We start from the raw sequence: 144179 nt of genomic DNA, 5'->3' as shown, positions 1-144179 counted from the left end.
AGAAGTGTTTAGTGTCAGTAAAAAATAGCACAAATCAACAACGTATTTATAACACAATCGTGGAAAAGGCAGAGTGTCCTTATTGCGATCCACACTGGACGAGACAATGTTGAGGTTGCAAACTTTTTAATCCAGGACAGTTTCTTTGTCTGTAGAGTAAGGAAGGAACTGGAGGAATCTTAAGGAGGTAACAAGACTCTGTTCCATGCCACACTGCAAAGAAAAAGTTTACCTTGTCGTCAGTTTTTATTTTTATTTTGTTGGGCCCATGGTTTGGACTAGCTGCTCACCATTACTCAACCCCATTGACTTATTTGCGTGGGGTGCAATTTAATGACACATTAAGAAATCCTCCTTCAAGCTGATGTACAAAATCAAGAAGGAATTTTGTATTTTGCCAAAGGAGACTTTCATCAATACCTGTTCCCGTTTACAAGGTCGAGTCCAGGCTGTTATGATCTTTATTTAAATTCAGTTTTTATTTGAATCGGATTTTTAGTATAGAAGAATATCCAATTAAAAGAAAGTCATGTTTGTTGTTAAATAGAGGTTGAACTCTGTATAAAAAGACAATTTATCGTCTGTTATGGAGAGGAAAGATCTTATCACACTTATAAACATTCTTTTCAACTCTAAGCGTTCCTCTCAGCAAAAAAATCCTGAAGTAGAAAAAAACAAACCAGGGTTACAAAGGTTAAGATTTAATTATTAAAATAAAAGGATACAGCTGATAATATCTTTTTTTTTTATCAATAGTCATAGTAAGGAACGAACTGGGAACCATCCAAACAAATCCTAATTTCTAGACTTATATCAAGTGAATAAATAAATAAGGCTAATTTACTTATTAGGCATCATGCTTCTATGTGTATGGAATAATTGATAATAAAGGTTTTAACATAAGGTAATTTTATATTTAATGATTAATAAACATTTAATCCTAGCCAAAAATCTTCGAATAAAAATTTCAACACCACTTGAATGCATCCAGTTAACGTTAAACTAATTCGCTAAAATAACGATAGCAAAGGATCAAATATGAACATGCTACAAAAGTTTGACAACAGAAAATATTTTCACGGCTCAAAATTACGACTTTTCAACTTGATTAGCTGTTGAAGTTTTATAAAAACCTCTTTCGATCAAAGAAACAAAATAGCTTAATTTTAAAATTTTATATTCTTTTATTTCTTACCTTCATTTTTATTTCAAATTTCAGCTGTTGTGGTTACCATAAAAGACCAGTCTTTGGATCAACAAAGCTAACCAGGACCGGACTGATGGGACTGTAGCCTTTTAAGTTATTCCAATACTAGTTACAGCGGTTCTAATAGCGGTTTGAGCCAACGTTGAAAGATCCTCATAATGAAATTGTAGTAACATGATTGGAAATCATAAGTACATCCGGAGTGAGGAACCATAACTTCCTGTAGCATTTAATAATTATTTTATCTCTGTTTATTTTTATTACAAGGTTTTATTTTATGCAACCAAACAACAGCAGAAATAAAAATAAACAAGCTTTTTTTATGACCCCATATCTCTAAGTCTAAAAATTTCGGAAAAACTGACTAAAAAGGCTACGCCAGTGTACCATTATCAGTGTCAAAAAGGGTGTCGAGTCCTCTGGCATGTCCATCCAATGCAAACTCATACAGGCAAGAATAACTAAAATATCTAAAGCAATATTATGCCTGATTTTGGGGCTGTCTCCATGTGGCCTCCTCCATCCATGACCTCAACCTCTTACACTCTGCAGTGTGAGGTGTCTTGGAAAATAATGTCTACTGTATCTGGCATCCAAATTTGGGCTTGCTCCAAGGGGTCATCAAGACAGCATGCTACACCATGAATATGGCTTCCATCGCGAAGCGCTACCGCACTTTTCACTGGCGTGTTAAGACTCTTATTCTATCTGAAGATGGAGAAATTGAACAAAAAATAGTTCTAAATATATTATTTAAAAATATCACTAATTGTTTTCGAGGGGGCTATTTTAGATACACTAAAATTCACGTTTTTGCTAAATTAGTGCAAGTATTAAGTCTGCCCCAAAGATGTAGTATTATAATATGTTTATTATTTTTCTTTGGCAAATGTCCTGGAATTGATTAAAATATTTCAAGTCTTTGAACAAGGTCAATTCAACACTCAGACCAAATAATAAATAACAACAAAACACCTAGAATTTCTTGAAGCCCTATTTTCACAGCCCAAAAGTTTCAAGGTTGTCATATCCATGTTAAGGATATATTCGAAGTAGTAACAAAATATTTCTAAAAATTACTGTAACAGGAGCAATAACTATGTATTATTCCATACGTATATTGTATAATATTTGACGCAATGTGATAAAGTCAGAATTTTAGTCATACAAGGAAGCTTATCTATTCGCGTACATATGTATACAATATAAATCTCATTTTTATTCATCCTATGTACATATATTAGGTCGGGAAAAAAGTAAGTTCGTATTTCCTGCCCTCTTTCTAAAAAAAATTATATCTTGTAAATATGTGAGTGTATACAAAAAATACTTTTTGTACAGTATTGTAATTGAAAAAAGAAAATTTGCAATGTATACGGGGATGATACTCTTTTGGTTCGTGTTGCACATCAGTGTTTCGAGCGATTTTTTTTCACAGCTCAATTCTAGTCTCTACCGTGAACAACTCAAAAGTTTGAAGCTGGCGATCGAACAAAAGCGGGCAGTATTGTAGAATAGGAATCAACAAGACATCATTAAAACCACTTCCGGACACACACATCTTAGATGATACGTCAGAAGCTCCGGAAGCTCAGATGGAAAGTACTTATACATCCACTTTTAGTCCGGGCGTGTCACCATGTGACTACCACCTCTTCCTGTCTATGGACAAACCGCTTGGGGGTACAAATTTGACTTCAATAGAGGCATGTGACAATTGGTTGTCACAGTTTTTTCCAATAGGTACTAGGGTTTCTACGAAAATAGCCTTATGAAGTTGGATTCTCGTTGGCAATTAGTGATCAAACAGAACGGGGCATACTTGCCTTAATCAGATGATTGTAGCACTTCCTATAAAGCATTGAAATAAAGAAAGAAAATAATTTTTATTTACCCTACTATAATGGATATGGGTATGATTGACATTTCTTTCAAGGCTCATTGATCTTTTTTCAGAGTAGCTTAAAAGTCTACGGAATCTTAATTCTAAAATATGAATAAAATAAGAAAGTATTGTTGTCTAGGTAACGAAAGAAAATTGTTTGGTGGATCATGATTGTTTTTATTATAGAGATAAAAAACATGTAGTGATGACGTGAAGAAGAACTGGATGCCGTCGTAGTTGATCCATAAATTCAAATTTTAGTAGAAATAAATAGATATGCAAGGAAATTTAGATACATGGAATTATCGGTTCTAGGTAATTTTGCTGCGAACTTTTTCGCAGTTGGTATTTTTGTCACTGGTAATTCTACTCGAGGAGATTTTGACGCACAACCTATTAACCGTCTTTTTATAAACTTTTATAGTATCGAATCAAATTAAATATTTAGCTAGGAGAATAAGACAAAAAGAATTCAGAACCATATTATTGACTTACCATTTATCAACCATTGACTAATTAATATTTTGAATTGTATATATTCAGTCTCGATGCATCATTTTTAGGGACTCCAAATATGATCCCAAGGTGGTAGAGTTGCTTAAAATACTATGTGACGGTGACTACGACAAATGTTAAAGCTTTATAATCTTAAAAAGGTCATATGAGTTGATTATTAAGAATATCTCATCAAAAATAATTTTTTTTCCACAAAAGAGGTTGTGTGAATTGAGCTTGTGTGAATGAAGCTTGTGCTCCTTCTGATAGTCTTATAACTAATCGACTATTCCTTTAATTTTATTTTCATTATTATTTTCCTTCTTCTTCTCCTATTCCCTCGTATACAGGGTCATATATACAGGGTAAATCCGGACCACCTTTAACTGCATCCTGATCAATAGGAGAAGAAAGTTTGTAATTTTATTTATAAGTTCTAATAGTACAAAAGAAAAATATCATTCAATTTGTCCGCTGTATTTGCCAAACCTTCCCTCGATACGAAGCCTACAGGATTTTCAGGCCTTGACCACGTCTGTTGAGCGAGAATTTGTCCGAGTATATGATGATGGAGGCCTTCAAATAGTCGAGGTTGTTCTATGAATTAGGACAAACCTTACTCTCTAACTTCTCCTATAAGAAATCATCCAAGGAATTCATATCGGTGAGTTAGAAGACCAGGTCTGGGGGTCCAATATGATACTTTCTCCTCTTTAAACCAGTTGCGGTTCACGTATGCCTTGTGAGATGGGGCCGAGTCTCATTGAAACAGGAACTCGACATCATGGCATCAACTTTCATCCAAGTTATCATTTGGTTAGACAGGAGTTCACAGTACCTGACGGCAACCACTATCTCCTTTCTCCATCTCCATCACCTTAACCATCTTTAACTACATCCTGAAGAATGAGAAAAGCATTTATGTTGGTATTTTACTTTTTAATTCAGAAGTGAAGTGTTATTTTTATGTAGTTTTGCTAATTAGTGTTGTTTCAGTACTTATATTTTTGGTCAAGCCCAGTCCATGCTTAGGTCTGGTGCTTAAGAATAAGGACTGGCACAACACAAAATACAATTACAATTTTTTCCCTCCACCAATGCTATTTTAAATGTGGAAGGTTTTCCGCTTTATAGAAGTAATTCATTTTCTCACTCTACAATCATAACAAACAGCTGATATTAACCAAGTACATCATTCATTTGTACCATATGTATCACTTGCCTTCTCCTCGCCCTCTTTTTTTCCTCACACAAGCGTCAACTCTACTGATAGGCCATGACTATCAGAATGCCAATCATCTAAAGAAAAAAGGAATACAAGGAGAAGGCCGATATTAACAGGGGTCTCAATCCGGTAGTACCATATGCCCCTCCTCTACTGTGCGCTCTTACAACAATCTCATTTCTAATTATATGTTGTTCTTGTACCATTTTCCCATATGAGTAGTTTAATGTTTATTATCTACTATCAAGAAAAGTGTTACAACAGCCTTCCAAAAAACAAGGCTTCGTTTGAGAGCAGGAAAGAAAGTAGGTATGTTTGTTCTAACCAGCATTTATTAAAGTACCAATGATTGAATTAAACGTATTGAATAAATTGCAGTAAAACATTTTCTGCATTTCATATATATGTATATAAAAGTTTTTATATAATTTCCCCCCCCCTCCCCTGTTTCATTTAATGGTCCAATATTTATAATAGAGTATTTGTACTTGTGCATTTAGCATGGATGATGGCTCTAAGGTGAAGAAATAATGCATTCTTCATTAGGAAAATTACAAAAATGCAACACTCTTCAACTCTATAAGTAATAAAGTAGGAATTCTCTTTTACTTCTTCCGTTATTAATTAAACTTTTTTGAGATTAAAATTATTCATTCAGCTTCTCTGTGCCTTCTTAGAATATTTAACAATTATTAATTAAGCTTCTTACTTATTATTTATTGTTTAAATAATAAAATGAACCACCACCCATGAATATAAATTTCCTTTATTAAAATATTTTTTGAACGTTTTGAGTAGGTCTATATTAAACTGATATCTGTAAAAAATATGACATTGTACGTGAGCAAGACTTTTTGACGTTGCAACCTGATCATTGTTTTTTTATTTACCAAGGATGTTGTCATTATTCTTCAATTGAAAAAAATAAATACAATGTTATCACTAGTACATGAGAGGCAAAGAGTAACAGGGAGGATTCGTTGTAAAGTGTAAGCCATTGTTGGACTCGATGTAGAATTGCAGATCGACATAAGAATAATTCTTCTTCAAATTGGTAGGTATTTTTCTTTGTAAGTTTATATTTCTTGGTATAACACGCCAACCTGTAATCTTATTACAAAAAATAGTCATATACGCCTATATGCCTATATGGGGTCGGAGAACGGAAAGTATGTTTTGGCATTTAGACATATATACATATATTTAGTATATAAAGTACCGGGTGGTTCATTGGAATAGAAACACTTACTAATTTAATTGTTAATGAAGCGTAAGTGTTTGTAATTAATTCATACTTCAATATATTCAACCATAAACAATTTGAAAATAGAAAGTGCTTTCTTGCTTACGTACAAGTTGAGAAAATGACACTTGAACATGATTGACGAATTTCTATTTGCAGACGCCATACATTTATTATCAAATTTACAAGGTTGTGCACTAGAATTGGAACAAACTTTGACCTCAACCCGATCCTGAAAAAATGGATTGTGACGAAATTATTGGTTTATTATATTAATGTTCAATGACCTCAATCACTGCATCAATTCTTGCACGGCGTAACAATTTGGCCTCATCAAGAATTTTTTTAATCTAGCATAAACAGTCCCAGTGTTAGAAATATTGATTTTACAGTCAAATTATGATTTACCATTTGTAAACCTTTTGAATATATATACAGTTTTGAATCATCTAAGATTTTCATTTTCATGTCGGTCTTTCCATTTTTCTCTGTTTTTGAAGGAATAGACGCGGAATGAAAAAAAGTCGGAATTTCAAAACTGTATCAGGGCGTGTGTTCCCATTTAAAACCATGATATAACTATAATGTTATCCTATTTTATTTCTTACATGTCAATATTTGTATTTGGGGTAAGGTAAATATCGTTGGATGTTCCAAATTGCCGGACACTTAATGGTTATGTCGCAACAATTTTTTATTAGTTCAATCTAGGATATCAAAAAGAGATTGTTATGTAATCTTTACCCATTTCTAAATAATCATGTAAAATTTTAAATAATTGATGGTATAATTTTTGAGAAACTAAAACTTAAAGGTCGAGGTTCTAATAGTTTTTCGTCTCCATTTGGTTATATTAAAACCAAATTGCCATTTTCGAGTTCAATAGAAGTTTTGAAATAAGTATTATTTGCTACATTTTGTTCATATTTTTTTGCTAAAATGCTGTCTGATAATATGAACCAAATAATTGACAAATTCAATTTAGCGGACTGTGCCTTAAATTGAATAAAATAAGAACAAACTAACTAAATAGCCAAATAAGTAGCTAGATACTGAAGATAAAATGAATGTTGATGAGGAAAAAGAAGTGGAGGAACAACCGTACGGTACATAAAATAGGAAGATAAAAATCCATCAAGGCTCACCCTCCATCTTATTTATAATAAATAAAATGGATAATCCGTGCATCCAAATCTGTCTCGGGGAAGAAGAACATAACGGATCTAGTTCAGAAAGATAATGGCATTTATTCCATGAATTAGTATCTCCAAATTATAATTCTAACCAAATATCGTATGGAGTCTCTCAAAGTTGGAGTCGGTTCACTCCACTCATCACCTTGGGAAATTATCAACCTTCGTGTTCAAGCATAAATAATTGTTTTGGATCCCCTAACAGGTGCTCACAGCAATATGAACAACATTAAGTCTAACTGGATGAACGCGACAATTCCACCTAAAGCAATGTATGAATGTTGAATCTTGAAGTCACTTGGATGAATACTTTTTATTGCGATAAATTTATGGAAAGACAGCGGAAGGATCTTTATTGAATATTATGCTCCACCTCTCCCAAGATTTCATTACCTAATCAAGTCGATATATACAAAATGATTAATAAATGAATTAACTAAAATTAATTCATTTATGAATGTTATATGATAATAGTTAATTAATTGATTAATCGAGGGGGAATCAACTTATTCCAAGGTAGTCCAACCAAATCAAACCAAGTATCGTATGGAGGCTCTCCGATGATGAGTCGCTTCAACTCATCATCTAAGGAAATTATCAACATTTCGTATTGAAGAATAAATAACTGTTTTGGAACTCCTAATAAGTGATCATACGAATATATCAAGTCTAACTAGATGAAGGCGACAATTATACTTGAGGCAATGTCGAATCTTGATCTCTCAGGAGTCATTTGGATGAATACCTTTTATTTTGGAAAAGATATGAGAAAATTCTTTATCGGATATTATGTTCAACCTCATCCAATGGCTTATCACACAGAATCAAGGGGATACATTGGGAACAATTAATCAATGAAGAAATCAAATTAATTCATAAATAAATTGTATTTCATAATATTAAATTAATTGATTAATAAAACAATAAATTAGAAAAATATTAATGAAATCTTTAATCAATGATAAATTAGATTTAACAATAACGGAGGGGTAAATTGTAAGTTCTTAGCTTTGTATTCTTATAATTCCTTACTTATTAATAACTCGAACCAAATTTATCATGCATTTTCCAAGTTAGTGAATGAAGCCTTTCTCAACAAAGAGGATACCTTCGATTTTGTGGAAGGGTAATGCAAAGGTGTCTAGATGAGACAGTGGTGTACTAATTAATCATTATTATAAAAAAATAAAACCAAGAATGTAAAAGGCTAGGACATCATAAATCGGAATACAAATAATAGCTTTTGATTGTTGAAGTAAATGAAGGATTTAGAGTTGTAGACAATTACTCTTCATAATTGACCCAACACATTATCAGGATTTTATCAATTTTGACATGGAAGAGTATCAATGAAATCTAAGATCGTATTGGAATCGAGGATTTAACTTTCTAGATTTGACGAAAGGAGCAAGCAAGACCAAATGGTTATACCACATCTTTGGAATAATGATAATTTCCGAAGGTCCCATGAGTTGAAGTGAAGTGACTCAGAGAGACTCCATACGATACTTGGCTGGAGTTAGAATCTGAGAAGAAATTTAACAGTGAATCGCATATTAGTAGTGTCCATGCGAATAGATCGCATCATATCGTAGAACTGGGTCCATTATATTCCTTTACGAGACGAGTTGGGAGCATGGATATAAATCATGCTCCTTTCTTAAATTATATTAATACGACAAAAGAAAGAAAATTCTTCATTATTTGTTATTTTTTCTAATTTGTATACCGATTCTTCATCTCAAGGATTGCCCAATAATCAGGTATTCCCTCGGGTACAAGATTAGGTACGTTGTATTTTGAATTTTATCCATACAAGAGGTAAATATTCGAAGCAGCATTTGCACTCGTATGTTTAATTTTTCTCCTATTTCATGGTGTCCAAAATTAATTTGAAAATAACAAAAGTAGCATCATACTTTGCATAGTAATTTACAAACTAACCGACAAATTGTCATGAAAATTTCAAAAGCTCTCTTTTGATTGTTGGTACTAACAGGAATATGCTCGTAAGTGGGATAAAAATGAGAGTAGAAAATACAAAACTGCTTTTAAAAGTCTTACATTTAAATTATAACCTTTAAGATTTTTTTTTTTTTTTTTTTTTTTCATTGAATGGATCATAGGAACCAATTCCAATTCTCCAAATGCTTACAAATGGAAAATATAACTTACACAGAAATCATTCAAAAATATATTTTCCTTCCTGAAGCAGACGAGGCGAAATGTGAGGACTTGAGGAATTGCTAATGAAATTAACACCGGATTTCAATTAGATTTTTGTAAAGAAAAGTTTTTAGACTTAACACATGAATCAAATAACATATGAGTAGCTTGAACATAAGAGTAATCTTTAAAAAAAAAGATAAAACCGTAATAATTTTTTTTACTTCATGTGGATGACTATTTAATAGAGTTATATAGGTCAATTATGATTTTTTTATTTAAATTTCTGGAAAGAGTTGAGATACCCAGGAACGTTAGCTATAATTATTACTTTTTACTTGATTAAAGATATTTCTATTGGTCCGGGTATGGCCTTTTATATATAATTTATAATTCTTTAATTGTTACAATGAATGACTATTACTTCAACACCTTAACACATTCTTCTATTTTTCCAATCCCTTTCAATATTATGGGCGAAAAAATTCTAAAAATTAACATTGATTTGATGTAAAATAACCACACAAAACACTTTTGGTTACTGACTCCAAGTATGTCTATAATGTTGGTGTCTGTCTTACGGGCACGGACTAGAACGGTAGACTTTTTTCTTCGGCTTATATTTTCCACATAATCTAACCTCACTTCGAAAAGAAATAGCCCAGAAGTTGAAACTGGATCTTAACAAAAAAGAGACTATGAAACATTTTTGAACGCACGTGCATTTAGGTTGATAGTTGATGATTCTTTTTTATTTTTTTAATACAGTAGTATTTAAGATATTACTTTTTTTAATGAACTCTTTTTCATTAGGAAGTTGCACGTCTTCTTTTTTTGATATTATCTCCATCTGACCTTTTTATCATTGCGAATAATTTTAATCCAAGCCATCATAGTATACCAAGGTCATTTTTTGTGCTTGTGATAAGTGTTGTGAGAGTCCTTATATACGACTGAAGTATGTAGTCCCGTCCAGTTCACTCTCAGTCTGATCCAGTGAAGTTCTGTCTAGCCTATAAATAGGAGAAGGTGAATTATAACGAAATTGAATTTTAGCCCTACTTTTTTGATGCAAGAGCATATTTTTAGCAAAGTTTTAATTTCATGCAACATAACTTTAAAAATTGAAACTTTTCAAGTTCACAACATGCCCTTAAAAAGGCAAAATTCATGCAGTCCCTTTACAAATAGAGAATATCCTTAAAAATGTCATTTTCAATTGGCCATTGTAATAAATTGAAAAAGAAAAAGTTGACCTATTTTGTAACCTTTGACCTTTCAATATGACGTTCAAGCTATACTTTACCAACTTTAAATATGCAACAACTATTGCTTTAAGTATAAAAGGGCTGTAATGCTCATTACTTTCCGGAGTCAGTCTTAAGGACTGATCCAATTATTTTTACGACCAGCCCTAAGACTAAACTAGAATGAATAAATAATAACTGACACAATACTAATTATTGGCCTTCAGAAGCATTCTTCTCTTAATTTAGAAATAGACAAATAAAAGATTAAAATATTTTCAGATAACTAGAGCCATGTACCACAAAACAACATATATTTGTTTGTAGGTTTTTCTTTTGCTGAATCTTTCAATGTTAAAAAAAAATGTTGTAAAAAATAATTTAAAAAAAAACACTTTCTAAGCCTCAAAGACCAAAAGATTTGGGATATAATGATACCTTTTCATATATTTTTGAGTTAAGAGCAATCAGAAATACATCATTTAAGTCTAATGGTAAATTTTGTTGACTAGTTTAATTAGCAGAGAAAAACGAATGTACCCTGGACTCCATTTTGAGAAAAACATTCTAGCTTGCTTTTGTCTTGATGGGCCACATATACTGCACATCTAAATAACAGATACTTTATGCAGACAATTATATTTATGTTGTAAAGACGAATTAACAGATGAAATATTTTTAATTTGCTCAAATTAATTACAATTAAATTATCAATACAATAAAAAATAAATAAATTCAATGCCAAATAAATAAAAAAATAGCCCATTATAATCTAATTGTAATTTAATTGCTTTCTAAAATACTAAATATGTTCGTTTCTAAAAGAAAAAAAGGCCTCATTATCTTAAAATTTTGCCATTCATACACAAAATTCGTTTAATAGAAAATAAGGCTAAAAATTTTTTTTATCTGCAATACGATGAATAGATTCATTAAAAAATAAAATATCTGCAATTTATGGCATCATCACATCTTTATTCATACTGTTTATTTCTTTCATAGCTACGAATAGGGTTTTAAATCTAAAGCATGTTTTGAATGCAAAAAAATATAAGACACCGAAAATGAACGTGGTAATCCTGGGAATTTGAAGAATATTTGTGTGGAGAACAGTTCAGTTGGTATGACTAGTGTTGTGTCGGTCTATATTTATTCGGTCCAGTCCAGTTCCATGACCGATTGTATCAGTCTTTAGGACTGTCAGTCTTTGGTACCGGTCCTTAAGACCATCGCTCCTTGGGACCGGTCCTTATTTCCTTACTCTGATCAACTTCAACACCCCTAGATTTTTTGTCAGAGTACGAGCTTGTTCGGTTGTTATTTAATTCTACTCCAGCACAGTTCCTGCAATACAGTTTTCAACTGCACGAAACAAGTCCTTACCAATTGTTCTGTCTATTAGGGACTCGACACTAGGTAGCTCTTCAGTAAGTTGAAAATTAGCATTCATTCCTCGTATAAATACCAACAACTGTGAAGTGTCTTGTAGATCAGTGCTTTCATCCCATGCAAAAGAATACCTCAAAAACTGCTTGCTTGCATCCTTCAGTTGGATCATGAGATCTTCACTTATTTTTTCAACACGTCTAACAACAATTCTCCTCGATAAGGCAATGCTATCCATTTTGGGTTTCTGTCCTGAAAATCTAATATTAGCTAGGTGAGAAATGCAATCCTTGATAAACTCATCGTCTGACAAGGGCTTGTTCCTTTTTGCAAGTTTGTAAGAAACCATAAAACTGGTTTCAGTTGCAGCATCTTGTATGGTCGACTGTTTGGTAAAAACCCTCTGTTGTTTATTCAGCTAGTTCACTAACTCCTGGCCTTTCTGTTTTTTTTCGTCACTGGCGAAATTTTGTCCAAAGTTTACATACTTGGTTTGGTTGTGACTCTTTAAATTGTACTCCTTCAAAACAGCCACGGACTCACGGTACAACAAGCAAACTCCTTCATTCCCAACTTTTGTAAAATAGTATTTCACAGTCCATTCCTTATTGAAAACACAACTTTCGTCTTCGATCCTGAGCTTCTTATCAGCACTCGTTATTTTAACAGAGTAAAAATATGAAACTTTTAGTTTTTAATAAAAAACCCGTCGAAGTAGCAAAAGTTAAACTGTGCGTCTCAAATAACAATGAAAAGCTACCGTATTTGTATTTTATGATCAAACAATTGAATCAAAAAATGCGTGAGAAATTTACGGCTAGTTGTGGAGAACATGTTGCAATATATGCGCGACTGACGTACACACTGAAATTGAAGAGAAAACCACAATCGTAAAGGTAATAAAATTTGGTCATGAAGCCTGTTACCTGTTTAATTAAAGCAATAAGTGATGAGTAGGAGTTTCTTCATGTGCTAGCAGACTGCATGCGGCCCGCGGGCTGTATTTTTGCCACCCCTGTTATACTTAAATGTTCCCGTCTTAATGATAAACTGATAACTGAATGACTGTTCAGATTGCCTAATAGAAAAAGTAACTCCCTGGTTGTAGAATATATTTTATACATCTCTGCTTATAACTCATCAACATTAGTCTCTGTCATTCGTTAGCACACACACACATGGTTACACTTTATTATAAAGGTATAAAAACTAAAACATACAAAACTCAGTACAAATACTGAACTGGTTCTATATTATACATCCATTGCTATAGTTGGCAACTTTTTGTTTAAAATCAAGATAATAATTCTGTAAAATTATTTATTTGAAAGAATTTCTTAATTTCTAAAAAAATATTGTTAAAAAGAAATACAAATTCCGATCCTGCTATCACGATGATAGCAGTATTTCTACAGCAGAAATGAGCTTTTGTTTATATTTTTTTAACCGTATGTCAACATTTTCAAACATAGTATTGTTACACAACCACTTCAGTAACTCAATATTATCAGCTTTTTTTTTTCATAAAATTACAAATAGTTTAAGCTCAATGAACCAAAGAGAGTTTTTGAAATTGATAGATACTATAAGTATGCACATAGCAACCCAAAAACGCAAATAGCTTTTTTTTTTGTTATTCGTTCTACGAGAGATCAACAAGAAATTGTATTCCTGTCCTTTTGGAAACGGAGCATAAGTATATAATTAGTTATTACAAGATATATTTATCAAAACTAATGAATTATGAAATAGCCATGACGCAAGGTTAATAGAAATACGAGGTTATACCATAACCCTTTTCCGACTGATGTTTTACTTCCACCACGCTTTTTAATAGTGATGTCATAGAGTATATACTGTTACTAAGTCTAGCTACATATATATCGCCTTTCTTGACTTTTATTGTTAGAATACCGTTGATAAACTCTATGACGTCAAAATCTGTCGGTCTTTTCTAGCATTCGGTACGATATCTCATAGCAGGCCCGATTACATGAGGGGCTAACCTTGTATTTATATTAACCTTAGATTGTACAATTTGCGAAATAAAAATGCAATGATAATTTAAAATGAAAAGTTTATGGTAGATCAATTGCAATGAATAAATATTTCATATATTATTGATATGGTTTTATTTATGACTATTTTAATACAAGTTACAAAAATATAAGTATTCTCTGGCACATGATACAGTTCAAATGCCCAGAGTTATATTACTCATAAATATATTAAGACTACAACACTGTACACCTTGCTTATAAAAGTTACAATTTGTACACAACAAACCGGGACTTGCAAAACTATTTACCGATGATGTAAATATACTTTTTAAGAGATTTTGTGGCAACCAATAAGATTCTTTCGTATTTTTACTGTTAAAATAAACAAAAATCCTTCCTGTGAGAGTGCAACAACTTCCACACGTGAGACCATATTTAATCAGGAAACAAAGAGGATCGAAATTGCAGCCCTCCTCCGAGCGGGAGTGCCTCATAACACCATTAAGGAACAGGTTGGGGCCTCGTTGAAGACAATTTACAACGTTTCCAAGCGCTTGGAGGATGGGGGTGATCTCAAGCATTCCCCTGGGGCTGGCAGGAAGCCCACTGTCTCAACAAGGCAAGTAAAGGCAGTGTTCAAGAGGACTCCCAACAGGTCCATTGCCGACATGGCCAGAAAAATGGGAACGTCAACATCAACTGTTTCAAGGGCATTGAAAAGGGCTGGAGGAAAGTCCCTGAGGTGTACTGAACGCCCTCTGCTAACTGAACGTCAGCGAGAAGTCAGACTTGAGCGTGCCAAGAAAATCTTGAATGATATCAAGAGCTCATCTGGACGCATCATCCTTTTTTCAGATGAAAAAACTTTTACAGTCGATCCTGTTTTCAACAGGCAAAATGACCGTGTTGTGAACTTTGGAGATGTTTGGAGATCCAACGGGAAGGCCATGAAGCGGGTATGGTTCGCCACTGGCTCAGATTAACAGCAGAGGATTATGTGAAGATTCTGGCGTCCAAGGTCCTTCCGTGGATTAAATCCATAGTCGGTAACTCTCCTTGGGGGTTTCAACAAGATGGAGTACCCACCCACGCTTCCAAGAAAGCTCAGGAGTGGCTCAAGGACAACAAGAACTTTTGGCCCATTTCTACTGGCCCCCTCAGAGCCCAGATCTGAACCCACTAGACTTCCCTATCTAGGCGCACGTGGAGACCAAGGCCTGCAAAAAACGACACAAGAACATAAATGCCGTAAAGGCTGCTGTCAACAAGGCCTGGGCCTCCATGGACGCCGATTACATCCAGCAAGTCTGTGGCAGCTTCAGACGTCGCCTGGCCAGTGTCATTGAGTCAAATGGTGGCTACATTGATTAAATTAGATCACAGTCTATTTTATTATTTTAAAAATGTATGAATAAATTGTTTCTCAAGTCATTCAAATGTCATTATTGCCCACGATATGTTCCGAACAAAAATCGGTAAATAATTCTGCACGGTCCGGTATATAGAATCAGATGTAATGAACATTGCTCGACAAGATGAATTGTCAGAAAAAAGAACACTTGAGCTTGTATATACCATTAGCCGACTAAAACAAATAAATGCTTCAGTTTGCTTTTGAAAATATATACAAACATACCACGGCCTTCATTTTTGTTACCCCCTCCGTTAATGAAAATTATATTTATAATTCGGTGAGTGAACTGGATAGACAAGAAACCAACAAAATATAACCTATTTAATTATATGATTAACACTTGAACGATTTTTAAGAATTACACCAATTAAAATTGTATTCTTGTTTACCTATTCCATCCATTTTGCTCGCTTCAATATCAACTTAAATGCTTAAAATACATACATGAGCATTAGACACCGTGAAAAATATGTATAGCTTATTTTAAAATAACTTTAAGGACATGAGTTGGGAGATGGAACAAGATAACAAATCTTATAGTAAGGTTATTAAAACTTTATTTTTGATAAACATTTCTTTGAAATTATCTTTACTATATGCAAGATTAGGGGATTAAATTAGTACCCCTTAGTATTCGATGAGGTTGCATGTATTACATTTTTGTTTTTATTTTCTCAAAACGGGAATACAGGGTTAAAATTCCACTTACAAGCCTAAAATTAATTACAAGTAGTATTTATATAGTACTTTCCCAGGCAAAATCGTTGTAAGGCAAAAGCCGCAGACGGCGAATATGTCCCCAGGCGAAAACGGCACGGGTGAATACGCTCAAGGCAAATAAGTACAAGGGGGACACGGTCAGGGGTAAATATGTTCAGAGCAAATCCTTCTAGAACTTAAATAATGAAAAAAAAAGTATAAAAAAAAACACGAAAACCGTTTTTGCTTTTTTACATTAGAAATTGAGTTTTTTCATTACAAAAATGTCAAGTCTATTCATACGTGATGTAGAGAAGATATTTATGCAGGATTTTAAATCATTTAAGTAAACCAAATAAGTCGACTTCCCGTTCCCTTATTCTAAGTCCAAAAAGCCATTTTGATGTACAGTGTAAGAAATTTTCAGAACATTCGGATCTGCCATTGTATTTAGATTCTTATAAACAAATTGTCCCATTGATATTCTTTCTCAAGACAACATTTATTTTTCTCTCATTTCTATTGTACAAACCTCTTGTATAAACACCATGCTCACTCATAAATAATCGTAGATTAAATCTTTACTTCATTTTTAAATAGCTTTTACTTCTTTCCCCTATTTTTTCTCCTCCACTTATAAAAGGATAAGTAAAATGATAATCTTTTATTTTTTTAAGCCACTCAAAGCTAATGGACAAAACGCTAAAAACACACTCTCATATGAGAGAAAAAACTTTTCTAATCTATAAACAAAATTAATAATATTAGACGGGGAATTTAAATGAGTCTTCATTTAAATTAAGCTTTCATATGCGTCATTTCACACATTTAGCGGATTACTACTCATTGATTTTTTATAGATTATGAGTGCTCTTATTAGAAACGTAAATTATAAGCACTTTTGCAATAAAAAAAGTAAAGAAGAAACCAAATAATGCTTTGGTAAGCCTGAAAATTTGAAAAATGTTTGAGAGGGGAAAAGGGCATTGTTTTCTTACATTACGGGCCGTGGAATGTTATTAAAATGACAATTTCAGAGGTTGCGTAGGTGTTTATTTCAAAGTATCCCGTTCCAAATTTTGGGTGCAATATTTTTAGAAGTGATGTCAGGTTTTTGGATTCGTTTAAATACTCCTGAGTGATTGGCGTTCTAGTTCATACTAGTCACAGCAAAATCATGAACATGCTCTGGGTAGGATCAGGATCGATAGTGAAGGCTTATTCATTACTGAAGAAGGTGAACCTTTTTCCACGATGTTTAATATCATTCAGGATGTTTTTACATCGCTGGAGACAAGTGTTTTTTTGTTTGTTTTTTACCTGAAGTCAAGGTCATTTATGAAGACATACAGGTACAGTTGCGTCGGTAATTATTTATTCGGTCCAGTCCAGTTTAGTATTAAGACTGTAGGTCTTTGGGATCAGTACCTAACTGTCGGTACATGGATTATTTTATATATATATATATTTATTGTCTTATTTCATATACATACATTCACATTAAACAGATCTAATTGTAAGATTTTATAACTTTTATAATAGAAAAGCAATTCCCAATTATTAATTTGAAGAAGTAAAAATATTTTATGGGAGAGAGAAAAATGAAAAAGAAAAAGGAGGAACAGGAGGGGGAGAAGGCGTACCAACATAACCTTCATATCAAATATTTCACCTATATCATCTCTCATTCACTCCTGCCGACCGTTCAAGAGCGCTCTAAAAGTACTCGATGACTGTTTGTGCTCATTCCTCACACAACACAACGGAGCACTAACATGTACATACTAAATGTAATACTACATGTACGTGTAAAATGATGTAAGAAGGCAAGAAATAAAAAAAATATAAAGGAGGAGAAGCGAGCCGGTCATAAACAAGACTTTCGATAAACTTTTAATTTTTAGTGTAAAGGTCCTGGCAAACCCTGCTTTTTCGAGGGCAACCCCGAATCCTCAAAGTTTTTTAATATGCCTATCTGCTGGGACACGAGAGCTTCTAGGCATGATCGAATTCTTTTTCACCAGTCTTCACTGCGTATATAACTCCTTTGACTTTTCCCATTATAAGTTCAATTTCAAAAGCCTTATGGTGTTTGGGGGATGTTGCAATAAGCCAGTCCGAAAGGCTCAGGACCACATTATAAGTTCCAAGAATCATACACTCCACCATACGGATAAGGGGGAGTATTTTTGGGCAGTAAAAAAGGAAGATGGAAAGACGACTTCAGCTCCGATTTACACCAATAACACCAGCGATCCTTGGCACTAACATTTGATGTGTTTGTATATAAAGAGGAAATGGGAATTTTATATTGCAACCATTTTTGGTGTAAGTCCGTAAACGGGTTCCTCATAATTACTAACGGGTCCAGCTGTCCCAGATTCATATTGAGTTCAAGTCTCATCAATCTTCTCTCCACGATTCGTGTTGGGTCCTAGTGTTCGTGGCCCTTCCTCAAGCCTTCGCAGATATCCTTATTTTGTAGACTCTCTAAAGGGCTCCTGTTTAGTCACATCACATTTTGTTGGAAGGAATGTCTTACTGGTTCTCAAACACAATATATAGTTTCTTTCCAATAATGTCCACATTTTTTAAAATTATTTTAATAGTTCCAACGGACTCATGACAATCCACTCAGAAAAACAACGCTGCGTATCATTCTAAAACGTGTTTTTAATGTTCATCGCCCAAAAACCTACAATTTGGAAATATCATTTTAATCCACAAAAAATTCAAGGACTTACAGACTGATTTAATACAAGGGGACCCAAAGCTTCTACTCTGGTGTGTGAAATTTATGGTTTTGAATTACCCCATACTAGACCATCTCTTATCTTGATTATTTCTTGGTTTATTTGACTGGAAAAAAGTGTATATATTAATAAATGGAAGATCCAGGAGGTATATTTATGTCCCATGCTTTCAGATTTTCTTATCGTGTTAGAGGAATGCTCTTATAAATTATAACCCTTTGTGGTGATTCAATAATTTTGACCCCATTTATTTTTGTGGCTTCCAAAGAATCTGCTGAAACTTCAACGCCAAGTTGAACAGCTGATCCAGTGATGTATAGTTCACCCAAAAAAACTCTCAATTCACAATCACAATTTGAGATAATTTGTGTCTTTTTTAGATTTATTAAGATACCCGATATATCTTTGAAATTATTAATGGTCTCGAACGAGGATATGATGGACTGTACGATTTCTTCTACTGATCCTGTCAGAAACAAGGTAAGGCCATCAGCATAGAGTACCGACTTTAACAGGTAGTTTTTATTTGTAAACCTTTGATTGCATTATTTAGCCTTATTTTATTCTGCTAACCGTTAATACCTATTATGAACAGGGTTGGAGATAACAAATCTCCTTGTCTAGCACCTCTGTGTATTGAAAATTTGAAATTTGCTCCTGAAATATCGACTCTCGACGATGTGTGTCGTAGAAAAGCCGATATCATATCTACTAATTTATCTGGAAATCAATTTATGTACAATTGTCGGATTATGTAGTTATGAGATTACCTCTCAAAAGCTTTTTTTTCAAAATTTATTAGGAGTGTTGCAAATTTTCTATTACCCGACGAATAGTAATCCATTGCATCTTGTATTGACTGCGAAATATCTACCAAATATCTGACCACATGAAACCTTTCTAGGAGAGATGATGTGCGGTAAAACATACTGTCTTCTTCTACTTAAAATGCCTGTAAGAATCTTGAATGATGTATTCAGTAGAGAGATTGGACGGTAATTATTGATGTCCTAACCATTATTTCCTTTTTTTAGTACCGACGTCCCAATTCCTTCACCCATGAAATCTGGGACAAACCCCTTTTTGAAAATGTCCATAAATACCTCTTCGAATATTGGAGCCATTTGCAAATCAAAAGTCTTAAAAACCTCGAAAGGAAGTCCAAATGGCCGTTGAGATTTATATTTTTTTTTTGTCATTTCTAATGAACTTGAGGGTCTCACCTTGGTTTATGGGCAAGTTTATATTCCTAAATATATACTTATTTACTGAACTAACATCGCAATCTCTTTTAACCCTCATTGGTTCCGATAATTTGGATAGGAGGGGTTTACACTTTATGGGGTCTTTTGCAATTCTTCAGAAGTAGCAGAAGTCGCACATTTTAATAGTGGTACAATCGGGGCAAGCATACAGTTTAGAGTAGAAACCACATACTTCCTTTGATACCTCAGCAAGATCCTGGGAAACCTCACCAGAGGTTAACCTTAAGAAGGATTGTTTTTTTCCCCTCAGCAAATTTTCTAAGTTTTTGAAGGATACCTTACCCTTTGTATTATGATCTACTATTTTCCTTGTTAATATAACAATGGCTTTCGTATTCCGTTATTTCCTCCAACTTTGAGTCTGTATCCAGACATTCGTCAACCAATTTTTCTAACGGTTTCCTCACTATTTTGCTTTCTAAGGCTTCTTCTCTACCGCGTCGGATAAATATCTTTTTTGCACATAACTCAATATTTTTTAACGTTTCCCGCGGTGAAATAATTCCAGAATCTAACTTCAATTTATTTTCGCTTATAATTTTAGATATTTCATCGTGACCATCCCTGGAGTCCAGGATCGATACATTTAGTTTCCAGAACGAGCTTCTTGGTTTACATGGGTTCCAGAAAGCAGAAATTAATGGACAATGATCAGAGATGAATGAAGGCAGAAAAGACACCCAAAGAGTAGCAAGAATGTAGTCCAGTCGGCGATGAATATCTCTACCTAACTTTGTTCTTCTTTTAAATGTCATTTTAGGGAGTGTTTTGTTTGATATTAGACATAAATTACAAAGGCTTTATTTAGTGATGACCTCTTCCATTTCTCTTGCATTGATTTTATCATTGACCCTCTGTATCCCCTTGCATCTCTCTCACTGGTCTGCGCGTAATATTCAGATTTCCAACCACAAGACATTCACCAACGTGAGTCTGTATGTGTTTTTTAATAAAAATATCCGAGAACCAGCCCAGTTGTTCTTATCCCAAGAAATTTAAAATTCACAACAACATAATTTCCTTCGGGATCAGAAGCCAACTGCTGTGGATTCAAAGAAAGTTTTATTGACATGATAACGCCTCTGGCTGTATGAGACTGCACTCTTAATGCTTTGACATAGAAGCATGCATGTGATTGGAGAAGGATGTAAGAAATGCTATTAATATCATCAATTATCGTATCTGTTAAAATGATTACGTCCGGAAGTGAAATGACTATTAAATAACTAAAAACCTTTTTTGCTCTTTCAATTGTTGAAATTGAGTTTTATGTTATAGGTCCAGACATGATAAATAATATTAAAAGCTATGCATTTTTTTTTTCTAAGGTTGTTTGATTTTTCTATCCGTACCCTTCTCAATGCCTGATGTGGAGCCTCTTCTCGATGATGTTGAGTTTTTTCTAAGTTTATCCTTAGATTGCCTTAGAAGATTCACTAAGACATCTGTCATGGAGGAAGGTTGATCCGGATACCTTGAACCACATTGGGTCGCCTTCCTTGTAACGGGCAACTTGGAGATGGAGAATGTCTCTTGGGTACACCTTAGAGTTAGGGATGAGGGGTCCATTTTGTCTTGGAGTACATTTGGTTTGATTTTTCGTCGGGTTGTCGAAATAATTCTCGGAAGAAAGGTCCGGCAGGGAAGTTATTCCTAGAGGTACTTTTTCAGCGTTATCTACGGATATTCCATAGGTCTCTTGTTCTCCAAAGTGAGTTTGGTCCTTTGAGTGGGGATCTAAATTATTTTTAGAAGAAAAGTCTCGAAGATGAACTTTTCCCACAGAGACTTTTTCAGTATTCTGAACGGATAATCTCGAGGTTTTTTGTGCATTATTTTCGTCAGATAATATTTTGGAATTAGAGTCAGGTGATCTGGATTTCTTAAAATATTTACCACTGATTGGTTCTACTAATTACTCTTGATTGAGCATTTCATTCCTCGTTTTAGATTCTGACAGTATCAGATGAGGGGTAACCGTCTTGGCTACTTGAGCGTAGGATTTTATATTTCTCTTATATTTCCCCCTACCCTTTAACACATCAAAAAGAAACGTGTGGTTATCGCTGGGTTTAATCCTCTCCCTAGAACACTTGCTAAATTATATATTAATCTGTTAGACAGTTTTGGGTTCCTTGAACAAAATATTTAGAACAATTTTACTCAAGAAACAAATTATATCTATAATAAATGAAAACGGCCTCATTTTTTAGTCCTCATAATTTTTATTTGATAAAATGAAGAAATTTTATTCAAATCTTAATGAAATTTTCTCAAATGACTTTAAAATGTAAATTATTAAGAGTAAATAACCTGAAATATAACTTAATTTTAAAAAATAATGGAGAATTTTGAGGGAAATCAAATTACTACCTTGATATTAAGTACTAAAAATCCTTATAAAAATGAATTTATTTTTACAATTAATTTGTTTCGTCCAAGAAAAGAAAAAACTTTCATTATATCTACAAAATATTTGCTACTAAAAAAGGTTGATTTCGATATATTTTTTATTTAACTACATATTAATTTCTTATATAATATTTAATAAATAAGATTTTGTATCTCAAGGTATTACTGCATGTATAAATTAAATCATATTGAGTTAAAGTCAAGTCTTCTTTCTGCATTTTTCGTTGAATCATTGTATGATTTATTAGTATCAATAAATGTAATAAGTGATCGATTACCTTTGCTACGAGTGACATAATAATATAAAAATCTTAGATTTATGATTTTTAGTATTCCTTCTTTTGGTTCATTAAAAGAAATGAAAAACGTTTTTATTTGATTATTGAAAAACATGCAAGGAATTTTTCACTAATAAATGGACTTTTCTCACGCTAGACCTTAAACAAACAAAAACCAGAAATATATGAAATAAGTTGGTAGTATGCTCGTTCTTTTGGGAAATTACCAGTAAACATTTATTCGTACAGTAAAGCCGTCATTTATTTCTTTTGTAATAAAAGTTTTATTTAATTAGGTACTAAGGTTGATGGCCCAGCGATGCCCACGACATTGATCAGTGCTTTTTTGTATTACATAAATATATATATTTTTTAAATATCGTATTTATATATCTAATGATATTTTTTTGAATAAACTATTTAAGGCATTTTGTATAGGAATACATTTTAATCAAATGAAAAAGTTGTGAACAGTTCAACGCCGACCGTAGTTGTTTCTAAGCCAAAAAGTTCATTATTAGAAAAATGCTATTTTTAGATCACTATGGTCTTGAATGTCATTTTTAGAAGAACTGGAGTTTTAAGAAGCTATATACATATTTTTAGCAAAGTCGATTCATTGGTTGGGCGTAAATCCACTATAGATTTCTAATTTGTAAGTCTGCTAAATTACATTGTTTATAACAGAACTGAAGTCGAGTCCATATTCTCTGAGCCGATTACTAGTCTTCGGTATCCCTCCGGGATCATTGAAAAATACATAAGTCTGGCCTCGAGCACTAGTTTATATATTTTTTTAGATATTTAAAGTCAGCCTCCTCACCCTTCGGCCTCTGATCTCATTTCAACTGCCTTATTGATTAAAAAAAAATACTTGCCACAATGGAAATAGTCTATTTTCTATTATCTTTATGGTTCAGCCCACACGAGATCAAATTGACTTCATCCATCTCTTAATAGAGTTTTACATGCTTGCCCTAGGAGTTGAAATATGTATAAACCAGTCCTTGAGCCAGGAATTATGTTATGGACCCAAGAAGGGTACTGATGACTCAAACTTGACACAGATAATATGGACAAACATACAAAAATAAATGCTTATTGAAAAAGTTACTTAATGGTTTGAAACAAAACCGCTCGAGCAACTACTAATGTTAAGGACTTTTTGACCGACTCATGATACGATTCAAATGTATAGGCCACTAAAAATGTACTTATTTCAAAATGGTTACTTTCAAGTAAATTTCCTGTACCAACTTGCAAATTTGTTTTTTTATCCTCTGCCTCTCCCCCGCCTTTTATTTATTTTTTTTGAATTTGTCTGAACGACATCGTCCACAAAATCTATTTAATTGATTTATAACAGTAATTTTGTCCCCAAAAATGAGTTACATATTATGAATTATGTATAGGTATCGGTAGTCTTGAGGCAATTCCGATAACCAATATTTTTCTCAAAATTGAAGGTGGATTACATTAGTAATCTTTTACGAATTATCCCAAATTTATTACAACAAATTACACTCAGCAACAAAATTCAGGTCTTGGTACGCCTGTAGACAAAAATACAAATTCATTTTTCATATTTCAGGTATAAAACACAAAAATAACGATTAAAACCATCAATCACAATAAATTTGCTCTTTAGAGGATGTCTTCTTTTTTTTTAAATCCCGTATTATTATTTATTAAAACTTCAAAAGATTTGCTGTCAAAAAAAAGGTTGATTTTAATTTATTTTTTTATTTCAACTTTTAGTACTTTCTTATGGAATATTTAATTAAAATATTTAAAAGGCTGTGTGAAATACTCCAAAATTAAATATGTAAAAAAGTCGATTAAATCTGTACAAGACATATTAGATATGAATCATATTTAAATTTTGGTTATTTTCCTTGCCTTTAAAGTAATAATTACTTATTACAAATAGTCAGATAATCGACTTAATAATATTTAATTTCGAAACAGAACTTTTTCATTTCGAAATGTGGCTCTGAATCGAAATTATACTCTAAAAACTAGACTTAAAAAAAGGCTTAAAAGGCCAAATCTATTCTGGTTTAAATTTTTAATTGTCCTTTTGGTGTTAGGTTGAACCCAAAACTATTCGTAAAATTGCCAAGAAAGCATAATTAAATGTTCATGATGGATCTACCAACTCATTTAGAATATCCCTAGTCAATCAAAAACTACGATTAACAAATAAAATTGTAATAATGTATTCATTTTTCGGGGTCAATTAACAAAATACCATTTTTGGCGTTTCATAAATATGCATACCCAAAGAGAAAAATGACTTAATACTTTGTGACATGGCCTCTGGCTTTCTTCAAATATTGAATACGCTGGAGATACGTCCTTATCAAATTGAAGCAAACACTGGGATCAATTTTGGCCTACTCTTCTTGACAGAATCTCGAAAGATCATCAAGATTTGTTGGATGTATTTTTCACATTGCTTTTTTCAATGTAGTAGATAGATTCTCAATAGGGTTAAGGTCAGGATTTTGGGCTGGCCAGTATATGGTCCTAACTTTATGCCTATTGAGCTATTCTTGAACTTTTCTTGATGTGCGCTTTGGGTCATTGTCTTGCTGGAACCACCAATGTCTTCCAAGATTAAGCATCTTTGCTGATTAATGTACATGCATTTCAAGAATCTCGATGTAGTCTTCCTTTTTCAATGTGCCACCAATTTTTGAGAAGTTATCCAGTTTCATTGGGAGCAAAACAAGCCGAAATTCATTATGCTTTCACCACCGTATTTCCCTTTTTGCCAAATGTGCGATCCTGGTTTTGGCCCAAAACTCCACCTTTGTCTCATCTAACTATAGCACAGTGCACCAGAAGTTGAGTTTTTATCTTTGTGATCATTGGCATACTTCAGCCTGGACTTTATGTGTCTACTCTTGAGGTGGGAAGCCTTTGTTGGCACACAACCGTGGAACCCATTTTAGTGCAAACCCCTTTGCACATTTGATCGTCCAACCAAAGTGCATACTGTTTTCAACCCCTGATGGATGGATTTGAGAGTTGTTGTTCGATTCTTGGCCACCTCTCGGACGGCGTATCTCACTTTTGTTGAGCCTCTGCTTGAACTTCCTACCATGTCAATGAAGATTCTTGACATGGCCCGCTCTCTTGAATTTGGTGATGATACTTTTGACAGAGGATTTTGGGATGGAAAACTTGACGGAAACGATTTTGTAACAGTCACCTTGATAATGGTAATTGAATAAAAAGCTGGCGCATGTCCCCACTAGTCTACTCCTTAGTCCTGTTCATGTCGAGTGTTGAATAATGAAGCAAGAAATTGGCTCATCACATTTTTATACCTTAGATGATAGTTCAAGATAATTCTGTAACTCTCGAGTACTTTATATTAGTCTTTTAATCTTTCTATCTAAAATATGATGGAATATTTTTAACAATAGTTGAAATTCTATTATATCATGCTCCATCATGTTTTGTCAACTTCTTATATAAAATATTTTTTTATGCCTCGAAGAGAAATTTTGCTTGTTTCAAAATTATTCATACACCTCCAAAAAGTAAGAATTACAAACACAATCTCCGGTTTTTTTAAATCATGGTGAAGTCTGGAAAGATTAAAAAACTAATATAAAGTACTCGAGAGCACAAGAATTACCTTGAACTATCTTCTAAGGTATAAAAATGTGATGAGCCAATTTCTTGCTTCATTATTCAACACTCGACATGAACAAGACTAAGGAGTAGACTAGTGAGGACATGCGCCAGCTTTTTAATCAATTACCATTATCAAGGTGACAGTTACAAAGTCGTTTACGTCAAGTTTTCCATCCCAAAATCCTCTGTCAAAAGTAGCATCACCAAATTCAAGAGAGCTGGAATTAGAAAATTTGATCTCAATTTCCAAATTCCAACTACGCACCCAGTAGCGAAGAGGTATGAAATAATTGCATTCGCGAAAGCAACTCGGAGTCCCACTTTGTATGTATTGTTTGTTTGCAAATTGAATATCCAAATAAATGCTTTGTGTGCATTATACATATATTTTGTATAATGATATTTCTTACAAAATATCCATATACAAAACGATACAAAAAAGAAAAGGAAATATATCAATAAATCCTCTTATGTAAATTCCTACTCTTTCTCAAAGAGACCATTCAGTCCCTCTGTTGCGTCTTTGTTCAAGTATACAAGTTTTCATCAATATCATACTAAACAAAAGTTTCTTTCACTCCGAAGGAAAGTTGAATAAAACGTAATTCATTTTCCCAATTTTGTATTTTGTTTGAAACATCATATGTATGATGAAAAGCGTTATATGTTATTTATTCAGAGCCATCATCAATTTACATACATAAGTCTCAAAATTTAATATCCCAAAGGAAGGAAAATGCATATTCATATTTGAGCTCTTGTCAAGATTAATAATCGATATAGGGGAAACAGCCTCTTCCTATACTCTATCTGCAAGAGAGTCGATTCAATGCTATACACACAGTAGTTAGAGGAAGGTTCTATAATCAGAGATCCTAAGATCTTGGGGATATTGACGTTACGTTACCATCAAAATGTCAATAAATTGGGAGTTTTATACATGCAACAAAAATTAATTATTTTTGCTTCAATATATCTAAAGTGTTAAGAGTTTACTACTCGTTTAGTCGTTTTCAACTCGTTCTTGATTCTACTGAATTTACATGTATTGAAATAATACAAATGGTTCAATAAATCCAAAGACTTTCGCACAGATGGTGCCACTATTTCCAAATCTATATACTTTTTTGACATAGTACCAGCCTTCAAACGAAACATATTAAATTTTTATGACAATCAGTAACAAGTTACAAGGAATCTACTCCGGGGATTGTAAAAAAATGGATTCAAACCAATTCCCTGAATTATGTTATGGCTTCTTGATGGAAAAAATACCGTAAAGGCAAAGTTTGGCTTGATAAGTCTTATCTCTGCTCCATCGAAAGTGACTGTGGAACGTTGGTTTGCTAAGTCTAAATGTGTCCTTACAGACACCGATGATCCTTAACGCTCTGATCGTCCAAATTCTGCAGGTGTTCCTCAAAACATCCAAAAAGTCCACAAAATGGCTATGTCCGATCCTAAAATGAAGGTGCACGAGGTAGCTAACATCCTAAAGATAGCAAGGGTTAGTTTGTTTTCTATTTTGCATTAAAAATTATGAATAAAAAAAGGCATTCTCAAAGTGGATTCCGCGTTTGCTCACAGTCGAACAAAAACTGTAACGTTTGAAGGATACGAACCGTTGTTAGGAGCTGTTTCGCCTCAATAAACATGAGTTCTTGCGTTGATATGTCACTATGGGCAAAACATGGGTCCATCATTTTACTCCTGAGTCCCATCTTCAGTCTGGTGAACAGAGTCTAAAAACGCAGTAGTCGGCTAGTAAGAATACGGCATTGGTTTTTTGGGATTTGCGTGGAATAATATTCTTTGATTTTCTTCTGAAAGGTAAACCATCAACAATGAATATTATATAGCGTTGTTGAATCGTTTGAAAAGAGAGAAATTGTAGCCAAAAGGCCTCATGCACCGTCCCACAAGCAGATAAGGACAATGGAAAAATTACATGAATTACGCTTTGAATTGTTTCCCCACCCACCATATAGTCCAGATGTAGCGCCTAGCGATTACCAGTTGTTTGAAAACCTAAAAAGAAAGCTTTGCAGGAAGAGATTTCACTCTAATCAAGCAGTCATCGCCGAAAGTGAGGCTTATTTTGAGGCAAAAGATCCATCGTTCTATAAACAAAAGGTACCTAGATGTTAGAAGATCATTGGAACAATTGTATCATGCTTGAAGGAGACTATGTTGATGAATAAAGTTTAATTTTGCTGAATTATTGAGTTTTACTTAGTTGGCCTCGGGACTTATTAAACGATGTGTTATATTAAAAAGAAGTGCGGCACATTTTCGAACTGGGAATGTTCATGAACGATACAAAGATAGACTTAAAAAACAAACAGAAAATGATTCGATACGCTTATCACCAGACATTATTGTAGTTGAAGAAGAATATGAAACACAGGGGGATCCTAAATTATATATATGAATAATCGCATTTAACTTTTTTATTTAAATAATTTGACACCTAAAATTCTGTATGAACACTACTAGAGATCATATGAATAGATGACAAAAAATTGATCCTAAATATTATACTTTCGCAGAAATTACAATCGTGAGTCTGTTAGGTAAGGCATAACTGTAGGCACGGACAACGTCCATAGGAACATTGTACCCATCCTTAATTAGGAAGGCTTTCAGTACATCCAAATTGGCATTGAGATAATTGTTGAATATGGTTTTCAACAGGAAGCATATTTCAAAATTATCAAATCCAAATATGATGACTGGACCAAGGCTAAAAGTTGTTCCTCCAAAATCTAATAAAATCAATATCATAGCATTTGTTGGAATCATATAGGACGTATTAGAGGTAGATATAATTATCTTCTTTAAGTAGGTTTTGTCCCATGGCTATAGACTTTTCTGTTCTGAGTGGCATCCCTGTCAATGATTAATATTTGTACTAGGTAGTGATTATAGCTACACCTTTTTTTTTTTATGCGCTCTTGAAATATATTTCACGTCATTGTCTGTATGTTTTCACGTAGTATATTTATTTTTCTTCGAAACAGTAACAAAAAAAATATGGCCCAATCCGTTGGTTACTGGCCAAATAACTACATCATCCCATACCATCCTTGACATTTTAATTCTTGAGAACTTTTAAAATGAATAAAATATATATATATATATATGTAATTCATAATGTTATAATCCTAACTGATAATATCTTATATTATTGATTCTAACATTTGATTGCTCCTTTCATGCATACAGGTAACTACAGTATAAAACTATTTGAAACTATTTTAATTTAACAATATTAGCAGTATTTAACAAAACTACATATTGTCCACTCTTTATGGAAGCTATTGCATCATATTCATTAAAATTCCTAATGTTTTGTCAATTTTAAAAAGAAAAGTACCGCATGATATAATAACAGGTGAAAAAATAAGGTATTATATCTTTTAAAATTAAGTTTAAAGTTTGGTAAAACAAAATGCAATTACATCAAATATATCCTTTGCTGAACAACTATGAGAATGATTTTTATATATTTTATTTCAAACTGAAAAAAATACTGATTTTTCATTTGTTCACTCAGTTGCATATCATGTATTCCTAGCAGTTACAGTTTATTTTTCAAAAAAAATTAGTTTTTTGTAAATAGCTGTAGATTTATGAAGAAAAAAACAAAGAAAAACATGATGAGTTTTGAAAGTCGATATTTTTTTTTTTTCACACATTGAAAAGATGATGTAGGTGCTTACAAATATTATCAAACCCCATTTTATTTAGACGTCAAGCACATTTCAACATATGGAAAGAATTGAAAAAAATTTAGCAGCAGATATATGTACAACATTAATGTAGATGGTTTATTTTTGTCGCATGACCTCTTTTTAAATTTTAATCGTACAATTACTTTATTTCTAAGGAGTAATATCAATTAGAGTTCAATGGATTTTAAATAAGTTTAAGCAAAAAAAAAAGATTTAAAAAATTATAAACATATATAAAGCATGAATTAATAAATCAAACATGTCAATTACAGAAATATTTAAGGTAATGAAAATATAAACCTTCACAAAACAACAAATAATGTTTAATTGAATTAAAATCTAAATTTTCGACAATAAATCATAATTGTGCTTTAGTGTAAATTTATAAACAGACAAATAAGCAAATGGTCAACTTTTTTTCTTCCTTTTATTAGGATAATATATTTCTGTAATTAATTTAACCCCAACAAACATGAAAATGACTTTTATTACCCTTTTTTTTAGCCTACAAAGTGTTTTTTTGATAAATATTTTTTTACAACGTTGTCTACATGACTAAGTATTATTTTTTGCCTCGAAAGATATAAATAAAAGAAAAAAATATCTAGCATTGTTTAACGGTACATGCTTTGAAATTAAAAATTAAGCATTGTCATTATTTCAATATATTTTTCTCAACTTGAGAAAATGTTCTGTAAATGTAAAAAGATTAGGAAAAGTTGATCATCTCTTTACAAATATAACAAATTTTTGATCAGAATGGAAAACATTTTCCTTTGTCAGAAAGTGACATATAACATAATAATTTGTACAAACCTTCTAAAAATGACATAAGATTTGTTGCTCGAAAAAATATCTTTGTAGTTGCCACCTGAATATATGTTGTTGTTTTTTTAAATTTTCTCAAGCTGTTGTCAATATTCTTGAGGACATGTTGCATCCCTCCAGTCCTGACCTCAATCCTCAGACTTTGTAGTTTAAGGTGTCGTAAAAAAAAAATTATGTCAGACCTTGAATCCAAATTTGGATTCGAGGAGCTTCCGACATGATAGTGCTGTACACCATGGGCATGTCCTTTACTATCATGAGTCACCAATCTGTTCGCCAGCGTATAGAGGATGACATTGTTTGTGAGGGAAGACATAATGAATAAAAAACCTTTCTAAGCGTTGTATTAAATTATATCAAAAATTGATTTTGAGTTGTCCTAATTTAGTCATACCCTGTACTTAAGCATTTTTTTTTTTTTTGATTATTGTTAAGTGTTTGTATTATTCGTCTAAATTAACCCAATTTTTGTATATACACTATGCAGTCTCATATCTAATCAAATTTTACAGTGGGGTGCCTTGAGATTTTATGGACTTTTGAAAGATGCCCTTACAGTAAAAAGCTTATCAGTTAAATAAAAAAATGAAATAATATTTTTAGAAAATAAAAAAAAACTTCTTCAGGTTGCGAACAAAAAAATAAACACTTGAACGCTAAAAACTGCTCAGAATGTGCCATTCGAGTTCTAAATATATATTTATGTTCATAATATATATATTTTGGTAATATTGATATAAAAACACTGAAAAAAACAACATTATTTAATGAAAGCATTATTTGAAATTTGATATTGGAGACAATATCTTTATTTTATATTTGATTATATAGTGTTTGCTTTTATTTGATATAGATATAATTTAAAAAAATAAGAAGTAAGATAAGATCCAAAATAACTTTTATTTTATCGCTGTTTCTCTCTATAAACAAATAATGTTGTTGTTGTTGTTGTTTGCTCTTATCTTTTCCCGATATAAATATAATACTTATTTATTTTCCGATATATAAACAAGAAAACTGAGAAATGAAGCAAAAGTTATTTTTTCTCTATTTCTCTGACGATGGTGATACTCAGACTACATACATATATGTACATGAAAGATGAAGGGGGTTGAAAAAACTTCCCTTTTCTATATAGAAAGGCTATAACTATATATATTTATTTATTTACATAGTATTGTCAAAATGGAATCTCCAAATACTGTATAATTTAACGTAATTTATTCGTCAATAAGGAGTTATTAGCCTCAAGCCATGCTTACTTTGTATTTAAGACATGGTTGGTACTCAATGAAGTCCCTGCTTTCATCACAGCTACTCTTCTTATGAAAAAAGTTAGGGTCTTAATTATATTTCTATGAATAAATAAATGGGGTTTATTTTGAACACTAAATAAAGTTCACAAATTCAATTTTTAGTCAGAGCGTTAGCAAGCTAACACAAAATACCGAGTGTATTTTGTTGCCAGCTGACTTATTTCCCTCGTATTTCATTATTTTTGATAAACTCAGTAACTATACTTATCTATGCCCCGCTTCCAAAATGACAAAAATACAATCGTTGGCCTATATATACTGGGTGCAGCGAAAAAAATCTTTACCCTTTGTTTTTGCCAAATAAATCAAGGTTTTTGTGAATGCTGTGAAATTGTTCCGGTTAAATACTCAAAAAAACATAAAAAAAATAAACAAAAACAAAAACTAAATCTTCCCAGGCTTAATAGAAATACAAGGTTAGGCAATCATGTAATCGTGCTCGCTATCATTTTCAATCTAAAAAAACTCAAAACCAATTAGTAAATGGTTGAAGTACTATATTTATCACAATTTTTTGTCATTCAATATGTTCTCCTTCACAAGCAATAACACCCTACACACGCCAGCGAACAGCTCATGACGATTAAGGCAGTGTCCATGGCGTACAACGCTGTCATGATTGCAGCTTGGAGCAAATCCAAATTTGGATGAGGTGAATAGTAGACATTCACCTCCAAGACCCCCTAACTACAAAGTCCAGGGATTTTAGATTAGGGATGGAGGAGGGATACATTGTGACAGGCCAGAAGTCACCCATATTCTTACTGCTGAAGTTTTTGTTCTTCTTTTGCTGTAAGGGACTTCTTGCAGTCCAGATGGAGATGCAAACAGTATCAGCAACCTTCTCCAAATTGTTGTATCGGCCCTTATTTAGGACTGAAGACTGCAGTTCTATTACTGAGAGTCGAAAGGACCTATGGTCTGGTTGGACGGGACCAAATAAATATGAACAAACACACACCTACTCCTCGACACTGATAAAGGTGCAGAGGAGATCACACATGTGTTGCCTTTTTTGTTCTTACTCCCATATTTTTACACTTAGATCCTTCAGAAAGAAACAAAACTTATTATTCTTGATATATGGAACATTAAGTAAAAATAGCCCATCAATATACCAGGACGTCTGCAGGGACTGTAGCCCCCCCATTAAGGATATTTTTTTTACTGGAATATAGTAATTCAATTCCAATGTATGTTCTTCCACTATAAAACTTGAATGTGGTGTCATGTGTCATGTAAAGTCTCGATTAATTAAATTTCTTTGTGAATAGCTATGTATTTTTGAGAAAAAAAAAAGTTTCAAAAAATTGAATATCATAAATAAAAAAAATACGAAAAATGTCGTTTTTTTGTGAATAGGCTATGTATTTTTTTTATTTTTTTCAAGAAATTTCACTATTTTAATTTTTTTTCGGAAAAAAACCACGCCCAATCCTACCAACGCCACTGTATAAGTATATTTATATTTAAAGTAATGACATGTTAATTAATTTATTTATATTGAGTTGACTCACAAGAGCATATATTGTATATATTTATAAAACATTAGTTTTCTATGCATTATACCTTATTCGAAAAGATTCGGATAAAATAAAAATAATTTTATTTACATCACTTTTAGGTAGTTAATCATTATTGTTTCCATTCTTTACTTCAAAGTTGAAGTATTTTCCTCTTTGATAAAACCTTTTGAGAATTGAGCTCGAGTAGGTTTTGATTAAATAAAATTTAAGGCTTCGTAAAAAAGTAAAAAATCCAAATGAGATGAAGAGATCATCTTATGGCTACACTAATGAAACATTGGTCTTAATTTTAATTGGATACTAAATGAATAGTAGGGAATGTTTATATAGATATATATATTACTAGCAAAGGGTTACCCGGCGTTTATGGGGCAAAGGAGGGACCGGGAAATCACGTTGACAATGGTCAAAATAATTGAATAAAAAAAAATTATAATATTAACCTCAAATAATATAAAAACATAAATACATAAAAAAATTGTCTAGGTGAGAAGTCCATCTTTTATTTTTGTGAAAAAATAGCCAAATCGCAAAAAAAATTTTATAAAACTTTTGTGCACTAATTTTGAAAAAAAAACGTTGAAAATAGTCTTTATTTGCATTTTAAAGAGAAAGACAAACCTAACATTATTTTTTTAGTACTTTCCAAAAAAAACAATGCTCTTGAAAAAATAACTCACGATAAACTTGTTTATTTTTGCAAAAATTATTTTATAATGTTCTGGAAATAGAAAATAATCTATTTTTTACTGTTTGAATGTAATATGTTATAAAGAAAATGCATTGCCTTGTGGTATTTCTTTTTAAAAATTGAAAATTGACTTTTGATGAAAAGAAAAGAAAAATAAATGAAAAAAATTGAAAAATTATTCGGAAAATTACAGATATTTCAGTTACACATCAATTTTATGTATCAAATTTATTTGCTAACGAACCTCTAGAAAAATTTCAACAATCCTTATTTCATTTAAAATCCAATATTTCATTTCAAGTTCATTTTTTTGCACCTGAAAAAAAAAACGAAATTGCAATTTTTACAGATTTCTTTTTTCCCCATAATTTTATTAATTTTGCATAAATTTAAATAATGTATTGATTAGTAGAGTTGTTTTTTGAGACATCAGTCACTTTATAATTCATAACTCAACCCCCTATATAGTCTCTTTAAGTTCCATAAAAGGGTTTTTGTGTTTTGGGTATAGTATTATCCCTCCCCTCCCCTTATATTAACTCACCCACCCCCTTAAAAAATTGGTACCTCGTCTTAGTCTGACCAGGTTCAAAAGAGGCAATTTCAGCCTCCTAGGTCCAACGTTGTGGACACATTTAAGGGACACATAGATAGACACAAGCTCTGTTATATATACATGTGCACAAATAACTTTCATGCCTGTTATTTGCTCGTGAATTCTGAGTTACATTTTTAAAGTTCACATCCAGACTGGTTTTATCAATCCTCATTGTTTGATATAAGTGCCTATGAGTGAGGTATACCTATAGTTTTTTTTGTATGTTTTTTCTACAAGCATGCCATTTTACTTAACACAAACATATAAAACACAGCCGGTAATCATAATTTTAAATTATAATTAAAAGAAAATAACGTACGAACACATTTCCTTATAGTATGATATCAATCACTACATTTGAAACTTCAAAGATTCATACTTTAAGTTACTAAAAGAAAAACAAATTAAAACTAGAGAAAAAAAACTGCCGGCAGGCACAACAGGGTTATAACATCATGTAATCGGGCTTGCTAAAATTTTCAATTTGATGTATCGTACTGACTGCGTGGCAAGAGAGGGAGATTTTGACGTCATAGAGAATAGAAAGGGTATCAAATCCAAATTCCCAAAAGGCCAAAATTAAGAACTGGGACGACGTTGTGGGCCAAGAGAGAGAAGTTTGGTATCCTTGGAGTATCATATTATATCTTATTTACATTTTACAATATATATATTATTACTAATTGATTATTATTATTACGATAATAATGCCGATTCGCCATTCCGAAAAAGTACAATGTATTCGCGCAATAAAACTGTCAGCTATGCAGATGTCATTTGTGATTCTTCTAACAACATAATTGTTCATCATTTTCCAAAGGATCCCTCAAGGAGGAAAAAATGGGAATGTGCATGTAAAGCACATTAATGATTCACTCAAGTATCTTTCAAAGAATCCAAATGGAGGCCGCTTGAATTTAAATAGTACTCACGTTATAGCCAACTTTTGAAGAGAAGAAGAAGGAATATTACTCAACACGTACTACACTAGAAGAGTAGAGGAAAAAAGGAAAAATAGTGATATCACCTTCTTATTTTCTTACCTATTTTGATTTATCCAAGACATTTAACTTCAAATGACGTTATTTTATCAATGTTCACTATTTGGAAGACAACTGACGTCATCAGTAATTCATCTGTAGAATCAGTCTATACCAAATTTTGGATAAGACCGATCCAGATCGATTTTTTTTTGGACTGATTAAAACCGAATGTTTCTTTGAGACTGGTCCAGAGCAAACTTCTATAGAGTACCGAATGATTTCGGTAGACTAAAAATCATAATAGTCTCAGACCAGTCGAGGAATTTCGGACATAAACCCAACACTAACACCTATACACTCACACCTTCATAACGTCTTTTCGTATGATACAACGGACCAATAATGAACGGGATATACTTAGTTTAGAAAAAGAGGGCGGGAAATAACAAATTACTTTTTGCCCCTCACCTAATATTTCCAATCTTGACTAATAAATCTCTTACTTCATTGCATGCAGTATTTTTCAGAAGGAAGCAGATGATTCGTATTAAGAAAATAAATTATCTCAAGAGGGTCATAAATTGATTGTTTATATTTATTTTTGTATGTTCATACAAAAAAGCAGAGAAAGGCCTTTTGATAAATGAAGAAACTGAATCAGGGAATGGTGAGGGTAAGAGTCAGGTAACAAATGATTATTGATGTGGATTTAATATCATGCTTCAAGTATCAGGAAACAAGGCTCTGTTTAAGTAATGTTTGTGATTGAATTGTAATTGATCGATACATATTTTTATTTGTATCTTTTTCCTGTTTCTTTAAAAACATAAATGTACAAATGTTTATTAGAGTGGTTTTTTTTTTTATGTTATTGAAATATACGGTAGCCGGATCAAAATCCGTTTCATTGGATAAAAAAATACAATTGACAAAGTTTGAGCTAAATTGAACAATGTTTAGAGGTAGCTCAACGGCCTTAAAGTTTGAAAATTGACCATTTTTTCAAAAAAAAAGTTGGATTTCTTTCTGCATTATCGTGAAATGTTTTGTAATTTTTCAAGAGAATTTAATTTTATCGAAGAAGTACTTAAATACGAAGCGTTATTATTCAATATACCTACTTATTAATAAGTAGTTATTTTTTTCCCCTTGGTAATATGTTTAAAATACTTACGTAACCTAGATACATTTTTTTCGTGAGTCCGGATACATTTTTTGAAACACTTCAAAGACTTGTAATAAGAATTGAAGATGTAATTCGTCAGTTGTTAACGATCCACAGTTTATTTGATGAGTACCACTCATCGTTCTGACTGGTAATTTATAACTTTAAAAGCATCAATTATTTCGAGGGATTTCATGTAATCATAGTTACTTGGCAATAATTTTGGATCGATTTTAAAAAAATCTTTTGAGAGTATTAGCATCCGAATGATATTGCATGTCTTGTTTGTAGCAAAGTCTTCTAATTTTTTGTGGATACATTTTTTATTTGAATTAAGGTCTTGTTTTTCAATATTTTCTTTTTGGATGTTAAATTGACTCGAATATCTAATCGAGTCAAACCAACAAGATATTTAGATAAATATCATAAATACTAAAAATGTTTTTGATATAGCGTTTTTAAAATTACACTATTGATTTTGGAATAATTATGTAGTGATGTTATCAAATTTTTAATAGTTAAAGGGAGCATTAAATTAATTAATTAATTGACTATAGGAGCAGAGATCTATGCTTCCTTGTATATTTTCACGATTAAGATACAAATATTCCATTCCATCTCATTTTTAGAAGTTAATTTAAACTGCGACGGAAATAAATCAATTTTGAGACTATACAACACTTTGGACAATCAACAAGCATGGTGCATTAGATTGATGACGTACATTTCATTTCACTTTTTGAGTACCACGAAGAAATATTTTTGCGAGCTCCAAAAATTCTTTGGAAAAATCCATTGAAGCTCTTCGTTGCCAAAATTTATAATTTCCTGTCGTTTATCTACAATGTGATATGCTATTTCACTATTTACAATTCCAAGCTCATAATTCGTGTTGGTTGTCACCTTTTTTGGAATCTTTTAAGGAGTAGTACCTTGGGAGAAAAGGTATCTTCAAAGCCTCAATATTTCTTTAATATTAATATTTGATTATTCTTGAATACCACATAGCCATTCCTGTTTGAAAACCAAGCTGCAAGAGAAACGTCCACGATTGGCCACAAAAAAGTCATTTTCCATCATGGCAATGCAACAGCTAAAACCTCAGCAGTAATGATCGTAATAATAAAGGATATAGGGTTCCAACTCGAGATGCCCACTGCACTAGCAATCTCATGCACCTTCACTCTTCTGTCAACCATTACCATATCATGGATTTTATCAATGATTTTTAGAGTAGTAATCTCAATATTGTCACATATGACAACTCCAAAAAATTGAAACCACTTCTAGACAGTTCTGATCAAAGGTGAAGAGTCCCCATAACGTTTATCAAGCTTATTTTTAGTCTCTTGAGGGGTTTTGCATTTCATAAAGTAATGCTTAATCAACACACGAAATTATTTTCCGCCCATTTCTTGAAAATCACTCCACTTCCTCGATTCAAACGAATACCAAACCATAAGAAATACACCGATCTGCCTGAAAGATGGAGTGTGCTCAATTAAAACCTCATTTTTTCGCGCGTATTTGATTTTGACAATTCTTTATGATTGCAATTAAATTCAACATATTGCCAGTTCAAGTTTACCGTACGATTTGTGACAGCCATACATTATTTGCAATACCTTATAATAATCCAAATGATTGGTTTAATTAAAATACACGTGTTAATAAATTTGTATCTGTCTTTTAGTGTGCCTTGGGAGAAAAAATTTGGGAGCCACTGTCTTATGGAACATGTATTTGTGAGGTTTCCTGCACTATCATCCAGTTAAGCCTGATAATTAGTTTGAGTATGATCAAAGGGTTTTTAAGTTTTTGAACCTATGCTGACGTGAAATTTTGTCAATTTACTACATAATATATTAAAAAAAAATCGTATTTGAGTTGGTGAAATTCGTTTACAAGAAATAAAGATTTATCTTCTTACGGTTTCTCCACACAAAAAAGAGATGACAGTGTCTCTGAAGGAACCAACATTTTAGTTTACCTAAATTGGCTAGCTACATGAGAGGCAAATTCGTCGACCAAAGCAGCAGAGAGTTCCTGTTCCCGCTCTTGAATTTGAAGTGTAGCTCACTAATCCTTTGGATGTAGTAAAAACATGTATAAATCATTATTTAAATGTTTTGAGAATTGAAAGCTACCTCAACGATACAGAAAATAGTTTCATATATCAACCATACGTTACTTTCCATATAAATAATAGCGTCACTTCTTCCCTGAGCTTTATAAACACCCCAACACAAGAAATTGTAAAATGACAATTTAAAAAAAAAACACCTTATAATATCTTTCAGATCTATGTCTGTGAATTGATGAATAATCTTAAAACAAAGATACGCAGCTATCTTTTTCGACTATTTTCAAATATTATTTTTATAGATTGAAATATCAAGTATTTTCAAACATTAAATTCATAATAGTCTTTTATGAGTTTATCTTTAATGAAAGTAAAAATATAGTTAATAAGAGCTCTAAACTTTTATCGAATAAAAGCAAAATTTTGATGAACCCATGACAAATTTGAGAATTAAAAAATTAATTTAGAATTTGTTCTGAGTTTGTGTAGATGTTATCTAGCGTTTTGTAAGTGCAATTGGTGTACTCTAGATACCGTTAGAAAGATAAGATTTCGTTTAAAAAAATGATTATACTAATTATTAGTTTTGTGATTGTTGGACTCAGCCTGTTACTTTTTGATGTTATCACACAGGGAATCCGAAATGGTTGAACAAATCAGACTGAACTTTGGAAAGTAGACGTATAAAATAACCAAGGATATTCCTTTGATATTTTTTTGGAACTCCGAGGTCATTAAGAGCCTGTTTTTGACCGAAATAAAACATTTTCTTTTCCTCTCCTTCTATATCTAACTATTTCCTCATCTCTTCTTCCTCTGTATCTTTCTAAATCCCTATCACTGGTTCTTTTGCTCACCATCCATTATTTGTTTCTATTCAGGTCTACAATGCAGATAATTGATAATTTTTGGGTGTAAGCCCCATTCTAAATTATGAAAACTAGCAACGCCTCTGGACAACAACAAAGAGAAAATAGTCCATATTTTTGATTTTTTTTTTTTGATAAAGGTAAAAACGCAAACCAGGTCGTTGAAAATGTGAATAGTGTGTATGGTTCTGATACTGTAACAGCCAATTAGACGGTATTTTAGTTTCGTGGATTATGTTCTGTTAATTTTGATGACAAAGATGCAGCACGTTCTGGAATGCCAATTGAAAAAGAAATTTATGCTTTTTACTAAAAAATTTAATATTTAATTTTAATTTTTTTTTCAAAAAAATTAAATATTTGAAAATTTTTAATTTTTTTTCGAAAAGAAATAATTTTTTGTGAATAGTTATGGATTTTAAAAATTTTCTTTAAAAAATTTAATATTTGGAATAAAATATTTCCTAATTTTTTTTTTTTTTATTTAGATTTTAGAAACTTTTTCCAACAAATTTAATTTTTATGAGAACAGTTCTGAATTTTTGAATTTTTTAAGAATTGAGTTTTTGAAATTTTTTAAGAATTGAGTTTTTGAAATTTTTATCCCAAAATTGAATATTTAATTATGGGTTTAAGACCCATTCTAAATTATGAAAGCTAGCAACGCCCCTGGACACCAACAAAGAGAAAATAGTCCATATTTAAATTTAAAAATTAAATTTTTCAAATTTTTTTTGAACAGCATGGGTTTTTTATTTTATTTTTTAATTTTTTCCAAAAAAATTCAAAATTTTTGATTTTTATGTTTCAAAAAATTTAATATGTGAAATTTAATTTTGTAATTTAAAAAAAAAATAATAGTTTTTAATTTTTTTAGAAAAATTAATTTTTTATATAAACCACCATAAAAAAATCATAATGCTGCGGACAGCCCTAAACATTAATAGAAAAGTAAATTAATGTAAGAAAAATTCATTAAAAATAATGTTTTTCCTCATTACTACACTCTTTACTTAAAAAAACAGCAAGACTTTGAGAATTCTGGAGATTTCCATCCCAAAAATCCTTTGGGATATACACTATTTGTCTACATACTAAAGTTGACTCTTAAAGTCCCACTCTACACTAATTATAATTAAGATTTCTTCATTTTTAACTCAAGTTTTAATAATACAATACCTAAGTATATCTATGCATATGAATATGCATGAGTTTCCAAATAAAACATCTTAATGTCATTAGACTTAACTTTTCTTTAACTTTTTTTTGTAATGTATGTATTATTTTATATACGTACAATGTACATATATATGATTATATTTATAACATACATATAGAGATATTAAGTTTTATTTTTCTTAAAAATAAAGTCGTTAAAATTTATCTTTGTTAAAAAAAAAAACTGTATAAAACTTTTTTTTGTTGAAAAACTATCTCGGATTTAACCACATTCAAAAATGGGTTATAATAAAAATAAACTCATTTTGGTAATATTTTTGTTCCATTGAATTTCTAATGTCGAAGGAATAGTCTTTTAATATTAAAAGTTTTAATTTTTTACTTCCAGCTAGTTTGTAAATATGTACCCATTTTTATTTTTTTTTTACTTATGAAGTTATACATGATGGGACAACATAACTTCCTTTCTCCAAAAGATAATGAAATATCTTTTAATAATCAAAAATGCTTTATTTTGGTTTCATAGTTACAGTAAACCTTTAAAGTTTTGTTCTACACCGTTTTAAAAGTCACATCAGATATGTGACGTGCCCCATTGTCCATACACTGAATAAACCGAACTTCGTTATATCAATTATTTCATTTTTTTCTTTCTCTTTTAATAACTTTTCGGTAAGAGGTTTAAGACGGATAATATTTTATAGTTCTAGGAAAACTACCCAGGGGAAAATTGCCATGGAGGAAAATTGGCAGTTAGGAAAATTACCCGGGGAAAATAGCCCGTATTTTAACCTTATAAACACCTTATAAATTCGCTTAATATTATTGATGAAAAATATATAAACATTTTTTTTTTTTCCATCCCCCAACGGACTACCTTCAAGTCCGAGAAATATTATTCCAATACAATTTCCTTACATTTTTAATTTTTATAAAAGTTAATCCAATCTTCTAAGAAATGGATGGAGAGGATTGGTAAAGGGGGGGAATAAATAGTTGAGGGCATCTTAAGATATGGTTGAATACCCTTCATTATAAGATTGGCCCGGGGATAGTGCGCAATTGGTAAAAATCACCGCTAATGCAACCAATACATCCAGGGAACCCATTTAATACCAAAAATAGTTCAAAGCCTTTGGGTGGCGTGGAGTATTTGGAGTTACTCCTGGATCCTTAAAAACTACCACCAATTCATCCAATATGTCCAAGGAACCCATCTAATACCAAAAAATAGGTCAAATCGCTTAGGTTGCCCGGGTTACTTGGGGATACCCCTGGATCCTTAAAAACCCCCACCAATTCATTCAATACATCCAAGCAATCCCTCCAATACCAAAACATAGTTAAAGCCCTCGGTTTGCAAGTTACAAAAATACGGACAATTTTCTCACGTGCAATTTTCCTAACTGTCAATTTTCTCCAGGGCAATCTTACATGGACAATTTTCCCCTTGGACAGTTTCTCACGCACGATATTTTATACAAAAATATTCAAAATCTAATTGGCGACATATCTTATTTTATTGTTGTGGATCCGTAGTTATTAAAAAAAATATTAATTGGTGATTCTGCAAACAAGTTTTTTTTTTTTTTTTTTGGGGGGGTGGGGGGGTCCGAAATAAATCTAGTATATACTACCAAATTTGGACAAACTGCACCACTTTAAAATTATTGCACAACATCAAATTTGACGTAACAAATTTCAGGTCTCCAGCATAATTATTCGTGGAGTGGGAAATGCACGTTCCTTACTACTCCAACGCATGACAGCCATTAATTGTATTTTGAATTAAACTTTACAATATTGCATCTACGAATAAACTTCGCTTTTAGTTCAACTGCTTGACTGCTGTAATGTTGACCACCTTGTATAAGTAAAGGGGGGGTTCATTTGAAAGTTCACAAGCCTAGAAAAAATAATAAAATGTTACTAAGACTTTATTTCTTAAACAACTTCATTAAAATATTCACAAAAATAAATATTATAACATAAATTTGACATTCAATCAATAAAATCGACGTCCGTCTGCATTTTTGACTATACCTCTGGGTAAAGTCCAGAAATCCCTCCTTATCCAAGCCCTCAGGAATCTTGTGGTACTCTGGGGACCTTCATTGAAAACCAGTTCAATATTACTCTGGACAAAATAGTCAAAAAGGTTCAATTCTGGCGAGTTAGGAGGCCAAGAACATTGTGGACGTACATCACATTCTCAAAATCAAGAAAATCGAATGTTCTTTTATTGGGGTACCAGGGTGCTCCGTCTTGCTGCCAGATCCAAGATTGGTCTTTCATGATGCTGCAGATCCAAAGAAAGACTTTGGTGTCAAGATCTCTTGGCTTTTACCTTCAGACCAACATGAAAATTAAGTTTGGTATAACATGAGACCCTCGCTGCTAACTACAACAAGATCCATAACTTTCCATCGGTAATTAACCTTCATGATAGTATGGCGTTATAAGGACTTTTTGCCAACCATATAAATTGTTCCTCGAGTTATACTCTTGGATTTGTCATAGCCTTTGGATGGATTTGGGTTGTCATTTTGATGGTATATATATTTTTTATTTTTTTTGCAAAGCTATGCTACTCTAGCTCACTGTGCATAGGAACATTACAAGGACTTTTTGGCAACCATCTTTTGTTACTCAAGTTGAAATTCTGGATATGACGAAAAAAATTCACATCTAAGAAGAACCAGATAAAATCTTTTACATGAATATAAATGTTGAACTGCGAGTAAAATATTTAGTAGTTCATGGTGACTTCTGATTTAAATATACCTTAATCACGAAGCATTCGAATATATAGATCCGCATATGTCCAACCTTCCCCTTCCTAAGAGTTCATATTTTTATCATTTGGAGATACCCAATTCACAGTACTTCTGATCTTCTCTTCGACTGCATGTTTTGCTAAAGGGATCTGGCCTCTTTGTGCTTCACTCAGTGGATCTAATTTCTTTATTGTGCATATCCACCTTCATATCACAGTCAATGACAAAAGCTTCGTGGATCCAAATCCCCACGAAATACTTTATAATTACCATGCAACATTAATATTTAAATATTAAGTAGTTATAATATGAATAGCTATTATAAAGAGTCGTCGATAATATTATGTATTGTTATTAGAACTCAAGCAGCCGTAGTTGACGTACGACTCGAACAGTACTACCATATATTTTTCTAAATGCTCAAAGGCGGTTTAATTACACTCACCTTTTTTTTCAGAATGTCCATTCTTCGTAATGATAAATTGTACCTCCCTATTTTAGAAAATTGGTACTTATTACATCAATGAGGATCAACCTTGATTATTTTTGGAATATTGTATAAATCAACTATTTTAATGACATTTGCAAATAGCATGTATGATGTAAGGTTAAACACTCCTTCATTGTAACACAAGAGAAACATGCTATAAGAATAATTATAATTAAGGTGCACCAAAGGAAATCAACATTAAATATTTTTTAAGTAAATTGGATATTATTGATCAATTAAATTTTTTTTTTTAATTAATAAAAATGCCTCAGTACTTTATTGATATATTTTGGTAAATTATAAGCTTTATATTTAAGTTTTTGCAGGGATTCGGTCTGAAAATTCTAGACCGGTCTGAGACAGTTATAATTTTTAGAGGATAGAATTCATTTAGTTCCAAAGACAAACTTGATCTGGATCAATCTATTCTAAAATTTGGCATTAACTGAATCTATAGATGAGTTGCTAATGATGTCATGTGTGACTTTAAATTGTGAACATCGACTTACAACAACGATTTATGAAGTTAAATATGCTGCATAAATCATATTTTTACGACTCATGAATCAGTATCAAGTTTAGTTTTTTCTCCACTTGAATCTCGACCGATAGAAGAGAAAATAAAATTTTGAAATATATATATGGTAATTAGCTTTCTGTACTATTTTTATAGCCAACTTTGTCAATATTTTTATAGAAGAATCAATAAAAATACATCGATGTGTATTATATGCATTGGCCAGTGATGAATATTATGTATCTTGCGGGTATTTTAAAAAAACCAAAAATTAACTTGGTTAACCCTGACAATTTGAATAATATTGGAGAGGTGAGCAGCTTAGCTTTCATGACGTTTTATTAGATTAGCTGTAAAGAGTTGGAAAAGAAGTAAACACAAATCTAACTCTATATAGCACTATTGATTACAGCAATTATATAACGTGTTGTTTTTTTTCGATCTATGTATGTATTGATTCCAAAATTGTATTTTATTCAAGATGTAAGACTTAAAAAAATGACTTCTAACGTTAGGTACAAAATTTTCCATACAAGCGTAACTTTGGCAAAAAAAAAATGTATATTTCCTTGAAGAAAAATGTTACAGGAATTGTCTGTAGAACCAACAGGTCTAAGCTCTTACTTTTTTTAATGCCCAATAGACATACCTTTATTCATAATTATGACAACAAAAAACATTCAAATTTACTACACTACAGTCCTTACCCATATCTGACAAGGGTAAAAGAAAAAAAAATAATAGGAAAAACGACACAAAAAATCACAGCTTGTTTCATTTTTTTAATACAAATATTTAAAAGTCCGAATTACAACAACCAATGTCAAATAAATATGCCAAAACATTGAGTTTCTTATCAATTATACCTTCCAAATTTGTTGAAATGGGTTTCATGTTGCATCTACAAGAATAAATCATCACCTGCACTTTGCTGATGATGGCCTCCACCTTAAAAGCCCTAGGTAGATTAGGATCTGTGGTCAATACCAAATCAGTTTTTGAGGTCGTGCCTTGTAGAGTGTCTTTTATTTTTTGTGCACACATTCGTACCAAAGGACTTATCTTATCACACATGTAGAGAATGTATATGGACGTTTCTATTTTCTCACTAAAAAATGTGCAATTTATACTTTGATTCTTCGATTTATTTGTATAAATTGATGAGGTAGTGATTCTGTAGTGGAGCCATTTTTGCTTAGATAAAGTAAAAGGGCTTGTAAACAGTGTTTTTTGTATCCATGTCAGAACTCAGGAGACAAAGTCTGTCCACCCTTTTGGGTATCAGTTCCTCCGCTGAGGTTTCTCCCCCACCAAGTAATTCCGTTCTTATTTGTATATTTTTAATTAACTAGTGAGCTATGAAAAAAAGAGCGGGTGGACCAAAACACATATTATGTTTGTACTTAAGGAGAAGAAAAGTAGTCTCTACACTTTAGAAGGCCGACTCCTCGTTAATTCCAAAGTCAAAGTTCTCCAGCGGTGGTAATATTGAGGACTGAATAGTATTAATTAGTTCCATCCAGTCTGTGGTTATAGTTCACTAGCTCTTCGTTGCCTAGGATCTTGCTAACTTCTAAAACGGTTTTTGAACACCCTTGAAACATTCTTTTCCAGTATCAGCTAAGCTTGTCACATGAAAAAGGTTTAAAGGCCCTTTAAATATGTTTTCCTTGAAAGGGCTTCCGTTGATTTCTTAGTACTTTGTTTTAATCATTATCGCCCAAAAATCTCCACTTGTACGGATTCTTTTGAGCCAGCTACTATTGAAGGTTCGAAAACAATGAAGCGATGAGTAGATCATTTTAATTTTACAAAATGGAATCACTTAAAACATACAAAATGAAAAAAAAATCTTGGGAGATCCATATTTTTTCGTTTGTCATCACTTTTTCAGCCTGAACATGGAAATATATCGAGTTCAGAACAAAAAAAAACACTTTAAAATAAGTTTTGTTAATCCTACTTTTAATTTTGGGATTGTTTTAAGGGTAAAAAATGACTTTGGACGATAAAAGCCCCGAATTACTATAATCCCATATATTTCAGAATTCAGATGACTGAGAGAAAAACTGAAATCAGTTTAGGATTCTACGCTCAAATATAAATTCATTTTTTTTTTTTTTTTTGCTTAAATTCATTTCTACCAAGGCTTATAAAAATGTATTTCTAATGACGTGTTATAAATTACAGTGATTAGGTTTTTGCACTTAGGACTAATTCTTCACTTCTCGAGTTACTTCTTTATTGTTACATGATTAATATACACAAAAAAGAACGACTATTCACTACGCATAAAATGTAGCGAAACTTAATATATATGTTTTGTCACGCAACTTCTCATCTATTGACTTAGATTTGTACAAAACAGATACAAAATGGATGTTCCCCTGTGGTCTTGCTAAGATGAGGTTCTTACCCGGCTTATCAAAAATGAAGTTCTTAATTTATAAAATAATATTAAATATTGTTCAATTCTTTGACGTCATCGTTCTGTTGATTAGTTATATTAATAATAATATTATCATGAGTTCACGATTTGTTCTTCATTAGTGAGTGATATATCTGAGATCCTACCTTCAGAACATGGAAATGTCACATTTCAAGATGTGGAAGAAAGACAAGGAACTATAAGGTTCCATTATAAGGGTTGTTCTTGTTTTGTGGGACTTAGGAAACTATTGGAAATAAAACTCCTTGTTTTAATTGGCTTAGCCACGAATACGTCTCTTATTGGCTAGATCGATGTTTAAAAATGTCTTCTATTTCTCCATTAAGTAATGAAGCCTATTTATTTGAACATGTTGCTGTCCTGGGTAAGGAAGATCAAATTCCTAATTAGTGGAAGAAGAGTTTGTCAGACAACTTTTTCTTTCCTTTAAGCTATGGGGAGATCTTCATTTCAGAGAAAATATACTCATTATTTAAAGAATGGGTTCAAACATTAGTCATGATAAATAAACTTGAAATCATCCCGTACATGTTAGGGTCAAGAAAACGATTTTGTGTTATCATTTACTAACTTTACTTCTTTTCCTACACCATCTATCAATTTAACCGAAGATAGTCAATCAATTTACCTTTATAAAGGAATTATTTGGTAAATGTTACTTCCTCATCACCTTTGATTAATTTATTAGAAGGTATAAATCATCATTTTCCGATGCTTCATTTTTTAAATTTTAATCTACTTGTTTTCTATGATGAGGCACATCTTTGATAGCACATATATGGATTTATCAACATCCTTTGATCCGGATCGAGAACTTTAACTAGAATCAGAAAATGATGTGTTTAAATCAAGAGGAATAAAAGAGAAATTTGGTTCATGTCATGGATACACAGTAAATATTTTAAAAAGGAGATTTAAAAAATGTGGATATTGCACATATTGCATAAAAAACATTACAAAAAATCATGTAAAAATTTATTTGTACAAAATACAAGTCATAATCTATATTAAAAATTTGTAGATTATTCTTGTTTGAGGGTTTTTGTTGTCTGTCTCCTGCATTCAAAATAATTAATTATGGATAAGAACCCATTATAAAAGTAAATTTTTACATTTATGATTTATAATTAATTATAGTTGTTAATAAACCAAATATTGATTTTTGTTTATTATGAAGCGTATGAATAATTTTGTTTTCATGTTAACATATTATCTATATTTAGATGATAATAAATAATTTTATTGTGTATTTCAGTCCAAATCAATTTAGTTCTATACATAAAAAGTCGGAAAAATTGGTACTAACAATCCTTAATTCATACATTCAATTCCAGAATATTTAATTTTGTAAATCGAAACAAAACGGTATACTATTTACTGTTAAAATAGAGTCAAAATGCCCTATTAACTAATTGATAAAAATAAAATAATTACCCTTTTCAAGCAATGATGAATATGATGACGTACGAAAGAATAGGCTTGACTACTAATAATGACTAAGATATATTTGCTAATAATAAATATGTAACAACATTGACTATTTACAATCGACTGGCCAGAAGAACACCATGACTCAGGAAGTGTACACAGTACACACACATAGTAACAGACTTACTTGTTTATGTTTCCACATTCTCCCCATCTTTTCTGTTTGTCGGAATTCGGCCAGTTTGGATCACCTCCATGAGATCGAGTGTTGAACTCCCGTATTTGGTAACACAATTCGCCAATTCATTTTTCGTTTGGACCCAAACAACTTTCATTATTTCCGATCTTTCCATCATCTCCTTCAGCATTGCAATCTCAATCCTCAATTTCTTGTCCTCTACTTTCTTAATTGTTTGAAGGCATTCTTTTAAGGAATTGCAATCTGCTTGTAAAATCACTTCTTATTTCAATCCACAAATTTCATACACTAAACTATTGATGTAGAAACACAGTTCAGCTCCTTCCAACTGTGCCAGAGTTTCAGCTGACATATCCAGAAGACATATCATTGCGTTTTTGTCTTCTATCATGACGAAAATTCCCATTTATGATCCACTATTTTCGACGTTTGCAATGGATACATCGGTATAACATGTAATTTTGCACGTTTTCGAATCTTCCAACTTTGGTAAAGTTATTCTGACATTGCTTGTTGTGACTTTCTGAACCATTTCATTTGCTTCAATAATATCTTACACCACTTGTTCCTCCATCTTTGATGATCCCATACTGACTCCAAAAGAAATATCCGGTCGAGTTTGGGTCGCAACCCAGTTAAGCTAGCTAATTATGGATCTGTATTCTTTGATTTCGTCTTCCCTCAAAGGTTGCCATTTTTCTTTCTTCGCTCAAACTGATAGCATCCAGGGACAATATCACTGAAAAGGATTCATTTGAATAGTTCCATCCTTTTGGCTTCTGACATTGACTCCAAGATATTTGAAATTTCCAAGCTCTTCCACTTTCGTTAGAAATTCTTTTCGAATCTTCCCATTTCTTTCTTTAAATACACTAAATCCAGCCCACAAGAAATCCTCAACATGAATACAAATAATTACATTGAGTTTGCCATTTTCTTTCCAATAAAAATACCATTGTCTAACTTTGACACAGTCATTCCAATTTCCAACAAGAAACTTTTAAAACGATTATACCAAGCTCTTGCTGCATCAACCAGACCATATACTACTTTGTTGAGTTTCCATAATTTTCCTATATAATAATCCTTAAGTGTTTTCAAAAAGACATCTCTTGCTATGGGACTCCCTTGCAAAAAAGCAGTTTTTATATCCATGGAGTTCCAAATCCAACCATTTGAGTTCATCAACATAATTACCATTCTTAATCCTTCTTTGCTACAGGTTGGTGAATCTCTTCGGATTTCATTGTCATCTTGCTACCATTCTTGATTTTATGATGGATTTGTCTTTTACCATCTTTTCTGTCACCCCCCCCCCCATCTCGTTGAAATAGTTCTTTGACCATGATCTTCCACTTCTTCAAAAAAATTGTTTTCTTTACAATTGTTAATTACATTTCTTTTTGCATTCTTCACTTCTCCAGAGTTAATAATAAACAATACTTAATGATCATCGTCTACCACCTTCCACTCCTTCCAGGTATCTATATCTACACAATAATCTTCACCAGTACTATTGTTTCTGATATTATAGAACCTCCTATATCTTCCATTGGCTTTGCTAGCTCTACCAATTGGAACCACTTGCCCGAATTGAGATCAATGGCTTCAAAATTTCCTCCAAACATTGGACAGTTTTGATCCTTTTCAAAAATAACTTTTTCTTCATTAACGTGAACAACCTCTTCTTATTTTAACCTGTACATTAGTATTTTCACCATGTTTAGTGGAAACATATTCTCCATTGCTATTTGAAACATCTTCAACATGACTAGCTATGCCATTTTCATCTTCAATACGAGCTTCTACAACATTTCTCTGTCTTCGATCATAATGATAATCTTCATCATCATCATCACGAGCTTCTTCAATGTCTGTTTGCATTTGACCATAACCATGATCAATACCATTAATACGGGCTTCAATATTTATTTTAACCATTGGAAAATCTTCTTTTACAATTATTTTTCGCAGCTTTAAATCTTTTTGCAGCATACAAAAATGAAATCTTATTCAGTAACCACCATGACGTACTAAATACACTTTAACTATCTTTTCCAATAATTTTACCAGGACCTTTCCATTTCGAGTCATCATTTCGTTTGTACAGTGCCATATCACCAATATTGAGATCTTTTGTTGCTCTATCTCTGATATTATGTGAAAGAGCCCTTTGAATTTTGACATTTCATTCATTTTTCATGTACTCACATCTAGCTGAATGTAATGCATTCAAATTTATTTTCACTGTTTTTGATTGAGTTGTTAGTTCCATTGTAGGCAGCATATTAACATTCAATGACAGATCATTCGTGTTAAAATCAAAAACTAACTGGTTAGGTGAAAATTCTCCAAAACTCTGTAAATAATTCCTTGCTGCAACAGCCCAACCAAGTGCCATATCCACGTCTGTGATGTCATCTTCAACCAACCTTGAAATTATAATATCCAAAATTCAATTTTTCCTCTCACATAGACCATTCGAAAATGGAGAATATGCAGATGTGTTCATTACTCTAATGTTAAAATTTTCTCCACGTTCAACCATCTCCTTATTGCTAAATTCCCAGCCATTGTCCATAAAGAACTTCTTAGGTGCCCAAATTTCGGTATCCATGTTCTGCAAATGCCTTGAATGATGGTGGATAGTATCCAGTTACTGATAGTACATGCAGCACAAAATCTTATAGCTGTATCGACCATTACCATAAAATAACAGTTTTTTCTTCCAGTACTTAAGATCCATAGATACAACATCATTAAAGCTTTTGGCAAGCGATAAAGCAACAACTGGTCTTGGTTCTTGTTTTTTCGTTTATACTCATATCTCACATTTTTTGGTTATTAGAATTATTATTTGTTTCAACTTTTTCCAATAGAATTTAGACTTCTTGATAAATTCGAATAATCTCCTAAAGGGTGTGTGATCAAATTGTCTGTGTAGCTTTAGAGCCATTTTTCTAAAATCCTTGTCCCTTTTCCTGTTTTTCAGTTCTATAAAAATTGCCAATTTTAGATCCTTATACGCCCATCTATCGGGATCTAGTCATTTGCTGATGTTGCTAATGTTGATAGTATAGTGCCCTGGTGGCGAATTAACAAGCTTGATCTTCTTGCCAGGAAAAAATAAAGTATCATTTGAAAAATTGAGTACCATTTACGCCTTCTGCATTGATTCTTTGCTCCACAATAACGATATGTCCTTATCTAAAACATCAGTGGTTATATAAGCATGCGTTTCCCAAATTTGACATGGAAGCTTGATCTTCCTTTTTGACTTGGTCTTCTGATGATTACCAAAATTATATATTGATTTCGTCGAGAACTCTCCTATCTTCGTACGATCAGATTTGCTCATATTTTCAATGTTGTTGTCCAACAATTCTTGGCAACAAACAGTAGATGCACAACCAGAATCTAATAAATCTTTGCCCTTCGAATTTTGTACCAATTCTTCTAACTTATCATCAGTATCTTCTTCAGCGTATGCGGTTAAAAATGAGGTAAAACCATTCTTCCGTCTTATTTCTTGAATCTTTGTAGCACTTAGCATTTGTCTTTGCAGGTCTGGTAAGGTTGAGCTCACCAAAAAGAAAATGATATCTCTCTCATGTTTATGCTTTTTGAAGATTTTTGAGAAACACTCTGCCTTATTGAAGTTGGTCCATATATAGTCCATAATGAAACTCTTAGATTGAATATATCCAAATCAACTGCCAAATAATATACCAGAGTATCCGTGGCTCTTAGAGTTGGATTCAAGTATTTGTCAATGGGCAAAACAACACCCCTGTAAGGGCGTGATGCCAGACATGGACGTCAGTTGCTTCTCATTATAAAATGTTGTTGTATTGGAAGATACATTTATTGAAACAAATGCCTTCACCTTGATTGTCTCATACTGATTATTTAGCAAGGAATTGAGTGATAGTGTACAATAAACGATTTATACCAACAGGCAGAGAGAGGTACTTGGACTCGAGACTAGAAACTTTATTTGCAATCGACTCTATATTTTATAGACATGTGACTCGAAATTATTTCACAGTGATAGAGTTGCGACTGGGTATATACTAAATCATAAATGTAGTTATTCTGACTATATCTAATCTCCTTACCAATAGGTATCTTTAAATATCCATTCTAATATGTGTACTTAAGTATTACAAAATAACTAGTCAAAAAATTATAATTATAATTTGTAGAAAAATGAAATTAAAAAAATTAATAAGTATTCAATTTTTAAATATCCACAGTTGTTAAGAGGCAGTCAAGCTCTTTGGATCACTTTTCTCTGAATGGAGGGTGTGCTTCTGAAGACTTTTTCTTCAGGTTGCTCTTTTTAGAGAGGTATCTTAATAAACCTAAATTTTATTCAAATAATTTTTTACTTGGCCTTCCATACTCCAATTTGCGAGTGAAGAAAGTGAGCTCCATTCTTAATTTTTTGTTAATTTACTTAATCTGCTAAAGTTGGTTTTTTTCCCCCTTGGTCTTTCCGTTCGGGAATTTTTATCAGGAGAGTGAGACACCTTTTTAATAGCGACTCGGCAACAAAGTTATATAAGGCACGCCGTTGTGTTTGGAGTTCACAACTCAATACGTCCCCCGTTATACGAGAAAAACTATTAATTTGTGTGCTCTTATTCGAAAACTAAAACTCTCATGAATGAGATTCGGCTCAAGAAGTAGTCCTTTTCTTGTTTCATATTTAATCTAATCTAATTTAATCAGTTAGAATTGTAAATTTAAAAATATGTTTGACTGTTTAAAAACAAATAATGAATATTTTAGTACATATATAAATACATTTGAGTGTTGATAGGATTTGAAGTCATTTGTGTTTATAAAGAGATATCTTGTAACAATATTATTTACATAAATTGATTATTTTGATGCCATATCCAATTTTTGTTATATCTTACGGAATATGCTCTAAATTAAAACACAAAAATTGAGACGCTTTCTGAATTTATGATTATTAGAAAAAGTCAAATATTTATTCTGCTATTTTGAAAATAAAAAAGGTATATTTTTAAATTTTTTATAATTTTAAAAACTTGGACGAATATGTTCAAATCAAAATTATATCAAAGTACTCGTCCATAATTTGCTAAATCCTTTACCTTCACTCTAATTTATATTGTTTTGTAATATACACTCTTATTTATTTACAAATTGAATAAAAATCCTCTTGAACACACTATTTATTTCAAGATGATTACATGCTAAAAAAGATTTATAATTAAATATTACCCGTCATTAATTACATAATCAGTACACTTACTAATAATAGAATACATAATTATGTGAATAAAGCTACCACATGGAGAACACAACTCAACTGATCACTTCAGGATTTACTCTCAATTAAGTAACCTATAAGGCTCCCACTTAATGTTACATCATTCTTTACTAATATTTGATTTAATGTCGAACATGTATCCATATGTGAAGGAAGTATGGTTAAGTCATAAAAATATAGCTAGTGTAGAAGTTCTTACAAAACCAAATCTAAAGTCAATCCTTCATCTCAAACTTCATCAAGAAAGAACTTTTCACGTTTCTAAAACTTATTCATTTAATAAATACGTAGTTATTAGTTACAAGTTACTTATTTTTATAGGAGTAATGAATATGAATTATTATATGTTTTCTTCTCATGAATGAAAAAATAATGATAACAGCTGATATTACTATTCTATCCTTAAGCAATTACTTATACGTGTTGTATATATTCTTATAGTCATTTTGTTAAATGAGTGTGAGTTGTAAGGATATATTATGTTAAGGTTAAGATTTGTGAATGTGCGGGTAAAAGACTGCCCGCTCTGCAACAGTTTCCAATGTTGGCGCAAATCAGTAAAATTGTACTTGGCGTCAGCGACGTTCTCAAGAACAAAGACATCATCAACCTCAACAGGCTCTTGGACGAGTTTCAGCACTATTTTCCGGAATTCAAAAGTGATAACACTGAATGTTTTTGGTTCATCACTTAAACCCCTATTTCAAATTTGTTATAGAATTTTTGAGATAGGAATTTTATTAAATCAAGTGCTAGGACAAAATTGTAAGAAGCTGATGCACGACACATTTATATATTGTAAACAAGTTGCGAAAAACCCCTATCATTGAATTACTCTATGCAAAATTGATTTTTACTTTATCATGGACAGGGCTCAGAGCCAATATAATAGAAGTAATTCTAACACTGATGTTAGAGCTCAAGACTTTTGGTTCATATCGACCATTCGAAAAAGAAAAATTACATTAAATTACATGAGTAGGCTATAGTTTAAGATGGTAAAATAAAATCGCAAAGGCGTGTGTAAATTGTGCCAATAACACTTTGCATCAGCATTTTCTCCTCGAGGCAAACCCCCACATTAATCATTTTTATTAAAGCCATAGAGCACGGAAATTACGATTAAAGCCTTCAATCTTCGTAATTTTGGCCTTTATAGCCTTTTTTTAAATCACATAGTTAGAGTATAATTTCGATTCAAAGCCATATTTCCATGTCAAATAACTATAATGATATAAAGGTAATATCACACGTGGTTACCTTTATTGTATCACCTAGTCTTTCTTTCAAAAAGAAACAGGTAAAAAAGGTCCAAAATCATATGGTAGTTAGCCAAATAAGTGAATAATACCAATGACTATCACCGTCATATTATATATATATTTCATAATATTAATATCTACATAGTCTATTATTCGATACGGTATTATAATATTGCTTAGTAATATTCTATTAAAAGCGTAGCTATAAATTTGCATTTCTACATGATCGCCAAAATGTATTCATAGAAATAATAAAATGGTCAATATATAAATTCAAAGAGGGATCAACAAGAAATTGTATTTCTGTTCTTTTGAAAACGGAGGATTAGTATAGAATAACTTATTGCTTTGTTTATTTATCAAAAAGAATATATTATGAAATAACCATAACCTGGGATATCCCAGCCATAATGTATCAAGCGAAAGGAGGGAATCGACAGTTGACAACTAAATAAATAGGATATTTTTGTATTAGCGAGGCAAAACCGTCATCAATCGATAAAAAACTCTCCAGCATTCGAAAAATATATTATGAATTAAATTATCTTGAATCCATTTCTTACAAAATGTGTCTGATCAACAAAAGTCAAGTAAAATGAAGGATCGTATTTTGAAGCGAATATTTTTTTATATCTTTTTTCTTCAATTCTTTTATATCATAGCTAAAACTTTGAATAAACTTTATATTACAACTTTAAAAAAGTTCGATTTAGATTGATTTTTTCAGTTTAACTTTTTTTTAAAGAAAATTTAAAATAAGCAATATAAAATTGCGTGAAAAAATGTCCCAAAATTAAATATAATGAAGTAAATTATTAGTATATGTTCATAATATTTTTTCAAAGAAGGAATCCTAATTTAAAATTGTTGTATACACAATGTATTTAATTTAAATTAAATTATTTGATGACCCAGAAAGTACTTTGGCTCGTTTTTATACCTCATCTAGGTCATATTCAATTTTTTTTAAATTGTATATAAACAATTTCCTGTTTTTTTTTTGTTTTTTTAAACACTTGGGAGATTTCATTTATTTTATACAGTGCTCCCTGTATATTATATTCATTTTTTTTTTTCACTGTATTGGTATAAGAATACAGTGCACCCTGTAACGTATTTTCATCAATTATTTTTTACTCGCTAGATAGCAATTAAGTTGAATCTGTTACTTTTTAAAGACTTATTCAGGACAATTTTCAAGATATTTATTTAAGAAAAGATGTTCCACTCAGTTCAGTTAAATTTTATCAACTCATGGAATGATTATATAATAGGATAATTTTTAGTGGATTAACGGGTAGGTGGAACTATGCCTAATTGCCTTATGGGCCTTTCCCAATTGCCCGTATCGATTGAGCTTGATAATTACGTTGGTTTTTTGCTGGAGTATCAGGCAACGAGGGAATCAGGAAATCATACTCCACAAAATCCAGAATAAAAGATACGCACAATGGAGAAGGTCCCATAGAGCTGAGAGATAGTTTTACTTTGCCCATTTTTCCACCAAAAATCTACATTATATCTCATGGTTACATATTCAAATACCCTAATTTCCTTAATGGAACATCCTTTTAGATTGAAGGAAGCAAGAGTTGATGTTATTTTAAATACTCAAGAGTACTTGTTTGTTTAAATTTTATAGATTGAACTTTCAATGAAATTCAAAAAATCAATCAAACCCGTACTTTTGTTGACAGAAAATATGTATAAACTATAATGTAAGGATGATTTTCTAGTTCAAACTATAATATAAAGTGTAAAAAAATATGGAAAAAAAATTAAGATTACAAGTATGATCCATCATTTAACTTGACTTTTGTAAGAATAGATTCATTTTGCAGGAACTTTATTCAAGAAACTATAATTAAGAATGATTATTATAAGTTGATAATATATACAGTCTTCATCTATATATTTATTTCACGTCGAAATATGACTCTGAATCGTAACTATACTCTAAAAACGTGATTTAAAAAAAGGCTTTCATAGAAATAAGATTGAATTATGTAATCAAGATGTATTATGCTATAGTATACATACATATAAAATGGCATAATAATAATGAAACTAATACTCTTACAAATAATAAAAAGTTCATAATCTCTAAAAGAAGTTAAAGTATTCGCTAATAATTATTTAAAATAAAACACGTTGTCTTACGCAGCGTTTCTAGCTTAACGTTACGCAACCTTTGATATTTATTCAGTGCCTCTGATATTTTATGATCAGTATACCATGGACCTCTCGAACACCTGGAGAACAGACTAGAAAATGCACGCTCCAAGGGGTCGGCTTAGAAGAAGTTCACAAATATGTTATCTTTTTAATAAAAATATATCCATACGATTTTTCAATATTTAGAATCTATTTTAGAAGTATTTATTCATAATAGGACAATTAACAAAAATTCAAGAGTAAATAAGCTGCAATATATTGCTTGTTTTCAGATTATCTTTTTCTGCCTTTTTGTCGGATGGTGTCATTGAGTTGAGAAACCAAATTTTTGCCATCACATTGAGAAGGATTTTTGAAATCTTACTAACAAGGCTTGTCAATTCATGACCTGGATTACACAAAGTATCAACTATTGCTTCGATTGTAGTTTCTGAGCTCATTCTTGACTCTTTATGTTGGATTTATTTGATATGAGCAAAGAAAAAGTGTAATGATAATTTAACTCCTAGACGGCTCAGGGGCATGCTGAAATATTCTTGCTTTTGGAAGCAACTATAAATATTTTTTTTAAATTACGTACAGAACCGAAGATGAGATGAACTTTACTATTGATTGTGTGGGTGGGTAAATAGAAGTATGGAGCTCACCGCCACAAAGAAAATGAGTGAATAACGTCTTGTTGACTGGGTGGTTATCAACTAATACGACCATAACGATAAATCCGATTTGATAGAGGGTTATCATAATTAGAGTATATTTGCTGTAGAGGAATTGAGCATTTAATTTGGCAACTGGTATAAGTTTTACCACATCCAGGTAGTTTCCTCTAACGGATTTGATCATTAATGTAAGAACCACTTTAGTTATTTGGTTGTTCTTGCATCCCAAGAACTTACCTCTAACAAACTCGACTCGGTCTGTGGGGTACACCACATCGATTATAAGATTGGCATTATGTTCTCTGCTGTTAAGCAGTTTGATCCATGTTCCAAGATATTGAACTATAGGGGACGGAAGTCCAGTCTTTACGGTAACTGCAGTAGAGAGAGTTCTAAGATACTTGGGAAATGAAGATTTTATCATTGAGGCCCGTACTAGTGTTTTGTCACAGAATACAAACAGAGAGAAGACAAGGTGAAAATATCCTTCTGTTGGGTTTCTTGAAGAGTAATATCATCTGTTCTATGATGAAAGATAGTTTTGAAGAATGAATGGGCTCCAAGTCTGTGGATGCAATAGTTTTTTTAATAATCCCTAGATGATTTCATAAGTCTCTTCATTAATCAAGAACTCTTTTGATCCTAAATATGCAGCAATGTTGATTACTTTAGTTACTGATTTGAAACCATTAGCCTTTGTGCTAAGATAGGCGGTGACTGAACTATTGCTTAGCGTATGATGCCCATGAAAAATTCGAAAGGTAAGGTCTTCTTGGTTTTCAAGGCTAGCCTTACTATTTTGATATTGCCCCTACCTTACGTCGCTTCCAGCTTAACAAGGGCCAATTGGGGGATTGAATTAGGATAAATCTCGACAGTAATGTTTCAAGTATCAACTTATCATAAAGCTTTTTAACGGTTAGCGCCTCTTCTTCTACCAAACATTTTGAGCTGCAAGACTTCCTAACGCTCTTTTTCGAGATGGAGTCGTAGGCCCCTAGTGTATACTCCGGTGGGTCTGGCAAGAGTCGGAGGAGAGAAGAGGTAGAGCGGAAGGTTTGGCCACCCCTTAAGGCACAGCATCCTTTTTCAGTCTCCCGAAAAGTTAAGTAATTCAATTAAGTACATATATCAATCCTTGAATTAGTTATATTCTATATTTTTCCTTAAAGTAACTTTCTACTAAGCCTTTTATCAAATGATAAAACCTGTTTTTGGGATATTGCCCATGAGAAGCATTTCGTGAAATGGAGGCTGCACAGTCTTGAACTCTAAGTAAATTTATATATTTTTGAATTCATTTTGAGATACACTTTCTGTTTTGCAACAGCCCTCTCCCATTTGGATTCAATATCCAGATTAGTAGTCACATAGAAACAAGGAAAACTATGATAATGGATCTTACGATTTGTGGGGGTGCCGTCATAACCTTAACGGCATATATTAGGCCAACCTTTATTACTTACCCATTCTAACTCACAATGTATTGAAGTCCATGGCAGGATCCTTGGTGAATTAGGAAATAAGTTTATTAAGTTATAACTATGAAGTGAAACCAAAAGAACATGTTTTAGTAAATGTATCCGCCCTCCACATTGATAGTGAGCTCCGAGCAGCGACAAAAGCTGCTGTAGACACTCTGGATGTACTCGGTGCTCATGGAGGCCCAAGCCTTGTATACGAAGGGTGCAGGTGCTATTGTGGCGTCTCCTGCAGGCCCTGGACTCTGGATACCCTGGAAGTATGGGCTCTGTGGTGTATAGAAAGTCATTTGGCCAGAAGTGCATGCTGGCTCGAAGAAACTCTTGGGCTTTCTTCATGGTCTGGGCAGGTGCTCCATCTAATTGGAACACACAGAAAGATTTTCCGACGATGGAGTTGATCCATGGGAGAACTTCCATGCCCAGAATTTTGATACACTCATCAGTCTTCAGCCTGTATCCTAAAGGGAACAGCACTTCATTCATGGAATCAGCCTGACCAAACATCATCACTGAAGCATGGTATTTTATGTGGGAGGCATATCGCTACTCCTAGGCTATATCCCCAAATGTCACTCATCCCTCATTCTGCCTGTTGAAGATAGGTTCAACAGTACAGGTCTTTTCATCAGAAAATATCACAATGAGTCCACATGTTCCCTTAAGATGGTTCAGAATATTTTTGCACGCTCCACACAGACTTTTAGCCGTTGGAGCCTTGTTCATCTTATTGGCCAAGACAGCAATTCAGGAATTCGGTTATTTTTTAAGGCCAACTTCAGGCGGTCGACGGACACCAAGGATTTCCTAGCTGCTCCTGGAGAGTGTGTGAGGTCCTCCCCGACCTTCAACCGCATCGACACATTGTAAATCGTCTTGAGCTCCGAAAAACATTTTTTGTGTTTCTTGGGTATAGAACAAGCTCCCCTTCTATGACCCCTCCCCTCGTCCCCCCGAAAATCGGCATCCCCGTTTTCGCCTGAACTGGTTCAATAAGGCAACGGTGTGGGCAACCATAAATGAAACCATTGTTCTTTGAACATTGACGCTTTTCCATTTTCAATCGCTCCTTGTTCATCTCGAACAATATGTTTATTTTTGTTATTCAGAGTCCTAAATGAATTACCAAAAGGACGGGGGCAAACGTCTATTCCTTAAAGTCAATATATCAGATCAATCAACTTCACCTTGTTTTGGTCATTACCCTCACTTAAATAATACGTCCCATCCCATTTCTTAGCACAAAGTCCATGTTGATTTTGTATTTTTACTCTATCCCCAACTTCCAACGCTCTTTTACTTTTACAACCAATAACCACTCCCCAGAGTATTAGAAACCCTAATTGATCATGCTCTTAACACCTTTTCTCTATGCTTCTAGGCTTTTCATCATTTTGGATCAATTTGTAGGTTAAACAATTATGCTCGCATATGTTCAGACGAAGTAGATAGTCAGTCAAGTGTGTGCCAAAGATTACCATAGCTTGCAATATTCTACGAACAGAGTTGTAGTATTTCTCAAAATAAGCATTGCTCGTAGGAATTTAGGGTTTAGTTTCGACTGAAATTTTCTTGTAACATTCATTTCCCTTTTTTGACAGTTATTTCAGATCTTATATATAACAAAGTACGTTGATTGACGGTCCATTTTCCTAAAATAAAACCCTAACGTTTTTTTGGGATGTAATTCCAATCCATTGTCACTCGATATTTCTTCTGGAAGTCCGAACCTAGTAAACAAACCTTTCTTAAACTTGTCAAAATGCATTTTGACCCAATGCATTACATGAGAAACGTGAGTAAAATTGCACAAAGGTAGGCGGCCAATATAGATTCCTTTTTTAGAGGGAAATGCTATCACAACAAGGATTTGGCAAAAAGTGAACAAAAAAGAAAAAAGAGCACTCACAAATATCTTTTTTCTCTAATGTTCAGCATCATGATAGCTAGTGATGAAAATCGGGTGCATTTTTTCCCTCTCCCGGTTTGGTTTTTTTAAATTGGCAAACTGAAGAGTATTTTATTTTCCTAAAGTGTTGTCTTTCTTATTTAATTTCTGAGAAGTGAACTTTGTTTTATTGTACATACAACATACGAAACTGGATTGAACATTCGCGTGTATATATAGAAGACTGAGAGTGAAAGAGAGGGTTTTTTATGGAGTTATAATTGTAAGTCCTTGTTGAACTCAGAGCAGAATTGAGGATCAACCTCGTCCGAGTAATTTTTGAATATGTTCTTGTTTATTTCCTTGCCTCTCTTCGTCACAGCCTCTTGTAGCTAATCCAATGAAACGGCATGACAGCTAAGCTACTCTCTTACAAAAATTCTTCAAATTGTTACTGTTAACATGTTGCCTCTTGGTGTTTTGTTTATAACCTGCCCAAAAAACTTTCGATTAGCATCACTGACGATAACCAGAGATGGAAAAAATGCTATTATAAAATCTTTGTGCAGTTATCACCTGAATCAGGGAGAGTCCTTCCAGCCTGAAATAATGTTTTCATTTACGAAAGTTGTCAGCTTTATTTTTTTCTTAAATCTTCACTACACCATCACAAAGTAAATGGAGACCCAAAGTAAATTAGTGTAGTCAACGATTAAGGAATAAATTGTGGAAACCCATATATTGCGTTAGACAAGACCGCTGATAGATTCAGACCTTAATTATTTTCCCATGGACCTGGAGCATGAAAACTTGTTCTCAGAACCAGAAAAATCCAGAGAATACGGACTCTGACATGGCCTGAACACTGAAAAGTTTTACTCAAATATATTTCTAGATATTGGATCTAATGGATCATTCCATTAATTATATTTAGTATTTAGAATGAGTAATTATTTCTGGAATATGAAGAGGATCTATAATGAAGGTGAAAAATAATTGATGAAAATTATGAATATTGGATAGATTCGTGTACTATATTAAAAATATTTAACAAAACTTCTTACGTTGATTGTACTATGTTTTATTGATGATAATCTTGACGAAAATGTGTAGCAACCTCATTTATCAATAGAAATATAAGTTGTGCGTACAAATTTCCATATAAAAAAGATTTCACATGTCATGAATGGATAACGTTATCGCAGCGGATTTATTGATTGCATCACTGTTTTCATCCATAGTATTGATACTAAATTGAAGTGATCGGCATAGTTATCAATCGTATTCGGTCCCCAGAATTAAGAAACAAAATTTTTTACTTTAGAAATAACAGTGTTAGTATTTTCAAAGTACCTGAATCTTCTTAATCTGGTTGAAGATGACATGCAACATCATAGAAGAATGAAGTTTTAGGTTTTGACTGTTTTTATACAATAAGCTGCACCATCGGTAATGAAAACCTTTAGTCTCTCGCGACAGAAATCGGAGCCAAGTACGTTGTTGATACTTTAGACATCAATACTTGTAATTGTTCTATTGTCAGCCTTCTTAACATCTTCCAAATTTCTTAAATAAGGGCAACTTAACAATGACTATACAGAGGACTAATCAACACTGCAGTCATTGATTGTAGTTTTGTCTAAGATAAGAAGATTATAACTTTCTACAAGTTCTTCGTGAATATTTGACAAAAATACTTTACTTTGAGAATTCATTGAATTTGTAATGGTGTATCGAATCGAAAAGGAATTACTTTGCCAGTATAAAGATCGGTGAATTTTAAAAGATTAGGATGACTATCGATATGGAGTAGTTGATTACAGGAGACATGCATCTTGTTCATATCCGACATAAAATTTGAAGCATCAGGACTTGATTCAATTATATTCTTAGAACAAAGCTTTAAATTATTATCTTGAATACAGCTTTTCTTAAGCTGTTGAAATTCAAATTTAATAAAGGCTTGGATCCCAAAACCAGAAGGCATCATAACACAAAAATGGAAGCCTTACCATAAATCCATACTTTTTCTCCTTCATTATCGGCGAAAAAGGAATTAAAATTAATATTTAGATATAAAAATTATGTATTTAAATTTAATGTTAAAAAATTATAATTTATAATATTTTATTTAAAACATGTTAAAATTCTTCATAAGAAAAGTAACTAATATTGGAATTGTTGATAGAATGAATTTTAGAATAAATACACTTAAAAAAATCAAACTACGTATAATATAGCCATTATATTTTATACAAATGGAAATATGCATAAATTTTATCTTCATTAGGAAGGACTTTTAGCTATAAAATTAACACAAGTTTTTATTTTTCAATTTTTAATAAAACTTCGGTCAAATCCATCACAATTATACGTTTAAAGGATTTGGGTTTTCTCTTTTTGGATCTTGATGAAGACGATGGAATTTTTCTTTGACGTCCTACATCAGATAATATTGAATCTGATTCTTGGGAATAACAAATTTGTAATTAAGAAGCTAACATGACTCAATATTTAGAGGACATGGCAGTTTAATACTGTAATTTCAAGGATCCATATCGTCAACGCGTCCCATGAGAAGAACATTACCATTTTAGTACATAAATGATCAAGGACTTTGAACATAAGATAAGTCACTAAATCTTGATAAAAACTGAGGAAGATGATTGATTAATATTGTAACCATTCTTGGATATACAAAATTAGTTGGGAAGTTATGTATATCATAAAAAGTCTTTGATGGACTAAGACTAGAATTTAGGATCGACTTCGAAGTAATCCTTGCCAATGTTTTTAGAATAGAAACAGAGTAGGATTTGTGTTTACTTTCTTTCCAACCCTCTCAGGGCTGCCTAAGGTTTATGTAATAAAACGTCATGACTGATCTTCTCCAAAATATTTTTCAAATCGTCGGAGTGACTACGTTAATTTACGGTTCCATTTTTTTTAACATAAAAGAGTTTTATATTATTTGAAACTCTGAATATGACGTGTTTCCTTAACAAGGAACAAGTGCAGCGAGTTTTCATAATTGGTAATTAGATTAACTACACCTCTGGTGAGGTATAAACTCAAATATATATATATATATATTATATATACGGATCAATAGTATTTTTTGTACAATTTATATATTTAACATATTTAGGATACGTTCGATGAAAGCTTTTTTTTTACTATATAAATAAGGTTATGATTTTTAGACAATATTCTTCCATCAAATTCTCCACTCAACATTTTTATATTTTAATTATTAGTGGTTAATTTATTTATTTTTTAAATCAAAGACTTAATAACTTGAAAAATTTAAGATAAAAAACATTATCTACTTTTTTTATATATATAACAAAAATAAATAAAAAACTAACATAAGTCTTGTTGAACTTACAGATAGCTTTTCAATTATGTAATATACTGGTCATTGCTTTGGTGTACGAGATATATCTAATAAGAAATTCATGAAAATGATAATTTCTTCATCTCAGGGTTGGACTGAGTTACATAACCAAAATATTATTTCTAAGCTGATTTACTCTAACAAAAAACCACGCACCCAATTTTAGTCAAATCCGTTTCCTATTGAAAATGTCTCCTTGAATGACTCACATATATATATATATAAATATATGCAAGGGCTGTGCTGGAGGGGATGTACCCCTTCCCTCCAAAAATTAAAAAAAACATAAGAATTTCTTTCTTTTTGCAAGAATTTTTTTTTGTTCAAGATGAAAAAAATTTACGCGCAAATAAGAGTAAAATTCATTTTTGAAGGATTTATTTTCTTAAAAAAATGACTTTCAGGCAATGGTGCAGAAGTGCGAAAAATTTAATTTGTGAAATTATAATCAAAATTTATTTTATTTTTAAATACCTTTGAATTTTTGATTTTTTTTTTTCAAAAAATTAATTTTCTGTGAATAGCTACGGATTTTTAAATATTTTTTTCAAAGAAAAAAAAAATCCAAAAACCAAGGCCCTCCCCCCAAATATAATTATGCGGACGCCCCTGATATGGCTTTATAGATAAAAAATAAAATGAAGAGTAATTAATCAAAGACAGTTGTATTTTTTAATATATTAATTTTTACTTAAAACTCAAAAATAAACAAAAAATATAACAAGTTACAAATTAATAAATAACTCTTGAGAATGGTTAAATACGCGGAAAATATAAAAGCTAGTTCCTAAAAAAAATTGTAAAGCCTCATTATGAGAAATGAAGTAAAACAAAAAACTTAACAAGCCAATTTCAAATAAAAATAAAAGAAACATCAATTGGCAAGCCCACATCTATGGCCAAAAATACACCCTTTTTTTAATAAAAGCCTCCACACAAAACCTATATGTATAATTTTAAAAACCTCATTTTTCGTGTTGTCGTTTTCCTTAGTAACATGGCTCCGTGCTCAAGAAGACACGGATTTTGAAATTTGGGCAAAAACTGACATAAGTACTAAAAAGATTTCTAAAAATGTATTGGTTATAAAAAAAGAATTGTCTAATACTTCATACTAGACTTTGTTAGATATTTGAAAAAAGCATTATATTAGATAAAAATGTGTTTATCTTTTAAAGACGATAAACTAAGAAGAATAAGGATAAAATTTTCTTAAAATTGTAATTTTTATTAGTACATTTGACTTTAAGTTCTCATTTCAATATATGTAGTAAAAGTAATCAAGTAATAGTTATATCAATACCTATAGCAAAGACGAAATGTAAATCACTCTAGCAGTATTAGGAGACGTTCAGCGAAGGACACATCAATGTGAGAAATAAATAGAATTTGAAAATGTTGATGCAAATATATTTTTACATTCATAGATTAGAGAATTTCTTTGATGAATTATATGGAATTGAAGAAAAAAAAATTATTGCTCTCCGAAATGAAAAAATTACAAGCAAAAAAGTTTTCAATCAAGCAGTCATTTTAGAGGATCCAAAAAATAAAACCATATTGAGTCTGAATTCGATATATAAATCCAGATAGGATTCTAAAATTATCAAGAACCAATTATTACAATTACCAGACTTTAATTAAATAGTCTTAGGCAAATATATGAGATTAGAGATAAAAATGGAATGTGAATCGCGTCATAAAAAAGGTGTTATTCATAACCAGGTTGATAGAAAAAATCCGCACCGATGATTTGTAATTCTATTTTCAATACATCTCTAGATGGTGCTCATAAGTAGATTGATTAAAATACAAATATTAAACAGTTAACAAGTACACCCGGATTCCATAGTTTGCTCGGGAATAGGCTTTTCAATGAGTTCAACGGTTTTAAGACCACCAGTTGTATTAGCTCCTTGATCTGCAGAAGAGGAATCCATTCCAGGGAGAGCTGCCGCGACACGTCTGAATAATAATTTAACATTATATCCAGCCTTAGCAGAAGTCTCTATGAACATAACATTCAATTCTTTGGCCTTTCTTTCACCGTCTTCAGTTGGAACTTGACGTTTTTCACTAAGATCCGTTTTATTTCCTACAAGCATGATAATAACATCTGAGCCTCTCTCGGTTCTGACGTCGTCAATCCATTTAGATGTTTGATGAAAGGAATTCGCGTTTGTTGTATCATATACGACTACTGCTACTGTTGAATCACGAATATATGATGGAATAAGGGACCTGTAATAATAATGATTAATTAATTAAATAAATGAAATATATGAGACACAATAGCTTTTGAAAATGAAATGTGCTATAAACCCACTAGCTTCTATTACATTCATACATATAATTTATTAAGAGGGAAAATCCATCCAGAAACATCCTTCCTTTACCAAGTAAACTCCTATTCTCATCTTAGAATAATGAATGACAAAGAATAAACTATATCTAAAAGCCTTCCATTGAAACCTTCAAAATGCTACATAACGTTTATATTAAGAACAAAAGGTCATATTTTCTAGATAGATGGATTATGTTTTCTTAATGTCAGACTTCTCCTTCAAATTAATGTTTTAATATTCAAGTATATAAAATGTCAAAGCTTGAAACCCATCGTCCATTTTATTAAATAAACTGTTTGATAATATAAATGGAATGAGACTTTCCAAAACAGACTTTGATTTAAACCTAGTTCTATAAGAAAACCTTATGAATATGGTTTACAATTTTGCCCGTACGTTAAATTTTCTAATTATATTTCAAAATTTGCGACAAGGTAAGCAGAAAGTTGAAATTCCTTCATCGCAACATTTTAATAATAGGGTAAAACTTCGTATTTGTATTATAAGCAGAGGGATCTTTACTCTTGAGTTATTTGGACAAGTAGCACTTTAGAAGATATTGAAAGTCGTAAATGTCTCATTATCGAAGAGAGGTGCGGGGACTCGTAGTCGATTTGCAGAGGGAAGAGGGCGGAGGATCATTATGTAAGACAGTATGACTCTTTCTTGTATCTACTATAAATCGTGATAACATCATTATTTTCAGTCTGCAGGGATACTTTTCTTCTACATTCAAAATCCTCATTGGTAAAAGTGTATTATTAATTGTGCTTTACTGAGGCCATTCCGAAATGACGGGCTAGCTCAATTATGAAGGAGTGCTACATACACTTTATTCGACATGTTAAGCAATACTTTATAGCAGACAAGTTGAGTTAGTATGATGATGGATTGGACAGTGTATTTGATTTCAATACACTTTGTTTTCTTTGTGTTTAACTTAATGCAATGAATCCAAGGCAAGCTACTTCGGGTAGGAATCAGTGTGACTACGCATTAAAGTAATTTCCAGACGTTAGGTTTATCGATGGTAAAACCACCACAAAAAGTACACAGCAGGGTTGCCAGTGCTTGGGGTTTCTCTCCAGTTCCTAGGTTTTACAGTATCATCTTGGGTTATTGGGTTTTAGTTTAGAAAGTGAATATAATTTTTGGTTTTTCTTATGTAATAAGCTTATAAAGAACCTTTTCAAATGTGTATGTTTCAAAACGTTTTGAACACATTTAAACTTTCAAATAAATATTTTTTTAACAATAATGACGCTATGGCCATGTTTAAAAAATTTAGTGCTGGTGATACTGTTAACACTCTACTTAATATCACAATGTTCGTCATTCATCTGGTTTTACTGATCAACTAAAAGAAAGTGGTAGTTTTAACCAAGTTTAAAGATTGGCTCCAACAAGATAAAAACGATGTTGATTCTAGATATGTTAGTGTTTTGCTGATGTTCTAAAAAAACGCACATAAATCCATGCTTATGAGACATAAAAAAACGTTTTGAACCCAAAAAAAAAATCAATTCTAAGAGGACAAACTGTCTATACTAACACTTTGTAAAGAAACATTTCCAGATAGTAAATAATAACTGATTATATTACCATTTGTTTTTGGAACATTGGGTTTTATATAGCTATGTACGAGGTTTAATTAAAAAGTCAACAGGCAGCCCTGGCAGAAAGCCTTGAAAACAATCCTCCACATGAACTGTCTAAAAAGCTGAGCAGAGTGGGAAAATTTTGATATTGCAAAGTCTATGTGAAAATATCATTAATCCCACCGGTAACTATCAAAACGGTTCGAAGCCAAAGGACACAAGTAATACTGCCTCCCGTTTGTAAAACTTATTACCCACATGTTTTTTTCAGTTTTTTGCCTTGCCTCCACAGAAAAAGTGATGTTTTCCAGATGTGTTTGCTTTGATAAATTAGTAATTAACCCTATTGTTAAGCAAAGAAAGTAATTTGACTGAATCCCTACAAAACTATCTACTTATTTATTCTAAATAGCTTTTACTATCACAAAAAACGGCGGTTCTTCAAACCTAAATAATAGGTTTTACAAGCAGAGGGAGGGCAGAGTTTCCTTTACTATGTCAGACTCGAGATCTCTCTCCATACTACCTCAGTAATATATAAATTGTTTTGCTCTGGGAGGTGTTTTCCTTATTAGAAAAAGGTTGCGAGGATTGAATTTGAACTTTCCGCTGTCTCTAATTTCCAGATAGAAAGAGAAAAATGGACGTGAGGGCAAAAGAGTCAACCATAGCCAAGATTTGATGCACTCTTGCAACTCTCTAAAGTCTAAATGTTAGAAATATTTATATACAACAAGATTTTATTATGAAGGGAGTCCCGATAAGCCGAAGCAATAGGCAATAGAAACGTGAAGGTCATGCTCAAAATCCCAAGGAGGAGGCGACTCCTCTAATCCCCTCCCACAAAGTAGAGAAAAAAAGATAAAGGCTAAGATAAGAACCTGAATCTTTCTTGTCCAGCGGTATCCCAAAGTTGAAGACGCACGGTACGATCCTCCAAATACATGGTTTTACTGAGGAAGTCAATGCCGATTGTGGCCTGATACGTGTTATCAAATGAATCATACATGAAGCGAGTGATCAATGACGTCTTTCCAACACTTTGTTCCCCTAAGAACACCAATTTGAATTTTCGAAGCGGATTACTAAACTCTCCGCTGACCGCCATTATTTCTATTTCACTTTTATTTAATGATGACGATCCAAAATTTCTCCTTTCAATAATATTCTATAGTACTGAAGTATAGTGAATAATGATATACACCAACAGCTCCTTCAGGATCTAATCCCGGCCCTGTCCCATGACGTCATGTGGTGGCAATCTCAATGTTATGTCGGCAACGACATTTTCAGTTAGTTCTCACTCAAAATGTACTGCCATAACGAATGACGTCATTGGGATCCCAAATACTGGAGTATAACAATAAATAATAATTGAAAAACCTAAATATTGCGTTAATAAATAAGAAATCAATGGGAAAAACAAATTGAAAAGATTACATTCATTACTTTTTATTTAAAAAGTAATAAATTATAAACAAATGTTAACACAATTATATATTACGTTTACTCAAATAAATGCGTCCAATGACGCTAGTATAAAGAGAAAGAGAGAGAGTTACAATATATCTCTGCTGTGAATGCCCTAGGATTTTCTTATTGTCTAACCTTGTTCTCATAACATTGGGCCGTCCTTGTTCGTTCCTTCATCTCATACTCTGATTTTATTTGTTAATGGGATAGCAATTATATTTCAAAGATGTGAGAAAAAATATTTAGGTACACATTCAAGTGTTGAAGGCTTAGTATACAATTGCCTTGATTTATGAATGATTTAGAGAAATTGCCACCCCTATGCGTCATAGGGCGTCGTTGTAATGTTTTTTAATACCTTTATAACCTTTTTTCAGTTTCGCAAATGAAAAAGCCACATCTATCAGTCTTACCACTTGTTTTTTGGACGGCCATTTTCCCACCTACAAATGAACGAGTTGATTAAATTTTATTTATATCTAGTTATATAATATGATGATGTAATTTATATTTATTTCATTCAAATATTTATAAATTAAATTATATGTACGATTTTGACAACTGTGATGTGATATTATTTTGATATTTAATACATTTTCTCTTATTTACATTTCTATTTCGACGTGGAGGTATTTAATTAATTGTTGTACTAGATGATTGAACTTTTTAGAATTTTGATCTGCATTTAATTTTTCAATGCAAAATAGGACTAAAAATATCACTACAAACTCTCCCAGGAAATAGTTCATTTTTTATCTACGTTTAAAAGAATAGTTAATATTTCATTCATTGTATTTGTCTAATTCAAAATATTTACAAGGAGAGAAATTGCATTTTCATTTGTGTTAACCCTTAGAATAACAACTGATTCAATTTTACCCACTTTTTAAATTTGATTGTTACTCTTACTTAACCATAATCCATAAGGGAACGATAATTTGGTCACTTTGTTTGTACATCTAAGTATGGATCAGTAGTCGGAGAATAGGGGTAAATTACCCCAAATGAGGTAATTGAGAAAATTTTGGGGGTAATGGGAATACAACTTGCTAGTCTTAAAATGAAATAAACAACATGCCACTAGAGAGGGGTCCATAGGGGCTAGGCTGGAGGGGCATTACTAGAATTTTTTTTGGTCAGGATGAAAAAAAATTACAGGAATTTAGGGATAGAAATTTAAATTTTTGTAATAGGTATGGATTTTTTTAATATTTTTTCCAAAAAATTTAATTTTTGGGTAACAAACCTACCCCCTAAATATATATATATATATAATTCTGCAGTCGCTTTTGCACTAGTTTTGGGCAAATTAGTTTTGCTACAAGTTTTTTTGGGTAACACTAAAAAAAAGTACCCGACCTCGTCTATAGATATTAACTGAAACAAAAGTGTTTGTATTTCCTCAGTCTAATATTATGTTCTACATATACATACCCCAAAACATAAGAATAAGTCGAATTGATACATTAAAATCTGATTCACAAAACTTAAAAGCTATTATTGAATCAGTCAAGTAATAGATTCCCATATTTTCAAAGAATAGAGAATAACTAATTATTCAATAATTAAAAAAAAAGTCCAAATAAGCTACAAATACTAACTAAAGTCTTGCTTCTCCAATAAGTAATTACGTACTTTCAGGGGGGAAATTTGTATATTATTCTAAATTGATATACAAGCCCCTACGTCTAAAATGCAACAGTTTTTAAATGGCGCACCTTTGTCCAATATATGTTATATTTCGATGTTTAAACCCCATAAATTATTGTAAAATAATGTTTAAAGAAATTGTAAACACAAAATATGCAAAGTCAACCTAGACATATGGAGCAATGCAGAGCTACAATTCTGGAGCTATCCACGCGTGGAAAATCACCGTTACAGATCTCTTTAATGTTGGGTGTTAATCCCTCTACTGTGTACTGGGTGACCACAAGTGTCACGCCAAAAGCATCGACAAAGTCCGGATCAAGGCCAAAAGAATTGGTTGAAGCAGTTAAAGGTAATATTGAAGGCAAGATAACCGTCAATGGCCTTGCTTGTTAATTTGATAGCAGCCAAACCACAATACTCCACTTGGTAAAGCAATTACTTAAAGCCTTACTATCTAAAAGAGAACTCCTCCTCAGAGTTGGAAGCCTTTAAATCGAGTAAAGCGTGTTACCCAGTACAAAATTATTCTCAAGAAGCTGTAAAAAGCAAGAATATTGGCCTCTCCACACCCCCGACGGTTCCCCCAGGGACTTTGGTATTTTTAGCTACGTCAAGGAAAAGCTTTTAGGAATCGAATGGATAACAAAGGACCAACTTCAGTCCACCATCATCACTGTTTGAGCCACTCTAGAGCCGAACTTAGTAAGGAACTGCTGTGTAAAGTTCCGCACCAAGCTGAAATGTAAATGCCCCTTTATTGTATGTATGAATTATATTTTGCAAATTTGATGATATTTTTGAAATATAACAATTTTTGTAATTTTCAAAAAGTGTTCCATTTTAGACGGAGGAGCCTGTATATTTAATCCATTTTATTATGGATTATGGTTCGCTAAGGAAGACACATTGTAATAAACCCCATCTTTTGGGATGAAGGTATAAATAGATGCCGATCAATAAATATAGGTAAAACTGACCTAGTTAGTATTAATTGTCTGATATTTGAAGGATTAGGATGTAATATAATTTTTTATTCATTCAATTGTGTTAAAAAAGTACGGAAGTTTTCTTCATAGTATCTCAACCTCTCATTTTCATAACTTACACTGCTGAAACGAAATATTACCTAGGTACTATTTTATAGTTCATTAATTATGATTACAGAATCTATATCAATACAGATGCTACGTCAACACATTTTGATAACAAGTATTTTTATGACTAGGAATGTGAAAATGGTGGAAAATATTGGCGATAGACGACATAATATTTAGTGATGAAAATTGTGTGTATTTTGACAAGTTAAAAAAATCCCTAAAATCAACAAGGTAAACCTGACAATTTGAGGAATGTTTTCGTGGAGATCAGATATACTCAGCTGTGACAAGGGAGGAGGGGGAGAAGGAAATAAACAAGGATATTGGCAAAAATTATCCGATGTCGACTCCCAATTCTACTCTGAAGTCCAACAAGGAATTACAATTATAATGCCGTGACAAATTCTCAGTGTTACGCTTCGTCTTTTATGGATAATAGAAATACAAGGTTATACCATAACGCGTGACGACTGATGTTTGACTTCCACCATGTTTTTAATATTGACCTCATAGTAAATGAGTGTTTGCATATAATGTCAAAATTAGTTTTTCTTACCCAGCAGTCTTCCTTCCAATTAATTTATGTCCAAAAGGAATGGATCGTGTCTTCAGGATAGAATGATAGCCATTCTGAAGGAACTAACTACCGTTCTCTCATACTTGCCAGAGAGAAACATTACATATAAAAATAAGCCTGACCAAAACAGCTGGGTTTTTACGGACAAATAATTAAAAAATACTTGATGGATTTAACCCCTGTTATTCCATTAAATTATTTTGTTACCAACCTATAGTTTTTCTATGATCCAAAAAAAAAAAAAAAAATCCTTGATTTGGGGAGGTTAGAGTCCTTCCAGCCCCCTTCCCTGCAACGCCCCTGATTTATGACTAAATGTGCTAAATGAAAGAAATAAAATAGAATGTGAGGCATGAATTTTATAGGCCCGTGATCTAGATCAGTGGTTCCCAAAGTGGGGATTGCGACCCCACAGAGGTGTTGCGAGATAATTTCCAAAAAAGAATTACATAATTTAAATTGTGGTATCATCAAAACTTAAATAATGATGAATGAACATATTTTCTATAAGTAATGATGTAAATCCGGTGAAAACGTGAAACGTCATGATCATTATTCTTTCTCTTCTCCAAAACATTTTTCAAATTGTCAGGGTTACCATGTTGATTTTCGGTTTCTTTTTTTATTTATTTCTTATGGATATGTAGCTTTTTAATTCAGTATTTAAGAAGTCCTTGAAATGCATAGTTTAATATTTATAACGTAACACTGATTTGACAACGCCTATAGAAAAAAATCTTTTTTAAAACAACAATCATATCGTTCTTATTCAATACAGGGGCGTCCGCAGCGGGTGGGCTGGAGGAGCTATATCCCCCGCCCCAAATTAAGGAATTTTTTTTATTACTATAATTTTTTTTTGTTATTCGGCAAATCATGCCGCCGAGCAAAAAATTTAATATTTGAAATTTTTTCCCTAAAAAATTTTACTTTTTTGTAAATAACTATGGATTTCTGAAATTTTATGCATTAAATGAATTTTTTGAAATTCCTTTCCAAATAATTTAACTTTTCATTTTGATTGCCAAAAAATCAAAATTCTCTGCTAATAGCTTTGGATTATTAAAAATATAATTTTTTGTGAATAGCTATGGTTTTTGAATTTTTTTGTAAAAAGAATTCAAAAATCATAGCCTCCCCCCCAAAAAAAATGTATATATATATAATCTGGCAGACACCCCTAAATTTTTGTTTATTATAGAAGCTGTTAAAAAATTAGTTTGAATTTACAATTGCAACAGTTTGTATCATCAATCTATCATTCTTATGTAATGATGAGCTTGTTCAAAAGGCCGTTTCAACTTAATTAAATCTTATCTATCATTGTTCTCATAACTTTTAAACAATAAAGTGAAAAAGTTATCATCATACAGGATAGTCAAATGAATACATGCTCTGTATTTTTTGCAAAGTAATCCATGTGACAATGTTTTCAAAAGGGTCTTAATCAGTGCAATGATTAAATGCGATAATCTAGTGATGGGATGATGAATCAAATCGGAAATTGAAGAATCTGATGTTTTTTCTGGAATCGGAATGTGGCTTGGCATTGGGAAAATAATATTTAGTTTGCTATTCCGATTCTCATTTATTACTGGCATTTTAGCATTTATTGTTTTTCTAGGTAACAAAAAAAAATAGCTCCTTCCAAAATTAAGCAATTTTTGCTTTTTACAACAATATTTAATATTTGAAATTTAATTCCATTTTCCAAATTTTTCCAAAAAATTTAACTTTCTATGAATAACTATGTATTTTTTTCCGAAAAAACTAATATTTGATTTTTTTTAATTTTAAATTTAATTTTTCAATTTTTTTTTCCAAAAAATTTCAATATTATGAATTTTTATTTAAAAAAATTCCAAAACCAAGCCCTCCCCCTAAAATGTGATCATGTGGACAATCCTGATAGCAAAATTATATTTTTTAACGTCTATAAAATATAAAAATCGGAATTGGCATTGGTAATTTTTACTAGAATTGCATTGGAATTGGGATATATAAATTTTTTTAATCGTCTCATTACTACTATAAACAACATAATGACGCCCTTTGATGAATTTATATGTAAAAGATTTTCCTGTGACGTCAGCATTATTGATTTCGGCCATTTCAAGGAGCTAAATAACTAAGTTTTATAAACAATAAAACCCCTTTTCGCATTAATATTAAGGAAAATAGTCAACTATTGGGCGTCAAAATGGGACCAACAAATATAAGAACTTAAAACTTACAGTCCATCAAAATAGTATGCCTCTATTACCTAGTTTTATTATATATCTTATCTGTGGTGTTGCTAGCTTTCACCCTCTGAGGGCACTTGGTCCCAAAAATGATCAACACCGTAATATAATTATTAATATAAATATGTTTATTTATATATAGATTTAGGTTTGGGAAAAAGTAATTTCGTATTTTTCGCTTCATTTCAATGTTGTATATGAAGTGTTATATTGACACAATTTAAGCCAAGTATGTTTTTGTTTGATAACTTGTTGCCAACAAGAATCCAACTTCATAAGGCCCTTTTCATAGAAGCCATCGTCTCTATTTGCAAAAAACTCGGAGAACCAATTGTCACCCCCAAGCACATTGGTCATAGACAGGAACAGGTAGTAGTCACTTGTTGCCAGGTCTGAACAGTATGCATAAGAACTTCCCATCGCAGCTTCCAAAGCTTCTGGTCTGCCATCAAAGATGTGTGCGGCCTAACCTTGTCTTGATGAAATACAATTCCTCTCCTATTCGAGTTTATTTTTGTATCCAACATTCAGCAAATTGTTCAAAACTGTTTCATAATAATATATATTCAGCTCTTGGATGATGCTCTACGACTGCTAACCTGACAGTCTATCTCGATCTTTTCCATGATTTTATCATTAACCTCCAATACACCGGAACGAAATTGCTCGAACCTCTATTTTGCAACACGAACTGCCAGAGTATTGGGCTCCTATATACTGCAAATTTTATAGGTCGCCTTCCACGCGTTTTTTCCTTTACGATAGGAAAAATGTATAATATGACTAATTTACTCCATACTCGAAGCACGATCATTCACGACTGAATCGAACAAGCGCAAGACTGTCTCAAAAGTGTTTAATTTACACCCACGCCTTTACAATGTAATCTCGTGTGATCCAATGGGAACAATAATGAACAAGATATACTTAGTATTAAAAATAATGCGGGAAATACAAAATTACTTTTTTTCCATGCTATTATATTCTTATATATATTATAGATCTTGAGCCCAATTGTGCTAGTTTAATTTTTAATTCCAATCCTATTGTATTTATAATAAAATATTCGAATTCATTACATTGAATGATAACTGCTATTATTAGCAACTAACTTTAAAGTTAAGTAACATTTTATTTCTTAGAGATCCACTCTTTAAGCTTAAACTATTAAAATCTAATCCAAAAATAGTTTAAACGATATTATTTAAAATAGTGAGATCCTGCTCTCAGTTTGAAAACCTTAATGTTAAATTTGGTCCAATGAAATCGCCATAGCTCATGGACAATACGCTCAGGGCGCAACCAAAACGAAACAGAAACGAAACATGTTCAATACTGTCTCAAATGTTGTCTTGAGTTACTTAAGAAACTGTTACATTTATTTTCATAGTGTGAATTTATATATCTGTCTTAATTTTATTTTATAATTATATTTATTTAACTGTCTTCATTTTTTATATAATAATATAATTTATATAATATTCATGGTGGGGTCAAAATCGATTAGCGACCCCCTTGGGGTTGCGACCCACAGGTTGGGAACCACTGATCTATGGGCATGAATGACTTACGAAAGAATAAGTCGAACCAAAGAAACAGAGAGGAAAGATTGAAGACAACCCCTCCCAGAGGGCAGGAAGCCACTCTCATACCCCTTATAAGCCATAAATCAGATAGTCATCTCAGAGTCTGAGTTACTTCAAATGGTGGTCAAATTTAAAGAAATCGCGCTCTCCTATCCTCGGGGATTCAATCCATATTTAGAAATTCATACAGATGCTTCAATTTCCGATTTTGGCATCTCTTTTTCGGAGGGGAGGTTGGACCAAGGAGATCAAATTGCACATCCATATTCCTAAAAGTATAATTTTTGCTGAAATTATTAAGTACCATCTGTGAACAATACAATTGTATACTTGAGGATGAAATTAGGATAGCTGTAGGCACCGCTTCAGCATTGATACTTCAGGATGAGTAGTTTCATTGCAGTTCAAAACATAATCTATGTTATAGAGCCCTCAAATTCCTTGGATCTCCTAAGAAAAGTAAAGTTTGACCTCCTTGATTCCTTGAAGTGATCACTCGCTCCCATTGTCTACCAATGTATCTTCTGGATCTTCGTTTTTTGTACCAATTTTTCGTATTGAATTTCATTAGTGGTGAACATAAAGTTTCCCTTATAGGCTACATATAAATAATTTTTTTATGGAAAAATTCACTTTACTGCATTTTTATAGCAGGAGCTCGAGATGCATAATGTGACCGTATAATGTTTAAATATAAATACGAAATAGATACAGTAGATAGTGATGAACAAGGTATCCAAATTAATCAAAGCTAAAGGTACTCATAATTAATAACAAACCACTTATTTCACATCTTGTACAAAGTAGGCAGATTCTTTATGAGACGATCCTCTATAATGGCGATACATATGTGAAGTGAGTATCTTCCCATAAATGCATCTAAAACTAATAAGCAAAGATACGCATTGCTCCAAACAAGTTCGAAAGAAGGAACACAAATTCAAGTATAATTTATATACTTTATTTCTCTTAATTTATAATGGAATCTATAAATATATATATCCTTCATCTGAGATTAACTCTAAAAACTGCCTCTTCTGTAGCCTCCCCTTGGCTCTTTGAGGTTCTATCAACCTAAGTCACTTGAAGTCCTTTTCCGTCAGAAAAAAAACGAGACCAGACCAGTATTGAGCTGTCCCAGCTTCCAATTTAACCTCAGGAATTTCCATCAATTTATCCACCTCTGGAGAGTCACAAGAAATTCTTGCATGAAGGATTTAAAGATGGAGCCTTGAAGTTTGAAGCCTAATGAGAGGGGCTTCCTTCTTAATGAAACCCAGGGTATAGTCCAAGAAAGAACCCACCGGTTCTTTGGGCCCAATAAAATGTAAAGAACCTGTGAAGGCCTTTGTTTTTTGGGAGGGAGGACAGCGTCAAGCGCCTCATACTTCTTTATTGGGAGTACAAAAGACGACTCCCGAAGGAGAGGAGACAAACCTCCTTCCTAAACTTGATAGTCTAAACTCCATTCATCCTCCTCAAGGACCTCCTGGTTAATTTTAAAAGGGAACTCGTTACAACATATGACAGGAATCTTAGGCAACTCGGGGCAGCAAAACCATTCATTCCTTGCGGGGTGTGCTGGCAAGCAGAGTTGCAGGAACTTGACTTATCTCTAAATTCTAAAATGACTCTTGGCATGGTCGAAAAGCTCCTTTGAAGGAAAAGTAGTAGAACTGTTAAAGCAGACACTTCTCGAAAGACTCCAATACATTAATCTTATCACTGGGCATCATTAATCACTAAAATAAAAAAACTAGCTACCGATATACTTATCAATACACGAATATGTTCTAGTTTCTAGCTATTACCTAAACTTGTTATCCCCTTGAAGGTTGAAATAAGAAGAAAGCATTCCCTCTAGTGAACAAAAAAAAGTTAATTTTGAGCAAGCCTTTTTTCAGATGTTGATCACTTGTGTCCTCGTTTCGTAACTTAGTTTAAAGCTTTAGTTCCTACGGCCATAAATGCATAAAATATATCCACCCGGTATGAAATAACAAAAGAACCCAAGAATTAACGTGGTAATCTTGAAAATTTAAAGGATATATAGGGGGAGAGTAACTTATTAAATCAGCTGCAAGCAGCTGTGAGGGGAAGAAAATAAACACAAAACACACTATTTATATAGAAAGGACATTTGGGCAGAAATTACTCCAATCTTTTTAATTCTACTCGGACTTTAACAAGGAATTACAATTCTAACTCCGAGCAAGCCCTAATTGTTACGCTACGTCTTTCACGAGCATTGCACTAGTTATTACATTATACTTAGGTATTCTTCTTTTTAGAATTAAATAATAATGGTAACAGCTTAAGAAAATAAAAAGCCTTATTCCGATTGTCAACAAGAGAAAGACTACTCCCGCTTTCTAATACATATTTGATACACCTCTGTCTATGGTTATGAGTAGGGATGGTGGTTTTGGAGATCTTAATTCAGTAATACCATATATCTCGCTCGCGCCTTCTCCTCACCCTCTTACACAAATCCCATCTCAAAGTATTGGTATAACTATATATGAGTCCATTTTTATGCCGATTGTAATAATTACCTATTCATTACTTCTTTTAAATATTTGATAACATTGCCTTTGTTATCCTTTTTCCGATAACCTTTTCCTTATCTTTGCAATATTTTATTTCAAAGAATGTTTAACTGATTTATCATAATAATTACTTAACTCGTTGTATAAATTCATAGTTCCTCGAAGAATTACTTAAAACTTCTCCAAATAGTCATGGCGGAAATAAAAAATGTGTGTGACTCAGATAATTCAGATTGGCATCATTGCGATTTATGACCTGTATCCCCTTTAGTTACGAAGACAATTAAAGCACACAAATTGATAGTTAGCATGGGAAGTCCAGTCTTTTATACCATGTTTCATGGAGATTTCATCGAGTCCAAGAATAAAAAGAATAAAATTCAAGTCTTTGATATGGAGCCAGAAGTATTTCAGAGTCTTTTAGGGTATATTTATCTGAATAAAATTACTTTGAATAAGAGTAATATTGTGCCACTCTTGTACTGCTCTCAAAAGTACATGATACCACTTCTGACTCAGAAGTGTTAATGAATATTTATTTAGAATCGTAAAGCCAAGTAACACCATTTACTTGATGAGCCAGACTCGACTTTTCACTCTGCCTGTTTTTCGGGATAAGTGCTGGGAAGTCATTGCAAGGGATTCAAAGTCTTCTTTTGAATCTACATCATTTGAAAATATTGATTTTACGACTCTCCTAGACATTTTGAGTAATAAAGATTTGAAACATTCCGAGAGGGTTGCGTTTAAGGCCATGGGCAACTGCTCATTTAAAAGTCAAAGGGACCAACGAATATGAAAAAGATCTCAGGATCCTTGGACCTAAGATGAGAAAATTACATGGAAAGGCTATTGATCATATATGTTTTAGTAAAATAAGTTCGGAAGAAGTGTCCGAAATAGTTGTTCCTTCTAGTATCTTGAGCGCGGATGAAATTGTCTGTATATTTGTCAAAATCACTACTTCTAATAACACTCCCGAGAAAAATAAGCTGAAAGAGACTCTTAAGGAAAGAGAACATAAATTACCCAAGAATACTGAGTAAAATTTTAAATCACTACTTAATCTTATTTTTTTCTTTTTTTTACAAGAAGACCCGAAAAATATCACAGTTCCACATAAATCCCTTTCTTTGAAGTGCGATAAATATACTCTATTTGATGAAAGTCACATCAGCAGTGGTGAATACGGTTATGTATCATACTTTCATTTTAAAGTGAATAGAACCGTGGAACTAATTGCTCTTACAGTTCTCTCTGGACGCCCCAGAGATGAGATAGGCATTAACATAGAAAAGAGTGATGCTATTTGTGGTAAAGCTTCGTATATTTGCCATGATGAACCCCAACAGCAAGTTTACATCAAGTTCAATAATAAAACCATCCTTGAACGGGACGCGGAATATACTGCAATTGCTTGTTGCTACAGATTTAGCTACTATGTTCAGGACAAGGAACCCTATTTTTCGCCCATATTTCCTATAACATCCTTTTCTAAATGTTATAGTATTACAGATATGTATTATTTGATTTTTTCTTAGTCTTTCAGTATGTCAATATCTTACAAATTATTAGTTGTAATTTCTAAATTCAAGCAACAACGGCTAAATCTACCAAATGAAATTTGTGACAACATTTTTTTTGACCTCAAATAACACTGTTCAACAGCATAATATAACAAAATATTATGCATATTGTCAATTTAATAGAGTTTGATCCCCTGATTCCATGGCCTCGTGGCCTTCAGAAAAAAGTCATACATTTTTTATTATTTTTAAGGTTCAAAGCTATTTTAAGCCCTCGATGTTGAAGATAGGGATAAATTATGATAATATATCTCAAAGCCGAATGTTAAAAAAGTTTAAAATCATTTTTTGAATATCTGAGAAATTTAATTTTCTGTAAAAACTATGGATTTTTGAAATTTTTTGTCCAAAAATTTAGTACTTAAATTATTTTTTCTAAAAAGTGTAATTTTTTGACAAACAGCTGTCCATTTTTGAAACTTTTTTCCCAATATATTTGAATTTTCGAAAAAAAAGATTTAAGATAACTATGAATTTTTGAAAAAAGTTTTCAAAAAATTTAATATTTGAAATTAAATTTTAGAATTTTTTTGTAAATAGCTATGGATTTTTGAAAAAAAAAATTATATAAATTTCAAAAAACATGTCCTCACCCTAAAATCAATTCTCTTTTCATTTTCTTCTGCCTTTTCTTTAGCGGTTACACTTTTTGTTACAAATCACTTTAGTTAATAGTAATATTACAGTTATAGGTCCAGATAGAATGTCTTCCGGGTCCAGATCCAGATCACGGTCCGCCCATGAGTGACCTCTGTATTAATAAAACAACTCTATATTATTGAAGTAAAGTTTGTCTGCTTGTTTGACACCTAACAACTCTGGGAAATGTCGTGTGCTATTGAAATTTAATTTTATATCAAAGGAGTTGAATAAAAAACAAACAAAAGTGTTTGATGTCCGAAAAAAAATCTCATTAGTACGTTCGAGTTGACTTATTCATTTTTTATTCACTTTACTCAACATTTCGGAATCAATGACGAAAAGGCAGTCACTTACATTTTGTCAAATTCTATTAATTTTAAATTATGATAAATTAATTTTATAATTTATTAATTGGTTTGGAAGGTACTAAGTGGAAACTCTATAAAGTTTAATGAAGTTCTATGTACAACAATTTACATAATTTGACTTTTTCTTGCGAAGGTTGTGCCCAGATCAGGCTCAGCAGTTCTATCGGTTTTTGGCCTCGGTTCTTTCATTTCAACGGTCTTATGTCTTGGTTATTTTTTATATAACCTTAGTTTGGTAACAGGCACTTAAAACAAAGTGCATCGCATTATTCAGGCCTACGAAATGATATTGGATACGAATAGGGCCGCAGCTACCTTATATGCAGAGTGTGTAATGCCCCAAGTTCCAGCAGGGGCTCCAAAAACTAAGGTTGCTTAAGACAATGGTTTTCATAGTGGGGGCCGTAAGGAGAGGGTGGGGTTCGTTTTAACAAATACGATAATATATACATATATGTATGTGTAATTCTTGAATCATTTTAAAAATTTTGAAGAAATAATGTTTTCGTAGTAGTTAACAGAAAAAAAAAGCAGTTGGTATGATTGATTTATTTGGCTAACAACTAGATTAGTTGTTATTGTTTTTTAAAGGAAAGGTTGCGTGATACAATAAAGGGAAGAATGTGTTTCATTTAAGAATTATGTTACAGATGGAATATTAAAAGGTTTTAAATTTGCCAAAAAAATACAAGAAACGAAAATAAGTACGAGAACCGAGACTGATAAGCAATATATTGTGGTCTCGGTTCCGATTCTACTGGTTCAAGCACCGTTAGACAGATAACAGTACAACCTTGATTCTTGATATAGCATAATACAGACTACTTTACCCATGAACGTATATACTGATATCCATTGAATGGGGAAACAAGGGTTATTATAAACTATACTGCGTATACTCTATTACTTATTCGATCAGAAAAAAATATGGTTGACCATGACTTCCTTTTTTGATTTTAAATATCTACATAGATGTGTCGAACGTGTACATATACCGAGTGTACTGTATAAAATGCTCTCTGATGAAAATCATACAAATATTTTATATAAGAAAAAATAATCGAATAATCATTCCGTCAAAAAAGTACCGGGAATTATGAAATAAAACATAAATTTCATATTTAATCATGAAAATTTATTTTGTTGTCTTCAAAGTCATCCCCATTGGAGGCAATACATATATGCCAACGTTTTTTGGAGTCCTCAAATATTCTTTATATGCACTTCTTGGCCTGGGCTTTAGCTCCTTCCACGAATTTTATTTTATGGATTCAATAGACTCAAAACAGGTTCCAGAGATTGGCAATTTAAGTTTGGGAAACAAAAAAAAGTCCCACAGAGCTAAATAAATGGTTGATTTTATGGTATTTATTCCTTGTTTTGCTTTGAATTCGCTCATCATCATGGCTCTGTGAGATGGGGCGTTATTGTTGTTTCAGTTAGATTGGTTACAAACTGACTCATGAGAGATGTTAAGGTAATGTGAGAACTCTTTTAAGCAGATCTAACGATCTTTCAACACAATTTCCTTCACTGTGTCCATGTTAAGTTTGGTGATAGAGGATGCAGTATATCTTCGACGATCTCACGATCTCCTTGTACGCTTGGTCGTGTTCATATTCACATATTTCTGATAAAACTGATTCACCAAATAGCTTTTTCTAACATGTTTAATACGTCAGCAAATGAAATTCGTTCATAACATAAAATTTAAGGCAAACTCTTTCTTCAATAATTTTGTTCATTGTGAAAATCGTGGTGCACAAGTGAGGTAGACTGACTTATTCAGCTGTTACAAGCAAACTAGTCTACAAAAATGGCACTCAAACTTGGCATAATAATGACAGACAGTGTTGCCAATCTAGTAAATAAAATCCCTTCAGTGTGGTCAATTTAAATTAACAATACCCGGTACTTTTTTGACAGAATGTAGTTTTATTAATGAAATATTGCAGCCGCGTCTATGTATACAATTACAAAGAGCCCTGTTTTTGTTTCTTTTTGTTATTGGTATATTATATACAAGGCTCAATTGTAGCTAAAATTAGATACTAGCCAACAGGGCCAGTGAAATAGACTTAAGCATCTAACTTTATAATATTACAGATTTCTATTTTTCTAAAAACATCACATATCAATGAGAAAGGAACGCCAATGCAATAAACCAAGAGGGGAAACAAAGAACCCCTGATCAATATTTGTCTAAATTCTTTTTTTCTCACTTGAGCTGTCGAATTGTACTTGAATATTACTCTATAATTAACTATGCAAATAATTAACCCTTTTAACTTAATTCTACAAAGGGAATAGAAATTTGCATACATCAATAGTAAAAATTACAAAAAAAATCGAAAATATTGGATCTCTATTATCCTAATAAGCGACACATTGACTGGGTAAAAAGGTTCAATATACACCATGAATCTACTCAAGCTAACAGGCGCTTGTTTTTTTATTGGGACCTGAAAATCATTTTTATTTGCTCAAGCTGTCATCACTATTCTTTATTCTTGAAAAGAGGACAAGATGTAGAAAATGATTATTAATGCGTGAAGGACGATGATTAATTCTGAGAATTTTTTGTGGAGTTTTAATTGTAAGTCATAGTTGGACTCAGAGTGGAATTGAGGATCCAGATCAGAGTAATTCCTGCCTATATCATTGCTATATATGGAATGTGGTTTTTGTTTATTTAGTTCGTCTTCTAGCTGCTCGCAGTTAATTTAATGAAACATTATGACAGCTGGATTACTCTCCTTCCAAACATTCCTCAAATTGTCAAGATTACCACGTTCATTTTGGTTTTTTTAAACTGTCATATTATATCAATTTTTTATATTTATAGATTTGAGGAAAACAATCTGTCGCCTCCAGAGGGAGTGGGATGGAGGGGCTGTATCCTTTCCCCCTCCCCCAAAAAAAAATGATGTCATTTTTGAAAAATTTACTCCGGAAGAAAAAAAATTAATAAGAAAAAGGGGATAAAACATTGTTTAAAGAATTTCCTTTTAAAAAAAAGCTCATTCGCCCTACAGGCTGTCCACGATAAATTGGAACTACTTTAAACTTCATCCAGATCCATAATGTGGATATTTGGGGTTAAATCATACTAATATAAAAGGTTGCGTGAACAATACACTATAACTTTCGCCGTGGGCTTCCTTGTCCAGGTTGGCCAAGAACTGTGGAGTGAGCTTGCAGCTGGTCTCCAAGGCTGTGAATGAAGACCTGGGGTACAGGTCATACCGAATGGCAAAACAACACATCCTCACGGCATCCATGAAGGCCACCAGGCTCACCAACGGTAAGCGTCTCCTCAATGACCTGAAGAGCCATGGAGTAAGAATCATCTTCTTCTCCGACGAGAAGAACTGGACTGTCGACAGAAGCTACAACGTCCAGAACGACAGGTGGCTTGCCAAGGAGAGAGAAGAGGATTTTTTGTTCTCCCAGAATTAGAACTACTGGTAGGGAAGTTGGAGAGGAGTGTATCTCAGCTGAAGGGCTCCAGCACATGTTGAATAAATTTATTGTTTATTGTTTAATTTCCAAAGGAATATACATTTATCTTGTTCATCCATCTTAAGAAATGGTCTTAGTCTTATTCGGAACTCCGTATTCTACGAGGAACGACGTGGTGAATATTCATCCGAGAACAACTACAAGGCTTCATAAGAGAGTAAAGTGGACTCCTTCATTGGGAAAGGGGATTGCAGGATAGAAACAATGAAGTGATCAATTCATGATGAGTAGATAATTTTAATATTCAAATATACCTAATAGTAATTAATAATTATTTTATTTGAATTCGAGCGAAGGGCGGTATTAATTATTTTAATATTATGATTTTATTTATCATAGGGTATGACGTCATTATGAGGACATTGGAATCGTACACAATATAAGATAATGTTACATATTTGCTAGTTCACCCCTCTAAAAAATGGGATCACTCAAAAAAATACCAAATTGAACTCAAGTCCTTGGAGATCCTTATTTTTAAATAGGTATTTTTTTAAATAAAAGATGGAATATTTCCCTATAATATGAGCTATTTGACTCCTTATCACTATAAATGATGAGTAAATTATAATGGTCTTCAGAAGAGTGTAGTTTTTCGTCATTTTTCAGCCTAAAATGGAAATATGTCGAGTTCAGAAGAGGATACAGAATATTAAAAAACAACGTTTTTTATCATAAAATACCTTTTAACAACAGATTTATTCATCTTACTTCAAGTTGGACATTGTCTTAATGATGAAAAATGTCTCGTATTACTATAATTTCAAATATTTCTAAAACTTAACGACCCAGAGAAAAACTGCGATCAGTTTTGTGAGTTTGCTCTCAATGATAAGTTATATTCTTGTTTTAATTTCATTGGTGGTAATATGGTGTTCCCCTGTGTAATATATTCTTCGCATTGTAAAGTTATTTCCTTATTATTAAAAGGCTGCGATAATTGAATTTCAACTATATCCTCTCACTGTCTCCAACTTCGGGATGGACAGAGAAAGTTTGACATGCGGCAACATATACATACACGTCGCCCATATACAATGTGTAATGTTAAAGTATTATAGTAAGTTTTGGCTATCTTTAAGTCTTAATGAACTTGAATAACTGTTTGAATACAAGATTGACATTTCTATCCATGAAACATGAGAGCGTATGTGTTGAATGTTGCATTGTAACGCATCGGGAAAGTGCCAAATTACCGTTGTTGTATAGTCAAATCAGGGGAAAGGTCAGCGATGGATTCTCTCAATATGTTATGAATATCGTGTGCATTTTGCGTATGTTAAAAAAAGAAACCGTAAATCAACATGATGACCCTGAAAATTTGAAGAACGTTTTCGAGAAAATCAACTACACTCAGCTGTGGCAAAGGAGGAGGAAACAACAGGACTCTTGATCAAGAATGACTCCAATGTCGATCCTCAATTCTACTCTGAGTACAAAAAGACTTACAATTATAACTCCATATCAAATCCTGAGGGTTACTCTCTGTCTTTTATGATCATATACAAATGGTACATCAGCTTTTGAATATAATTGAATCTATTTAGAAAAAGAAGTTCACCACTCAGGAGTCAAATAACTGCTAAGGAAAATGAAATTCATTCTCTAGATTAACAATTCCAAACAAACAGTCCAAAATACTTTGAAATCTTTGAATTTTAAACTTCAAGAAAACATAATTTATTTATTAACAATAGAATTTCCAAAAAATTAATACTATAAATTGATATGTATCTGAGCTCTCTTCATCATTAATGTAGCCGCACTTAGCGGCAATGATGGTTTTAAGACGGTGGTCGAAGGCCTGATCCTCTCTGTCATAGCTTCCCGGTGATGGATAACAGTGGCTTTGAGGGTCTCGATGTTTGGATGACGGACACTACATGCCTTCCCTTCGACATGCACCCTAAAGGGGCTGGCATCAAGGCTGTAGGCGCATATTATTAAAAAAATTATACAAAAATCAACATGGTAACCATTTCCTTCTCTCCTCTTCACTCATCCCAGCTGATTGTATCAGTTCTAATGAAACGTCATACAAGATAAACTACTGTACACCAAAACAGTCTTCATATTGTGTGGGTTACCAGATTGATTTTCGGTCTCTTTTTTTATTAAATACCTACGATTTTCATAAGTATATATGTTAGTAGTATCACTGAAGAGTCTCTCCCCTTTCAATGGTGAAAATGGGTAAGATAAGTATTTACAAGCAATTTCCTAGCAGCCCTTTGTTTTTGTCCAATATGTGTTACATAACTCAAAATTATCGACTCAAGGTAACTTAACTTAAATTATATGCAAGAATTTTGCATTTTGAATACCATTGACTCTTCAGAAAATATTAGAGGATATGGATCTGACTGAGTACTACACATACATAAAGATTGAGGAAAAAATAATTTCGTATTTCCATCTCTTTTTTTAACTAAGTATATCGTATTCATACTTGGTCACATCAGATCATACGATATAGCGATGTAAGGGTTTGAGTGTATACTACAAACGTTTTTAGGACAGTATTACCCTTGGAGGATTCAGTCGTGAATTATTGTGCGTTAAATATGGTGGTTTCAAAGAAAGAAATTAGCCATATTTTACTACCTGACTAACTCCTGTTCCTATTTACGGCCAACGCGCTTGGATGTACAAATTTGCCTTCAGTTTGTGCGAGTTGTTTTTTTTTTCCAAATAGGGGCATGAGTTTCTACGAAAAGGGCCGTATGAAATTGGATTCTCATCTGCTACAAGTTATCAAATAGAACAGGGCAGACTTGGTTTAAATTGGATGAGTTTAACACTTCTTATAAAGGATTGAAAAAATGTTGGAAGTTATAGGACTTAAAAAAACTATAAATTGTGATGAAATTTTTTTTTTTAGTTCACTTTCTTTTCTACTTCATATAGTTATATATACATACAAAAGTAGATTAAGCTGTTGGGTATGTTCATAAAAGACAGAGTAATAATTGTTGGACTACGAGTAGAATTGACAATCGACATTGGAGAAATTATTGCCTATAGCCTAGTTTATTTCCTTCTCCTAAATGTAATGAGAGTAAAGCTGTTTTACTCCCAAACATTATTCAAATTATCAGGGTTACTATGTTGATTTTCCGTTTCTTGTGTTAACATGCCCAAAATCCTCTCCATTCGCATCACTGACTATAACTAAGTTTTTCAGAGTTTTCGGCAACTAACTTTTTCTTTCTCGTTAGCTAAATGGCTTCAAAAAAAAAAAAAAATCCTCGGTATTGCTCAGCGTCATCACTGGGATCCATGCACTTAATGTAACAATTTTTTAACCTTCTTCCATAACGAATTCAATTTCCTTAACAACACCCTCTCAATGGGTACATTTTGTAGGTTGAAGATCATAACAATAGTGTGAGCTCATAAAAACTATACTCCTAATTTAAGACAATGAGGCAGAAATATGTAGATGGGACTGAGTCTGTGATTTTTATTATCCCTTAATAATATGTGGACCCTCCACTTGGAATATATTGTGTTGGAAATGTTATATAACAAATGTAAACTTGAAGCATTTCAAAAAAATCATTATAATTTTTTTGTCAATCTTTCGAGACATTAAGGAAATGATAGCAATAAAACTCCCCATCGCAGGATGTCCCACATGAATGATTTTTTGCTATTCAAATGACATTTCTACAAAAAAAGATCATGTAATTTAATGACTGTTGTCAATATTACAAACATTCACACATTTATCTAAGTAAATAATTACAAAAAAAATAATTATTTGCACAACAATTGAAGTATCATGCATTTAATAGGACATGAGCAAATTAAAGATAAACATCCATGCCCGGAAGATGGTGCAGATGTACTAAGCTGTCGTAAATAACAAATTATGTCTTCAAATGACTAATAAACAAGGTTATAGGTAATTTTGCTGTGAACATTTTCGCCGTAGGTAATTTTGGCGCCTATATTTATACTGCAAAGTAATTTTGCCCCGAAGAGATCTTGCCGCATGACAATTTTATGCTTTTATATTATTGGTTCGAACTTTAATCTCGATCATATTAATTATATAGGTAGGAGAAGAAGAATTGACCAATCATTGATTAATATATTTTATAGTAAGTCTTCTTCTTCTTTGATTTTGACTTGTGTACAATCAGTCGATCCTTCATTTTTTCGGAATTTTAAATACTATCCCAAAATGGAAGAGTTGCTTAAAATACCACGTGATCTTGATATAAAATTACAAAAACAAACAAATATTACAGCTTTATTATTGTACAAAGCTCATATGAGTTGACCAACACGTTATTGGATCACGCAACCTTTCTTCTTAAAAGAAACATAAACAAAATCCAAAATCATCTGGTAGTTAGCCAAATTAGTCAATCATACCAACTGTTGTTTATCCGTTATATACTCCCAGAATATATATGTCATATTATTTCTTCACCATTTTTAAAATGAATTGCATATCACTAAAATCTAGATGGTATTTTATTCGATACTGTATTATAATATTGCTTATTAATATTTAAATTAAAAGAATATTTCTGTATGAAAGCCAAAATTTATTTATAGAAATAATAAAATGGCCAAAACACATATTATTTAAAGGGCAAGGATAAACATAAATTGTAAGCCTGTCGGAAACGGAGCATATGTATAAAATAACTCATTACTTTGTTTATTTTTCAAAAATAATATATTATGAAATAGCCATAAAGTTTCAAGTGAGATAAGGCAAACAACAGCTGACAACAAAATGCATAGAAGTAACACCGTGCCAAGAGGAATTTTTTCATCAGAAATGATAATTTGACTACAATAGGTTGCGAGATTGGAGCTTATGCTCCTCCAAATAGTATTGGAACTCATTCACTATTCATTTTTACTATTATTTATTAATTTATTTTATCATTATTTTCTAATGATATAATGTTCTTGTAGCTATATCCCTAATCTGATCGAAATACAACAGTAAAGTTCGAACCGATAATATATAAAAGCGGTGAATATGCCTTGCGGCGAAAAGGTTCGATGTAAAATTACCCATCACGACGCAATATATATATTTTCAGATTATAAAAAAACTATAATGAAAATAAAGGTAAATACATCTTGTGATGATGCGAAGAAGAAGTTGAAGCCGTCTTAGTTGAAATAAACCAAGGTTAATAGAAATACAAGATTAGACCGACCATCATGTAATCGGGCTTGCTAGAATTTTCAATCTGATGTATTCTATCGACTGCTGGGCAAGACAGGCAGATTTTGACCAAACACACAACCAACTATAGTGTATGACGTCACTATTGCTAGAATTTTCATTCTAACTTATCGTACCGGTTGCTGGGCAAGAAAAACAGATTTTGACAATCCACAAAACCACTCATCTACATTGACGTCAATATTAAAAGCGTGGTGGAAGTCAAACATATGTCGTACATGCGTTATGATATAACCTTGTATTTCTATTAACCTTGATATAAACCTTCAAATTGTAGTATTAATACAGAGGCTCATGTTAACAGCATAGAGGGCGCCTCAAATATCTTTATATTTCCTACTGTGTTTTACATCTGATTATATTTTTTTTTATGGAACTGTTTAGTCTTTATAGAAGTTTAAGATGATTCCATACAAAGTTTGGAGTGATTGATGCATAAAAAACTATATTTTCCCTTTTTTGGCTCAACTAACTTTTGGCTTCAAAAAGGTTTTAGTTCACTTTTGCTCAGCATAAGCACTTTATGTATTTACTCTCAATGAAACATACTACTAATAAGTAAACTATACTCATGTTTATAGGTTTAAAAAAATATGAAAATAGAAGACGCATTAGCGTAATTGCAACCAAAAGAACTTTCTAAAACTGTTATCATTATTTTTATTCTTGTACAGAGAACAAATTCGCAGTAATATAATCGGTAACCTTTTTCTAGCACTCCTTTTTTTGCCGTTGGCTACGAGAAACCTTAATTTACTTTCCCTAAACTGTTATTGTAATTATTTATTTCCTCAAGAGTGAATGGAACGACGTAGCTCAATGGACAACGTGCTAGGGAGAAATTATTCTCTTGAACTCAATGTGCGTAGGTTCTCGCTCCGGGGTTCCTATAGAAGAAAATATACTTTACCAAATGGTCCTTTAAAATCTGACCCCTAGATATAGTTTATCAATTAAAAATATAATTTCAACAAAATTAATACAATAAATAGATATGTGTCCGAGCTCTCTGAGTCAATAATGTAGCCGATCTTAGAGACAATGATGGTTTCCAGGAGGTAGTGGACGTGGTCCTCAGTTATGGCGTCCCAGTGCAGGCAGACAGTAGCTTTTAGGGTCTCCTCGATGTTTAGATAAAGGACACTGCAGGACTTCCCTTCAACAAAAATAGGGGTTGGGGGGCAAAAGTGTCAACAAAGAGTACAAAATAACTCGATAGACACAATCAAAATAGTTGAGCATTGGAGTAGATAGGTTTCTTTCAATACTCGTGTCAGTGGCCTCTCCACACTCAAAAGGCCCTTTTCACCTACTGCTTGATAGCTCTCTTGACAGTCTGGTGTGAAACCCCGAGATCTCTTGCATGGGTCCTCATGGACCTGAGGGGATTGATTTGGCCTATTTTCCGTAACTTCTCTGACTCCAGTTTGGCCATTTTGACAGAGCCCTTTTTCATCTTCAACGTTTCGGACTTTCTGCCGGTGTAGACGGTGGTCCTGGAGACGCCCAACTGCTTGGAGTGCGCAAATGGAAATTCGTTGATCACACTCATGTATCATTTCTCGAGTTATACGCAAGCTAGAGATCTCAAGTTTTTTTTTTTTTTGTAACTAAGTGTTTATGGTTTAATAGATCGAAATATGAATAAGCTTTTATTGGACCAACGAGTATGGATACGGCTTCAATTAAGATTCCTGGATCAGATGAAGTAAATGTAATACTATAATGAATACCCATACTTAATCAGTGCAACTCCGTCTGACCAATTAAAGGAACTAATAAAAGAGTGAACTTCCTTTTCTATTATATACAATTACGGATTGGACATTTGGGCGTGCTTATACTAGAGGGAAATTGACCTTGAGGATTTGTTACGGAGTTATTATTGTAAGCCATAGTTGGACTGAGAGTGGAATTGGGGATTGACATAGGAGTAATTTTTACCAATGTCATTGCTTATTTCATTCTCCCCCACCTCTCTTTCCACAGCTGCTGAAATGGCATGACTAAGCATCTTTTCAACTGTCCGGTCTGCAATGTGGATTTTCGTTTTCTTTTTTAAATTCCTAAATGCTACCGCTTAGCATCACTCCATTGAGGATTTGTTGCAGTGTTATTTAATGTAAGTCCTTGTGGACTCAGGGTAGAACTGAGAATCGACATTCTTATATTTCATGCCTATATTGTTGGTGGGAACAATGTGGGAGTTTCTGTTTATATCACAGCAAATCTAATGAAATGTTAGGTCAGCCATGCTTCTCTTTTACCAAAACATTTTTTTATGTTCCTTTAAATTGTCAAGATGATCACGTGGATAGTATATTTTTTTAACATACCGAATGACCATATTATTTTAATTTATGCTCATAGCCCAGGACTTGAAGAAAAAAAGTCATAAAATTAATAATTTTAGAATTATTTATTTCAAAAATCTATATAACTAATAACAAAAAAATTAATTTTTGTGTGAAAAAAAAAATCAAAAATTCATAACTGTTCACAAAAAAATCAAAAATTAACAGCTGTTCACAAAAAATTCAAAAATCCATAGTTATTCACAGAAATGTTCAAAAACCATTGCTGTTCACAAAAAATTAATATTTTTGAAAATAATTTGAAAAAATTAAATTTCTTAGAAAATAACTTTAAAAAACTAAATTTCCCAGAAAATAACTGAAACAAATGAAATTTCAAATATGAAATTTTTGTAAATTTTTTTTGAAAATAATTTTAAAAAATTAAATTTTAAATATTAAATTTTTGTAAATATTAAACTTTAAATATTTTTTGTAAATATTTAACTTTTTTGTAAATATTAAATTTTTGTAATTTTTGAAAAAAATTTAAAAAATCTACAGCTATTCCCAAAAAAATTACCATTTTAGGAAAAAAATCAAAAATTCACAGCTGTTCAAAAAAATGGAAAAAAAGGACGAAAATCCATAGTTATACGCAAATACCTGATGACAGAAAATTAAATTTTTGATAAAAAAATTGAAGAATTTAATTTTTTTTATTGGAGGGGGGTCTACAGCACCTCCAGCCCACCCCCTACAAACACCTCTGGTTAAGCAGCTTTCTATATGTTGTTACTATTTTTTTGAAACGCATTTGTATATGAAAATCGTTACCCAATTTCCAATGCTATTAGCTAATCATTTCATTTTCCCCCTCATATCATTAATTATGATACAACAGACGTATGTCTGTCGCATCACATTCTAACTTCAATTATCCCCACATAAGCAAGAATAACAACAAAGTAATTACGTAATTAATAATCTTTTTTCTGTGAAAAACTGTTGCTTTCATAAGGAAGCCCTTTAGCATTATGTAATTGCATAAATGTATGTTTAAGCACAAGTTCACTCTGTTTTTAGTAAGAACGGAGAGAGGAATTACTCCGATGTCGATCCTCAATTCTACTCCGAGTCCGACTCTGATATCATATTCATGGACAATTCCGCTATAGATTCTTTATTATGTTTAAAGGAATTTCACGAGAAAATAACAAAATTGTTTAATCTTTTTAATACTTAACTTTTTATTAATAAAGAATAGTGGAAAAACACATAAATTTATCAATAATAATTAGTTGTTACTAAATTTTTTTCTTTATTTCAAAAAGTTAATTACTGTCTGTGCTCAGAAGACAATTAATTTCTGATTGGCTCATATTAGGGAGTTTGATGCCCCTCTTTTGTCAAATATTTATAGTCAGCCTCCCTGCCAACTAACAAAATGCTATTTTTAATTATTTTACTGGTTCGTGCCACTTGAGATCAAATGGTCTTGAATTGTCTCTAGTTCATAACTGAGTTTTATATGCTTGCCCTAGGAATTGAATTATGTATAAATCAGTGCTTGAGTCCGGGCTCATGCCCTTTGTAATAGAGACGGGACGGATACTGATGACCCGAACTTGACTCAGAAAATATGGAATCGAGTTCAGTTCTGTTATAAACAATACATACGAAAAAGAAATATTTAATGAAAAAGTTACTCAATAGTTTCAGAGTAAACCACAATGTATGGGTCCTAAAGATGTGGTTATTCCAAGGTTAATAGACATACAATGTTATGCCATCAGGTAATCGGGCTTCCTAGAATTTTCTAATTTTCAAGACAGATAGACGTGACCTCATAGAGTATAACAGTTATACTTTAACAGTGACATTTCTTTTGGATTAACACTCACTCAGATTTAAACAATTTTTACATCTCTAAATATTACAAAAATAAATATGTGAATGAGGTAAAAATCCTGGCGAGTTAAATAAAAATGTGTACGTCAGTAATCAATAACTCTGGTATTAATTATTTTAAAAATCCTATTCACAGAAATTAAAATAAAATTTGAAAAATTTAATTAAATTTCAAATATTAAATTTTCAACTAAGAATGAAGAATTCCTTTGTTTTATTTTTTTAAGGAGGAGGGCTACAGCCCCTTCAGCTTTCCTTTTGCAACCGCCCTTGGCATCACACATGGTTTAAAAGTTCATTCTTTGCCCAATTATTAAAGGTATGAATCTTGATATATCCAGTGGATATAGTCCACTAATTTTACTATTTTACCACTTTTTTATTTATATTTGTGAAATAAAGATTGGGAGCTATAATCAAGATCTCTTTTACGTCGTTACCTTTATTAGATCACAAAAAATTAAATTAAAATGTAAATTAAAAAAAAAAAAAGAGTAAATGTTGGTAGTCTGCAAAATATTAACAACATCTTCTAACCAGGAAGATATACAATATTTATACGACTGCGAATATTTATTTATTAAGCAATGTGTAGGGATGTGAAGCCTGGCTAAATTGCGGTAAGCATAATTTTTTTTAAAAGATGTATGTTAGGATGAGCAAAATATGAATGCTCCTATTAATTGTGTCTCCCAATTAATTGATTATTATAACGTATCAGTAAGCAAGGATAAATATAGTTAAAAGTGGTCTCTGCCAAAGGATATTTAGTCTCTGAAAGTTATTATATTTATGTGATATTCCCACTGACGTAATTGTTACACTCACTGGAATTATGCTAATATTTTTCAAATGTAAAAAATGTATTTCAACATATTAGTGTTCTTTTCCTATTTTTTTAAATTATAAAGTACTACTTCCAGGCAAGAAGAACGTGGGCGGAATATATGTTGACCTCTTTCAAAAGATAATTTTTTTTCTCAGGGTTACTATGTCTTTTTGGACATTATATCAGACGTGAAACCAAGATTTTAACATCTTATCCGTTTTGGTTCAGTTATATTTACACATGTAAAATGTAATGGAAACCCCCAAAGGAGTGAAATGTCTCCTGGCAACTTTTTAAAATAATTAATACCAGAGTTATTGATTACTGACGTACACATTTTTATTTAACTCGCCAGGATTTTTACCTCATTCACATATCTATTTTTGTATTTTTGTAGAAAATTCGGCCCCAGGAAATGATATTAAATACAAAAAGGGATGCAGCTACATTATACGCAGATTGCGTCGTACCCAAAGTTCCAACAGGGTCTGAAAGCTCGTATAAAGGGGTCTCAGTTTAAAATGTATTGGTGTAGGAAGGGGGGCTTGGTATAGTAAAGTTTGGGAAACCCTGCATTAAGAAATATATTTGTTATCATAATATAGGGCCCCGACAAGCTTAGTAGCGGACCTGGATCCATAACCTACCCCATCCCTTCCCTCTTTTATTTACAGCATCTGGTGCCTAAAACCACTTTTTCAGATCCATACGATGCCTTTAGCTATTTGGAACTCAGATACTTCTGTATCATCTTGGCAATGTAAAAAATCATTGGAGAACAATGCAATTGCAATTGCAAAAAAAAAAAAAAAAAACTCAGAAAATTCACTTATTGATTAAGGTTAATATATTTTTTTATAATATAAGTCTATTGTATTTTCTTTATACATTCTTTATATGAAAAAAGAACAAGAACCGAGACCGATAAGCAATATATTGCAGTCTCGGTTCCGTTTTTAGCGGTTTAAGAACCGGAACCGCTCGACCGATAAGGACACAACCTTGTATATTATATATTAACAATACCCATTTTCCATACTATCATTTTAAATTGAATTATAATATGCAATCGCATATATCAATCAATTTAATATCATTTTTTGGCCAATTGTCCAAGAACCTGCAAGTTTAAATAATCTTTCTATGTTATTTCTCCCCTTCCTTTATTTTTTGAATTTTTCTGAGCAACGTCGTCTAGTCTAGCTATTTTAGTGATTTGTAATTTTAAATTTGTCTCCAAAAATGAGCTCAAATAAGTAATATTACCCATAATTATAATTGTGAAATGGTATAACCGATAATAACCGATACTTTTTTTTTTTTTAAAACCGATTCTACTACATCGGTACAATCCCTTCTGTTTTTTTCTCGTTGTCAACTGTTAATTATCATTTATATATTAATCAATAAGTATTATATACATTAATTTTATAATATGATCAATATAAGAGTTAGTGACCGAGTATAAAATGACCTGAATTCTAATCGAAGGCCTTAATTTATATAAAAATCCAAATTCTATGTAGCAAATAGTGTTTGATATTTTGAATTTTCCTAGTTCCAGATTGATATTGTGTATAGAAAAATTGGATTATATAATTTCAAATCTTTTTTTTTCAGATTTAAGCGTGATGAAAAATACATTCCTATAAATCACTTTCAACGAACAAAAATAAAAACATTGAAAGTAAATAAAGACATTTATATATTTCATTTAGTTCCACTACACTAATGATATTTAAGAATAAATTGATTAGTTTTTGTTGCTTATTTGTCTTAGCTTTTAAAGATATACTTGAGTGAGTTTATTTGCCAAATATTTAGATTACATTCAAGTTAAATGATAAACCTTTAATAACCATGAATATCTTTTATTCCTGCCTGTATACAATGCATACCATGAAAATGTACTTGTTTATAAAAACTTAAAATCTAATGAATTAAACAGGGGATTCCGCATTTTGTACAAATGAATTCAAGCCAAAAAAGGGATTTATATTTGAGAGTAGAATCCAAACCTGATCTCAGTTTTTCTCTCAGTCATTTGAATTTTGAAATATCTAGGATTATAGTAATTCGGGACGATTTTCGTTCAGGGTCATTTTTTCCTTAGAACCATCCCAAATTAAAAGTAAGATTAATAAAACTAATAAAATTGTTTTTATTGTTTCTATATCTTGTTCTGAACTCTATATATTTCCATTTTTAGTCTAAAAAATGATGAAAAACGACACTGTTCTTTAGACCCTTATAACTTATTCATAATACATAGTGATGAGGAATATAATTATGCAAAAATATTCAATGTATAAATTAAAAAAAAGATTTATTTAGAAAAATTCATCTCCCAAGGATATTTGTTCCATTTAGTATTTTTTAGTTGATCCCATTTTGAAATATTAAAATTACCTACTCATCGTGAATGGATCGTTTTATTGTTTCAATCCTGGTATCTCATTCCCAAGGAAGGAGTCCCCTCTACTCCCTTATGAGGTCTGGCAGTTTTCCTTGGACAAATTCTCCTCCAGGCGTCCCTCATGGAATTCGGAATCCAAATTTGTATATCTCTTGAAATAGATGATCAATTTAGAAGTATCTTCCTTCAGTTAGCTCTCGATCTTCCCTTTATGAGGCATGAAGTTATGAAAATGGGATTGAAATTGGGAAAAATATGATGATGTGATGTTTACTATTTGCTAGTTCATCCCCATGCTTGTATATATATATTTTTTAAATTATACATTTTAAATATTCTCTATAATATATCTGAAAAATTTCCTAGTTTTCACTTTTAATTTATAAAACACTTTTCAACTATGAGTCTTTGATCAACAACCATGAAATGGCTTCTCTGACATATTTCGTAATTTGGAAGCTTATGTAACTTAAATTAGAGAAGAATCTTCCTCGTACTAATTGTATAATGATATACGGTGACATTTGAAGAGTAAATGTATGATGAGAATTATTCTCTAAGGATTCTCTTCAAGTTGTATCCATACAATCTTTAAGTACAGTTTATTCTATATTACGAGCTTTAGTAGTCGTTAAAACATATATACACGATAAAAAAATACATTTACTAACATTTACTGAAAGTATATTAACAATCTGTATAGTCAAAAGAAGCTGAATGGTTCGCAAATCAGTGTAGAATATGCTTGACCTTTTGGGAAGAATAACTAAAGTGATCAATCTACAATATGATTCATTTCCAAATTGAAAAGTTGTACTTCCCATAGCTATAAGTTGCTCGTTAACAAAGTATCTTGCAGTCTGATGTATTACTACAGAAGGAATAAGTTTATCCTTAATCACTTGAATTTTATGAGTTTGTCATTTATTCAAAAGGTTAACAAAATTGAATTACATGAGAACATATATTCATTTGTATAAGGTGATGACTATTCGGACCTTTTGTTTCACTATTCACTAAATATGGCATTTAGAGGTAGCTCTCTCAACTATATTTTTAAAGTTTTATTGTGTTTGAAACATTAATATACTGACTTACTTATGGATTACCCGGAGTCATGAGAAAATATCAGAAGGTTTTTTTCCCAAAAGACAAACACTAAGAGATGGGTACAAATTCAGAAGAATACAAATCAAACAGTTTATAAATAGACTCTGCGTCCCACTAACATAAAAATGAACTGGGTTTTCTCTTACTTTTTATTTGTACTTTGATCTCCTGCATTCAAATTATTTATAATTAAGCACTCAAAAAAACTAAGGAGAAACAATATTTTTTAATGTTAAATTAATATTAAATTTGGATGGTTGAATTAAGGATGAAGGAAGAAACTAACATAAATACATTTTTTTAAGTGGAATATGGAACTCTTGCAGAAATCAAATATATATTTTTTTCAAAATTTCGTACAATCTTTCATCCTCAAATTGGGCCCCAAAGATATGCCTCTCAAAACATAAAAACATTGTTTTCCCTTAGTTTTAAATTAATTATACCATCAAATTCAAGCACCTCACTCCGAAAAACATATAATTTAATGCCAAAATTGTACTTTTATCATAAATATGACCTCTAAAATGAGTGATTATAGTTTTTCAATATGCGAGTGCTATCTAGTACTTAAGATTTTAAAAAGGGTCATATTTCAATAAACGGTTGGCCAATTTTAAAATTTTTTTAGGTGATCATATTTAATGATACTCTATGCAGGAGTGCAATTAAAATAAATTTTCATCGTTGTGGGTATAAAATGGTTTGAAAATTTGTTGAAATATAATGGAACTACAGTCTTTTTAATTTACTTACTCTTGTCACGTAGATTTACTAAGTATGACTACTGTTATTTTTTTGTTTGATCCTAATTTAGTATTCAGTCGAGTCTTAGGACCGATCCTAAAAGTTTTTTCGGACGGGTCCTTAACAGTAATGTCTTGTGCGTTTACTCATGAATGACAAATGAGTGTTTGCTTCTCGGAAGTTATAAGTGTAAGTCCTTGTTTGGACTCGGAGTAGACTTAAGGATCGACATCGCAATCATTCCTGCCCATATATCCTTACTATATAGGTTTTTTCCTTCTTCTTACGGTTGCTTGTAGCGGATCTAATCTTCATGATGGCTATGTTCCTCTCTTCCAGACCCTTAGTCAAATTGTCAGGATAATCACTTTACTTTTCGGTATTTTTTATTTTTACATGCCGGCAGGGCATATTTATTGCATCACAGCGTATACAAAAACTTTAGCTTGATGTTTAATATGTCATTTAAAATACTATTTTATGATTATTGAGTCATTTCTACATATGTAGCAAATTAATTAAAAAATATATTTGTTTTGTCTGAGTACTGTAGGCTTAAGCAATTTTATTCAGAAGCCTTAGTAGCTTAATCTCATTATCTCTTACGTATTCAATCTCTTCTTGATAAATTATATCCATTAATTGTCATGATTTGCAATCCCCCTAAACAAATTTAAAGCTTTTCAACATATGTAATAGGATGAATTATAGATTTCAACTATAACTTATATCTGATTATAGGTATAAGGCTTTTATAAGTGTCCTATAAATTTTATGAAATACAATAACCTATATTTTTTTTAAATAAGTCAAATATGGAAAGAATAACACCTTGAATGAAGAGCAACATAAGTAAAGCACAGACAACAAAGAGTTTGTTTCTTAAAATAAACTAACTGCATGTCTACAGTTTTAGGTACATAGCCCTTCGAATAAAGATAGCAAAATGTTATACCCCGGCACATCAAAACTCATGGGGAGGAAGCAATTAGCAATCTTTCTCGATTTGTTCCCTAAGGATATAATTAGTGATGCTAATTGGGAGCTTTTTGGGCATGTTAAAAAATAAAACGAAAATCAACATGGACACCCTGAGGATTTGAAGAATGTTTTGGAGGAGAGCAGCTTAGCTGTCATGACGTTTCATTAGATCAACTACAATCAGCTGTGACCAGGGAGAAGGAAATTTATAAGCTCCACACTTTTTAGGAGTTGGCACACTGATGAGTGAATTTTCTTTTCCTAAGCTGTTGTCATTATTATTTAACTCATAAGGAGTGAACTTCACTTCCTACTACATACAAGCTATATTTAATATACAGGGTTCGGAAGTCAAACCTGGACTGAATGACTGATTTTAGAAAAATGTCAATAATTTTATTTTTTGATAAATAATTTTGAAATTTTTTTTAACAAAACTTTGATACATGGCCTTTGTGAACATGTCCACTCAATATGGCGACCCTCTAGCAGCAATCATAGCTTATCCATGGCGGCGGAAAGTCTTGCAGGAGTTGATGATGAACTTCTCGGACAAGTTGTTCCGCTCCTTCACAATGGCTGCCTTCAGGAAGTACATGTTCGGGTGAGATGTCCGGTTAGTCTCCCTCTCCAAATTGCCCACACAACAAAGTCCAACGGGTTCAAATCCGACTAAGGTGATGGCCACATGTCCTTGGGCCAAAAATCAGCCATGTTGTCTTTAAAAAAAAGGGAGGCATCTTCTTGCCGTCGGACGCTACGATCCCCAGGACCATTGTTTGGGACGGGTGTTTTGTACGGAACACACCCTTGACCTCCCTCGGTGATCCCCCAAGCCAACGGTCGTTCCGACGGTTGTAGACCTGGTCCACAGTGAAAATCTTCTTGTCAAAGAAAATTTTTACAGTGTATCCATTTGCCTTGATCCACGCACAAACTTTCTTGCACCTCTGCAGTCTCCTGCCCTTCAGAGTGTCCGTCAACAGGTGGCGTGGGTCCTTGTGTAAGAGGACAACACCAAGTTCTCCTTCACACCTCTCCTGATTGTCCCCTCGTCCACATCAAACTCGTTAGAGAGGCGATTCATGGATTTTGTGGGGTCCTCCTTGATCTTCTTCTTCAGGTCCCACAGAAACTCAGAATCCCTTTTCAAGTTGTGTCCCCCACTTCCTTCTTTCCTTGAGAGGTTTTTCCCATACTTTTTCATCTTGGCCACCTTGAAAATTAGGCTCCTGGAGCACTTCACAATGTCCATAATCTCTGCCTCCCCGATTTTTGCATCCAGAAGATCTGAGATCCTCTGCCTTTTTGCTTCTTCCTCACTCATGATAGAATATTTGAGATAGGTGTATTAATGTTTACTTATGCAGAAAGGACAGGAGATTCCGAAAATGCAGGAAAAAATCACCAACCTTTCTATTTTAATTACATAATTAGCATTTATGAACAGCCCACGGTTTTTTTTTCTGACCCCTGCAAACGAAACTGAATTGAACATTTGCGAACTCATTGAAGACGGAAAGTGACCCTGAGGATTTGTTGCAGAGTTATAATTGTAAGTCTTTGTTGGACTCAAAGTAGAATGGGGTATCGAAATCAGAATAATTCTTGCCAATGTCCTTGATATTTTTCTTCTCCCCCTACTCCTTTGTCACTACTGGTTGTAGCTGATCTAATGAAACTTCATATCACCTAACCTGTTCTCCTCCAAGACATTCTTCAAATTCTCAGGGTGACCATGTTAATTTTTGGTTTATTTTTTTAATATGCCTGAAGACTCCGGATTATCACCATTGTACATATCTATTAATAAAAATTGTATGTATTTTGGTCATGTTAAAAAAAAAAAAAAAAAATCTAAATGGACACTTTGATGATGATCCATGTCATTTTTTGTGCAATAATAACAAGTTCAAATAATAGGATTTGATGATCTAACAATTTTTGGAAATAATATGAAACGCAAAACTATTTGAAATGCGTTTGAACTAATTTTAACAGTACACAATGTCGAAATAAAACAAATTTGGATAGTACAATGAACTAAAATCAAATAGGCATCCTTTTTCAAAAGAATAAATAGTAGATAACGGGTGCAGAAATGATTTTTATATATTGCATTAATACCTATGATCAGCGGTAAAAATCTAGTATAGAATGGGCATGTTAAAAAAAAAAGAAGAAAATCAAAATGGACACTTTGATGATGATCCATGTCATTTTTTGTGCAATAATAATAAATTCAAATAATAGGATTTGATGATCTAACTATTTTTGGAAATAATATGAAACGCAAAACTATTTGAAATGCGTTTGAACTAATTTTAACAGTAAACAATGTCGAAATAAAACAAATTTGGATAGTACAATGAACTAAAATCAAATAGGCATCCTTTTTCAAAAGAATAAATAGTAGATAACGGGTGCAGAAATGATTTTTATATATTGCATTAATACCTATGGTCAGTGGTAAAAATCTAGTGTAGAATGGGAATATTAAAAAAAAATGAAAATTAACATGGTCACCCTGAGAATTTGAAGAATGTTTTGGAGGAGAACAGGTTAGGTGATATGAAGTTTAATTAGATCAGCTACAACCAGCAGTGACAAAGGAGTAGGGGGAGAAGAAAAATATCAAGGACATTGGCAAGAATTACTCTGATTTCGATCCCCCATTCTACTCTGAGTCCAACAAAGACTTACAATTATAACTCTGTAACAAATCCGCAGGATAAAGCTCCTATTATGAGCACACATTCATGTTCAATGAGGTTTTGAATATAATTAAATCTACATAGGAGAGGATTTTCATTACTCAGGAATTAAATAATTATGGCAACTACTAAGCAGAACAAAATTAATTCTTCATATTACCCAAGGTGACTATATACAATGTGTGTCAATAAGAAACTTGCAACGCAGTCTGGTTGACGTCAGCTGACAACTTTTTGATGACATCACAACGGACCCAAGTTCAGTGTTACTCGCTACTGATAAGTGTAAATGAATAATTATAGATAAATACAGGAGCCGAAAAGGAGGGTAAAAAAGTTGTGAACATGGATAGATTGATAAGTGTCCTTGATGCATATAATGCAGAAATGTAGGGTCTATATAGATAATTATATAATCTGGACACTTTAAGCCTCACCCCTGATTAGGGATTTCTTTATTACTTTTGAGTCATTTTAGTGATTGGAAAACAAATTGAAGATTATTCTATACTTTAAAAATAATGTGCCTCTCTTTTCTTCATTGTTCTTTCTGCAAAGCATATTCTATTCAGCTATTGCAAATAAATAGTTAATAGGTACTATTAAGTGATTACTTGTTAAAAAGTATAAGTGACTTCTTAACTTCAGTATATTTTATTGGAATAGTTGAATGTCTTTGCAACTTCGAAACTTATTAACTCATGAATCCTCTTCTAAGCATCTAAATTACTCGTTAGCATATTGGAATATTACACTCTCGAAAATTTGGGATTTTTTACAAACATAAATAAATTACAAAGTATGTACCATACTAGATAATGCTAGGTTGTTTTACAGAAAACAATATTTAAAAATTAACAAAATTATATTACAGTTATTTGATAGATTCTGTTTTATTTTGGACTTGCAAATGCTATTTCGTTATTGAGATTCTTGTCAGGTGAGTAGAGACTTTGAAATCATTCCTATTATTACTTAAATAACTATTAATTATTGGTTTTTATTCCTAACTATTCCATGCAATATAAATGTGGGGATGCTTAGAAAACTTGATTTCCCTAGTATTATTAATATATAAATATATATATATCTCTAGAGAGAAGAGTCAAAATCACAAGGCAAAGGAGGCTTATTCAAGGTTATATTAGTAAGATTGAACTCTAGTTTTATTATATTTAAGATAAATGACAAATTCAGGTCATATTGTTAGCTTATTTCATATTTAGTGCATAATATCCACTAATTTTTAATATGTTATTCTTCGTTATACTATATATATTTGGAAATGTATTTTGCCATATGCAACTATTGTGACTCCATTTTGGATTATAAATATAATTATGGCAGAAATATTGAAATGGGACCATAGGATCCTCTCCAACTCATCATTTAAAAAATGAGACCGGACTAAATGGTACATTTAGATAAGTACATGACATGCTTAAACTGAATAAATCCACTTAATGCACTATGTTATATGAACAAATAACATCCATTGTAATTCACTTTAATATAAACTGTAAAAAACTCACATTTGACTTAATTACTCTTTTCCTTTAAATGGTTAATTATGACCTATCACAATATATCTTTGTATAATAAGAAACTAACTACAAAAGTAACGGATTTATATTGTATGGAACCGAAGTAAGCAATTTTGGTACTTTTCACAGTATAAGTGAAGTTTACATTTTATGCAAGACATAATAATTTTGCCGTTACATCCAAGGTATTTTTGTAAACCCCTTCTTTGAGCTATTTCTGGAAAGTGACCGATGCCATTTAGTCTCACACCTTGCTCTGGTAATGACTTTGTTGCATGCCCAAAAAAATAATCCTGTTCCAACGTTAGAGGCTTATTTCCATCTCTCTGGACTGAATAAATATTTGACTGTTCACAGAACGTCATCAGGAATGAAACTCTTGAAATAATCCATTGGGGACATATCATCAGTTTTTTTCTTCATTTTGATCAAGAAATAGAGGGACAGATGATGGTACAACATCTCTCGAGACTGTTTTTTTCCATTAGGGACCATGACGGGACAGTCGTACACAGTTTTCAGTAGAGCCCATATCTTTTTCTGGATTTTTCTTGGGTTCAGTTTCTTCAATTTCGTAATCAGAAAATTTTTCGTTAGGCAAGAGATACTCTGGATCCCGAAAATCAAGATCAGACCAATCAGAGTATGAGTTACTATTGCATGCAATATGTGTAATCAAGCTCTAAATGCATGTGGAATTTACCCTTTTGAAGTAAAAAGTACCGGAACGTATATAATTCGAAGAACCTAAACAAAAATTATTAAGGATAATTTCATGTTTTTGCTTACACGTCCAATAGGACTGTTTCAAATAGCAAATCCAATGCCTGGCTGGACCGTACAGTCCTATTTAGAAAACTGAAGTTATTTATTTATTCATATGAGTGAAATATAAAAGAAACGTATCGATATCCCCTCCTAGTATACATATGTATGGATTATTTATATATTTTTTCTTATATAATAATAATCTCACCTGTTTTTTATGCCACAATTCCTTAAAAAAAGATTGATTAAATATTGATAAGAAATTTAATCACCCGCTATCAAGGACAACTTACAGCTAAAACAGAAAAGTGAGGTCGTAATCATAATTTATCTATAGATAGCTCAACTATGTTCAGTAAAATATCAGAACTAGAGAACAGCTGGTTTTATATTTATAAGCATTTTTTGAAACAGGACACAACGGTCCACCTATACCTTAAAGGGTTAAATCTGGGTGAGGGGGGGGGATGTCCCCAATGATGGCTGTATCTAGGTACAAACTGTCATCAATATTAAATTGATTCTAATAAACGCCACAATTTTATGATTATGATGAACACATGTGTTTCTGAATTCTAATAATAGTAATCTAAAAAAATGTAACTTCATTTGAAATAGTGTTGGATAGCGTCCAGGTACTGATTTCCTAATCAGTCTTCACTCTTCCACTTCAGTATTTTTTTTATCGGTTCGATCTTTTTTTAAACACCCCCAACATTCAGGATATAATTGGGGGATTGTGAGGGGTTCTAAGTTGTTTCTAAAGTATCGGCGATGAGTTTCATCCTGTTTTGGGACCCGGCGGTAGGCTAAAACACCACCAACATTTGAGTTACAATTGGGGGAGTTGTGAAGGGCTCTTAGTAGTTAATTAATTATCGGTAGTACCCAAAAAAACCAACAACATTCGGGGTATGAAATGAAAGTTCATAAAGTCTATGCCCCGTTTCCTCATAAATTTATACGAAATGGTTTTATACAAAATCTCCTTATACGAAGTTACCCATTACCCTTGAAACTCAGGGCTGCGGAGTAAGTACATAAAATGTCCGACTCCAACTCCTGTATTTTGAATTTCACCGACTTCGACTCTAACACACAACATTCAAGTACATATCATAAATTAATAGTACTTACTACCTATAATTTATAGCCATTTAGAAAAAAAACATTACGAACACTCAATATAAGTCTTAGATTATAAATAAGTTTTATTAACATAAATTATTATCATTTTCGTAGCCGGAGTCGGTACAAATTTTCCAACTCCGACTCCTGGACTTCGACTCCAGAGCCCTGTTTAAACTTAAAGTATCTTGTCTCTTTGAATGAGGTTATGATAAATCTTCAACAACCGAAATGAGATTTCAGCTGTTGTAGTTATCATAGAAGACTGATAATGGCCGGTCCTATTACTCCTAAATTTTATTAGGACCGGACTGCAGTTTTGTTAGTTTTTTTAAAACCAATCCAACACTAATTTAAATCAATAAAAACTTAGAATTATTCCTAAGCGGAACGGACTTCTTTTGATTCTCTTATAAACTGGTATAAATTAGTTACAAAAGTGAGCCAAAACAAAATAAAGGATGACGAAGGGAGAGAAGGAGAGCTTGACAGACAATTAAGAATTAGTATTCTATGTAACTACTACACACACGGGAGAGAAAGAGAGTATGAATTGATGACGTTCCTGCCGTAATGATTTTATCCATCGCTCTGACTTTAAAAATTCCTCCTACTGTTGTGTTAAATACAACATTCTATATATTTTATTGATATGTTTCATTTTAATTGTTTGTGGACATTCTCAAGGGTAGTCATCACGGACTTATGTAGTCATCACTCTTTTATTAATTCTTTCGTGAAATATCAATAATTTACCCCTGTTTTACTCCTTATATTTTTTTAAATATTTTTACTTACACAACCGGATAGAAAATGGATAATATAGTACCTAGGTCTCCATCCCTTGTTTCAGCATCCACTTCATCATCCTCAGGATATTCTAGTGAGGATGTTAATGATAATCATCCTGGATCAAGGAAAAGAAAGAAAAGTGAATGGACGTTACAGACATGGTCTAATTTAATAGTGTTTGCAGTGTCGGAAGTTCTTGGAGGTATCACATATTCCCTATTGTCACCCTTTTATACACAGGAGGCGCAGTCCAAAGGAATGACTGTTTCAGAGACTGGAATGGTAAATAACGAATCTAAAATCATTTATGACCCTCTAATTTCAACTGTAAATGTAGTAAATATGTATTTTAAAGTCGTCAGACTTTAAAATACACTATTTTTTGAAAGTTTGACAATTAATCAGATCACGTCATCACATTCAGCTGTCGATATAATTTAATTTGATACTAATATATATCATACCTACTATTAAATATTTCCTATTTGACAATTATTCTTAATGATCACTACATTACTTTGTTAATATAGTCACGTTAAACACTTAAATCAACACTATATCAAAGTTAGATGTATTATTATTACCTTAGTTTAAAGCTTTTTAATTAATTAAATAAAAATGCATTTTCATAAAGGGTTGGTTATCTCCGTAATAGTATACAAACTTGAATCTCATCATCAATTAATAAATTTGAGGACCTTAAAAAGGAATTTCGATCCTCTTTTGTGTATTTTTTTACTATCCTTATTTATACATAGAAAGTAAAACTTCACTTAAATGATTTCATATCTACAGAAATATGTTTAATATTTGAGTACGTAAATATGAACTTATATCTCCTAAATGAATGTGGTCAAAAACTCATGTACTCAAGTGCGTTGTTTGTTTGTAAAACTTACCCTATGACGTAAATATCAATTTTGAATAAATAATTTTTGTGTACTCAATGATGGAACGTAAATTAAATTGAAAATAGACTTATATAATAATTGCTAGATTAAACTAGATTTAGCTTGATCTTTATGTATGATACCAATAAATCTAAATTTATGATTCACTAAAATATTAAATTTGACTAAATATAATTTTTAGGTTTATAGCGTCGCATTTATTACTACCATTATTTTTGCTCCTATTTTTGGGAAGCATATATCAAGAATCGGTTCCAAACAGTTGTTTATTGGAGGAACATTCCTTGCAGGAACGACCAATATACTTTTTGGACTCTTGGAATGGGTATACGATAGGACATCCTTCTTTGCACTATCTATGGCCATTCGAATTGTGACCGCAACGGGGGAGGCAGCCTTTTTCTCATCAATTTATCCATTAGCCGCACAAGTAAGATCTATTTATAAATAGTCATTATTACATTCTGACCTTATCATTTCCAACAATTATGTCTTTGTAGGCTGTGGATGTTTCTTCTAGGTCTATCGTTCTCTCTGTTATGGAGACTATGTTTGGAATTGGTTTAATGATTGGACCTCTTATTGGTGGACTGTTATATGAGCTGGGTGGTTTTTGCCTACCTTTTGTTATTTCCGGCTCAATTTTATTTATATGTTCCATAATCTCCTCTCATATTCTATCTGTCAAATATACAAACCAGTCTCATCAAGGCAGAGATTCGTCTAAGGCTTTTAAAGAAAGTTCGTTTACAGAGTTGCTAAAAATACCTAGTATCTTTTTAACAAATTTGGTTCTCTGTTGTACATCTATGAGTGTATCGTGGTATCTACCGTCTCTTCAGGTATGATTTATAATTCTTAATGCATACATAAGTGTATTCTTGGTTTGAAAGTCGATATCTTCTAAAAATACTCCTATCTACCCGATCCTAATATATTTTTTTAGTCCTAGGACCCATCCTTATCAGTTTTGCATGGTATTTACAACAGCTGAAATCTTGTAGTTACTAACTACCTTCTTTCAGTTGTTCAGCATAAGCTCTTTCAAAGAGACAAGATTTCCGGAGTTTAAAGTATTATGTACGTGGCTAGAACGTATAATAAGCAAGCATCATTCATTATTTTAATCGTTTTTATATTCTTCAAGCCTAGCTGGGAGTGAAGAAAATTCTGCGGTCCTAACTATTTTTTTTATTTTCATCACTCTTTGCTAAGATTGAAGAATATAAAAACTAAGAAAATAATGAATGATACCTGAAACGTATGATAAGTACTTTTAGTCACTAACCTGACATTTCAAACTTCAAGTATCTTGACTCTTTGTAAGAGATTATGATCAAACTTCCCCAATTGAAATTAAGTATTTAGTAAATACGTCATTTCAGCTGTTGTAGCTACCATAAAATACCTATAAGGACTAGTTGTGTAGTTGAATAGTTGTGGTACAACTCTACTTGAGATTGACTTCAATGTATAAAGAAGTACCTACCGTGTTCAGTAATTTTGTTTCTGTTTTCTGAATTTTATGTTTTTTACTACCCAAAATAAGCAAATTTTAAAATCAAATATATTATCGGTATACTGGTGTAAAATGATTTAGCCTCATGGAATTATACAATGTTTGAATAATGATTCAACAAATATTCAAATGTTGTGATTATCGACTTCAAAGTTCAATTGGACATAAATATCATTGTCATAAATGCGGTTTTTTATGTTTAAATCAAACAGCTTAAATTATATTTAGGTATAGTAGTAATTAAGATTTAGCTTGATGAATGATTTATCAAATACGTACAATATATAAGCCGAGTCAACAAAATTTGACTTTTTATAAAATCTTTTAAAATTCATACTAGCAGTACTTGACGTGTGGATTAGTTTTTATAGGCCTACGACAAGTTTTGAGTCAGAAAAAAAAATCCATTTAAAACACCTAAAAGTAAATGTATTCATTGCAAAATTGTATGTTGATTTCAAATATGTGGTTATATTTTATATGCAATCATTGAAGTCTTGAGAAAATGCAATTTTAAGGTTAAGAAACCACGATAGTTTAAGGGTTTTGTTAGAAAAGTAACTCAATTTATATATTATTTTTACGTCAAAGGAATGTATTTGAAGCATGCATTAATAAGGTTTCATTTACCATAGAGTATCTATTGTATTCTAAAAGGTGTAGTTTAACAGCAATATTCTTTTTTTTCTTTTTGAAGCATAAATTTATCGACGTCAAGTATTTAAATTTTTAAAATTCCATCATAGTGAATTATATCGTATAATAAAGGAACATAATTATATAAACAATAGAGTTTTTTTATATTATTTATCAACCTCTGATTGATTATTTCCTTTAAAAAAATGGAGCCTCTTGTAGATAAAACCTAAAGCGTTTTAACACTTTTATGAAATTCTAAATATTCTTACTTGAAATAAATATATATAGCGTAAAAACAATTGAGAATCAAAGGGTTATTTCTTTTCAAACAAAACCCTTAAATGCATTTTCTCAGGATTGCATGATCACAAGCATAAAATTTTGGAATTAATAAACAAATTTTTATTTTCATTAATGATTTTTTTCTTTCATTGTCAAAAGTGGACTTAAACATATACAAAGGGTAAAAGTATTCCAAAACAATTCAATTCGAAAAGTCTCGAAGATCAAATTTGACACCAAAAAAATTGTGACTAGCAAATTTACCGTGAACGTTTTTCCCGCCGGTAATTTTGCATCGAGAAAATTTTGCCGCATGACATATTCGCTGCCATTTTTTGTTTTTATATTTATTCAAACTTTACTGTTGTATTTCGATCAGATTAATGATATAATTTGCTAGGAGAAGAAGAAAAAAGAAGATAATTAATAAATAATAATAAAAAATTAATAACAAATGAGTTATAATACTATCTGGAGGAACACAAGCTCCAAGCACGCAATCTCTCGTGGTGAAAAACATCCTTTCTGATGATTATTTCTTGTTGGTCAACTCATATGAACTTTGTACAATTATAGAGCTATAATATTTGTCGTAGTTGTAATTTTATACAATACATCACGTGGTATTTTAAGCAACTCCTTCCTTTTGTAGATCATATTTGAAATCCCAAAAAATGATGGATCGACTGTATGTATACAATTCAAAATCAAGGAAAAACAAGGCCGACTATAAAATTCATTGATCAATGGTTGATAAATGATAAGTCAATTATATTGATATTCTATTCCTTTTTTCTCAACCTTTATAATTAGTCTGATGGAGATACAACAGTAAAGTTCGAACCGATACTATAAAAAATAAAATGGTGGCCTATATGTCATGCAGCAAATACGTTCGCTGCAAAAATACTTAGAACTGGAAAAACGAATTACAGATTCGTGTGTTCAAGTGTTTTTCTAGAATTGAATATGGAATTCAAAATAATACTAATAATAATAATAATTCATTGACATGTCTAATTGATTCATTTTGAAATGGTTCTTTTGAAGTGTTTTAAAAATCATTTATGTATACATTCAAATATTAAATTATTCGGGGAAAAAATCAGTGGATGATCCAAAGTTTTTTTTGTTGATAATTACAGCCTTTCTTAGTAAAGAAGTTTGATATGGGGCCAGTTGCAGTTGGAATTATGTTCATGTTAGACGGAGCAACTTATGCAGTATTCTCGCCCATTTGGGGCTATCTCTTATCTCGTGGTTTGAAGCCAATTGTTGCACTAAGTGTGGGCTGTTGTTGTATCATTGTTGGTTATTCGTTTTTAGGGCCATTACCTCTGTTACCTTTTATACCAGATAGTATTTACTTTGTAGGGATGGGCCTTCTTATTCATGGGTTAGTATAATTTAAATTCAAATAAATCACATATTTTCTAGCTCAAAGTCAAGTTATATTTGTAATAAAATAAATAATAACTTCAAAATACTCAATTTGACCTTTTTTCCCCACCTTGGTGAAATAGTTGTGGAACCGCCGCTAATTTCATCACAACCCTTACTTTTATGATGTCAAAAAGTGTTGAGTCTGGTGCTTCTGACTCAGAGCAAACTCGAAGTATGATAACTTCCTTATGGTTTATAAATGAATGCGTGGGAGGATACATTGGATCATCCCTTGGTGGCATTATTTACGATAAAATAGGATTTGAATGGGGGACTCTCATCATTGAAACCACGATGATCATTAATTTGTTTGTGATTGTACCTATTTTACATCACCAAAATCTTATAAAAACATCAAAGTTTGACGATGAAGATCGTCGTGTTCTTTTACCACCCTCCCAAAACAATAGCTCACAGATTAAGTATACAATAATGAAAGCATAGATTTGCTCGAATACCAGAATTAATCCAAAAATATATTTAAATACATAAAATATACACTATGTTCCAAAAATCATTATAAATATTGCTATTATATTGCAATTTTTTTTATGTAGATTCCATTAAATTAATAAATATTATGATAATCTGTGTTCAACTACTTATTGCTATTTAAAAGAATTTGTGGCCGAAATGATTCTATAGACAGTTGACTTGAATGTAAAACCTAATATTTATTTGATCATGGATGACTCAAGGACAACAAAACAACTCTTAGTAGTCCTTGGGATTACTTAACATCTGGATAAACCTGGGATATAAGGAAGAGGGACAAAGCACGGAGATTGAAATTACAGAACCTCGTTTTTGGTGAAGGTAAACCTTCAATAAATAAATCTTTGATATTTGGCATGATTTGGAGACAACCCCAGGAACAAAGCAAAGTATCTTGATATACATAGAGATTATGTTCTTGGAACAAGTATAGGACTTCAATAAAGCAACATCCATAATCTAAAGAATAATTTATTAACATTATATAAACCAATGAAACCCGATAATAATACATTCAAAACTCCAGTTTAAATAATAATATGCATATAATTTTTTTAAATGCTCTCACAGAACAAAATTATTGTGCAGTAAAAATAATATTTCAGAATGAGAATATACATTTACTTCCTACAATTTTATAGATACAATTATAATATAAAAATCATAATTTTATATTTAGACACATACAAATAATTTAAGATAAATCTTGCATTTCCTATTTTTTTTACACAATAACAGAAGGACCATAGCTTTTATCACTGAAATTAAACATTTCCAAGCTATTAGTTCAATCAATTTAAAAATCATCATATAATTTTACTACAGATATAGCACATATAAACAAGATCCATTATATATATTAGTTTCTTTATCCTTACTGGTGATAAACAGAGCAAAATTTGCAAATTTTAACTTAATGCTATACGAAACATTAAAAGAAATCAATTTCTAAATCTTAGTAATCATCTCTTTTGGTTCCACATTGGAGTCTTCCTACCCGATAATAACTTTCAAATAAGCTATGTCATTATGAATTGTATTAACAATCTTAACTTTATTTCACCTCACAATGTACACAAACTTTGATACTGGAAGCTTCTTATGATTTTGATGAGGATAGAAAGTAAGCTTTTGATCTTAAAAGAACCTTAATTGGATATCTGACAAATTGTTGAGTTGATTGGTGGAGTGAAACGCGTCTATTTGTTCCTCTAATACTTCCAATTATTAACTGCGTTTTACTTCAATTGATATTTCACCTTTCGTAAGGTCAAGGAGTGTGTTTCTGGTACCAAAATGGATGGGTTTATATCCTTTTTTAGTTTCCTTCATTTAAATATTCAAAAATATAATGAGTCCACACTTGAATTCTAGAACGGTTTCTTATCCTTTCGGCAGATATCTTTAATCCATAGCCTCCAACGATTTTAGTAAAACCCCTCTTCTCTTTGGTGGGTTATTCAAAAAAAAAAAAAAATCAAAGAATAAAATAATTTATTATTTTCCCACAGCTGTACATCAATTTTAGAGTGGGAGGTCTGCTTCATCCAACCAGCTCTAATATATGATCCACTACCTTGGCTCAGGGAGCTTGGATTCATCCCTCTTTATTAGATCCCAAGATAAACTTTTAAACGTTTACTAAAATCTACCATCACCTCTTTCTCTTTCTAATTATTCTTCCTTTTTTTTTATCTCTCTCTTTCTATACTAAGAACTTTTTTCCCCTAGACTCGACTGGATATTAAATATGATGTAGCATAGAAAAGTTTAGATTTAGGAAATTAATGAATTAGATACTACAAATTTTTATTTTTTAATTTTAATTTGAATGAGTATGAATCAATGAAGTAGCCAAGAATGAATGATACTAATTTATATGTTTTCAATATGAACCCAAGATATTTTTTATCGACCACTTCTACCACCTTGATATAAATAAAAAAAACAAATTTTGATATATATATTAAAGTTTTCTTTATATCATAATATTTAAATTAAATAAGTAAAGTAAAATAGACCTTTAAAAATTATATCCATAATAACAAGCAAATTTTTTCTATAAAGTCCACTTCAGATAAACATCCAATATACTTCACCTATTGAGATAATTTGTATTGCATGATGCACTTTAATATATTAGGGGTTGCCGCAGGATTACAGCAAGGAGGTTTTATATATAACTTTTTTTTTTTTGCATAAGATAAGATATATTATAGGATTTATGGAGAAAGGAGTGAGGACCCACTTTGGGATACTTGAATTCTGACTGATTTTCAGTGTATATAAAAAAACGATAGAAATATTTAAATCTTAGAATTTTTAGGCAAACAATATTTATTACTGACATTTTTTGATATTTTTGGCATTTCTATGCTTGCCCGCTAAAGGGTTAAGATAAAACAGGAATTCTATAAAAAATTAATCAAGAGACGCTCTTCTCCAATACAATGCACAATATGATAAACTACGAAGGAACTGATAATATAATAATAAGTAATGGAACCTCCCAGAAACAATGTCTTCCTTCGATCAAATTTAATAAGAGGTCCTTCCCCCATACCTACTTATAAGGGAGCTATGGGATTAAAAGTTGTTGGATTTGATAGGAATAGAAGGAAATTCTATATACAAAAATTAGCTCCTTCTTTGACCAAACTGAATCATACTTGGTATCATCTTTTGAAGCACTTTTCACCCCCAAAAAATGAAGTTTTCCCCTAAAATCTTTCGTTTTTCCATAGCTCCATGATTAATCACTCCGATCGATCACTAATGAGAATTTACTATGGGCTATAAAGTTTCTATCTGCGAGTTCATCCTCATGAGATTTTAACAAAAAAGAATTCTGCTCTTTTACAATTGTTTTTTAATCGAATAATTATTATTTGCAGGGCTCTATTAACGATGTTGTGTGTCAAGTGTATATCCAGGTATGTTCAGTAATCTTTGGTTTAATATATGTTTCTTTTTCCTTGCAATTGAATGTGGAATGTGCTTGAAGAGAAGCCTTTCAATGTTCCTGAGGGTTCCTATACATTCATTTATGCATTTGTTTGATGCTTTTTGTAGAAATTTATTACGACATATGCTAATATCATAAACTTTATGACGATGTATGTAGTAGATATACTCGTGCCCTAAAAAGTACTTACAATAAACTTAGTGATGCATTCATAGATAGAAATGATATTATAATGGAAGACTTTTTAATAGATGCTTAATTTATTTTTCAAAACTGTAATCATTATTTTTGAAGAGAGGAATTAAAAGTATTAAGTAAGCAAAAGTGCGTGAAAGACGGAATGTAACTCTCAGGATTTGTTGGTGAGTTATAAGTGAACGTCCTTGCCGGACTTGGAGTATAACTCGTTACCTTTATTGTAGCTCAGAACCTTTTCTCCAAAAAGAAACCAAAAAAAAAAAAGGACCAGAAATCATCTGGTAGTTAGCCAAATAATTCAATCATACCAACTTCTATACATCTCTTATGTTATCCCAGACTATCATCCTCATATTAATTCTTCACAAGCTTGCACATTGAACGGCGTTCACTCTTCCCGTTCATTTTTTGAACAAATGACGAACGGGATAAAATGTGAACGGCGTTTATTTTTTCATTTTCCATCAGAAGTAGACTTTTGACTATTTTTTCCAAAGATTACTACATATTTTTTCCTTGATTATGGGTTTAATTATAATTAAAATCTTTGATGGTGGCTTAAATATAGTTTATTTAATCTATTTTTTAACCAGTTGCTTCCTTTAATTGCAACATTCACTGGAAAGTTAATTATCTCAAAATAGTCTTCAAAATATCACAAATATGTTGTAATGGATTAAATAAAAGGTATAATGGACGTTCATCTTGTGAAGTTTTTATCCAATCTGTCCATCAAAAATACATGAATTTTGACCCGACATTAGGCGCTCTCTATCTTTATTACTACGCAATATTAAAGTACTTAAGTCTTAATTTTTAACATCTCATTTTTTTTTTTTTCAATATCTATCATTAATTGTCTGGAGAGCGTGGAAGATATTCATATACTCGAATTTCATATTATAACAATTCAATTGTAGGTATTGTTGTATCGGTTCTTATTTTGGAGTGCGGTCTAGTCCAGTCCCACTTGTGGGTCCTTAAAGAAGGTGAAATCGATCCCTTGTGACGTCAATGAGGGTGTTTTCCTACTTTTAATTATTCTGTTCATTAATAGAATACATTATATAACTTATTAATAGATATAATATGTTCGTATTATATTGTACTAAAATGAAAAATGTAATATTTTTTGCAAGATTTGTACAATAATCTTAATACATATTTCATATATTTTATTTGGCTCAATAATCCATCGCTATTTTTATGAAAAATTCCAAGGACCGACGGTCTTAAGGACCAGTCCCAAAGACTAACGACCCTAAGGACCGGCCCTAAGACTGGACTGGATCGAATAAATAAGGACTGACACACCACTAATTGGAGGTATTTAAAAATATCAACTCTTACACTGTAATTTCTGAAAATTTGATACAATTCTCTTGATTTGTAAGAAAATTGTGTTGTTTTATTGACATACCATATTTTATTAGATCACAGATTTTGGTGTAGGAAATTTGAGTATAAGAATATCATCTTCCCACGTTCTCTAAACAATAAATGAGAATTATTGAAAAAAAGAGAGGTTAAAAATGAAGACAAAGTACTTTCATATTGTGCAGTAGTACAGATTAAAGATACTAATGTATGGTTGAAATTGATATACGTCTTAAGGAACAGATTAGATGGAAACTTTACAAGATACTAGATAAATATATGTTTCTAAGTCAGTTATTACTTATAACTTATATTTGATCCATTACACCCCATTTGTAATTTTGAAGTCTTTTTGAGATGACTTGTTTTCCAGCAATGTCGCAATTAAACGAAGCAATGGATTGAATAAAATTTTAGACTGGGTGAAATACTAAGAATTTATCTACATTAAATATAAAGGACATGAGTTTGATTTCTCCCATTTAAGTAATGAATTGGAATCCCCAAAACACTTTATTTGCTATAAGTTTGGGGAAGGTATTAGATATACTTGACACTTACGTTTAATTTTCTTTGTAAACTCGAATCCAAGTTTATTAATGAACTAAAACTCCACATCACTATGAAATCGAACCGTCATATATTTAGAAAGTTGCCCACCAATAATTATTTAATAACTTTAGAGAGAGACATATGTTATTAAGGCCCAGTAGCATAAACAGCTTGATGAATGGACCTAACAAGCCGTGGAGGATTTATTATTGCAATATTAAATTCATATCATTTGTCAGTTAAACTATTATTCGCAGTTGTGAGTCTTTGAGTACATAATTCTAGTCGTTTTTTATAGCTTTATCTTTGAGTTAGTTAGATTTAGTTACTCAGTTTACTTAGTTTGTGGGCCTACAGGCAAAGCCAGTTGAAAAAAAGGGTAATAGATGGTTCTACCTACTTTTGTTTCTTGTATTTAAAAATTTCCTTTGTGTAGTATTGTGATTAGCTATGCAATCGAAAAGGGTCAATTCCAATCAATTTGGCGTCCTATGCAAGATATTAGCCAATAATATGTATATTCAATATTATACTCTCACACAAAGCTGAATATATTTTATGCCTTAAACATTAATTATATTCTGAGAAACAATAAAAAACTCTAATAATATAATTAATATTAAGAAATGTTACATCAATAGCCGATGCAAAATATAAAGTTGAACTATGTACGTTACGAAAACTGTAGACTAGTGCAACAAAATGAATTATAAATATTACATCTGCACGAATATGTGGATAAAGTACATATTATTTTCATACTAAGAAATTAATTGGGTCAGTGCATTCAGGTGGGGTAGTAGCCGAAAATAAAGACACGTGATTCGGGAATAATGTTGTTCTCTCACACGGTAAGCACCCCCCTCATCATAGTCTTGCATTAATGATTTATTTAATGTCTAAAAAAACAAAAACCACTTGTCTTGAGAGGTTAACACTGTAGACAAACTAAGACCACTGTGGGTAAAAGAGAGATGAGCTCACAGGAGGAATCTACAGGTCTTACAAAAAATCAGCAAAGCCATTATAACCAATCAGAGGCCTCTCCAAAAAATTCCGCCAGAAAATAAAAAAATCAAACTCAACTGGGCCTGCCAATTAAGTATTAAAGCCCCACCTGGCCCAAGTGTTATGGGCCCAACTATCATGTTGGAAAAATTGAGCTGTACCCGAAATTCGGGTTAGATTAGGCCTCACCTTTTTTTTCTTCGTACCCATTATGGTAATGAACGGCACCCTTAGCATTTACCTATAATGTCTATGCCACGAGTTGGCCTTGCTAGTAAATAAGGTTACTCTAAAAAAAATGTCAGTTAAGCAGTTTTTTCAAGGAGGGAGGCTGTTGAAAATAGATCGGAGGTTACCTTGAATAAAATTAATGCCTCTCAATACTTTTTGAGGCTGCTCTAAAAAACTGACCGGAGACTATTTTGAAGCTGTTCAAAAAAACAATTTGAATAAATTGGTCACTACTTTTTAAAAATTGAGAACATCATTTTTGTCAGTATATTAGAGCCCTTTATAAAAAATTCAGCCAGAAAATAAAAAAATGAAAAACCGACCAGACCCTAGTTTAATGGGCGCAACTTGGCGCCTAACTTTAATGTTGGAATAATTGAGCCCGGTCCGAAAGTCTGATTAGGTTCGGGATCACCTTTTCCCCCTTCTCGTTTGCCTATAATATCTATGCCATGGGTCAACCTTTCCAGTAAATAGGGTAACTCAGAAAAAATATGTCGGATCAGCTATTTTTTAAAGGAAAGAGGCTGTTGAAAATAAATTGGAGGTTGCCTTGAATAAAAATAATGCCTCTTTTTCGAGACTATAAAAACAATTTTGAAAAGATTGGAGACAATTTTATAAAAATTGATAGTATCATTTTAGGACCCCTGGGAGTGCCTGTTTTGCTTTTAGTAAGCTACGCTCTTGAGGCTCATTTTTATGTATAACAAAACAAAAAGAGCTTTATATATTAATGAGTATTTTATTAGGTTGGACTTTATATACTAGATAAATATTAAATAAAAATTCAAAATGAATGATTGAACGGAAAAAATGAACGGCGAACGGAAAGTTTTACATAATGATCGATTGAATGGAAAAAGAGTGAACGGGTGCAAGACTGCTTCTTCACCCTTTTCAAAATAAACTTTATATATATTTCGTAATATTAAAATCTATATAGTATTTTATTCGATGCGGTATCATAATTTATAATATTGCTGAGTAATATTCTATTGAAAGTGTAGCCAAAATTGATCTATAAAAATAATAAAATGGCGAGGGATCAACAAGAAATTGTATTCCTGTTTTTTGAAAACGGAGCATAAGTATAGAACAACTTATTAACTTGGTTTATACATCAAAAATAATTAATTATGAAATAGCCATGACGTATCAAAGGGAGATGAGGGAATCGTCAGCTGACAACAAAATACATAGGATATTTTTGTGTTAGCGAGGTAACGCTCTGCGAAACGTTAACTTGAAATGTAATAGTTAGTTATTTTAAAAACATACAGGGTGCTTCAAATATTTTTATTTAATAAAATAAAAATTGTAGAAATAATAAAAACTTATTTCCACAATTATATAAATTTAGAAATGTCAATAGATTAATAAAATATTTTTGAAAAGATCATTTGATGAATTATATTCATATTTTATTCCAATGGTTAAAATGTATACATAATTTTATTTAGCCTTTCAAAATATTAACAATGGATTTGGGAGATTACTCTCGACACTAATTGAATTCAAGAGTCAATAATAATTGATTCTTAAATTAAATGAGATTCGTGAGTATGCTTTGAACTTTGATCCTTTAAATCCTCTCACTTTAACGTTTTACCAAATGATAAAATTTGATGCCTGCATAACATTTTTGTATTTGATTTATGTAATGAATGATCAATCAGATACAAATTATGCCATTAGTTCGATACAATTTTAGAAGCTTATAGGGGAGAAGTACGATGCTTTCGATTGTTTTTTGATCAACTATTTTTTTTTGCTCGTCTGCTGTCGCAACGTCAAAAAATTTCCGTTACTATTGCTCAGTATCATCCCTCTAGATGCCAGATGAGAAACTTTTTATTTCTATGGGATGACCACGTTACTTTTCGATTTCTTTGTTTTTACCGGTAGTTCATATTACTTTAATCTGATTGATAATTATTGGCTGTCTTTCTGATCAAAGGTATTGCAATCGATTAATTGATCACAGTTGTCAATACTTTCTCATTTGAATTATACTATTGGCTATTATTTGCTTTTTATGATCTTTTTTCATCAGGATAACAGTTTAAAGGTAACATTTTTGTTTGTTTTACCCCTTTTTTGTGACACAGCTGTATTTTATAACTTATGGTGTCTTACCATAGGAATTCATTTATTTTATAGCTGTTGAAAATGCATAATTTCTACAGAAAAAATAGATTGAATGAACCTCTTTTAATAGAATGAACGTTTTATTAATTATAATTTATATACATTGAAGTAAAAGTCATATCTAATAAGGTTATAATAATATTTTATTATATTACTAGACTTGCAATGCCCTGAGTAATTTTGTGTTGGGTAAAAGACAAATTATTCTTTATTAATATGAAACAGAAATGAGCAACTTCCATTATAAAGAAGACAAAAAAAACTGTACTGTAATATTACAATAATAGTAAACGAGCAATAACTAAAAAATAAATATATGTATTGCCAATAAAGTTTTATTTTTATTCTTATTAATTATTATTGATCTATTTGTGGGCTGCACTAAGTGAGAATGAGGGCTGTGTGTGGCCCTTTGGTCGCCAATTCAGCAAGAAATCCCCAATGTCACTCCTTTTTTTTTCATGAGCACACTCACACGTACCTACTCAATACTTATATTAAATCATATGACGTGTTCTGTACTCCAGAATGAAAAATACTTTGCTTTATTAATATAGATGTACTGACTAAGGATTACCCGGCGTTACTCGGACAAAGGCGGGAGAGGGAAATCACATTGAAAATGGTCAAATTAATTATGAAAATTAAAAAAATTATTCAGAAAATACTTTTATATTCTCATAATTATATTATGAATGTTTCGTTGTTGTCGAAAAAAATCCTGATAACTCAAATTCTATTGGATTCTTCAGATTAATTCAATCCGGTTAAGTAAGGTAATTTACAACGTCTCATCATAGCAAACTCCCCCCTTCGCTTAATAAATTAAAAAAGTAATAGTTAGTAGCATTTATTGGAATTGTAAAAGTTCGTACTTGCAAAAACAAAAAGGTTATGAAGAACATCGTATGTTGTCAAAAAAATTACCCTCGATAACTGGTTCATTTTTGCAAATATTACAAAAATTATGTAACAAAATGGTCCGGAAATTGAAAATATTAAACTGAACTGTTGAAGTCGCAAATTTTCTGTCCAAAATGTATAATTTTGTGGGATTTCTTTTAAAAATATGAAAAATTGACGTTTGATGAAAAAATGAAAAAAATTGAAAAATTATTCAGAAAATGACAGATATTTCAGTTTAACATCAATTTTTATGCGGTCAATTTATATTCAAACCAATCTCCAAAAAAATTTCTACAAACTTTATTCTAAAATTTACTAATCCCATATTCAACTGGAAGTTCATTTTTTGCACCTGAAATAAACGAAATCGCAATTTCAGCGATTTCTTTTTTTGCCCATAACTTTTTTGATTTTGAATTATTTTAGAAAACGTAGGAATTCGTATAGTTTTTGTTTGAAACGCCAATCTCTTTTTGATGAATAACTCAAACCCCTATCTAGTCTCCATGAACATCTCTCTTTTATATATATAGATGTGTTATGTAAAAGTTGCAAACTGTATGAACAAATTGTACAAGTTGCAACCAAAAAAGGAGATGAATTATTTGAAATGAAGGATTTTCAGTAGTTAAGATGAGGAAAATGCAATAATTGGATATTCATGGATGATCAATATATGAATAGTGTAATTTTTGCTATTTTAATACATATTTAGAAAATATAAGTAACTCTGTAGCAAATTATAATGTTAGAATCCCCACAGTTATATCACTCATGAATGCGTAATAACCGTGTAATTTTAATAGATTAAAATCAATTGATAGGATGAATTAATAGTTGATAATTCGAATGACCAATGCTTTAATTAAATAATGCATTTAAAGCCGAAGAAATTGCAACTTGTACAATTTGCTTATATCATTTGTAACTTGTAAACAAAATATATATAAGCTATAATTTATAACCATAGACTCAGTGTTGAGAGGTTGAGTGTGTTTAAAAACAGTTCCGCGATTATTTTATTTTTAAATTATAAAATGTCAACCCCTACATATAGCATAAATTAAAATACATAATTACATGTACATTCATCTCAACAATCATTCGAGGTCCCCTTGTTGATGGAAGATTCGTTACCTCCTTCAACTAACATCATAATTACATTTTAAAACCAATTTGAACAGTGTATTTTATACATAAATCTGAATTGAAGGGTTAACTTTAAAGTTTCTATCATTTTTGTTATTTTAATGTATACAATTTTAGAACGATAATTGATAAGTAATATCTTAATAAATGATACGAATGCTTAAATTTCTTTTTGTGGATTGTATGTAAGTCTACTGCAAAATTTGCTTCACTGTCTTTAACGCCATATGTTTTTTTTTCTTTAATAATGATAGTAATAGATAGCTTGACCGTTATTTCTCATAATCTATCTTCCTTTATATTATTATGGCAGTGAAATCCTTCATGATGAACAGTGAAGAAATGAATATTTGAAGACCAATTGTATTTTACAAAACTGTACTTTATTATGCTTCGTGATTTTAGCTATTTGGTGGTCACGTTACTTCTTTTAAACCTATTTTCATTTGGTAATTGTTTAAATACTCTATTTGGTAAGTATAACATTTTGAAAGACTCATAAGTTTTTCAAAATATAAGGTGTGAAATTTTCTATTTCACATCCTTTTTTCTTTTTAAAAAAAATGTAATTATTATTAAAGTGTCTTAATTCTAGACAACATACAATATCAGTACCCTTACTGTCGAAAGCCTTATGTTAAAATAGGAAGCCAATGCTTATTCTTTAGTCGACCTTATGAGCCTTGGGGAATCACATCCACATGGAAGGAGGCGTATCTAAACTTTTATGATGCTGTTGCTCTATGTAAAATTGTTGGAGGAGGAAAACTAGCCTCTCAAGTGACCGATTATGATAGTGCTAAACAGCATTGCCTATATGTAAGAGGCGGATGTGCCCCAAGTCTTATTCGAAAAGGCTATGATAAATGCTACCAATGGTCTCCAATTGATGGAAGTGAGTTACAAATTCCTTGTCGAAGATGGGAAGTGGAAATGAGGTTTATTTGTGAGGATATAAAATAATTGATCTACCAATTTAAGAGTACCTGACTCCAATCAACTAGAAAATACTTATTTCAGACGTTTTACCGCTTTCAAACAACCAATGTTTTTATAATTTTAGATAAAATACCTTTCAATAATATTTGTATTTGATTGTTTCTATTGAATTGTTTAAAATTTCATTCTTTTAATATATTTCATGAGATAGTTTAATTTGATTAATTTAATTTGATTATTATAGATTGATTTTAGGTTTTATGCCTTGATACAATATCATAAAAAAATATTGTGTTACAGTTACAAATACTAAACTTATTTGGAATAATTTCCGAAAAAATTTTATGATTAAAGATATAACAAGTCCAAAGTAAATTTTGCATATTTCTGTTCTAGTAATTAACTTTAATCCAATTTGTAATTACGTAGAGCAATTTAGTACTTGCTTTTTTTTTGTTTTACACCTTTTCAAACCATTAAATAAAGAGATCTTATCATGTAAAAAAAACAAAACAATTCAACCCTAAGTTAAATTTTTGTGCATCGACATTGAAGTCTCCAAATTTATAAATGAAAAATTGTCGAAATGGAAATGGTAATTATATGATAAATCAATAATATATCTGTAAGAGAGAATAAGAAGTACCCCAAAACCTCCTATATTCAAACCACTTCATGTGGTCAATGAGGAATAAATAAAATGATTTAGCACTTTTTGGTGAAAACAGTTTGTGTCATAAACTTTATTCAGAATAGTGATATATACATCAAATGCATTACTTCTAAGATATTAAAGATTGTTTGGATTAATCTTTTTCGCCGAGAATCCGGAATAATGGATCTGAGTGCACCCAGAGTTCCAGTGAAATTATATCTGTTAATCACATTGGGAGATCCATGATGTTCAGGGATCTCAACTATTTATAAAAGGTTCTTGTGCCTTACTCGATAGATGTCAAATCGTTCAATGTAAGTATCATTCACTATGCAGATGTCATTTCACATCCAAATCTATGACTTCATCGTCCATTGGTTCAAGTACGCAACCGTCTCTCTAAATCTTGTATGTAATCATTGCATACTTCTATAAGAACTGAAGATTTTGTTTAATTAAGATGAATAATACTGGAATGAAATGTACAGTGTGGAACAAGGAGACTTATCATCATTCATCCGCAGCTCTTCCATTTTACTCCTTCCAAATTCTACTATATTTCGTCTCTTAATATTTTTTGAAAACTCTTTTGTTGATTTGAGATTTTAATTGTCATTGATGTACATTACAAACAAACGATTCATATCGAAGACACTGAATCCATTTATAAGGCTGTGTTATTTCTAGATATTTCATCCTTGCTTCCAATTCCATGATTACTTGTGAGTTACTTGTGAAAGAAGACGATCCTGGAGCATGAATTTAATGTCGTCCTTTTTTCTAGATATCTTTATCAGCAAAGCCGCGCAAAACATATTCGACTCTCCTATTACCTACATATATGCATAAATAGTTCATGGGAACTCTTACGTGATAAATATGTTAATAAGTTCTCAGTGATCATATAAATTAAGTAGAGTTTTATTATAAAATATGAATTTTGTTTAAAATGTTTCAAAAGTTATTGAGTTGGGTGTCATTTCCGGAATTACTAAATCACTTATCCTTATATTAGAATATCTTACTCGCGAGGATTTAGGATCTCCACATCAATATTCAATAAATAAATTACTGATTAGACTAAACACTTACGATGTGACATAACTGTATATAAAAAAGGATTGTTTATGTGCTCATTAACCCTAAAGGATTGATTAAGTGCCTTAACAATAATAAAAAATATTAATATGGCATTAACACTTAAAATTATTTTCTTTATATTAATTGTAAATATTGCAGCTACATAAACATGTATTTATTTATGTACTTCATTGATTTAAGTTTATATTTTTATTTGTCTTAATTGCCTTATAATATATTTGATAATTGGCTAATTTGCTACAATTTACACTTATTCCAATTAGGTATATACTTCTAAATATCTATGTATGTACTAAAAAAGTAAGATTTTTGTTGACTATTCTCATTGGCCTAAATTCATTCATAGATGTTTTGCATTAGAATCCATTCCTTCCAGAATGCCGTGATAGTTACAAGGCATCCAAGTCTTAAAAAAAATTCACTGTGGTACTTACGTTTCTACGTTTTGTTATTCATTATTTTCATACATTAAAAACAACGGGTCTATATCCAAGAAAATTATATCTTCAACAAAAAAAAATCCAGAAGAATACTTTTACTAATTACAATATTTCAGAAATGAATAGCAGAAGACCTACACTTCCTGAAAATTCTTGATGTTGAATGTGATGAATAGCATCATTTTGATCATCGTTTTATATATATTATAAAAGAAATTTTAGTCCTGTTTATCGTGGTACCTAAAGAGAATATATGTATATTCATTGGCAACATGTTTGGAACTAAAATACTCATACCATGAGGCAAGTTAGAGAAAGATTGTAAAAATTTTGCTTCAAAAAATATGTTTTATCTAAAATACTTAACAAAATAAAAATCCTGTAGGTGGATTTAAATTGATAATTTTAAAGCAACAACATCAAAATTTCCTTTTTTTCGTCATTTTACAGATTTTGAAATCAAAACACGTCCATGAAGGACCAAATTTTTTGGATGTATAATGATTATTTTCATGTTTAGAGGAATAAAATGCAAAATAAAAATATTCAGCGATACCAAAATCACAACTTTTGTCCTTTCGGTACACACTAATATATATATTTTTTTTTGGGGGGGAGGGGGGATTTATTTTGAGAAAAAATTTAGAATATGAATTAAAAAAATTTCCAAAGTTAATTTTTAAAAAAAAAATGACAAAAATCCACAGCTTATCTTAAAAAATAAGATATTTTGGAAAAAAAAATGTAAAAATCTACGTCTATTCACAAAAAATTAAAGATAATTTTCTAATATTAAATTGTTAAGAAAAGTAATAGAAACCCATACTTATTAACAGAATAGAAAAATTATATTCCATTTTTTTGAAAAGTGGATTACAAAAATCCAGATCTAATCTGATCTAAAAAAAAATTCTTAAACAATTCCAAAAGTATAAACTTTTCACAAAAAATCAAATTTTTTGTAAAAAAAAAATACGTAAAATGTTTTTTATTTTTTTAAAATCAACAGCTGTACATTGTTCAATTATAATAATTAAAGTTCAAATATAAATATAATTAAAATATATATAATAAAAATAAAATATAATATATATATATTTATAATATAAAATTGTTTGGAAATAATTTGAAAGATTAAATTTTGTTTAGAAAAAAATTTGAAAAATTAAATTAAATTTGTTGGAGAAAAGTTACAAAATCCATACCTATTAACAGAAAATCTACTTTTTGGAATTTCTTTTTGAAAAATTAAATTAAATTTCATATATTAAAGTTTTTTTAAATTATTACTATTTTATTCGCTTTAGGGAACGGAGTGCCCGAAAGCCTTTTCAAGGCATTGCTTAGCTTGAACGGTATTTTTTCCCATCAAAAAGCAGTGTAAAATTAAAAGACGAAATTGTAGAGAAGTTGCGTCACACTTAGTACAATAACTGACAAACAAAAGAACAGATTGTAATGAGTAATGACATTTTAACAACTGTCTTTTGAAGGCAGGTACTAACTGAAAATAGGGCGAATTTAAAGAAATAAAAAATAGAGCTCTCTATGTCTGAAGCCCGGGACTTTTCTGACTATCTGTTATGTATTTCATTATTCATAATCCATGTGCATTCTCAGTATATATTAAGGTTTAAGTTAAATATAAATGCTTATAGTAAGCACTCTAAAGATTGGAACTACACTTCATATTATTATTTTTTTTGCTGCAAAAAATCCTATTTTCTTCATTCTTGAGGAATACGTATACGTAGTAATTACGTATGAGTAAAACTGAGGACTTCTTGGGGAGTTATCTTTTATATTAGTTAATCAAAATTTGTCTATTTGCTGATGCATAATTACTTTGGGTAATTTAGGGTATTACTTCTACCGGGCCGTGCAAAATTATTTACCGATGATGTAAATATACTTTTTAAGAGGTTTTGTGGCAACCAATCAGATTGTTTCGTATTTTTACTGTTAAAATAAACAAAAATCCTTCCTGTGAGAGCGTAACAACTTCCACACGTGTGGCCATGTCCAATCAGGAAACAAAGACGATCGAAATTGCAGCCCTCCTCCGAGCGGGAGTGCCTCATAACAACATTAAGTAACAGGTTGGGGCCTCGTTGAAGACAATTTTCAACGTTTCCAACTGCTTGGAGGCTGGGGGTGATCTCAAGCATTCCCCTGGGGCTGGCAGGAAGCCCACTGTCTCAACAAGGCAAGTAAAGACAGTGTTCAAGAGGACTCCCAACAGGTCCATTGCCGACATGGCTAGAAAGATGGGAACGTCGAGATCAACTGTTTCAAGGGCATTGAAAAGGGCTGGAGGAAAGTCCCTGAGGTGTACTGAACACCCTCTGCTAACTGAACGTCAGCGAGAAGACAGACTTGAGCTTGCCAAGAAAATCTTGAATGATATCAAGAGCTCATTTTTCAAATGAAAAAACTTTTACGGTCGATCCTGTTTTCAACAGGCAAAATGACCGTGTTGTGAGCTTTGGAGATGTGCAAGATAAGCACCGCTATGTGGCAACAACAAAGCACCCTGCTCCGGTTGGGGAAATGTCATTATTGTCCGCGATATGTTCTGAACAAAAATTGGTAAATAATTCTGTACGGCCCGTTAATATTCAATAATGGCAATAATCTCAAGCAATAAAATCTGGACATATTGGCTTTTTACATTAGAAGTAATAGGGTAAGTTATGTATCGTCACACGTTCCAAAGGATCGAATATGTAACGGCGACATCGTAACAATTCTTTAGTACTTCAACCTAGGATATCAAAGAAATTGTTATGTAATTTTTAAAAACTTTTAAATTATCCTGTAAAATTTCAAATGGATTGATGGTGTACTTTTTGAGTAACAAAGCTTGAACAAAAGTTTTAACACTTATAATAATAAGTGTTAAAATTCAACACTTTTATATTTTCTGGTGTGTCTGATAATGTGAAGATATTTCGTCTCCATTTGATTATATTAGAACAAAATTGCCATATTTGAGTTCAATAAGAGTTTGAACATGAATGTTAAATTTATTTGCTGCAATTTGTCATATTTTTTGCGAAATAATTGCTGTTGGGTAATATGAACCAAATAATTGATAAATTCATATTATGGGACAGTGTCTGGAATTGAATAAAATAAGAAATAAATAACTAAATAGCTAGATACCGAAGAGAAAATCATTCAAATAGGTGAGGCAAAAGAGCCGGAGGAACAGACGTACGGCACCTAAAATAGAAAGAGAAAATAATTAATAAAAGGGAGTTATTTATATACGTGCATCCAAATCCGTCTCGTGAAGGAATATATTGAACCCAGTATTGCAAGTATTGTTATTTATTCTATGGATACCTCCAATATTTAATTGATGGTTAAATTTCTCTCCAAATTATAACTTTATTGTGTGGAGATAAATCTTGAAGTCATTTGGATGAATATCTTTAATTGAGAGAAAGATATGAGAAGACAGGAGAAGATTATTTAGCCAATATATTACCCAATCAAGGCAATATATTCGAAATAATTAATCAATTAAGAACTCAAATTAATTCAGAATAGTAGGTACGTTGCCTTTTGAATTCTATCCAACCAAGATATAAATATTCAAAGCAGTATTTGCACACAGTATAAATATTATACTCCTATATTTTTGATATTTTATGGTGCCCAAAATTAAGAAGCATGATTCAAATAACGTCCAAAATTAAAAATTCTAATTAGAAACTTGTCCAAATTAATGAATTTTAAGCATTTTTTGATTGAGTTTCTTAAATATTAATAACCTCTTTATTCGATGTTGTTATGAAAATATTCTAATACTACTAACATATTTGTGAGTATGTTTATTGAAATTTATCTCAAATATAACGCACAATGTTTATATAAAGTACATGAATGTAAACACCTCCAACGATCCCTAACTTACCCAATAGCATTATCATTTTAATTTTACACAAAAGTAACAAAAGTCTATATTGGTCATAAGCACTAACAATGTTTTGTAATGTCAAAATTAGTTAATACAATCCAAAGTTAACAGAAATAAAAGGCTAGACACTCATGTAATCGGGCTTGCTAGAATTTTTAATTTAATGTATCGTACTAACAATGAGGCAAGAGAGTCAGATTTCGACAAAACACGCAACTAATCATATAGTATGACGTCAATATTGAAAAGTGTGGTGGAAATCAAACATCAGTCGTACATGCGTAATGTATAAACGTGTACTTCTATTTACCTTGAATATAATCAAATTAAGTTATAGTTGTTCATATCCGGTTTGTCCGCAAGGTGGCTGACAAGGGCTTGAGCACCCCCTCAATAGAGGAATTATGTTGTTACCCCCCGATAAATTGTCGGGTTATAGGGAAAATTAATTAGGACAACAGGTAAGAAATTTTAAAAAAAAAAAGGTTATTTGTTAAAATTCTTTAGAAAACGTTGTAATGTGGACAAGGGCTTAGTCTCTAAAAAAAAAGTGGTCCTATGGCCCTTATGGTTCCGCTTACACAACAACCAGAATATTTTAGGATCAATATGTATGTACATAATTCTAAAAGTTAATTACGAATATCTACTTAGTTGTTTCATCTATAACTGCTGAACAATAGATCATTTATCTTTCATCTTTAAAAATCACTCTCTCTTGGTGTACTAGTTTAAAAGAAACATTGATTTAATCTTAATTCATTTTTATAGAATACTACAAATTTCTCAATTAAATTAGACCACAAAAAATGTTTTGACAATACTTCATATTTCTAAACCCAAAGTTCTGATTACAAAAACATACATTTAGAGCTGAATTTTAAGAAAAAAAGTCATATGTGTATGTACGGTCAAATCCGGATAAAGGCAACTGCTATTTTTCATATGAAAAAATGACTATACCCCAGATTTTTTCTGCTATTCGAAGTCTAGGGTCGTTGTGGTAAATCCGGACTACCTTTAACTGCATCCTTATCACTAAGAGAATCAAATAGTAATTTGTATTTTTGTATTAAATTCTAATAATACAAAAAGAATAAAAAAAATCATTTAATGTGTCTTCCATCTTCGCCAAACATTCGCTCGATACAGGGGCTAAAGAATTTGTAGGCTTGACCAAGTCCACGGGGGAGACTTTGTCCCAGTACTTGATTATGGAGGCCTTCAAGGAGTCAATGTTGTTCTGTGAATTGACAGAAATTTCCTACCTAACTTTCCTTAAAAGAAGTAACCCATGGGATTCATATCGGGGGAGTAAGAGGACCAGGTCTGGTCTCCAAAAATGGTACCTTCTCTTCTTTCAACAAGTGTTGGGTCTTGCACGCCTTTTGAGTTTTGTTGCAACTAACATAAAGACATTGCTTAACCTCTCACTTTAAAATTAAAATAACCGAATTGAACGACCTTGTATATAAAAAAACCATAATTCTTGGATACTTATGTAAAAAAGTAGTTTTGAACATCCTTATTTCGAGTCAACCAGTGTTTAATTAGATCCTGTTATTGAGAGCCAGATTGTTTCGTGTTTTTTGTTTGTTAGTAGCATGTATCATTTGAGCGTTTTAGCTCCAAAAAAGTTTCAAGACTGTTTTTATAATCTTATATATATTCCATATATGAATGGAGCGTGTGTCTACCTGTGTGTCCTTTAAAGGTGCCAAGATCGTCGGACCAAGGAGGATAAAGTTTTGCATGGGTGCCTCTATTGAACTGGGTCAGGCTAAGACGGGGAAAAAAATGAACTTCCTTTGGAATATTGCATTCGTAGATAATATAAAGTCTGTAGAAATTTGCTTGAAGACTCCTTTGAATATAAATAAAACCCCTAAAAACTTTGTTTAACTTAAATATTTTTCATTTTCTGATAAGGTTTTTTTTCATTTTTTTTCTCTTTTTTTCTTATTTTTTTATCTAACGGCAATTTTCAATTTTGTAAAAAAGAAATCCTACAAAACGTACATTTTGGACTTAAAATTTTAGCATTAAGTTAACAAAAAGTCAATTTCAATTTCCCAAACATTTTATTTCCTATTTCCTTACAAAATTTGTACAAATGAACCAGTTCTCGAGGGTTATATTTTCGACCACATTATTCTCTTTTAACTTTTTTGATTCTACAAGTACGAAAAAAAAATATTGGTAGGCTTGTGTTCCTCTTTATCATTCCAAAAAATGGTATTTTCTACTTGCTTTGTAAAATTAGAATGAACAAGTATTTTGCAATTTTCTTTGAGAATTTGATTTGGCGATTTTTTTAATATTATTTGAAGTTTATAACAGAATAATAATAATAAAAAAATCATAATAATACATATATCGTAATGCAAAGAGGTCAAAATATAAAGAAGGAATAATTTTGACCCTTGTTATTATGATTTCCGCCTCTCTCCTTTGGCTGAGCAACGCGGTGTAATCAATTGATATTTACTAAACTAAGTAAGTTTATTTAAAATACATACTCAGGTTTGTCCGCAGGGGTATATAAATATACATATTTATGTTCTTCTTTTTGTTTTGGGGGTGGGGGAGGGCGATCAAATTTTTTTAAATAGTAAAAGATAATAATTTTTTTGAAAAAAAATAAATATATATATCAACTCCAAAGCTATTTAGAAACAATTGCAAATATTAAATTTTTTCGTGGAAAATTTCAAAAATCCACAAGTGCTCTCAAAATATTAAATTTTCCGAAAAAAATTTCAAAAATGAATTTTAAACATAAATTTTTTTCCGAAAAATTGGCTATTCAAAAAAAGTTAAATTATTTAGTGAAATTATCTCAAAAATCAAAAGTTCCAATCCAATATTAAATTTTTGTAATTTTTTTTCGAAAATTCTTAGCTATTCACAGGAAATTAATTTTTTTGTAAAAAATTTGAAGATTTTTTTTTTTAATTTAAATATTTGAGGAGGAGGGGGGCAGCAGTTCTTCCAGCCACCACCTGCGGATGCATCTGCACCGAAGGTCTTTGGTTTTTTAAATTTTTTCTCCCAATTGTTTCACCTCGTAATTTTTTCTTCCACAACAATATTTTTTTCAAAAATTTCTTCATATGGGAGAGGGGCTACAACTCCTCCATCCCCTGCAGACGCCCCTGATACTAGCAGAAGTTGACCCGTTACAGGGCTGAATAGAAGGAATAGGAACAAGGAATGAAGGTAGAAGAAACAGTGAGATGGATGTAGAAAGGTAAGAGCGAAGAGACAGAGAGAAGTAGAGAGATACAGAAAGAGAGAAGGAATTTTATTTCGGTTTAAAATAAGCTCTTAATGACTTTGGAAGCCTCAAAAATATTGTATGAAAATGGTTGATTATTTTATACGTCTACTTACTAAATCTTTCCACCATTTTCAAATCTATGAGTAATAATGACACGTCCCTACCTTAAGGGGCTATCAACGCCACTAGGAATGATTATTATATCACAACCCCTTTGATTAAAAATTTGGTCCTTCCCGTATTCAAAAAGATTCAGGGAATAATGATAAGTATGAACTGTCATTTTATATTATATTTATTTACAGACAAAAAAGTATACAAAATACTGAAAAAAGAGTATTTTAAATCGTGGGTGGGTAAATTTGAATATTATATTATAAAGGGAGCATTATAATCATATCACACATGAATAAAATTGGCAGTAAATGTTTACTTTAAAAAAAATATTGATAATTATTGGTTACCTATCGTAACAATAGGAAAAAAACAAACAAAAACAATATACAAATATTAACTAAATAAATTTAATTAAATTTAAATTAAAACGTCTCAGTTTTAATATAGTAAAAAAAGGTTTTAAAGTTGTTATGTACTTTGAAGGGCATAACGCATCAGAAATTCTAAATAATGTGGCATAAGAAGATCCTCTAAAGATATGTATTTGCATGAAAAATAGGAAGATTTGACCAAAGTTGGTTTGTATATAAGGTATCATATTTTTTTTTTTTTTCCATAAAAAAAAAAAATTAACTAAAGTCCTAGTTACATATAAATATAATTAAAAATGTAAGATATGAGCATTTTCCGAATGAATTTTATTCTGACACTTGAAGAAAGTAGACAATATTATGGAGGATTTACATCTTTGAAGCAGCAGATGTAGAATTTTGGTCGGAAGATACAATTCCTCCACCAAGGCCCGCATTGGCACCTCTGTCCTTCCAGGAAATGGATGATCTTAGTTTATTAGAATTTCTAGGAGTTGAGGAAGTATCATCATCAGTAGCTGATGATGTATTGTTTACTGTTGCATTGGCATCATAACCTAAATTATCCACTCCTCCATTGGAGAAAATCGCTCCAACAGTGTCTCCTGTAAGCTTAGTTGAAGGACGATGTTTATCTTTTGTGTTGTTGTAGGGATTGTTAGCCCCAAGGGTTTGCATCTTTGATTGCTTTCTTTCTGTTATCACGTTATCTCTACAATTTTCTAAGGCTTTGAGAGTCTCTCTCCGCATTGGTAATTTGTGACCCAAGATAGGGGTTTCTGAAAGAGAATGTTTGTAAATATAACATGGACTCAATTCAAACTATTTAATTCTTACGACTAGGTTTTCCACCTTCAGGCTCAGCTCCACCGCCAGAAAGTGCGAAAAATCTTTTCTTGAATGCAACATCCAAAGTTCCAATAGCTCGTTTCTTGTTTCGGTTTTTCTCCAACATATGAATTGTTCTTCTATGTGCTAGACGATTACTCGAATTGGATTCACTTTCATATTCTCCATCTATGCCACGTAGCTTTTGCATCTGTTTTACGATAGCTACTGCATTTTTTTCAATGAGTGCCTCATCTGAGAGTACATCCTCTTTTTTAGCACAACAACTCAAATCCGTTGAAGCCAATATATGTGAGATTGTTCCAAAACGATGGAACAACATTGCAACGAATTGGATTAAGATAATGGCAAAAAAGAAAAATACAAGGACAATACCAATGGGCTCCAGATGTAAATATTCCACGCCTACAATTGCCTAGTGAACAATGATACAAATGACATGTGATATGGTTATATTTTGAAGATTAAACTTCTGTCAGGGCGTCCGCAGGGGGTAGAATGGAGGGGCTGTAACTCCCTGTAATTTCTCTTTTTTTTTGAAGAGCTTTAAAATTTTGAACTTTTTTCCTAAAAAATTTACTTTTTAATTTAATATTTTTAGTTTCATTTTTGAAATTATTATGGAAAAATTTAATTTGGGATTTTTTGTCAAAAAATTCAAAAAACAAAGCCTCCTTCAAAAAAAAAGAAAAAATCCTACGGACGTCTATGTATATATATATATACCTGTTCGTCGTCTTCTGAGATGTAAATTTCCACTTTTGCTCCAAAAGGCCAATCAATATGAAGGACATCCTTGTGAAGAGTTAGCATAAAAACAATGAGAACAAAAAGTGCATTGAACATGGCAAAGAAAAAGACGGCTTTGTTTCTGAGTTCTTTTAATCCCTGAGCCATAAGGGCCTCTTTCTTAGAGTCAGCATCAAGAGGTTTCAAATATTTTTCAATCAAGTCCTTCCAAAATTGTACTTCAACTCCAGATAAATAGTCTACTTCCCCACGTCCCATATCCCTGTCTTCTACCCAATAAGGATTGATCAAATCATCTCTTTCTTCGCTGGGCTCGGAGAGTCTACTCTCATCTTCTTGTGATTCTAAATCGACAGCATCCCCATTGTCTGACATTCCAGTTAATGTCTCAGAGTTGGTACCTCCCCGACCAGAGAGACGAGAAGATTTACGCCGTCTTTCACCTTTATGTCCACCATGAGATTCAGTCATATTTCTGAATAAGAAGTTATGTATTATACAATATTTAAAATGATGATTAAAATTTTACCCTTCAATATTGTCCAATCTCTTATTTAAAACATCCAAAGAATCTGCAATTCGAACCAATTGTTCTCTTTCCTGAGTGTCCTTCTTGTGTGTGAACATCATAAGTCTAAGAACATTACCAATTGAAAAGTCTATTCCACCTTCTTCTTCTTGATTTCCGTCGTTTCCGTTGATGAGCATCCCCCAAAGTCCTTCTTTGCGTGCCTTGGTTTGCTGAACAGAAGCCATTTTCTTTTCAGCCTCAAGCTCTTTTTTAGTCTTTTTGGCTTGAACCTCACGAGTTCCCCAGGATACAACGTTCAAATTTGTGATGGAGTAAATGATAAGGAGCAAGTACATAGAAGGTATGCAGAGTAAATAAATTAATCCAGGAACTATACACCAAAATTCTTGTGGATGAAGGAATGCAGCAATTAAGAATGATGAACACATAGATATAAGAAACATTGCGGAAGGAGATCCAACACCGTCCTCCCCCAATTGTAATGCAGTACCAACAATTACAGCCATCATAACAAGAGCATAAAATGTCGATAAAATTCCAGAAAGAGCCAATTGCCATTTGGATTTACAAGTCAGACAAACCACAGTGTATACAACGATGGGAATCAAATTGTAGTAAAAAGATATCCAATTTGAAATTCTAAAGGCTGCCACAAAAGCTCCAACCAACATAAGAAATATAGTTCCTGGTCCAATAATAGTTCCACTCATCAACATGACCTGATACCAAATGTAGGGTAAAGAAATGTTGTCGTTGATTTTGACTGTCGCCTTATAATCCAAAAGTAAATCAAAAATATTCGCAATTGTAGATGGTACCCAGCGTCTTCTTTGATTGAAAAATTCGTTAAAACCTTCAGGGCAATGAGTGTAAGCATCTGAAGCGGCTGAGTATTCTACACGATATCCTCTTTGAAGAAGAAGTGTGCAAAGCCATCTATCTTCTCCTTGATCGTACTGTACGTAATGCCTTGGTTCTTCCGATTTTGTGGTATATCTCCTCATAACGTTATCATCCATAAGTGCTTTACCTCGAAACAATGAAAAACATCCAGGACTACACATGACACATCCAATCATATGCTCCGTTGCTTTTTGAAGCCAATGACCAATAGCATATTCGAAAATTTGATACCAAGCCATGGGTCCAGATCCAACGGGGTGAATACGTCCGCAAGCAGCTCCCAAATTCCTGTTCTTCTTCATTAAATCTACCAGTAAGGTTACAGCAGGAGGTTGGAAATCAATGTCACCATCAAGAGTTAGAATATAAGTATTTTCTGCCAAAATTTCTTTACGATCCACAGAGATGGGAAGTTCCATAAGTCGATGTCCAAGCAAATAGTACATGTACATGCATTGAGACCAACGCTTTTTGTGACGAATCTTCATTTTGTCTTTCATGTGAACAATCATCTTGGTTTTTCCTGGAAGCGTGTATACCAATCGACCTCCATATGGAGTAGGTATCTTTTTAGGAGGTCTTAGTCTAATATTTGTTTGATGAACGTATGAGCCAGCCTCATCAACACATTCCACAAACATACGCACGAACTGATTCACTTGCATCCAATCATCACAAACATCACTAATTTCAAAGGCATCATCAAAGAAAATATGAGCTAAAGAAAGGGAAAAAGTGAAGTTATTTAAAAATACTTAATGGTCATGTTATAAACTGTCTTACTTTCAAATTCATAGTAGTCCGTATCAACAACCTTGAGATATTTCTGTGCAACTCTCCTTGCAGATTGATCCTCATCCATTCTGAAGAGGGATTTCATCATTTGCATCATTTCAGATTTGGTTTCATGCCACATAGTAGCACAAGCATAGATTCTCGTAATTGAATCAGATGTTTTTGTTTTTGTCGTATTTGAGTTGCTACCCTCCGTGTGTATAGAAATAGTTTCATAATATTGGGAAATATCATTGTCCTCCATACCAACTCGATCCAACTCTAGTTCCTCCGTCTTCACTTCACCCTCATCGTCCCTTCTACGGTTAAGACAAAGAGATTGGTCCGTTAGAAAAGAGCAGTACATGGGTGTCACAAAAATCTTTTCAGTCGGAGCCAAACGTTCACAATGGGGAATCCAAATATGAACTGTGATCCAAGTCTGAGATAATAACCATATCAACCAAATCCAAGCATGCTGATTTGAAATAAAATCGTTCAAAAAGTCTCCTTGAGGGCATTCAAAGTAAAGGTATTCTGGAATATGTCCTTTAAACCAACAAGGATCATCATTTCGAATACCACAAGCGGAGATAAGAAGAGAAATTGTAACAGGAACAGTTAGATTAACAGGAAAGGCAAACGAAAATCCTTGGATGCAGATCTTGCAAGCAAATTTTCCAAATATATATGCAAAGTAAGATGCAAATATTTGAATGAGCAATACAATCAATGGAGTTTTTCCGTCGGCTCGGGTTTCGATAATTTCATCCAGAAGTTGAGCACCAGGAATATCAGGAAGAGTTGCTCCACCAACTAAATTACGGTGAACTTGAGTGATGTTAATAGGATGAGGTTGAAAGGCGTCGTAAACATGGGTGATCAGGGGTGTAGGATTGGTTCCACTCAATTGTAAGAAAAGCATCATACAAGCGAAGAAAAATATTATTTTCCAGCATGAAATGAATGAGTATGTAAAGTATCGATTTTTCTTTAGGCGGTCCTTGATGCGTCCAAGTTCTTTTACAGGTCCAAGAGGAGATCGTCGATCCACATAATTTTCCCACCAACCCGCAGATATTAGAAAAATTGATACAGGTACGGTCCAGGCTTGTGTATTTCCACGAGAAACTTCAACCAATGGCCAGATAAAAAACCCAGTTGCTTGAGCTCCAATTGCAATAAAATCCATAACAACCTTTAAAAATCGTCTTGACTCCTTGCTATATCTTGATGCAAGTCCTATAACAAATGGATCGTAGAATTAATATAATTTACTCATTCTTTTATTTTTGACAGATTTGTACAAACCTAATACAGAAGGTATGAACGCAACGCAATTGGTGATCATTGCCCCTTTCACAACATCTAAATCCGGCAAAACAACAAATACAAACAGTGCTAATCCAGCAACGTGCATCGATTCGAAAATCCATATTATCATAAAATCCGAAAATGAACATCTCCTAGAGGATTTAAAGACACATATTCTCACAGATCGAAACATTGTACCAAGCTCAGGAACGACAAAGGCCAAGAAAATACACCAAGTCCAAGCAACTCTTTCCAACAAAGAAATCTCCGACATATACTCCTTGTCTCTTTCCAACTCTCGGTTACAGTACTTGAGACCCTTGCCGGGCTTAATCTGGGAAGTCATGAACAGAGTCACTCCCTTTGATATGACACATCCACAAAGAACCACAGAAAAAGTGAGGATATAGGTTATGACCTTTAACACTTTAATAGTAATGTTGAAACATTTTTGATTAAGCGCTTCAGAACCAGAGTCTTGCTCCGGAGGGAGTACACGGAATACATCCCATCCTTTGGTCTCCATATAGCTGCGCTGGCTGTAAAGGACCAAAATAAAGAATATTACATGGACTGTCTATCTACAAACATATATATATATAAATCTTGGGCCAAAAAGGACCCCGTAGAGAATTTTCAAATGTACGAGTGATGAATTTCTCATATGTTATTATTCTATAACTTAAAAAATATTACGCAAGATGATATTTTGTTAAATGAAATATATTTCTACTTTCACAATTTTTTTTTTCTGTGTGTACGTACTGTTGGAAAAAAAAAAGATAGACTCTACCTGAGTTTTAAGGACCCCACATCTTTTAAATCGACTTATACGTATTTCTTCTACTCACTCGGTAATAATCAATAAACATGTTTATTGTTCATATTGCAAATACACCTAGACATTAAAATAAATCGTGCCCGGATATTTCCCCCAACCCCCTACATTTTTGAAGTGGTTAATTTTGCCTAGATGACATTTTGGTGTATGGCATATCATAACTTTACTATTCTGAACATTACAACTTACATTTCGATTAATTACATAGCTATCAAAAGTAGAAAAAAGTACAATAGTGATGAAATGATTAACCATAAGAGCCATAATACATATGTGTTATGTATAAGTTGCGAGGTCTGTAGAAGTTGTAACTTATTTATTCGTAAATTTATTTTTCTTAAAATGCATAAAAATTATTTAATTTAATGGATACAATCATTTCATTTTGATATATTCAAATTACATGGTTAGTATGTATTTATAAGGTATAAAACTGTGAGCATTTGACCTCTATAATGGCAATAGGTACTTTTGCCTTAAATTATTTAGCCTCAAGGATATTTTCCCCTAAAATATAAATAAATAATGATAGAATTATGCCCAAAATTTCAATACATACATACTATCTAAATTTCCCAATGTAATGCGTTTGAACCAGAGACAAAAAAATTAATAAATTTAGAATAATAAGAAAAAAAGAAACAAGACAAAGATTCATCTTTGAAAACAACATATGGTTGGACAACCAATACTAATAAGAGGAATCTGTGTAATTCAATCATCAGTCCAACAGAAAACAAGCATTCAACGCGTTTTAAAGTAATACACATCACATTTTTGGATGAATACATTCAAAATTTTAAGGCACAAGTACTGGGCCCCTTATAATGTGCAACAGAATATTTTTATTTTATACATTTGTACAAAAATAGTCAAGAATGACGCCATTGATATTTCAATCATGCATGGAAGATTCAATAGTGACATTATCGTCATCCCAAGTACTGTAAATCCTTCATTTCATATTATTCATCTCATTTTTTGGTTGCAACATGTAGAAGTTACCAACTTGTACACATAATATGCACTCTGAAACAATATTCATAATCTAAGACAGCCACATAATAATTATTATAGCACTTACAACAAAAATGAACGCCACTTGCCTGAGGAAATTTTTTCAAAATGTATTCAATAAGGAAGCAAAGTTACACCATCAAATGTTGGCTTACAGGCCCGAATAAAGTATGTACATGATATTTATATATTATACTAATATAATAGTAGAACCAATCGAAAAAAAAATGAAAGTGGAAGGAATATTTATAACTAAGAACCAAGGTTACGCATCTTACGAAAATCTGTTTAAAATCCTACAGGGATTATTTCCACACACACATAAACCAATTTAGAGTTAGGCGTGCTGTCATCTATTTCTACCCTTATGGAGTTGTCGCACTCAAAATGTAATTATGAGCATCCTTTCCAACGTATAGAAAAATTATTTTTTAAAGTATACGACAAAAAGGTCTAACAACAGAATGTATGAAGAATACCATCATACACGCCCATAGAAGACCGACTTGAAAGTAGGGTCCTTGACTATGTTAGGCATTCCTAGAATGGATTCAAATCAGAGTCAATCGAGTCTGAGTACTACATACTTTTATAAACATTTAGCCACACGGTTTTTTGAAACTTTGAAAGGTTCATTGGGACACTTAAATAATATTAATTAAAAGTAATTTTTAAATGAACATAAGATGTATTCAATGTAATAATGGCCTTCAAATATCGACATCTTAGTTATGTTCATGTTTTTATTCACAAAATGATAAAATTTCCTATTAAGTATGATACATAATTGTGATGGTCCATGGAATAATGTGTGGACAATCTGTTGTTCATCATGTCTAGACCAGCAGTTGGTAAATGGTGCTCCGTCTAAAAATTGGTATATTACTTTAATTTAATGTAATACCTTTGTGGTGACACAGCCTATAAAGGTTGCCACTCTGGTCTAGACTATGTTTTCAAACCCTGGCTAAGAGTCCAGCCAAGAGCAGCGACAAAATGTAAATTCAAGCAAGAGGGGGGTGCAAATTATATCATGGTGACGCCATCAGGAGCTCCTGCAGGATTTTCTTTTTTGATGGGAGGGCTAGGCTGTTGGGATTTTTGACAGAAAAATCATTTTTTTCTTAGAATTTAAGAGTTAAAATTTTTCAGGGGAGACTAAATTTAAACGAATAACACTTTTTTAAACAGAAGAAATTGATCTTTTTTATTGGAAACTTTTTTAGAGAATAATAATTATTTTTTATTGTGATGACCATAAATATTTCAAAAAGGGGGAGGCATTGACTCCTTGGCTCCTGTGATTCAGGTGCCCTTGATCAAGACACATAATTGATTT

The 144179-nt window shown here is 31.9% G+C and overlaps 3 protein-coding genes and 3 long non-coding RNA genes across 7 annotated transcripts in view; 2 read left to right on the top strand and 4 right to left on the bottom strand.

Annotated features, from left to right (window-relative positions):
* Positions 1-45892: 45892 nt before the first annotated feature.
* LOC139904768 (uncharacterized) lies at positions 45893-49280 on the bottom strand. The gene is made up of 2 exons (XR_011778950.1): positions 49156-49280; positions 45893-48541 (listed from the first exon to the last, which is right to left on the bottom strand). It is a non-coding gene; the product is annotated as an uncharacterized lncRNA (long non-coding RNA).
* On the top strand, positions 47757-48970 carry LOC139904769 (uncharacterized). Its single transcript, XR_011778951.1, has 2 exons — positions 47757-48412; positions 48478-48970. It is a non-coding gene; the product is annotated as an uncharacterized lncRNA (long non-coding RNA).
* A 16884-nt stretch (positions 49281-66164) lies between the features above and the next one.
* Positions 66165-70704, bottom strand: Rab6 (RAS oncogene family member Rab6). Its single transcript, XM_040727718.2, has 2 exons — positions 70340-70704; positions 66165-67756 (listed from the first exon to the last, which is right to left on the bottom strand). The coding sequence occupies exons 1-2, from the start codon at positions 70564-70566 to the stop codon at positions 67342-67344; spliced, it is 642 nt and encodes a 213-aa protein (XP_040583652.1). The 5' UTR covers positions 70567-70704; the 3' UTR covers positions 66165-67341.
* A 37955-nt stretch (positions 70705-108659) lies between these two features.
* On the top strand, positions 108660-126084 carry LOC121132329 (MFS-type transporter SLC18B1). 2 transcript variants are annotated; one of them, XM_071886646.1, is made up of 7 exons: positions 108881-109488; positions 110299-110547; positions 110618-110959; positions 113703-113896; positions 122506-122523; positions 125438-125487; positions 125628-126084. In XM_071886646.1, exons 1-7 carry the CDS (start codon positions 109228-109230, stop codon positions 125993-125995), a joined length of 1482 nt encoding a protein of 493 aa, XP_071742747.1. In that variant the 5' UTR covers positions 108881-109227; the 3' UTR covers positions 125996-126084. The 2 variants fall into 2 exon arrangements, with proteins under 2 accessions (XP_040583649.1, XP_071742747.1); XM_040727715.2 differs by lacking the exons at positions 122506-122523; positions 125438-125487; positions 125628-126084 and adding an exon at positions 114081-114591 and having other exon boundaries at positions 108660-109488; positions 113703-113953.
* Positions 126085-127901: 1817 nt separating this feature from the next.
* Positions 127902-128584, bottom strand: LOC139904767 (uncharacterized). The gene is made up of 2 exons (XR_011778948.1): positions 128306-128584; positions 127902-128231 (listed from the first exon to the last, which is right to left on the bottom strand). It is a non-coding gene; the product is annotated as an uncharacterized lncRNA (long non-coding RNA).
* Positions 128585-135649: 7065 nt separating this feature from the next.
* Positions 135650-144179, bottom strand: part of kkv (hyaluronan synthase-like protein kkv) — a 12934-nt gene continuing 4404 nt past the window's right edge. Inside the window, exons 3-8 of the mRNA XM_040727714.2 lie at positions 140980-141521; positions 139678-140910; positions 137989-139612; positions 137436-137934; positions 136698-137124; positions 135650-136639 (exon numbers count right to left, since the gene is read on the bottom strand). Coding sequence (XP_040583648.1) covers positions 136230-136639; positions 136698-137124; positions 137436-137934; positions 137989-139612; positions 139678-140910; positions 140980-141521 — 4735 coding nt within the window. The 3' untranslated portion in view covers positions 135650-136229. The remainder of the gene's footprint in view (positions 136640-136697; positions 137125-137435; positions 137935-137988; positions 139613-139677; positions 140911-140979; positions 141522-144179) is intronic.

The sequence above is a fragment of the Lepeophtheirus salmonis genome, chromosome 2 (assembly GCF_016086655.4).
Source record: "Lepeophtheirus salmonis chromosome 2, UVic_Lsal_1.4, whole genome shotgun sequence".
Taxonomy (NCBI): domain Eukaryota; kingdom Metazoa; phylum Arthropoda; class Copepoda; order Siphonostomatoida; family Caligidae; genus Lepeophtheirus; species Lepeophtheirus salmonis.
The sequence above is the reverse complement of the archived record's forward strand: the minus strand, read 5'-3'. Positions and strand labels throughout refer to the sequence as shown.

Bases quoted from the DNA above. Each gene is read 5' to 3' on its own strand.
- Rab6 (XM_040727718.2), bottom strand. From the start codon at position 70,566: ATGGCGGTCAGCGGAGAGTTTAGTAATCCGCTTCGAAAATTCAAATTG. The intron at 67,757-70,339 runs GTTCTTATCTTA...TTATTATTACAG, and splicing joins GCTGGACAAGAAAGATTCAG to GTCCCTTATTCCATCATATA.
- LOC121132329 (XM_071886646.1), top strand. From the start codon at position 109,228: ATGGATAATATAGTACCTAGGTCTCCATCCCTTGTTTCAGCATCCACT. The intron at 109,489-110,298 runs GTAAATAACGAA...TATAATTTTTAG, and splicing joins CTGTTTCAGAGACTGGAATG to GTTTATAGCGTCGCATTTAT. The intron at 110,960-113,702 runs GTATGATTTATA...TGATAATTACAG, and splicing joins GGTATCTACCGTCTCTTCAG to CCTTTCTTAGTAAAGAAGTT.